The sequence below is a fragment of the Crassostrea angulata genome, chromosome 3 (genome assembly GCF_025612915.1).
Source record: "Crassostrea angulata isolate pt1a10 chromosome 3, ASM2561291v2, whole genome shotgun sequence".
Taxonomy (NCBI): domain Eukaryota; kingdom Metazoa; phylum Mollusca; class Bivalvia; order Ostreida; family Ostreidae; genus Magallana; species Magallana angulata.
The window spans coordinates 44,552,531-44,667,151 of record NC_069113.1 but is presented as its reverse complement, the minus strand read 5'-3'; the positions used below and the strand labels follow the sequence as shown (position 1 = coordinate 44,667,151).

General features: G+C 33.3%; 8 protein-coding genes across 13 annotated transcripts; 2 read left to right on the top strand and 6 right to left on the bottom strand.

Moving 5' to 3' along the window:
• Positions 1-3,471: 3,471 nt before the first annotated feature.
• On the bottom strand, positions 3,472-6,737 carry LOC128178853 (uncharacterized). Its single transcript, XM_052846231.1, has 3 exons — positions 6,211-6,737; positions 5,266-5,442; positions 3,472-4,686 (listed from the first exon to the last, which is right to left on the bottom strand). The coding sequence occupies exons 1-3, from the start codon at positions 6,558-6,560 to the stop codon at positions 3,663-3,665; spliced, it is 1,551 nt and encodes a 516-aa protein (XP_052702191.1). The 5' UTR covers positions 6,561-6,737; the 3' UTR covers positions 3,472-3,662.
• A 2,377-nt stretch (positions 6,738-9,114) lies between these two features.
• Positions 9,115-21,114, top strand: LOC128177117 (beta-hexosaminidase subunit beta-like). 5 transcript variants are annotated; one of them, XM_052843680.1, is made up of 12 exons: positions 9,116-9,513; positions 10,205-10,317; positions 10,695-10,805; positions 11,110-11,211; positions 11,659-11,764; positions 12,773-12,977; positions 13,233-13,319; positions 13,882-13,954; positions 16,934-17,105; positions 18,790-18,880; positions 19,372-19,476; positions 20,105-21,114. In XM_052843680.1, exons 1-12 carry the CDS (start codon positions 9,144-9,146, stop codon positions 20,178-20,180), a joined length of 1,611 nt encoding a protein of 536 aa, XP_052699640.1. In that variant the 5' UTR covers positions 9,116-9,143; the 3' UTR covers positions 20,181-21,114. The 5 variants fall into 5 exon arrangements, with proteins under 5 accessions (XP_052699641.1, XP_052699640.1, XP_052699638.1 ...); XM_052843678.1 differs by lacking the exon at positions 16,934-17,105 and adding an exon at positions 16,014-16,188; XM_052843677.1 differs by lacking the exon at positions 16,934-17,105 and adding an exon at positions 14,198-14,372.
• A 1,057-nt stretch (positions 21,115-22,171) lies between these two features.
• On the top strand, positions 22,172-25,245 carry LOC128178744 (uncharacterized). Its single transcript, XM_052846052.1, has 8 exons — positions 22,172-23,194; positions 23,698-23,772; positions 23,918-23,989; positions 24,101-24,142; positions 24,252-24,335; positions 24,444-24,515; positions 24,620-24,700; positions 24,822-25,245. The coding sequence occupies exons 1-8, from the start codon at positions 23,141-23,143 to the stop codon at positions 24,909-24,911; spliced, it is 570 nt and encodes a 189-aa protein (XP_052702012.1). The 5' UTR covers positions 22,172-23,140; the 3' UTR covers positions 24,912-25,245.
• A 142-nt stretch (positions 25,246-25,387) lies between these two features.
• On the bottom strand, positions 25,388-32,593 carry LOC128178743 (WD repeat-containing protein 41-like). The gene is made up of 14 exons (XM_052846051.1): positions 32,489-32,593; positions 31,725-31,834; positions 31,468-31,516; positions 31,030-31,152; positions 30,553-30,615; positions 29,563-29,671; positions 28,586-28,657; positions 28,192-28,305; positions 27,584-27,738; positions 27,149-27,273; positions 26,801-26,932; positions 26,473-26,563; positions 25,977-26,045; positions 25,388-25,842 (listed from the first exon to the last, which is right to left on the bottom strand). Exons 1-14 carry the CDS (start codon positions 32,546-32,548, stop codon positions 25,768-25,770), a joined length of 1,347 nt encoding a protein of 448 aa, XP_052702011.1. The 5' UTR covers positions 32,549-32,593; the 3' UTR covers positions 25,388-25,767.
• Positions 32,594-52,354: 19,761 nt separating this feature from the next.
• LOC128178867 (protein amalgam-like) lies at positions 52,355-77,703 on the bottom strand. 2 transcript variants are annotated; one of them, XM_052846250.1, is made up of 9 exons: positions 76,728-77,703; positions 64,006-64,124; positions 61,617-61,836; positions 59,444-59,464; positions 58,501-58,815; positions 57,880-57,906; positions 54,057-54,335; positions 52,844-53,102; positions 52,355-52,492 (listed from the first exon to the last, which is right to left on the bottom strand). In XM_052846250.1, the coding sequence occupies exons 1-9, from the start codon at positions 76,819-76,821 to the stop codon at positions 52,456-52,458; spliced, it is 1,371 nt and encodes a 456-aa protein (XP_052702210.1). In that variant the 5' UTR covers positions 76,822-77,703; the 3' UTR covers positions 52,355-52,455. The 2 variants fall into 2 exon arrangements, with proteins under 2 accessions (XP_052702210.1, XP_052702211.1); XM_052846251.1 differs by lacking the exon at positions 76,728-77,703 and adding an exon at positions 75,886-76,119.
• Positions 77,704-80,660: 2,957 nt separating this feature from the next.
• On the bottom strand, positions 80,661-94,272 carry LOC128177527 (uncharacterized). Its single transcript, XM_052844252.1, has 10 exons — positions 93,837-94,272; positions 91,543-93,038; positions 91,131-91,317; positions 90,880-91,028; positions 87,238-90,771; positions 83,675-83,838; positions 83,222-83,320; positions 82,516-82,627; positions 81,709-81,786; positions 80,661-80,849 (listed from the first exon to the last, which is right to left on the bottom strand). Exons 1-10 carry the CDS (start codon positions 94,228-94,230, stop codon positions 80,739-80,741), a joined length of 6,324 nt encoding a protein of 2,107 aa, XP_052700212.1. The 5' UTR covers positions 94,231-94,272; the 3' UTR covers positions 80,661-80,738.
• A 3,026-nt stretch (positions 94,273-97,298) lies between these two features.
• Positions 97,299-102,598, bottom strand: LOC128178957 (uncharacterized). Its single transcript, XM_052846398.1, has 2 exons — positions 101,018-102,598; positions 97,299-100,638 (listed from the first exon to the last, which is right to left on the bottom strand). The coding sequence occupies exons 1-2, from the start codon at positions 101,078-101,080 to the stop codon at positions 97,450-97,452; spliced, it is 3,252 nt and encodes a 1,083-aa protein (XP_052702358.1). The 5' UTR covers positions 101,081-102,598; the 3' UTR covers positions 97,299-97,449.
• Positions 102,389-104,363, bottom strand: LOC128176908 (uncharacterized). The gene is made up of 3 exons (XM_052843431.1): positions 102,968-104,363; positions 102,689-102,875; positions 102,389-102,429 (listed from the first exon to the last, which is right to left on the bottom strand). The coding sequence occupies exons 1-3, from the start codon at positions 104,240-104,242 to the stop codon at positions 102,389-102,391; spliced, it is 1,503 nt and encodes a 500-aa protein (XP_052699391.1). The 5' UTR covers positions 104,243-104,363.
• Between the last annotated feature and the right edge of the window lie 10,258 nt (positions 104,364-114,621).

The following is a 114,621-nucleotide window of genomic DNA, read 5'->3' as shown; positions in this document are numbered from 1 at the left end:
GGTAATAAAGTCTCACGCCTTGCTGGATGCACGTGTGTATTTTGCTAGAAAATTGTAAATGAGGCGTTGTTTAAAAAGATGTCAAGAGGATTTTTTCCAGAAGTTCGTTTTGAATTTTTAATCTGTATGTAAAGTTGTGCAATTTTGGTAAATTTAATACTGTAGTGATACCTTAAGATTATCAGAGATTCCACCTACTCTAGCCCTTTGCTTTTAACCACTAAATTTGTACGTTGTATTACGTATACATGTATGTATATAAAGCCCTGACTTTTTATCTCAGAATTTAAGGATTCAAACTTCTAAAAATAATTATGATCTATCTATGAATGAAGTTTGCATGTATAGTATCAGGTATTCGGTGAATTCTACTTTTTGCGCACACATTACGATTCGCACTACTTTGTTAACTATGCAGTGACAGCTTTGTGTAAATTAAAAATTGTCTATCCGTGAATCTTGAATTTTACAGGTACTGTTCTAATCTAGCACATGGGTTAGAGGTCATATTTTGATGCATTTTTCTTAAATACTCTATTTTATAGTACCGCGGCGCGTGCGCGGCTTTCTTAGAGATGACGCGAGAGATTACGATATTTTGTTTACTGGGTGCAAAATGTTCGGCAACCTATAAGGTCATTATCATTATGGGTGCAAATGACCATTGTTGTGTGGTTCACTGCAGTAACAGGAGATCGACTTTGCCAAAAGGGTACGCTTTTCATCAGATACCGGCAGCACCGATTTCCCGTCGCAATGCGTGGATCAGAGCGACAGGCAGGAAGCTTGGGAAGAAACGAGGAGAATTGACGATTACACAGAATACGAAGGTGTGTGGTTTACATTTCGTGTCGGGAAGAAAAAGTAACGATCCCACTAATGTTGATTATATTCCCACTCAACACTTACCTCTTCAACATAGCACACCTACTTTAAAACGGCGAACAATAAATAGTGAACGTGCTGAAAATTACTCCATGGCACTATCGAAAGCGACTTCTAACAAAAGAAAAACAATACAAAGATCAGGAAACCTTCTATTTCCACTCGACTTAAATGATATCCAACATGAAATTGTAGTATCTGATGATAGTGAAAGTGAAAGTACAGGTAATTCAGACATGCCTCTGTATTCTGGTTCTACACCTGATCATACCTACCATAAATTCTGGGTGACACCAACCAATCTCATTGGAGACAACGCAAGCTCTTGTACCGATAATTCATCGCAAACAGTGTGTGATACCAAAAACACCTCAGTACAAACAGATACTACAAGTGTGTATAGTTCAATTTCTACTGGTGTTCAAGTGGACACTTTTGAGGGACATACCACAAATCTTACCAATATTCAGCTTAAACAGCATCAAAAGCTTATTAGTGAATTAAACTCAAAAGTTAAAGTTCTTGCTAAGGAAACTGCATGTTTGAATCGAAGACTGTTTTGTGTTGAAAACCTTATGACTTGTGACGAAAAAGCTCAGTTTTACACAGGTTTACCAAATATAGCAACTTTTAAAGCCCTATTTTCCTATTTTGAACCAAAAGCATCAGAAATGACATATTGGCAGGGAAATGAAACTACTGTTAGAACTCACAAAAACAAAGGCCCTTCTAGGAAACTGAGTCTTGAAAATGAATTCTTTGCAGTGTTAGTTCGCTTAAAACTGGGGCTTTTGGTTGAAGACATTGCCAACCGCTTTGACATCTCTGTATCACTATTTTCTAAAATATTTAACACATGGATTCGTTTTCTGTGTCTTGAGTTAGAGTTGCTTTTTCCATATCCTTGTAGAGAAAAAGTGCAAAGTTTAATGCCAGATTCTTTTAGCAAATTTCCAAACACTCGAATAATATTGGACTGTACTGAAATTCCTATCCAGAAACCTTCAGCTCTAAAAGCTCAACGAGAAACATGGAGTTCTTATAAACATCGGAACACCTACAAAGCACTGGTTGGAATTACTCCTGATGGCACTGTGTCCTACGTATCATCTTTGTATGGAGGAGCTGCATCAGATAAATTCATTGTTCAAAACTCGGGTGTTCTTAACCTTATTGAAGCTGGTGACAATATCATGGCTGACAGGGGCTTTGACATTGATGTAGAATTAAACAAAAGGGGTGCCAGTTTGAACATTCCACCTTTTCGCAACCAAAATTTTCAGTTGTCAAGCGAACAGGTTGAAACTACCCGCCGTATTGCTGAAGTCAGAATCCACGTCGAGCGTGCAATTCAAAGAATAAAAACTTTTCATATTTTGGACAAAACTATGCCACTTAGTTTGCATATTGTTGCAGACGATATTTTCAAAACTTGTGCACTGTTAACCAACTTTCAAACACCTATAATAAAAATGATTCAATGAAATATGTAGTTCTTGAGGTGATGTTACCGGTAAGTTAAGATCCTGAGTAGTACATCCTTGACTGCAGTTTGGAGAGAGTCTGAATTTAGTACATGTACATGTATCTACTTTATTGAGAGTGTGCTTTCTTTAAAGGCAAAACAAAATTATGTGTTTCTAGTACCGGGTAACCTGACTGGCTCTTCTTTTTTTTCTGATTAATTAATATTGCAAATGAAACTTTTAGGTTTGTTGTTTACCAATATCAAAATTGTTGAAATGCAGAACAATACATTTTTAGAGTTGCTTGACCTAAAAGAAAAAAACTTTGAATTCATACAACTACAAAATTTAGGTTATAAAAAGTAATTTGTCATGGTTATCTGTTTTGAAAAAGCTAATTTAAAATTTAAAAAAAAAATGGCTATAATATTTGGCATGGCATGATACAGGAAACATGTAATTTTGTGTGACCATACAATAAACAATTTTATCTGGAATTCCTTTTTGATTATGCATATTTGGAATAAAGACCTACAAAATACATGTACTACACATAAATTTGTTTGATGTACCCAGTCAATGTCATCAAAATCATCACATGAAATCAATTTTGGGGGATTTTTTCTTAACCTTGAATGAGAATCACTGAGAATGAAAGATAATTTGGGGGGTTGGGGATGCTAATATCCATTTTAAAATTTTCAGGCTTAGCTGGAGTACATCAAACAATTTTTTTTTAAAGACGAGACAACCATTGGACTCTATCCATACTTGACCTCAGTTCATAGTATCAGCGGTTAAAAATGCCACATGTATATCATTAATAAGTAAAAGTCAAGTTTAAACCACAGAAATGCTGGTGCCCGTTTGCGATTGTGATAATTGATAACCTATTTGTGGTACATGTATTGGTACATGTACTTATGAGTGCATGTGCTTAAATTAGAACATTGTTTTCCTTTGAAACATCATCCATAATATTTAAAATGCCAATATAGACATTTTATATGTTTTTTCCAAGTCTGCAGAAAAAAATGTTTTTAAAGATGCATGAACTATTTCATAATTTAACTGGACATGATTAAATTGTCCATTTTCTGAAAATACTTCAGTTTTGGCTACAAAATTTTTTCTGTGAAAGAAAAGGTAATGATGGACAAAGAATAAACAAAAAGAATTTGGTTTAATTTAGTAGCAATACTTGCATGTAAACAATGCTAGGAAAGAAAAACACCAAAAATGAAACGATGCCACTTTTTAATGTACATGTAATCACCTTTAAATAAAGATGTATCATTACATAATTATCCATTAAAATTTAGATATGTCAATGGCCGGCAAACCAAACTTTACTGAAGGGTAAACAATTTCTGGCAACATAAAATTATCATAAAACTGAGTAAGTTTACATAAAACTTTCCCCCAGAAATGCTTATCAAATGTAACTTTTTCAATGTGAATGTCATTTTTAGTGCATAAAACAAAGTAGCATTTTGAAATATTCAAGATTCCCATTTGTCCCTGAATCTGGGTATAATAAGAATGCTTTATATTTAAGCAGAGTTCATTATTTTCATTAACTTTTAAACATGTCAACTTCTTTGCCGCAGATGAAATGTCCATGTCCCATGTTGAAGCAGGATTTTTCAGCTCCAGAACAAATTTTTCACCATTTATTAATGCTATACCATCAACTGAAGCTCCTAGAAATGTATAGTGCGAATCAACAGTCAGGCCTTTCTGTTCCACAATCACTTCACATACACCCTCTGCCTCCAACTTTGATTTAAATTTCTCAATCGCATGTTTTTCCTGCCTAAGTCCAAACAGCATTGCATTTGTTGGTTTTATTTTATTGTACAAAAAATATTTCAAAAGTTTTGATGGTTCAGTTGTACTTCTGCGCACGAACACTTTGTGAAAGTCAGATGCAGTAAGTCTGTATTTTCTAGCATTGTGCCATTCTTGCGAGCTTGACTGACCCCTTGTTCTCATTTCAAGTTCAGCTATTCCATTTGGATCCAAATTTAAAGAGTCCTTAAAGAACATGCATGCACTTTTGATGTCAAAAATACTAGCAGGTAGATCAAAATCTAAAAAATGTTTCGCAGTATACACAATTTCTTGTGTATGTAAAGAAGATGCTGTATCAACGGGAATGTTGGGAACTGGTTTGTTATATTTCATGAATCCACATGTTGGATTTGCACCACCAAGAACTTCTATCAACTGCCGTGCAGATTCCTCATCCTTGACTTGATGTACCTGTTGCCGGGGATCATATTTCAATGAAGCCAAAGTCTCCCTCCCCTTTAGCACTTTCCCTGGCTCCTGTCTATAATATAAAAAACCAAAATTATAAATAATATCACCATGATCACAATGAAATAAATTCTTTGCCTTTATATCTACACAAGTGCACAACCGCAGTCCAAACATTTTAATATTGAAATGTAAATAATGCAGGCTTTGTAAATTTAAACATTAATTTACATTTTGTTTCAAATTTTAAAGTATAGTAAACATCAAAGCTTGCTTACAGTGCAGTTCAAGGGACATTCCAATTTGCTTTGTTATAAGCATGATTCACTACTAGTATCATGAGTATGCTCTAGCAATAATTAGTTATTATCAAGACAAAAATTAATTTGGAATAAAAAAAAAAATGAATTCATTTTAATTAAGTGTGTTTGCTATGGCTGTTTTTTTACAGTACTGTATGTTTGAAAGTAATATTCTACTACATTACTTTCACATTTTTCTATAAGTGAATGTAAGCACCACTCTGAGGCGAGTGCTCAATAAATTCCTGTATTTACCTTTCTATGAATTCTGACAATTTCACAGTACATGTATTTATTCATTAAAGTCTACACTATTCAATAGTATTACCCACAGTGACTAATATACATACTTGACTATCCTGATACTGTGAATGGTTTTAGGCTCTGTCTTTCTTTTTGCTGGTTTGTTCCACTGGCACAATTTATCGGTAGAAGACCTGTCTTCTGGTAGATCTTTCAGTCCCTTAGCAATAAAGTCGTCCAATGCAAACAGTAATGCTGCTATGTGACTGCATGCCTCACCCTTTCTACAAAATATATTTTAAAATATTTCAAATATTGGTGAACTTAGTTTAGAGCAATTTTTATATTTGATGAAGGATTGTACTGACATTAAGATATTAAGAGACCATAGGCGACCTAGAGGGGGGGGGGGGGGGGGATCAGAGGCCAGACCTCCCTGCAAAATTCTTTGAATATTTACATTATAAAATTACCAAAAATATGCCTCAGACCCCCCACCCCCCACCCTCTGGCTAACTCAAATAATCGTGAGACCCATATAAAAAATGTTCTTGGTCCGCACATAGGCGACATCACTCCCTATAGATTCTTGCTCCTATGAAGGGTGGAGCCAGGACTGACTAGAGGGGTCTATCTCATAAGCACCATTTTATTTTCTTATATACACATAACACATACACCATCTTATAGCATTCGGATTGGATGTTTCCTTGGAATAGTTATATGATAATATTTGTCTCTCAGTCTGTATGTCAAAGTGGGTTAAGGTTTCAATATTGAATTATAGAATATGGCATATGTATATAATGACTATTGTTAATGTATTTGCTTTGGTCATACACACGATGTTCAACAAATCCTGGATTTATGTATCATATATGCATGCAATGTGTATATTTAATATATTTATTACCTATACCAGGGACGTATATACTAGTATATAGGTCCCTGCCTATACGAGTATTAATGTCAATTTCAATCTTATAAAACGGTTTTTAAAACATTTCATATCGTATGTTTATGTTGAAAACTCATAATTAAATTATCCTTACCCCGCGACACAATCACATGAGCCACCTCGGACATCGCCTTTTAGACTAAGGCAAACGTAGGGTTTGTAGACTCTCTGCGCCATCGAAGCCATCACTTCAGCTCGAACGAGGAAAGAGTTGTCAATCTGTAGTGACAAAATCTTCTGCACATACCCCTCCTCAAAAAACTTGTACGCTTTAAGTGATTTGTAGGCTCTCATGCCCTCTTTGTCAAACGTCTTGTTTCTGTTTTCTGTCAAATAATATTTTAATTTCCCGATATCAAACTCGGGTATGTTAGACAAATTACGCACCCAATCACCCTTTTGGTGTAGGAACCATTCACGCGTAAATCTGTCGGTCTTCTCCATCACTTATATAACGGAAAGATACTCGATAACGTGTGTGGTGTACTGTTACGCCATCTTTGCACCGGTTACCCTTTGCACCCAGTTTGTTTAAGTCACGTCCAATCGCGCGTGACTTCGGGTAAAACGCATCAGTGATGCTGCAATCGCACTCGATATAATGTTTACCCTAAAGTAGAGTATTGAGATTGTAACTTTTATACAGTGACATAATTATTCGATCATACTTAAATGCTTAAAAAAATTTAATCGGGAAGTTCTCTAGCCTCGCTTACTATAAAAGTAAAGTTAAGTTACATGTGTATTCGGAAAACAACAAAACATTGCAAATTATGCTAGTTGATGCATGTTGTAGTTTCGGTTAACATTAACTTATTTCATAATACTGATAGTTCATATCATATGCCAATCATTTCTTTAAACGTATACTTTGTTTCTGTACTGTTTACCGACAACTTTACAATTACAGCGCCTTTGAACTTATGTGTGCATATGGCACGGAATCCCGATCCCGATTCAGATAAACGTGTGCTAGCCTGGTTCCCTGAGCTACCCATTACGCACAGGAACCAGGCTAGCTCATGCGCAGACTGAATTTTCCCCATAGCATCCGGTTTAACCTCGCTTATATATTTACTGCGTGGACCTCAGGGTCCACGCAAAAAGCCGTATACACACAACAGCATGCTTGGGACAAAATAATTTCCAGTATAGGCCTACTAGGGTTTGAGTTTCCGCGAAAGGAACAATCTTTTTAAGATGAAAACGATGAAAATATTGAGGAAGTATATTCTAGTTTTTAATTATGAAACAGGAATTCTTCACAGATGTTTGCAACTACAACTTTATAATTTATACTGTGTAATATTTTACACAAAAATGTCTGATCAAGAAAGATAACCTACCATCAGAATTATTTTTTGAAAACAACAGGAATTGTTTCAATGATCTCCTCTTTTTAGATTTGAAGGAATGACACGAAATTGTGTGTAAGAGTGTGCTTTGGAACGAATTGAAATAATGGTCAAAAAAGTACTTCCCTAGGTGAAACAATCCAATTAAACCATCTACTGTCATATTGAAGGAAATCAAGTGTATATGAATTCAAACAAACAAACAAATAAAAAATAATAGGGCAAATTCAGAATAAGTTAGCAATATCTTTTTAAAAGAATGGCAGACATGCTGTTCTAGAAGCTTATACATGTATAAGTTTAAAAATCAAAGGTCTGTGATTTCATTCTATTAACACAACAGATATAGGTTTCCAAATTAAGCTGCACACCGTTTTTTGCCTACATGTACATCTTGGACCATTCACTGTTCTTGATTGCAAAATTAGGTATGAATGGGTCCTGACTCCATCCTAAAAGTACTTTTATTTAAAGAATAAGTTTATATTGATTTTTATTATTGATTTATTAAAATGGAGTCTAGACCCATAATGGGTCAAATTCGTGATTTTCGCAAAAACGTTTTACTTATTAATAAGTAATAATTGTCAAAGAGCTAAATTCATTCACACGTACTCTAATGTGTCAACGTAGCTCACTGTGATAGGCGGAGGCGCATAATCCATCCTTCTCCATGAAAAGGGTGTTCGAATCGTATACCAGTAGATAGCGTTTTATTTTTAATTCATTTGCTTTTAAGTAAAACATGTTTTGCTTTTTTATTGGATTATTATGAAAAAAAATATCTAATACCATTTATATAATGACAACAATTACGCAATTTTCAAAATCTGTACACACAATGTCGGATAAAAATAGCGCTAGCACAGATCTATATGAGATCATGCTGTAATGCTTAGAAAGCATCAAATAAAACAAAGGAGATAAGTAGCAAGTGCATGTACATGCATTATTGTCATGCGCGGATCTAGAGGGGGGGGGGGGGGTCGGGGGGGTCCCGACCCCCCCTGGAAAATGAAAATTTATTAAATTTACATAGTAAAATTATCGCGAAAATATGCCTCGGACCCCCCCTGGCAAACACAATTATCCTTCGGACCCCCCCCTGGAAAAATTTTCTGGATCCGCGCATGATTGTATATTATGTATTTGTAAGAGAATGCAGTTCGATATTATACATGTACATGTACTGATGCACAGCTTCAAATATAAAGATTTTTTATATGTTCATATGCCATTTCAAAATCCTGGGTACGGGGGGTTTGTCAGGCCTTGTACGCTCATGATTGTCCTTTTAAACAACAATGATTATAGGCCTATTGATTAAACCATAAAAGCATCAAGGATTTTTTTTTTTGCTTGTCAAGATTTTTTGGATGAGTCTGCCCCCCCCCCCCCCCCACTTTCAAAAACGATGCTACGTGCCTGCTTTAAACAACAATGATTATAGGCCTATTGATTAAACCATAAAAGCATCAAGGATTGAGACGCCTTAAGTATTCAATGATCCATAGCCTTAATATTTCTTCTGATAAAATTTGATTTTTTAAACATGTATATAAAGCCCATACAGAATCCACCCAACCTGTAGCTCGAATGATACAAGGATCGACTGATTATCTCACCAATCGATGTCATGTGACGCGAAACTACTCATGTGACCAATCTCAACATGGCGCGGACATTCGCCCTCTATCATTTTGCTTGCATTGTTGGATTGGTTTTCAGCAATGGGGAGTACCGAGAGAGGGAAACTGTGTCGGTCACAGCATCTAATGGCATGCCATGGCCCATGCCTCAGCAGTATTCTTCTACAAGCGACACGTTTACCATCAATCGGAATGCATTTAAATTCAGAGCCACGGGACAGAGCTGCGATATTTTGTCATCCGCTTTCTTCCGCTATCAGACAATAATTTTTGGATTCAGAGAGGAGGTTCTCAAGTTTCATCCCAAGTTTAAAGCGGGCTCACTAACAGAGTTGGATGTCAATGTCAAAAACAAGTGTGATCGGTACCCTTACCTTGGAATGGATGAGTCATGTAAGTTTATGAACTGACAATACATTTACTATACTCTGTCCCAAGTACTGCTTTCACAACTTTTTGCGTAATATCTTATAATCATAAATATATTTGGGCCCAAACTACATGCATTCACTAGAATGCAAATAATCTGGATCATGAAACGCCCTTTCTACTGCTTAAGGTTTCAATACACAACCCAAAATAGAAAATCAACAGTGATTTTGCAATGCAAACAACATTAATTATCCCAGGTGATAACATTAAAAAAAATGATGCAAGGATTCCTGAGTACTTCCAAATGGAGATAAGATGTAAATATTTCCCACTTTGAATCTCTGTAGGACATTTGTTTTTGTTCATTTGAAATTTTCTTGGGATGAACAGACAATGTATTAATGAAGAAAATTTGGAGTTTTTTCCCTTTTATCGATTTGAATTGTGCTTCATTGATAGTTATGTTTATTTTTATTAAAAATCATTATTAAGTGACAGAAGCAGTAACTTGGGACAGACATAATATACCTATAACTGGGTTCTTGAAAAATTATATTTATTTTGTAAAAGTCCTATTTGCAAACATATTACATTTTATTTACTTGTAAGTTTGGATGCAATAAAGCATTACAAAGATATCACTTGTAAATAATGATATTTTCAAAATTTTATTGAACTGTTACATAGCAACTGATTTAATGGATTTTAACAGATAACCTGACCATTAGTTCATCTGGAGCTACTCTCAACTCTAACAGTGTCTGGGGTGCCTTGCGGGGCATAGAAACATTCAGTCAGCTTGTTTTGCAACAAAGTAAAGATATGGTATGAACTTAAGATATTTAACTTTTAATTTAATTCTTTAACAACACATATTTTCTTTTTTTCCCGACTATTCAGCTTAATTTCTTTTACTGTCAGTTTTTTCCTGTAATGAGGCTGTTCTAGCTACAAAGTGTAACTTTGATTATTTTAAAATCAAATAATGGAAACTGTATGAATTATATTTATGTCAAGTATGGTTGTCAAAATATAGATGTGTGCAGATAGCATGCCGATGATTTCATATCAATAAATTCTCCACTACTTAGATTAAAAACTTTTAAGCAGAGGAATGTGCACATGTATCAAATGAAGGGATAATATACATTGTACAATGATATAAATTGTATACTACTCTGTTGCTTTACTTTATTTTGTAGTTCACAGTGAATGGTACAACAATAGTTGACTACCCTCGTTTCCAGCACAGAGGACTTCTATTGGACACATCCAGACATTTCCTGGATGTTTCCATCATCAAACAAAACCTGGTAAACTATTATAGAAGTAGGGGAAGTAAAACAAAGCAGATCAAGAAAAATTATACAGAATTACAAAATTGAAAAAATGTTAGAAGAACATACTTGCAGTCATGTATTGTTTCAATTTTTTGTAAAAATGGCAAACAATAAAATATAATGCAATAATTTAATAGGCATTAACAGTTAAACAATTTTCATTTGCTTTGTGACTATTGAAAAACTATATTTAGTTGTAGATATTTAGTGAATCTTAATTTATATCTTAATATCTTAAAACTACATGTACATGTATAGATAATCCTTATTTTTTCAGCTTGCCATGTCTCAGAGTAAATTCAATGTCTTCCACTGGCACATTGTTGACGATCAGTCCTTCCCCTACACTAGTAACAACTTCCCTGATATGGCAACTATGGTAAATATTTAATAATGTGAAGTTTTGTATCAGTGATGTAATATTAAAAAAAACGACCTGTGAGAACAGATTGTGAGTCTTTGGTTTGCATGTGAATGAACTGTATTTAGAAGTCACAAGGGGAATTTACATACCAGGTATACTTGTTTACCAAATTTGTTTTTTTACTTCAAAGATGTAATTAAAAACATAAAAAATTGTACCTATATTTACAGAGCATGAATTCACCTGTAATGTTATCATAAGCATCATTTTATTGCCAAACAAAATCAGTGATTTTAAAATTACTGGTATGCCTTTTCTTGCAAATTAATGAATGGTCTAGAATTTCTTTCTGACATATTGCTTAAGATTTCAAAACTGTATTTCCTAAAATACCAGTACTAATTGTGTTTGTGAAGTTCTATTTACATGTAACATGTATGAACTATCTTTTAATATTTTCAGGGAGCATATGATTCTAAACATATATACACTCAGGACCAAATAGCAGAAATCATAGAATTTGCCAGAATTCTTGGAATAAGAGTTATTCCAGAATTTGATTCACCAGGTATAGTTACACATTTTTCTTGGCGATGATAAAATTATAGCTGATGTAGTTTTGCTGCTGCACTATTCATATAAAATTTTAACATGTATTTAATGTCAATAAAAGGTCACTCTTATGTGATTATATATTGGATGTTCTTTCAAGCGGATTCAAAAAATTTAATCTTAATTATGACAGACTGACATCCTCATTTAATTCATATGGAATACTGAATTGATGAATCTAAAATCCTATATATTTATATGCCCCCCTTCGAAGAAGGGAGGGCATATTGCTTTGCTACTGTCTGTCTGTCGGTTGGTCTGTCAGTCAGTCCACCAACAGTGTCCGTTCATTTTCTTCGCAGAGGATACACATATTGAAATGAAATTTGGTAAACAGGTTTATCATAATATTATCTAGGTCATGTTTGATTTGGGGTACAATCGAGCAATTTTCAACAGAGTTATGCCCCTTGGACATAGAAAAGTTCCAATTATTTCTAGTTTACGTTCATTTTCTTTGCAAAAGATGCACGTACGGAAATGAATTTAGTATACAGGTTTATCATAATAATATCTAGGTCAAGTTCGATTTTGGGTTCTATCGAGCAATTTTCGACAGAGTTAAGCCCTTTGGACATAGAAAAATTCCAATTATTTGCAGTTTCGGTTCATTTTCTTCGTAGAGGATGCATGAAATGAAATTTAGTAAACAGGTTTTTCATACTAATATCTAGGTCAAGTTCAATTTTGCTTATGATCAATCAATTTTCGACAGAGTTAAGCCCCTTGGACGTAGAAAAATTTCAATTATCTATAGCTTCTGTTCATTTTCTTCACAGATGTTTCCAAGTGAGGGGGGCATAAGTGTTTTACAAATATCTCTTGTTAATTATATGTAAAACCATTGAAGTGGAAATATTCTAAATGCTTTCAACCCATGCAAAACTACAGACATATTTATATAATGCTTACATGTACATAAATGAATTCACAGTTGTTTATTTCTCTGTATTGATATATATAGGCCACTCTCAGTCTTGGGGCAAGTCCATTAAAGACCTCCTTACAAGGTGTTACTCCAGTGGTAAGCCTAATGGTCAGTACGGACCCATAGACCCGTCTCTGGAGACCTCCTATGGATTTCTCTCCAAATTCTTTACTGAGATCGCCAAAGTGTTTCCCGATCACTACGTTCACCTGGGAGGTGATGAAGTCAACTTTGACTGTTGGTGAGTACTCAGCAGATATTTACCTCTGCTACATTTTTTACATGTATAAACTAAAATTTCCCAGAAAATTTGCATAAATGTGTATGATATTTTTTTATTTGTAAATATTATGCAAAAAAGTAATTAATTATATTTACATTAATGTGTAACTGTTGCCAGTCATTTAAGAAATTATGAATTCTTCCTAATTGTTGTCTTTTGTGCACTAAAGTTTGATCACATAATGAAATAAACTATTGAATATTATTTTAAAAGGAAAAGTAATCCAAACATTACTGCTTTTATGAAACAAAAGGACTTTGGAACTGATTATGCAAAATTGGAGGAATATTACATGCAAAGGTAAAATTACAAAAAATACTTTATTTGTGCTGCTTGTATTGAATGCATGCATTATATATTGTATACAGGGAAATATTTGTCCTCGTTTTATTTGCTCCCTTTCGCCCTCGGGTGAATTTAAGACTGAGGGATTTCCAATGTCTCATATTAGAACCATTTTAACAAGAGCTTGGAATTTGGGTAGTTGTGTCAAACAGCATTGTGAGGTAGGCCTGTCTATTTCATTGCAGGCCATTCAGCTATGGCTCTTTGAAATCAACAGAATTTGTTTGGCTTTTGAGTTAAGACTATGCAATCAGTGTATATTTCAATTAAAACCAGCATCATTTTGAACTTGTTTTGAGACAAGAAATAAAGTTACATCCTTATGAAAGTCCAAGGCCTTGTTAAAATGATTCTATCTCTCTTTAAAAACACAACAGTGTTTTAGCAAATTCTTGATGGGTGAAACTATATGCATGTGAAGAGTTGTGAAAATTTCATGTGGCAAAAAATACCATGTACTAAACAGTACGTTCTCAATCACAAATTACATTTATATACTTTTGAATCTGTTTTGCAGACTGTTAGATATTGTGAGTGGGGTCAAGAAAGGTTACATGATCTGGCAGGAGGTAGTGGACAATGGAGCCAAGGTGAGTTTTAAATCAAATACAATCTATTTTTGACCTAAATGGTGTACAGGAAAACTTTTCTGAAACAGTGTACTGAAATTTTTTTTATTTTATTTAAAGATTTTAAACTCTTCGATCAATTAAGATGCCTTAATGAAAAAAAAAACAATTTTTTAAAATTGTATAACAAAACTGCATGTTTATTTATTTTTCGCTATATTTTATTATGTATTTATATATTCAATACATTGCATAATATAACAGATATCGAAGGAAGCCATTGTAGAGATATATAGAAATCAGGGTTACATGTTTGATGTTTACCTGACTACTCAGAAAGGGTACAGGACAGTACTTCAAGCATGCTGGTATTTAGACCTAATCAAATATGGAGTACAATGGCAGGCTTTTTATGCTTGTGACCCGGGAAACTTCAATGGTATGGATTTATATAGTGGATTGGAATTCACTGGGTGTATTCATCTTAAATACATGTAGTTCTCCTTCCTTACTATTGTATCTAACACTAGTTGCTCATAATTTACATATCTAAACTGTTTTATGATAACATCAACTGAATTAATCATTTTTGACACATTGATTATCAATAGAATTTTTTTTTAATTAAAAAAAATCATTCATTTAGTGCAGTATATAATCAATAAATAATTTACATTTATCTTTCTCTATAAACGTCACTGATAGGACATCAACAGAAAATTTGTGGAAGTTCATTTGTCCTAAATTTTTCAAGGCTAAAATAACAGAATTTCATCTCATTTAGGTATGCATTACATGTACTTTGTTCCCAAGTAGTTCTCACAATTTATCTCCATCGCTCCCATCATAATCTGTACCAGACACCTGTTTATTCTGTGTGCACTGGCACTGTTGTCTTCAGTTTGAATCTCACTGGATAATGAATTGCCTTTGACAACCTTTTAACAGTGCAGAGCTGTGCAGGATTTGCTAATTTATAAGCATTAAGCCTTGTTCAGTTGGAAAAATTTTCAAAAACACATTGACTCTAAATACCAACATGGTTGAGATACGAACCTAATGTGTACTGTAAATTCCTAATTAGAGGAATTATTATGTGTAAAATTGCTATTAAATATCTCTTGCAAATTTTAAATCTCACCTTTTTTCTGACAGTTGTTGACTTTTTGAGATCACAACAAAAGTTTGGGGCTCATGATTTTAAAATTAGCGATATGATTCAAAACTGCAGTATGGGAGAATTAAGTTCTCACGGGGTAAAATAAGGAATCTACAGTACTGAATGTTAAGATTGTAAGATTTCTTGCTGAAAAAGTTTATAAAAGGAATAGACTGAAAATCATCTGGATACAGTTATCCATGGTTAGTTCTTGCTCAAAAAGTTTATAAAAGGAATAAACTGAAAATCATCTAGATACAGTGTTTAGGGGTTATTAAAACAAAGAACTATATATGATAAGAGTTAAATTTGGCCCCCATAATTCGCCATTTTTAAAGTGTTTCGGGTACAATAAAATGTTTACTAATTTTTTAGAAGAGTTGATATAAAATATATTTTTCATCTATTTATTTGATTTATTTGCACACACTGGCAGTAAATGACGTCAGAAGTGACGCCATTTCTATAATTTAATCAAAATCAGCCAAAAATTGACATTTTTCTTATCTATTTACGAATGGGAAATATAGAGCGCATGCTTGAACAAGGAAAATTTTTTTGTCACTTATTAGTCTTGGCTAGGTACATCTCTGATTAAAATATTTTATTTGTTCAAGAATGCGCTCTATGTTTTCGGAAGGAAAAACTGCTTGAAAACAAGCTGTTTTACGCTAAAAATGCAAAAATGGCGGGAAAAGGTTGTCTTTACAATATCATATTTCTAAATTGTGGGCACTTAAATCAAAATGAATATTATGTAAACATATCACATATATATCTGTACTAAGAAAACAAAGAATGATAGTAAAATGATGATGTTCATTTTAGGGGGCCATTTTAGGCCCTTATCATATATAGTCCTTTCTGAACTAACGATATGTTTAGGCATCCATCTAATTATTTAAATGTATATGCAAACAGATTTCGAAGGAGACGATTGTAGAGATTTATAAGAGCGAGGCATACCTGTATCATGTATTTTTGACAACCTTGAAAGGATACAGAACAGTACTTCAAGCATGCTGGTATTTAGACTTAATCAAATATGGAGTCCAGTGGCCGGCTTTTTATTCCTGTGACCCCCATGATTTTTTTGGTAAAAATTCAACATTTTTATTTCACTTTATAAACTTTAAAAAGCATGACTTAATAAATAAGGCTGATTAATTGCTTCTCTGGATTGGGAATATTGATCTTTCATATGCTGGAAATTGGGTACTAGTGCAAATTAATTCATAGACAATGCCACTGCATAACAGATACTAAATGATGAAACTTGCCTTTGTTATACATTGAACTGATTATCTTGACAAAATGACATGTTCAAGACTGCATGAATTGTGTACATGGTGTCATAAAGTTGTCACACTGTGTCTTCTGTCACCAGTATCACTCTTCCATTTTCATTTCAGCCAAATTTTTACAGTAATTTTTACTCATTAGTAGTTTAATATAAGTAAACTGCAGTGGCCAACATTCAGACAATAAATGTATATCATACCATTGAAGTTTCTATACCTACATGTTTTTTATTTGAAAAACAAATTGGATCAAAAATGAAAAAGAAATCCTTTTGTAGTTTGATTTTGAATAACTTCAAATTCAAAATAGCAAAGCAACAATGATGTGACCTCAACACACTAAGAGTATATGTATATGTAAGACTGGGTTGTTCTAAACACAGTAAGATCCTGTATTTTGGTTCTATTGTTTCCATGTTGGATATCAGTTAACAGCTAGGCCTAATGCAAATATCCAATTTTTCTGAGAGATGTTGTTTATCATAATCAAAGACCAGGGTATACAACTGGCATTACACTGATGGATATATCTTTCTAAAGGTGAATCCAGATACGATCGTTGAAGTTTGGAAGAGTGGATTCCACATAGAATTGAGCATAATTACATTCCGTGGCTACAAAACTCTCTTGTCCTCGTGTTGGTATCTTAGTGACATCTCCTATGGAATAGACTGGCCGAAATATTATAATTGTGATCCACACAACTTTATTGGTACTTATTTAGTACATGTACTTTTGCTCTTGTTGTTGGCTTGCTGCTTTTATAATGCATGTTGTTTTGCATCTGTTGAATGGTAGACTGTAGGTGTTATCTGATGAATAACCTGAAATTCTTTACTACATAGACATCAAACTTGAACAATAAGTACCATAGGTCAAAGGTCAAATGACTCGGTATATTGACATATAGACAAATTGATGTCCACTTCATATATTGGGAATCTTATGCTAGACAGACACCAAACTTGGTGCGATCGTATCCATACAAAGTATAATGATGTGGCTTTGGTTCAAGGTCATTTGGTCAAAAGTTTATGGTTAAACTATACTGGACTTAAGAGGATTAATTTTGAAGTCACAAGGTCAAACCACTGACGAACGAAGGTATTGTTCACTGAGAACCCATTTGTGTTTCCTTTGTACTTTGAAAAAAAAAAGCTGATCTTATTAAATATTGTCACATGGAGAACACTTATGATAATTTCCAATACATTTCTTGTTGACTATTTGTAGTTTATGATGCTAATTAGCTTGGTTAAGTGGTGCTTGCTTCTAGCCCTGCATGTTTTTAATGTGTGGAAATTGAATAGGGTGAATAGTTCCATGAGTAAAAAAATAAAAACATATTTGTTTACATGTAGGGATGTTATTGTAACGATATGTACCGGTATATCTTACCATTGAAGTCATTAACCAGGAGAGCATATAAACGAAATATCTACCCCAGTATGCTTGTTATGGATTGTATATATACTGTAGTGGCAGAAATATTCGTTGAGGATTTAATTTTCATTGGCAGTATATATCAACGAAATTAAATCCATGAGGAATTTTTCACCCAAGTATTAATGAATGCAAAGAGATTACGTAAGAAAGTTTATTTGGTTTAAAAACAATGAAATTTTGACCCAACGAAAATATGTGCTTCTATGTACAGTAATTACATGCTACTTTTGGTATTGGTAATTAAGCATTTTCATCTAAATACCAGCAAGCTTGAGTTCATTACAAACATAGTTACATATCAATTCAAATACATTTTCTTTTGTGTTCTTATGAATTCTAAAAGGTTAGGCCAGACACAGTCGTTGAGGTTTGGAAGGGAGGCTATCAAAACGAGATGAGCAAAATTACTTCCCTTGGCTATAAAACTCTCTTGTCTTCCTGTTGGTATCTTAACTACATTTCCTACGGATCAGACTGGCCAAAATATTACAATTGTGAGCCCTATAACTTCAATGGTATGATATATCTAGATGGATGGTATGAATTTATAAATGCTGAATAATTTTATTCATTTACATCCAATGGTAATATTTAAATTTGTACCGTTATTACTGTCAGGTCCTTAAAAAAGCATGTCTATAAAATATTTTTTTTTGTTAAAATTATATGTTGCTTATCATTTGTCTGCCATTAATGTATACCTTTAAATCTATATGGAAATCTTTTTATTAACATTATGTATTTTAACACAGTTTTCATTGCTAAAAGTTTTTTGTTATCATATTTATATTAATTTATCATAAATCTTTGACATTAAAATAGACAAGTATAGTAATAATTTAGAAATATTATTAGATGTTCTTCAAATGATATTTTTTTACCCGGTATATGAATTGGTTTGTTTTTCTGACAATAGTATGAGCTACATTATTTTGACCTTAACCCTTTAGGTACTGCTGAGCAAAAGAAGCTTGTGATTGGAGGAGAGACCTGTATGTGGGGCGAGTATGTGGACAACACTAACGTCCTCTCCAGGACGTGGTGAGTCAGATTTATTGATACTCATAAACACAGAGGTATAGCTCCACAGCAATATCACATGAATATAGAAAGTGAAACTGTAAAATGTACTTTGTATTACTGTATAATTTTATCTTATCATATACCCTAGCTAGAAGATTGTCTTTAATCAGTGTATATCATTTTTAAACTTATAAATTACTTTTTATTTGTATTAATTAGAATTCTAAAATAGATTATTTCATTATTTCCAACACCAGTGATTCGTCTGTTATCATTTCTACCAGATATGTAGTGGTGTAGTGCTTCATACTAAATAGGATCTAATATAAATAAAGTGATTGTTGCTTTAAAAAATCTTTGTACTTAGTAAATTAGTAAATGTTTCAAGACATATGATCATAATTGCAGTGTTAAAAATAGATAAATGTCTCTCTGGTCAGATTATGAACACTCTGTGTAATGGGTAGACAATACTGTGTATGTACAAGTCTCTATGTTGTAATTTTTAGGCCACGGGCCTCTGTGGTAGCTGAGCGTTTGTGGAGTGCCCAGAATGTAAAGGATGCCACCGCTGCAGCACCAAGACTGGAGGAACACCGCTGTAGAATGATCAAGTAAGGAGCCACTCTTGTCTAGTCACAGATGTACTGTGCAGTCATTTTATTTTGTGGGGACCAAATTTTTGTGAAATTTCAATAAGTTAGTATTGTGCTCATATTAAATAACATGTTTCATACATGTACTTTGTTTTAGTGATAAATTCATAGGAGAGGAGGATGATCTGCAAAAATTATCTCACCTCAAATTATTATTACTCTAAAGTACAATTCAAAGTACATGTACATGTATGTCTCAAAATGATCAGAGTACATATACCAGTAAATATAGAAGTACTGTAAATTCCTTATATTACGTGAGTACTTAATTTCGCGATTCTGCTGGTTTGTATCAAATCGCGAGAATATAAAATCGCGAATGTTGAACTTTTCTTCTTATTTCTTCTAGTTTTCAACTCTCAGAAAATATTAATGGCAAGATTTTAAATTCCGCGAAGGATGCTCCTCGCGATTTTACGCGGATATTAATTCCTCGCGTTTAATTAGGAATTTACAGTACATGTACATGCATGCTGTATTTGAATTCAGACTCACTTATTGGGGGTTATGAATCTATTACTTTCATCCCAAATGATTATGGCATTTTTGGTTTACATGTACATGTGTGTGATATTTTTGTTTCCAGGAGGGGTTTCCCTGCTGAGGCAGTGAATGGACCAGGCTATTGTTCCCAGGAGTACTCTATACATGAACCTGTGTAAATACTAGAGAGAGAATGGAACCTAAGAGGACACAGTTTACCTGTCTGTTGACAAGAAAGACGCATTTATACATGAATACTTAATAAAGGGAGTTTGTCAGTTCTGATATATACACATACGTAAATTTAGTTTCTTTTTTTTTTAAGTGTTTACTCTCCTTTTCTCAGTTTCTTGGACAGCTTTGATGAGTTCAAATTATTATTGATGTCCATCTGAACTTAAATTTGTCAAGATACCCTGTGAAGAACACCAAATTATGTGTTTAAATAATATACATATATATAGTCATTATAGAGATTACTTTATGTATTTGTAAATATATACTTCTCAATGTATTGATGTAATATTCTGTGATTTTTTTTACTGTGATTTTCATGTATTCATATTCTCATTTACCGGATATTTAACAAATCCTGCAAAAAAGGGCCTGTTGTCACTCATTTTTGTTCATGTTTACCATAGTCGCTGAAAGAGTGAAAGAACATTTTTTTTTCTTGAAAAGGTGTTTAGCGTGAAATATTTATATCTTTTTAATGCATTTACTTGCTTCTACATGTACACGCAATCAGAATTTCTTACTGCCTATCAGAATTAGTTGCTTTAAGCTTGTAGATATAAATAACTGCACAGTTTGACCTATTATTTTTTTTATTTTTAAAACCTTGCATGCTTTGTATATTAAAATTGCGTAAATTGTGTGAATTTTCTTTAAACATTCCATTCAGTATGATTTTTCTCTATCTGGAATTATATATGCTAGTAGAAGAGAAAATCCAAGATTTTATTCCATTACTAAGACATGGTTTGAAAAAAGCTTTATTTGCATTTTGTCAACTACTCTTAACTATTTGAGAGATGTTTCATTGAAATTGTGTTTAAACATTTTTTGTTTCTGAATAGTGCTAATAAATTGAAAGTTCTTTATACACATGCACATCAAATTTGTTTTTATTGATTGAAAACAAAGACATGAATGATAATGTGTATACATGTATCTGTATATTTAGGTACATGCATATTGTTTGTACCGGTACATTGATTTAAGGTCAAGATCTAGTATTGAATATGTTTTGAGATTGTAGTTTTGGTGCTATAGGCCCTATCCATTATATGATGTCATAATTTTAAGGTCACCTGAATCACTCAGGGTAGGGAAAAGTAAGCTGGATGCCTATATTCAATTGACATCAATTAAAACAAGAGGTCAAAAACATGTTTAATATTACCTTCTTTTTTTTTGATAGAGAGAGAAAACAGAGGGGGAGAGAGAGACTAGGAATGGTACAGATGTATTTTATCAGTCAAAAATAGACAAAACTCCTGGCCAATATATTGTAACTTATTATCTTCAAGAATGAATTTAAGTTCTAAGTTATACGATTATAACATAACTTGGGGCAGTTTACGCTTTATAAACCGCGTATTCCTTATAATTTAATTTTCTACAACTTAAAGTACAAAATATGGCCCTTTACTTAAAGAAATGACATTAAATTGTACAGAATTTAAATTTAACGTCAAGCGGATTAAAACGCTAATTTATTTAAATTTGGGATGGAAAATATTAATAGTCTGAACTATTATTTAATATTGATTTTGATACAATATGAAGTTTAACACATGTAGTTGTGGTAGAGTCAGGTATATGCCATTCCTACTAGCTCTAGCTAGTGGGTTAACCCTTTAGTTCGATCGGTAGAGTGCTGGACTGGCGTGCCATAGGACGCGGGTTCAAACCCCTGCAGAGGCAATAAGTGTCTCTGTTACATAGTGGCTTTAAAAAGTAATATCAAATTTAAAGTTTTAAAAAACCTTAACAACAGGTGTTAAGATTATTACAAACTTTTGGAGTAATCACATTATCATGATATTATTATTATTATTTTTTTTTTAAATGTATATGCCCCCTGAGGGCCCTTGATTGGTGAATAAATAAATAAATATAACGCAAATACAAAAATATTATTTATGTCATCTTTCCAAAACTTTGCATGCAACTAGACATACATTTAATGTCTCATGTAAAAGTAAAAAAAGTAGGGGTCACATCTCAAAAATTTGAGATATAGCATGAAATAAGCTAATTTTAGGCCAAAATTGTAGTTAATTTTTTCTTAACTTCTATGAAATAAAAGCTAAATATGCCAAAATATATCGATAAAAATATCAAAATATTGTTCAAATATGTTTTTCAGAACATCTTGAATATATCGTAATACACAAACTATCTAGAAGTTTGGTCTGCGCTGAAAACTGTGAAGCTAAAGTAACAGTATTCTAAAACTATTGAGTTATAAAAATTGTTCATTTTCTTTTTGAAAACCTTCCGTCACAAAACATACTCCCTTACTAAACCCTGTAAAAATGTAATTTTATTTAAACAATTTTATTCATAAAATTTGGCATTGTAAAATATAAATATACATGTACTACTAGAATTAATATGTGATGCAGAATTTTCAGATTAGAGGTGACCCCAAAATGGCTAAAACCTAAGGAGCGAGACTCTTTAAGCTAAGACTACGTAAACGCCATCGGTACATTCATGTATTTCGCTTGAAACCGCGTCATTTTTAACCTTTTTTGACGCAGGGAATAGATAGCTACGCCCTGCTGGAAGTTCAAGGTCTTGTTAAAATGGTTCTAAATACGTGGAACGTAAAAATATCGGTGAAGATCTACTTTTTCTTCACAACATTATTTCGTCACAACGCTATGTCGTCACATTCGTATGTCGTCGCAGAGTTAATCGAGTGACGTCATAATTGGAATTGCAGCTTCACAACGTAAGAAAGCACAGTTCAAACTGAAGGTACGTTTTTGGTTAGCAAAGCTCAAAAGAGCATCATACTGAATGTATTACAGTACAAATAAGATTTGGGTATGCCTTTTAAAAAAAAAATAGTTCTTATTTATTCTTTTCAAAGAAACACAAGTTTGTTATGGAAAAGGAATAGAGAATGGAGCAAGACGATAAAGATATTTTGCGAAGACTGAATTCGGACAAGTTGATGGTATGCTCATGATTATATTTATGTGCAACAAAATTTGGTTAATCATTAGCTTATTGAATACCTTGATGTTAGAATAGTGTATCATTAATGGCACATTTTACTATCATAATGTGTTTTGTCATATACACGTATTACATGTATACTGCAGTACATGTATTTCTTTACATGAGACTCCAACTTTTTTTCAAAATCATTAGAGCTTCTGTGCTGTTTCATGAGGCCTATATTTTACCTATCAAATCATATCATGCTCGCATCTATGTGATTTACCAGTTTACACACCATGTATTTCTGACGTGATTCGAGTTTATGGATAAAGATGTATTTGTCTACAGAAAAGCTGACAGTGTATGGAAGGATACTTGATGAATCTTTTGAACTTATTCGTCTGAACAGTTTTAATGCTATCCGTGTATTTACCATGGAAACCTAATAAATTATGTGTCAAACCAGTGAGTGAATGAATTTTACTACATAATATTTTATATTCTTTACTGTTACAGTCCCCCACGCCTGAAATGTTTCGAGAGTTACCCCTCTCTTACATTGGCGAACGGGCCGAGAGATACCACAGAATCGTGAGTCTACTGATACATACTAAAGAATTAAAAAATTCTTAGTTTATTTGTTCTTTGCTAAGGGATATCCAAATCACCAGCCTCGGTTTATATGAGTTTCACTGTACTGACGAAGTTCCTTGCTATTTTTTTTTCATCGTTTTAGATGATGGCGAAAACTAGGACTCAACTGCTACTTATGGACCATTTATGTCAACGAAGAGGCATCAATTTACAGGTAATTGTGCCATTCTTTTCTTATTTTTACCCCATTCCGCAAATTATTTGAGATGGCAACATTTTTAAATTAAATTGATTATAATATTTCTATGATTTATATTTTCAACAGAAAACCCTGGAAATACAGCGTTGGGAGAGAACTCCTGAATCGGTAAAACTATTTTGATAAAAAAAAAAAATTCCAGAATCAGTGCATGTAGTTGTTTGACGAACGGTACATTTAATATAATTACTGTAATACTACATATTTGATTTTGCAGGATTTGGGACCCCTTGTCGGCCTAAAACACGAGGCCGAAGACGATCTAGAGAGGATCAAGTTAAGGATCATCAAGGCCCCAAAGGTTCATATTTTTCATTCTTATATGATATTAAAATTAAATTGAAACGGATAATAGTGAGACCGAGTCATGATTACAACATACCATAACATTTGTTTTACCCTCATACAGACAAGAAGCTCGGAACATTATGCCGATGACCGCGTGGCGTCCTTTTACAGACTGGACGCAGACGATACGCAGGTAACACAATCAAACGAGACATAAAAATAAATGAATAAACAATGAAAATGACAAAAACACCTCTATCTAGAATGTAAAATGTTAATCTTTTTTTTTTCATAAAGGACAACCTGCAAGAAGATGGTTGTTGTGAAATGTTCGGAGCGTCACAAAAAGATGGGAACGGAATAATGGAGGACGGCAAGGTATATACTGTCCTAAGTCTTAAGTGTTAAAACAGTATCATTTTCCTGAAATTGAATACGCTGTATGCATGCAATAGATATGTAAGTTTATAAATATTGTTTCCTTTACTTTGCTATACAGAAACCACAAAAAGAAAGAAAATCGTGGAAGAAACGATTGCTGAAATTGTTTAGCTGGTGCAGTGGGTCAGCAGAGAGAAGCAAGAACTAGACCATCACTTCAACATACTTAAATATATATATTTTTTTTAATTGAAAAGTTTCATATATAACTTATGTTTAAGTGCCAAAGTGTTTTCAACAATTAATAAATTTATATATTTGTTTGAAAACATGTCGCTCTTTTATTTCTATGTATGTTCATGCACAGAACCCTACTAAATTGCATGACTGTATAATATGTATGGTATCATGCCAGGCAAACAATTTAATTTCACAGCATCTTATGACACTAGGCTCAGAATGAGTTGTAACCATTTAAACAATAAAATGCTTTCTTTGGTGATTCATGCAATTATGAAGGTAGCAGCCTGGCTTTGCGGAAAAATACATAACCCGCATTTGCGATTTTCCCCATTTAGGAATCTATCTAGTAAGCTTAAATCTCTTGTAAAACTTAATGACTAATAAGATGAGACCCTACAAATAATAAAATAGTTATGACCATGGATAAACAGTAATTCCATGTACCTGAAGCCTCTCCCAGCCCGGTGATATCTTTATTGGAAAATCTTGATACAACATTCAACATCAAATACAACAAATTACAATTTCTCCCTACATCCTGGTTATAAGGAGTATAAAACACCCTCTTTGTTATCACACATTTATTAATTCTTAAGTTTTTACAAACATATAAATATTGCACAACAACAGCACCTATTAAAAATTGTTTTGGGTATTTGCTGTATGATTAACATTTTTGACATTTTAATGACCCATATATATCCATAAAACAAATACCAGTAGTGATTTACTGCTAATTATACAGGAATATAAACCTATATATGTACATGTATGAAAAAATCACAGAATGAATAAACAAATGATAAAATATTTGGAATGCCTTAAACAATAACACTTGGATTTAAAACTTTTTCTTGTATAACTTGGTTTCTTTTCATTTTCTGCAACTCACTGTTCTGCAAAAGTAAAACAATATCGCTACTGCATCACATGAATCTGGGAAAATTTTAACTTTGTAAATTCTTGTATTTTAAATACAAGTGAGATTCTGTAGGTTTTCTATCTCTCGTAAAGAAAAATGCCTTTATACCTTCCATGCTATGACCAGATGGTCTCCTCCACAAGACAACATTCCCTCCAGGCCTTGGTCAACTATTCTCTGCAAAAATAAATGACATAAGAGTATAAAAGAATACTCAAACAAAAACCAGGAGGGAGAATGCAGTGATCGAGGTCTCATATTGTGTAACTGCTCAAGTCAATTCATGTTGATTTAATCATTAGAAAAATATTGACCGTGACAACAGGACATAAATAACAAAAGTCAAACAGCTGTTTATGACCTTGACTTCTCATTGTCAAAATGTGGAAACAAAATTCTTAACAAAGTATTTTTTACTACCATTGATACACATCAACAAACAAAAAGTTATGTGAGACTACAATTTTAAGACACATAATGACACCAGTATATCTTTATACTGGTATACACATATGTTACCCACTAGCTAAGTCACATATGGAATACCAGAAATAGTAACATAGTCTTGCAGATCTACGATTCTTGAAGCTTTGACTCTACTCACCATGACTGAGCCACAGTGCCCAAGACACTCCCCTAGCAGAACTGGCTCCGGAAAATAGTCCGGACTTTTACTATGGTGCAACTGACCAAAACTGAAATAAAAAATTTGAGATATGCAATTTCATTACCAGTTTACACTTAAATATTAAGAATATGCAAGGAACACATAGTCTTTTTTTTGTTTGCATAATATACTGGTATATATAAATGTTATTCATAAACCCTGGACTTGAAATAGAAAATTTTAAATACCCTGATTCACAATAAGACTTATATTGTTTACAAGTAAATGCATTGAGTAAACAGAATTGTATAGAGTACAGACTCACTTGATGTCCAGAAATCTCTCTATTGGACTGAGACCCATAGAAGCCTTCACAGCCAACTGTTCACCTGGGTTGTGGGACTTTTGACCCCACAATCGTATACTGCCATCTTCTGAACATGTTGCCAGCAACAGACTATAAAATCAAATTAGCAAAAATGACAACAATGTGCTTAACATGGTTTTGTGTTAAGAAAATATTTTCTGTGGTGTAACTCAGATATAACTTTCTCTGATTCAGTACTCTTTTGTTTAACACTTAAAAATCACAGGCAGAGGTCAGCTAATGACCTTGACAAAATATGTTATTTGATTGACCTTGAAAATATTATCAATACAATTAAACCATTACCCATCACAGACAAAGGTCAGCTGGGTGACCTTGGAGTAGTGAGCTTTCACCTTCCGACAGAGGAGAGTGTTGGACACAGTGTCAAACAGAGCAAAACCACAACCAATGGCTGCCAGCAGATATTTCTAAAACAGATGTTAAATTTTTGTGAATTGAAATTGCATTTTTGAGAATTTAGATCATTCTAAACTTCCAACACAAATTCTGTTTATAGACATTTGGAATTTATAAGGTGCATACAATTCTCATCTGCACATTACTGCTAGCTTATAAGGAGATTAATTAAAAATGCTTGTTCTGCATCTTCAAAAGAACAATTCATTGGTTCATGAACATAAAAATATTGTTTGAACAGAAATTATCTTACTATACTTTAGATGGTAAAAGATGGATCAAACTTGAATTTTTAAAACTAAGAAAATCAGATTTTTATACCTGGTTTTCACAAGCTATATACTGCACACTGTATGGGTACATGTTTGCTTTGCCCTTGTAGTCGGCCATTGTGTTAAGCTTCTTCAAGGGTGTGAATGTTTCCGATGACCAGAGCAATATTGTGCCATCAAGTGAACCACTGGCAAACAACTTATCTGAATAAAATTATGATAGCATGTCACAACCTCCAAATAGCGATATGGATTGAGATCTTTTAGCATGTTAAATTGGATTATCTTTAAGCACTCATCACCACCATCACAGACAACTCAGCATCACAAGTTTTACTTATCATCAAACATTTGATGTTAGTATGTTATTTAACTGTCGTTCAATATCTTACTGTTTGGATTTTTCATGATATTATTGTGGAATTTATTGCGTGAATGAAAATTAGACTCCAATTTTATTTAAAATTTCAATAAAAATTACAAAATTTTGAGGTAATGCATCCATAAGTCTGTTTGAAGCTTCCTGTAATTGCAAAATCTGAAACAAAATGCCTTTGACAATAAAGTTGAAAAATAATCAGACCATTAGGAGTATGAACTGTTCCTTTAACTTCTGCATTTGTACATGAGTTGAACATAAGAACAAAATAAACCCACCTGAGACAGGTACGAGCGCTCTGATGGCCTCTAGGTGCTCGGGCAGTCTCTTATCCTGACAAATCCTGTAGCTTGTTTCATTCAAATCTAGTAGGTCTTTGATGGAATACACAGCTAATATAAGCAAATTTCAAAATGCTTAATCTCTTTTATTTATACATACATGTACATAACATACATGTACATATGAAATTTTTTAAAATTACAATGTACCAATTCTACAATCATAAACATGCCTAAACTAAAGGGATATTTCTTTAAATATGAATACTGGTAGTTTATTCCAACACAAAGGGGATATTTCTTTAAAATATGTGAACAGTTCATTTCAACTACATGTAGTAGCATTTTTATGAATAAATATTAAAACATTAGGATTAGGCAATTGACTTACTGAGTTCTTTGTCACATGCTGTTACAAATCTCTCATTCTTGAGGTTTGTAGAAATCAACAATGAAATGTCAGCTAAAACAAATATCAAGAACCAACTTTTATTTCAGAACAGAGTATTCATTTCAAAGCATTCATTTTAAGTTACATTACATGCATTCATGATCAAAGAGCATTATATTAGAACTGAATTAAAGCATATACCGTTATATACAGTGGGGCCTCAGATATCCGGACGCCAGATAACCGGATGCTTCAGTTTACGGACGACTTAATTTATTTGGGAACAGATTTTTTTTTACGTTATTTTTTCTCATTTATCCAGAATTCCGCGTTCCGGATCCGGACGGTCTGTTTTACCACAAAACACTGATTTACTACTAATTTTGCTTCATTTAATCGGACGGTAAAATTTTATGATACCCTACTCAGTACAAAAGATTACCACTGTCAATTAAGTTTCACACCTTTTTTACGTGCTAGACCCTCATGAGTAGCTTGTACAAACACACTGACTTCCCAAATCACTTTCAAAAATTGGAAAATTGCGAACAACAGTGTATCTCACACATATCACACTTGGACACAAAGAATTTAGCTAGATTCGGTTATCATTATTGTCTGGTTAATATTTCATGACAAAATAATAAAATAAAGCAGAGTTCTTTATATTCAAAAACGTTCATATCAACAGACAACTCCAGCATGTGTTGCTATATGGTATGAAAGGCAAAAAAACCTAGTATCAACACTGGGAGCCATTGTATACAAATACATCATCATTCATGACAACCGTGAATAGACACATTTCAAGTATCCGGACGCTTCACCTAACCGGATGATTGGACTTGGAAAAGAAAGCTTCCGGATAACTGACGCTCCACTGTACATGTACTTGCATATGTGTAAATGATTTTTGGCAATGTGATCTGTTAAACTGTTAAGAGTTTAGTCAGATATGAAAGTAATTCAGAACTAACCTTCCTGCTTATCCAAAGGGAATGTGTCCAAAAGGGCCCCATCCTCTCCCCATAGATGAAGCTGTTCTCCTGCTGATACAAACATGTTCTCCAAGACAGGAAGCAGGCACTACCAAAAAGATCATTTTGATGTATAATTAAAACTTGAAAAAAAGCAAGAAATATCTTAAAACATATAACAGTATACATATAGTTTGATGCAAGTTAACCAAAGGATTTTCAAAACATTCAGCATACAACATCAGTACTTTGACCTCAAAATTAATAGGAATCATCGTCTCCTTTGGGCATACCTATGCACCAGGAGTGATGTCCATCATGCAAAGAGGCTTCTCATAATATTGAATGGACAACACTTAGTCTATTGACCCTTCAATATTTTGACCTCATGATCTCAAAATTGAAAGAAGTCATCTAATTCTTATAGAACACCTATCTAGCAAGTAAGAGTCTGATGTTTGTCCAACAAATGGAGAACACTTGTTTTACAACTTCAATGTCAGATTCTACTCCTCTTGCACAAATATGCAAAGACTAAAAGGAGAAGAATAGGTTCTGTGCAGTCTTTCAATCATTTAATGGGACAAATAGTGAAGTGAAATAACAGCACATTTATTTCTTAAGTTAAGTCCTTCTCCATGCCATGAAGGCGCATAAGGCCGGTGCTTATCCCCAGTTTTCGCGGTGCTAAGGGGGTGAGAGTCATTGACGTCCCATGGGTGGGACACCAATCCATCGCAGGTTACCCCCCCAGCATAAGCCGTTACCCAATTTCAGCTGGGTGGACTTAGACAATGTAGATAAAGTGCCTTGTCTAAGTGCACAACTTCAAGTGACCACAGTGGGGTTTGAACCAGCAACATTTTGGTTACTGGCCTAACGCCCATGACCACTGAGTCATGTGCTCCACCTGAGCTATGTGCTCCATCACATTTATTTGAAGTGTACCTTATCAATTTTATGATACAGAATATCTTCTATGGTCTTTACCTTCACAGAAGTTCCATGTTCAGTGATATCTTGAACACACTTGCCTTGGTCAATGTTCCAAACCTGCATACCAAATGTTTGCAGTCAATTACTGTAAATGACTCACTACTTTTAATTGAAGATAAAAATAAAATATACAATTATATATGGAGAGAGAGGGAGAAAAAGAGAGAGGAGGAGAGAGATTTAGAAAGAAAGCGCAATTAAGCAAGCAATACATCATCCAATAAAATTAACTCCAGAGGAAACAAAATCCACAAATCATTTTGATTTAATAAACTTCAAATTAATCAAGTAAAAAAATTGAAGTCCGTAATATAATCTTGTTAGCAATTAAGTTTTTTTAAAAATGTTCTATATCATAAACTTGTTATCACCAGCCTTTAAAGGTTTATCACCCATGGTACTTCAAATAACATGATAGAAAATGCATTAAATTTTCATGAAATGAATTCTTTAAAAATGACTTCTTTATACCTTGATATGTTTATCTGATGACCCTGTAATCAGCAAATTGGAATCTTTGTTCTTCCCATCGATGGATAGCATACATGTGATTGGTCTAGAATGGGCCTCAAAAAACGACAGCTTCATACAGAGCTACAAATTAAAATATTCAATTGAACTTCAATATCTCAAACACTCGTCAGATATCTTGAATACAATGGATATGTTCGATTCGAAGTGATTTGTAAGTCCCAACCACTTATTCTTTAAAGAAGTTTACCCTCGATATCTTGAATACTCAAATATCTTGAAGTTTTTTTAAACAGTCCCATTTGGTTCAAGATAACAAAGCTTGACTGTACTCATATTTTTGAAACAACTCACAAGTAATTATCAATGAGAGAAATTAGTTACATTTATAGAAATTCATTATGATAGTGTACATTGTTTCTGCTAAAATTCTTATACCTGTGTGTCCCATACAACCACCACCCCATCATCACCAGCTGATACACATCTAAACAAAGAACAATGTATTAACATCAGGTTATAAATATACAAATACACAACACTCTTCCTTTAACTTGTGTTAAAATGAAATGTTTTTTCTATAATTTGCAAAAAATAGTACAGAATACGTCAAACACCTCACAAATTAAGCTCATAATTTTACAAAGAAGAAAAACTCTCATAAAAACTACATAAATCAAAATTTTATAAATTACCTTCTATCATCAATTACCAACAGATGGCGCACTATATCTGTATGGTGCTGGAGGAAATACAATTCTGTGTAAGGGTTACATGTCTCCTCCCCTTCAATCTCTTCTACAACCTGTTACACAATGGTAAAATAAAATATACTAGTCTAAGACTGTTTTCCGCCAAGTACATGTTCTGGTTATCCCTCTAATGCTGCATGGTACATGTAGTTGGTACATTGAGATGTTTGATTCATTGCAAGGGTGGGAACTGGTAGGCTTACTTGGAAAAAAATTAACTTCATATGTAGTTCATTTATATTGCATTAGTCCGAAATATCTGAGGTTTTCCTGGCTTTTTTTTAACATTTTACTTCCTGACTAGTAAAATATCAAAATCGTTAAAAAAAAAGAGCCAGGAAACTGTCAGATATGTACACAGCATATGATCATGATTCAGAGTCACACAAGTATACATGTACATGTACGTACAATATACATGAATTGTACCAATTACATGTAGGCCTACAAACTTAAGACATAATAATGAAATCATTTTGACCAACGTTGCCCAGTACGATCTAACGTTACCAATTCGTTTTTCATCTCCTTTTCAGGGACATGCACATCCTTCAATCATAGATTCAAAATAAATACGTTATATAGCCTGTCTACAGATCTACATGTACTTTCATTTTCATTTAATAACCCGTGTTTTTCGTTATTTCAAGGAGACTCAAAATGAACCTATCAACAATCTTGACTGTTTACAGAATACACAAAGCTACCTCTTTGTCTTCATCCTTCTGTTGGTCACCTTTTCTCCACAATTTTTGCCACATTGACATTTGACATGTTAGGCGTCAATCCAGCCGTTTTGTTTGGTAAATACTGGCAAATGTCGAACCCGATCATTTTTTAAACGAGGAAGGCTTTTTAAAATTTTTGACTGCTGTTTTTTTATCACATAAAAAAAACCCCAAAGTACATGCCTTAAAATGTTAATCAAAATAAAATCTATCCATAATCTATCAATTTTTTAACAGCAGTATGATTTTTTTTTACTTTTAATGGTTTGGCTAAAATCTTCTAAATTTTAATCCCATACATTTTATATTAATCTATCCTATGTTCCTTGCGTTACCTACAAAATGAACTTGTATTAACTTTTTGTTTATTAAGTTTTGTTATTTATTTGTACTTTAATGTCTCAAGTGGGACAATGAATCAAGAGAATTAAAATGCTTTCAAAATAAACATAGGCAAACAGTATGACACACGATTCTAAACATAAATGCTCTTCACATGAAACTCAAATTAAAGTAAATTGTTTCAGAATTTTCAAAAGTTCCTATATATATTACCTTTTTTTTTTCTAAAAAAAAAAACCCAACATATATTCTTAAAATATTGAGATAGAATAGTCATTGCAGATTGCAGTTATCTTTCTTTCACTGAATTAGATATCTCAGAATTTATGGAAATTGGTTTCGAATTTGGTTTTAAACTTTACATGTAAAATATCAAAAGATCTCAGGAAAACTTACCACGTGTAATTTTTCATTCACAATACCATACTTGTATTCGACAATTTTGCAAATAATTGAAATGAAAAATAAATAAAATAAAATCAAATACTTGTACAATTTACACATGCAGGTAAACATGGTAAAGTATCAGCTTGAATTTTCAAACTTGTCAACCAACGGTTCAACCGTATAGAATAGTAATCGTCCATATGTTATTTGTTTCCGCTGTTTATTTTTTTTTACAATTAAAAAAGGAACCCGTCAAAACAAACAAAATATTTTTTTTGGTTTAAATCAAGAACCTCGAGATCTCTTTTTTTCACGTGTACATGCATATATCTTTTCCTACACTGTAACAAAAAAAAAACCCCTATATTATTTCACGAATAAAAAAAGCAAAGAGTATACAGAAATGATCGAGTTCTCGATTGATTGTTGCTATTTTGGTTTCTGCAATATTTAAGAAATTGTATACTGCTTAATGTAATTCAAAATTCAAGATTTTAATTGATCTCAGAAAGGCAACATTAGTTTTCAGTTCTACATGTACAAAGTTACCAAATCGGCTGAAGTATATATGTACCTGCATGTATTATACAATTTTGTAGGCGTCGAGCTCCTGTCCTGTTTTATGCTTCTTCTATCATTTCGATTTTCTCCTTCTTCTGTTCTTTACATGCACGCAGCATCGCTTTTTGAAAGGGGAGAGGGGGCAAACCTATCCGATATCTCGAATAACACCCCCTTCTAACTAATCCTTCAATTTGGTAGGGGGTAGGGGTTATAGTGGGAAGTACATATACCTAAAACTTCTATTTTACTATTTTAATTTTAATTTGGTTAATATTCTTATAATGTTATATGCCATACCCCCTCCCCCCCCTTCAGGTGGATGTTCCCGTCTCCCTCCCCCTGCTACGTGCTTGCTTTATTCCAAAATCATAAATAGGAATAGACTAAAATAAATCTTGTAATTTTACCTCCTAGCAGTATTGTAGATATGCTTGTACAAGTTACGGATTTTCAACTGACAAACCGTAAAATTGCCCTCCTCCCATTCCAAAATTATCGATTAAAATGTTGAAGACCTATGCTTGTTTTAATAGAACCTCCTTCTGTTAAAAAAATCATAGCAAAAACTATTTTGATTCATTCTTAAGCATCGTAATTGGCAATTTTATAATATTTATAAGTGTTCTTGTACCAAAAAGAAGCGTTCTTAATTATGTGCGCCAAAATAGATGTCCAAAAATACGTTTCCACTTAGTAGAATAGCTTTCCGATCACTTCTTTAAGAATACATAGTGCCAAAATGTTTAACACTTTTATATTTGACACACAATGGGTACTTTGTAACAAATATTTTTGAGCAACATTATATATCTACTCAATATATTTGGGGATGACATAATGACGCGAAATGTAATTTTAGTACGTTCAATTAATGCTGGCGAAACAATGAAATCCATTCTACGAGAACTAGAAGTATATAAAAGATAAACGCACTTTTAGAGAGCACACCAATAAATTACTCTATGAAATAGATCAGGGAAGTTTTATCCAAAGATTACAGTACACGCAGTAATCGGTTTATCGCCACCTAACAGGAGAAAGGGGGGTGGGGATCTCAGACAATTAAGAAAGCAGACAATAACGACATCTAAATCTTATTACCCCTCCCCTTAATTGTTCAACCATCTCACTCAATCTCGGAATCTACGCAAGGTTTTTATTCCCCTTGTCGCCCGTATTCTCAAGACTCGTCCATACTATAAATCCATTGCCAAAATATAAACCAAGGAAGGGGGAGAAAACGTAGTACTTTTTTTATATAATGGCACGCACTATCCCTATCATGTCAGGGTGAAACATGGTCGTTGTTACTGAAATGCCGAACAGTCTCCCTCATGGACCGAGAAATGTTTATCTCTTAGAGTTCCTGGGAAATAATGTAATTGTACAAAGTCACGATCCACCTAAACGGCTTCTGAGGGGACGCTAGTCGGTGCAAAGAGTGTGTATTCTATTTGAGGGTTTTTATATCCCAAGTGTGCATATTGGGGTTCCTGATTTTGTTAATTACTCAGTAATTGGAAATGATTCAATTGACTTTAAGCCTTTTAATGGTTGTGTTACATGTAATAATCATGTATTACACCTATCATATGTGTATATGCTAAACTGTGTGTAAGATTGTTTTAATATATTCAACTATTGGCGCTCATAAGGTATATTGTAAGTTTGCAAATTTTTTGGAAAAAAAATCCATTCAGAACTTTTCTGTATGTTTACATTGAAAAAGATTTTTTTCTCGTGTTGGAAATAAAAGGTGTTTTTTTTTAAAAACCACACAAAACCCTGACAAGAAATGACCTATATAGTTTTCACAACCAGAAACAATCCATCAGCATTTATACAAGCGTATAAATGTAGACAACAAAAGGCGTATAGAAAGATGCTGTGAAGAACAAGGGATGTTATATACAACACTGAACACCATCAAAGGGAGGATATCGCCCGATATTGTTCAGCGCATTTCGGCGAAACAATAAATCAAGAAAGAAAATTACAAGACGCGACAAGAAATCGGAAAGTGGTCAAAATTCGGGATTCCATTTGTCAGACCTGACAGGAGCAAAGATACAAATATAATGTTACACTTTTAGTAAAATTACATCTGCTGCTGATTCGATTTTTTTCCTTTTGTCTACTATCACCCAAAAAAGATGATAAGACCTTTCCGGAAATTGTTATTCCCAGCAGAGATGTTCAAACTTTATCTTTTGGTCTATGACAGTTCTTGCCCACATGTTCGCTGGAACATCATCAATTACAAAGTCATTCGTATAAATGCTAATGTCGTTCGGAATTTTACAACATAGATCATCGCCTTCAAAATGATTGTAAACAGTGTCAGGGGATAAATTTACAATTCTTATGACTTGTGTTGTACGTTATGCATCAAGAAATATCTGTATCTATTTTAAATGTTCAACGAAGTTGATGTACATGCATGATGTGATAATATCGCTATGAAGTCAAGGCCATGATTTCATTTATAATGTTTCTAGAATACCTAAGCATTATTCAAGGATATTCGTTCTTTGTTGATTGGCTTGCATAGGAGACACTAAACATATCGTTCACTTAAATGACTCTTTTAACGTATCTTAACGGGTTCCTTCGCTCTCCAGCAACAATCGAACACGTTTTAGCTAATGACGGAAATCTCGCCCGTTCGTGTAGACTTTTTAATCGAACACGTCTCGAGAAGTACATTACTCGTTAAACACATTTCCGGATTTCCTGACAAGCAGCAATATTTGACAAGATTGGAGGAAATTCGTAATTATTTCGATCAAACATTATTGGCATGAATCGGTTTAAGACAATTCTGCTAATGAGTTGCTCGCTCTTACGTAAGGTACATGCCACAATTCCCCGGTTAATCCAATTTGATGCAACACAACAAACGTCCTTGTTCGGTATTTTAGTGACATTTCAGAGTTACGTCAATATGCAGCTCATTCTATCTATGAAATCTGTAGAGAACATTGTCACCTTATCATTCTATGTAAACACCGATCTTTCTTCTGTTTCTCATTTGACGGAAATATCAATATATCAGATCTAACATTGATTTTTTTTGCATATTTTTTTTTTTTGCCACAAGCATCGCCGAAATGACAAAAAGTACCGAGTTTATCAGTACCAAGTTATTCTATAAAAAAGCAGCTTTATGGGAAAAAAAACAAATCACATTTCAATGAGCACTTTGGCAGATTTGGAGAATGGCCTAATACCAGTTTAATTTTAAGATACACGGAGTACACATAAACTCCAAATTTAGGTACAAATATTACTTTCCCATAGAGAATCCTAATCTATAATTTAGATCAGACGTCCGACATATTATCAGGTTCAATGTCTCCTGTAAATACTGAAAACAAGTAGTTCTACTTCTCTCCTTGCCCATCTCTTTAACCTTGTATACTAATGCTCTAGATTCCTCTCTATCGATTATACAATTTACATCGTTAAAGAAAACGTTTATTAACTTCGAACTTCTTCACTAATTTCTGGGAAATAAGGGACCTAGTTTGACTCCAGCCAGTTTACTTCAGATTTAACAAGAATTGACAAAGTAAGATTTTGTCTGACTTTCTATTACCCTGGGGTTCGAGTTCGGTTTTTTCCTTATGAATATATTGGTCACTTATGATATTAAATTACAAATAACAATAAGAACTCTTGACTGTGTTGTTTTTCTTCTTTGGTTAAGTAGTTATAAAGAAAATTGAAGTCTGCCACAACCACAATTACTATCACTCGCTTTATTTGATCAGTCACCTCTGTAACAGTCATTTTCGGTCATTAGTCGTCTGGCTTTCTTATCAACTCCTGTACAATAAAAAAGGAAAACTGTATATTCAGCAAAAAAAAACACCCCAGTTTACTTCATTTACAAGCAATCAATTTCTAAAAGAAATTGGTAATTACTAATCTTTTTAAATATACGTGAAAACGTACGAAACCGACGTAGCTGCATCGAGTCAACGTCATTCAAAATTTAACCTGAAAAAAATTAAGCTTGCAAATAATTTTCATTCAAGGCCTTGTTGTTTGCGTCACGTGGTCAAACATAGTCTACACTAAATGAAAATGTTGATACATGCACATGTGTATATGTGACAAATTACGTTTTCTGGTAGGGCACACGCGGGATTTGCACAATCATTCTCTACAAAAATCGTCTTTATTTTTTATCGTTCAAAATTAAAAAATAAATAGAAATAATTATTTGCCATTAACATGCTGTACATAAAGGTCAGTATCTGATTAAATCTACCTTAATCACGTGATCAGCCAGTATTTAGTCAAAAAATGATTCCTTATTCCTTGATATAGTCATCAGACATGTACTTCGTAGAAGAATTAAAGCATGAAAAGAGATAAGGGAAAACAGAGAGAGAGAGAGAGAGAGAGAGAGAGAGAGAGAGAGAGAGAGAGAGAGAGAGAGAGAGAGAGATTTAGAAACACAGAACAAAAACACTTTGCCCAGTTCTTTTGTTCTCGAAGGTCTAAATTCATTAGTGCACAATAAAACAGATTAATTTTCAAACTAAGTCTTTACCATGCATGCATGCATGCATAGTGCAAGATAACCACGTGCACCTTCTTATCAAATAGATTGTTAAATTATATAAATTTAGTAACTGTACCCATCATAGTCTGACCATATGCACTCTTATCTTGATCTTCGTCCCACGAAGTCGCCAGAAACAGAATGCAGTTGGTCTTTGGCGAGACCACGAAATTCCCAAATGTCTTTACTTCCCTTAGTATATCTTTTTGGGAGAATCTTCTTCGTTTGATTGAGTGAACCTTTTACAAGAACATGTACTTGTATTGTTTGAGATGAAAATGTAGTAAGTACTTTTAGAAGCTAATACACATAATCTTTCTTTAGGTTTTTTTTTACGTAAAAGTAAGTATGATTTTAATTTGCTTTCGTTATCGAAATGTTCCATAAAAAGGCTTAGTCTGTATATGAAACACAGACTGAAATGACTTGTCAAATTGAATTAACGTACACTTTATGTGGGCATCTTACTTTACTAAATACCCCCGGTATTTGCTTAGATCTTATATTGTCTGATACAATCGGTATATAAATGTTATAAAACTTACTATGAAACAATTGCATGTTACGGTATTGGAGAAGAATTTAGCTATTAAGCGAAAACACACTGACCACGCAAAATAAATTTCATCATATACAAGCCCATGTATTCGACAACAATTCGTCGTAAATAAACAATAGTTCAATTACATAAGTAAGTAATAAAAAATGAAATATATATTCCTCTCCTCTTGAGATTCTGAAATAAATCATATACAAAATTGTTTCTTAAGAAAAGAATTCGGTGATGAACACGATGATTTGATTACGCCAATCGGATCACCCCGCCCTTCGCCATTTCTAGCTTGAGACGAAAAAGGGCAAGGCGATCCGATAGTTGATTAAACTTTTGTGATAATTATAAAAAGCACGTGCTTTGATGTGTTTCCAGAAAGAAAAGAAAACAATTAAGGAAAAAAAAAGCCAAACCAGCAAAATAAGAGTTTGACAAGATTTAAAATGGAAAATTTAACTGCAAAATCGGAGAAGCAAACAGTTTAACTTATCATTATGCCTGCGTCTCTGTCTGTAGAGGTTAAAAACGAAAAATCTTTTTAGAACAACGTTTTCTTTATCAATGTTACACGTTCTAGAATTTCATTTTTCCAACTTCTGCGATATTGTCTCTTAGCTAACAAATTTTGTTGGATTCGCATTCATTTCGTATTCATAAAATCAATTATTGCTAATTGGCTAGACCTATTCCTAATGAAAAAGAGTGTGCATATGATTATGCAACCTAATAAGAAACATTGAAATTATAGAGTTGTCAATCACGTTTGTCTTTGCATGCAGAGTATCAATATCTGAAAAAACAAAATATGGCTGTACGCTCACAGAAGACGGCATTTTCTTCACTTTGGGAATAAACACTCTACGGTTCACAGGGAATGCATGATAACTGGCAGTGATTATTTCTACTCCTTTTCGCCCGTGGGATTAAGTTTTCCGAACAAATTCGTTTCGGACATGCCAGAAACACACAAAATTTTCAACCAGGAAATCAATATGAAAAGCGCAGCATCGGCGGGGAACTTGCATGCCGAGAAGAATCGAGTCCTCTAGTAATTGGAGGAGATTAATGAACAATGATGTGCTTGGTTAAACCGAATAATGGAATATTGTATTGAATTTACGTAATGCGATCTTTTGTACTTTGTGTTATTAGCTGATCAGTCTGTTGAAGAAAAAGAAATAAACTTGATCTATGACAAAATATTTCAAAATGGACGTGTTCACGTAGATATTCCGGAGGCCAAGGATATATCGCCAGTGCAATATATGACATACAGCCCTAGTCCAACTTAATTTTGTGTTGTGGGAATTGTGCTGAGCTTGCTTTTACACGACCAACGTTGATCTGTAGGTTTCTGTTGGCACCATCGCAGAATAAATCAATGTTATTTTTGCAGATATTTTTACACATTAGTTCAATTGCCATTTTTCCTTAAAAGCAAATATTTTACAAAAACATAATTACATGTGTAAACACGTATTTTATCTCCATTTCCGGTTATATACATGTATATGCTGGAACTGTCATTTTACACATAGAATTTATCACGTTATGTGCAACGTTGACCACAAATGCGATTAAAATGAAAACTTAGCGATAAATCCAAAATATTTGATTGTCTTGAATGATGCGTTAATTTGTTTACTAAAAAAAAAAAAAAAAAGGGAGGACAAAAAAAGGCCACGCCTGCTGTCCGATCCTATTTCATTTTGAAATAAAATATTGTTTAAACTAAACTTAATGAAAATTATCACAGCTATATAGTTTTACCATTATGCACAAATAACATTTAGAGCATTATTATAATATTAAACTATGTTAATAGATTCTTTGGGCAGAAAGGCATTTAGAATTTTAAAAAATTGACATGGTGGGTTTGATCCAATATCCATTTGAATGGTAACTAGTCTCTCCTCGTGGGTTCTGGAAAAGAGGAACCGTTGAACAGAACTTCAATGAGGAAAAAAACATGTTTTAGGTGATATGGGACAAATGTGGATAAATGTACATTAACATGAAAATACGTTCACCGGTTTAGAATTTTCAAATTCAACAATATATTTTGTAAAATGTATATAATTTTACAATATTTGATCGAATAATGTGTTTTAATTTTTTTTTAAATAGTAAAAGCCCTGGGTGATTCGAACTCATGACTTACAGACCTAACCGTTTGCGCTATGCTGTTAGGTAACAATATTTGGAAAGAAAACATCCTTAAAATTAAACTTGATTTAATTGTTTATTTCGAAAAGAAAAATAACTCGATTGTTTCCATTTTTTCATCAGAAGCAACAAAAAAATTGCTAATATTAGACTACAAATATTAATAGACTAATATTAATATTAGAATATTAATGCTTCGTAATATTTTAGCTGAATCATACAATATAGCCACCGCATACATGTAGCAAGTGTTCGTGGACATAATACATCTAAATCATCTCCCTGTCACTCCTACGAAAAAACAATCTCAGCCAGACAACACTGTTGTAGACAAACTCATGTGGGATACAGTAGATTATAGGAGAAAACGTAATTACCCAATAGCGTAAATTGTCTGGGAAAATCAAGCTATGATTAACGTAAAACAATGAATGGTATATGAGACCATTGACAATAAGTAACAGACATGCATGCAGAGATATTTATGAAATTCTAGTATATTGTAAGGGTCCCGATATACGCATTAGGAATTAAGAAAAAACGTGCATACAACCCCAGTGGAATAATTGAGTTCTCGGAAACCAACCTGTACGTTGGTTATTTCCATTACAAATATATTTATTTATGTTTAGATGTCTAGAAAAGGGTTTAAATTCGGACCATTGCCTGGTAATTTGGACAGTCTAAAAGCAATGAGACTAAACTGTGCCAACGTTAACTTTACAGCTGCATTTGGGACCGCGGATGTTTTTACGTTCTCAAATAATTGACTTCACATGCCCCCCCACCCCCCCCCCCCCGCCCCGCCCCGCCCCTACCCACTCCTTGCCCTGTGTCCAGTTTTGAAGCACACTTCTGTGACTCAAGCGTTGCAATTCATGGAGTAAATTCTTCTATTTGCCACAAAACAAGTTTGACTTTACACGACATGTAAGAAGTGATGTGTCTTAGAAAAAAAATCAATGTCTTTAAAACCGTATATTGAATTGCAAGCTAAAAAAACAACTTCATAAACTAATGCATTGACACTTATTAATTAGACATTTAGAGTATGCATATATGGACCATTATATAGATGGTCCCACGCAATATTGTCGGAGACATTTTTAGGACGTTGACATTTTTGACATGAATGGAGTTTTTTTTCTTCCCGCCATTGACAGACAACGACAAGGAAATGACGCGGACAGTGTGGGTGGCTTATAGAAATCAACAGAAAAGGCTAGCCTTTCTGAAGAACAACTCTTTGCACTGTATGCATACAGTGTTAAGACTTATAAAAACCGGTAATTTTTGCATTTTACTTAATGATATTAATCTCAGCTAATTTCTTTTAGACCAGTTCAAAAAGAAAATTTTAGCTTCACTAACCATTTTTGTGATACCTAATGGAATTGTGTGTAATGGGTTAATCAACCCATCTAGTATTAAATAATTTGGTTTGGACCAACATTTTATTTAAAATTGTTGGCTGAATGACAAACTTAAAGAAAATAACGATGTGCACTAATATAATTATTTTTATAAATTATGCGATTAATTTAAAAAAAGAGAAAACGTTAATTTCAGAACTGCCTGCATGACATCCCTTTGCTATAATATCCATGCTCTTTTTAAAATTATGATCTTACTATGTAATAAGATTTTGATAATGCTTCGTTTTCTGATATTTGTACACGTACACACAGGGGCATCTAATCCACTTTGCTCTCTATGTTATGATATATAAAAACAATACACATTAATAATAATAATAATAATGTATTATTTCTATATATGTCATAGAGAGAAGAGCGGATAAAATGCCCCTATGCCTACGTTGAATACATGTACATAACAAAATATTACATTCATTATCCAATAATAGAATTCCGTGACAAATTTTATTCGAGTCGGAAATAAATAATTTGGGACATGATATCGTTGCAATGCTATTGAAATTAATTGTGAAATCCTAGTATGAAGGAAAGTTAAAGCAACTCGCTCCTATTTTATACAAAATTTTATGAACGCTTGAAAACGATAGTTTTGCTTAAATTAGTACGTGTATAATAATAGTTTTCCGGTTTAATAAGCCATTTTTTCAATGGGAATGACATACAAATTCTGTTTACAAAAAAAGAACATTACATCATTGCGTATACGTACCGTGTTATCCCCTCCCTCCCCCTTATTAAGATTTGTCCCTGACGTCGAGGCAAGTATGATTGTGGTAAGAGCTTCGACATTAGCTATAAATAAAGGAAATAAGATTTCAAAAAGGATCTAGCAAATTAAAAATAAACATGTATACATTTTACCCACTCATCTTTCTGAAGTTTGTTTTGTTTACAATCGATGCATAATATGCGGGTTTCAAAAAATCCAATCAATTGGGGGACGAAACCTAACGGTTCCCTTTTTGTGTTACCATACTAAAATTATTTGTATTTGCTTTGAATATTTTTATCTTTGAAAGGAGACCGATTCTGATGGTGTGAAAAGGTTAAAGTCGTTAACTTTCTAAGATATTTGGTTTGTATGGACAATTATTGAACCAAGCAGCTTTAAGATAAATGAATTTTTTTATTTTCATAGGTACATATGAGAGAGTTGAATAAAATATCAATTCCCCCTATAAGTCGACTGTAAAATAGGCAAATATATATGAATTTAAACTAAGACATCTTTCAAATATTCTGATATTGATTAGTTTGCTCTTCAGAAAGTTCAATATTTTTTGTTTCAATCTTATTGAGCGTAAGGTTCCCTTGAACATTTTGCTAGATCTTTGAAAGTCCCGAAAGGTACTCCAGCTTCATTATCAGAATTAATCGAAAATTAAGAGACAAACATTTTTACGCTCATCTTTGCTGCAAATGCAAACAGTTCGCAGATTTTCTGACATAAATAGTCCTTGCATGTTCATTATCCATGTTCAAAATTTCTGAATTCCAAAGTTGCTTCTCGTTTTGAATCAAACCAGAATCTGCATGATTCAATGTTTTACCGATCCCCATGTGATGTGCGCTATGTATACATCGTAGAAAGGACATTTACTGCAAACGTACACAAAACGCAAGGAGACACCCATATGGGACGGGAATGTGTGAATGAAGGAATTATCGGAGTGAATACGGCTCATTTTATTTCACCTTGTTGACTTTGAAAATGTCATAGTCTGGAAATCTTTATATGTTCGTCTACAGTCTTTGTTTTGGATTATACAAGGCTCTATATGTGAAATCATTTCATAGTGATGACATCATACAGCCCTCCCCTCTGTCTTTGTCTGCAGATATACATGCATGATCATAGCGTGCGCAGAATTCCTTGATGAAAAATGTACCTATTCAACGAAAAAAAAAGCATGCTTACAAACAAACCTTGATATCTAAAGTTCTAACAACCCTGATCCATTTCGTCTCATATTTATCATAAAAATCTTCAGCGAAAGCACTCAATTAGCCGGTCTGTCACTAATTGAAACTGTCCCAATTCTCTTCCTTGTTTTGAGTAATTTGTCATGGTAAATGTTGCGTTTAATGAGTCGCAATTTTGGAATCTCTAAAGAAAAAGACAGTGCACTAAAAGAAAGTGGAACAAATAAATCAAAATCGTTTTCTCATGCTTATATTGTTCAGCACATACGAAGGTCATGAGATAATAACTCTGCTGGTTCTAAGCATTTTAATTTTGCACCGTCATTTTATTTTTCAAAAACTGAAGTGCGTTGCATCTAAAGTGATCCTTATCCAAAGACGCCACTTATAAAACAATTTATCTCTCCCGGTTTAAATCTTCTTAATGTATAATTACTGAAAAATTATAAGCGTCATAAATCACTCGTTTAACCTTCTCATTAATCAAAATATTTCTAAACAACCCCTTATCTAGAAAGCTCTTGATCTGATCTTCAATATTGTAATGTCATTGAAGTTGAGGAGATAGCAGCAGTTTGGCAAAACCAACGACTGCATCTTTTTCTAAACAAAATTATCTCTAAAGCCGCTTTCCTTTCAAAAATTTATTTGAGAATAAGATTTTAACAAGATATGACTTTTTGCCTCAGTTATATTATCATATGTACCGGAACTTTAATCGATAAGTATTGAAACATCAAAGAAAATCGTACTTGTCTTGAATGTTCAGAACTTTTAAAATTCAAATCTCTATCAAAGACCTGAAGAACCATTTAGAATATTCATTAATCGATTTATTGATTAATCCCATATAACAATTAATTTATCAAAGTCTTTCCGATGAAATCGTTTCTTTTGTAGTTAGATCATTTTTAGAATAAACAATTTTTACAGCGCAGGATTTGTATCTCTACGGGAAAATTTTGTTGACGGGCGCAAAGTTACAGTTCCTTATAACAAACCTACCTACCCTGACATCCTAAAACTTTATGTGGTAGTATTTGATAATATATAAATAGTGCATGTTTGGGAGGGTAACAGTTGAAATTGACACTCGAGGAAACCATTGTCAACCGACGCGAAGCGAAGGTTGACAATGGTTTTCGAGGGGTGTCAATTTCAACTGTTATCCTCCCAAACAGGCACTATTTATTTTATTATACTGAATGTCTTAATTTTAGAGAATTTTTATATTGCTGTTATACAGAAATGACGTGAACTCTACGGCGAACCGTACGCGCATAATTTATGCGCATGTAACAATTCGTTGTGTTACCCGTTGCTAAGTGTTTTGCTAACGCTGAGGGTAATAAATGATTATCAACTGCGTCTAAACCAATCAGATTTCAGAATAAAACATGGAAGTATAATAACAAAATTTTTTTATTTACATGCTCTATTTTCTTTAAAGTGTGTTAAAAGCTACTGCGGTTATAAAAATTATAATACACAGACAAGATTGAAATTTGAAGTTTAATGCGAAAATCTTTTAGGCGTTAACTTTGTACCAATAGAAATTGCAACGCGTCGTAAGCCAAAATCAAACTCTATGCTCATAAGTTGAACAGTAACGGTTGTTCCACCAATTTAACAAAACATGTGCGATGTTTTTATTTAAAATTTATTTAAAAGAAGCAGTATTTCTGAACATCAATTGATATTGATTAGGGTGAATATCAGTATCGAACAGCCATCGAAACACAACACTGGGACGACGCATGTACAGACGAAATTTTCAACAAGCTCCATTCAGTTTGACAGTACAGCTGTCCGTGTGATGATGGAATGAACGTCATACATTTACAACTCAGTCCTTCAGGAGGCTGGGTGATCAACAATTTAACCTCGGATCTACATTAAAATTTTGGATGTGGTTTGTCTTATAGCTGTAAACTGTTATTTAGTAAAGAAAAATTCGATATATTTTATATTTTAGTTGTTGAATTTGAGTATTTTTTTTTTATCTCTTTATACAAAGATCTTCTTTTAAAGGAGATCAATACCATCTCTAAAAATGGCAACAACTATATAGCCTTCTTAAATAGATTGAAGGCGTTGCAGTCAGTTTTTTCGTCCCATTTGCGTATTATCCCAAAAGTATCAATTTTTTATTGTGTTTAGTATATCAGCTGCCAAATTATTGTCAGATGCTTACGAATTCGACCTAACCGTTCCAAATATTATTCAGTTCAAATAAGTCAAATATGTACACAAAAATAACAAGTCATAAAATTGTAGATCTCGACATGAACGCCAAAGAATTATTATACAGTAATTGATTTTGAAGTATATATTACTGCCGATGGTAATATATCAGATATTTTCACACAAGTGAAGACAACACTAAATGCATGTCTGTGGTTTTGTTGAGCATTGTTGGTATGTTGAAATTGTGTATTAGTTTTGACTGCAGCATCTTCACAATTCCAGACTTGTAAAACTGAAAAACAAGGATTTACGCTTTTGAACCTTAAACAGTTGGTTAGCAAGATTTAGCATTTATGTGTTTAATAAAACAACTCTAATTTTCACCTTAGTAAAAGGTGTGTATACTTGGTAGTTTATACCGCGACATACATGTATAAGATGTGGTTTACTATATCACTTAAAGGGTAAACAATGGATTTTGGCTTCATTAACAAATTAGCTTTTAATGTTCCTCATATCCATCTGCTACAATGTCATGTATTTCCTTTGAAATAAACTGAGGTAAAAAAACTCTTCATTTATCTTTTTGATAATGATAGGTATAGAAATATAATACTTCATCGAAATCATACGTATAAACGTGGGCTACGTCGACATTGATGCGATATACTCAATTTAATATTCATCAAATTTCGCGGGAACAAAATTTCGTGAACCGTTACTTTTTCATAGGTTAATGGAGAGGTAATTTTGTGGATCAAGTAGTTCGATTAATGCACTAATGAATTGTTCAATTACCCTTTGCGTTTCAAACTCATGAATGAAAGGAACCAACGAAATCCACGAATCTTTCTTAGTCACCACGATTAAAGGGTTCCACAGTATTTGGATATAAATACATCATTGTACATAAAAGTACCTACACGTACAATTGACTATCAATATTACAATTTGGTTCCGTTCAGTGGCAGTGGCGTACATTTAACTAAAATATCCTGTTTTATATTCTGTATTTTATTATTTAGGTTTTAGCAATAACATCTGTGGTAGGTTCTCGGTTCCAAGCCTTAATTTACGTTGAAAATGTACACGTAGATGAATTGAAATCATAAGAAATTTTACTGTGGAATCCAGCCAGATATTTAATCTCCCCAGTCCAGGTAGATTATTGTCCAGCAAAGTATTTTTGGGATAATAAATGAAAAATAAATATACATGTATGTGTAAAATTTTTAATCGGGCGGAGTGTAGAAGCTATACTTGTCATACATAAAATGAATAAATATGGATGTCTGTGGCATTTGGGTGAAAGCCGTGGCTTAATATCACCTTGTGATCAGCCAAATCAATGAATTGTGGATCCGTAACAATTTGCAAATGTACAAGAGTTATCGAACTTTATTGAGGATCGGGCATCGTTAAGGATCAGTACATATCAGCTTTTCCGAGATGTCTTTGAAGCCTCTTGACATTCCAAGATACAAGTAGTCATAAGACGACACAGACCGCCTCCTGGTGGTCCGAATTCGGCTCTAAAATTAGACAATAATATGATAAATTATCATGATTTCAACACTCGCTTGGATATTAAATAATGCTGTAATAATCTGTTCTTTGACATGTGCAAAATAGTTCTACTCATTGAGATTACTGCTTTCTATGAAATGACTGTTGGCAATGGCCTTCACAAACATACAGACACACACACAGAAGCAAAAAAACATAAAACTTATAATGAGCTCACAGAGAGTGTTGTTCTGTCTTAATTGGTCGAATTTGGGAGTAAACAAAACATGGATTTGATTTGAGACAAATCCTTTCACACAAAAGGGTGGTCATTGTTCTACAAAGTGGATTAACAGAGCCATGATACGACAATGCTCAGCACGATGACACAGATAAAAGGAAACCGCTGCTCATAAAGTCCACCATCAAAGAGCCGGAATCATAGAGATCTGTGGCGAAGAAAGAGACCATGAAAATTGTCTTTGACATATTAATGGCTCAACTGTTGGGGAATAAGAGAGATGCAGCGGCGTGCGTTTATTTTTTTCTTCCACCAAAAGTAGGTATATTAAGTTATAGTATTTTCATACTTCGTTTCATGTCATAGTGCTATCACATTTGTGTTCTTCATCTCCAGATGAAAGATAGTTCATTTCCCAAACCCTTTCAAAGGGGTCGTTTCCCATACAGTTATTATTGGATCATTTTATTCGGTTTACTTTATGTTCTGAACAGAGAGGCAATCAATCTGGGGCTTGTGAAAAAAAAGCTGCGTATCACAATCATTCTAAAGGTAATTACCCGGCAGTTATATTTCTTCATAATCATTTTCGTGGTTTTAACCATTTTGTGAAAGACCAAACAAGCAGCTTTCTTGCTTGTTGGTTTCATGCTCATTACTTACGGTCTGGATTACGCTTGTCGGATTGGTTTGGAAATTGTCGGAGACTTTTGCTACATCCTTCGGTTCTCTTGGGCCACCAGGGTACATAAACGCCGGTCATTCATAAAAGTTTATGTGGCCTTGCTATCAGAATTGAGTAGGCGGCGATCATAACAACAGTTGAACACATTGATTTTCATTAGTTTTGTATGTATCAAAAGGATACACTTGACCTGCTAAACCAAACCCAAATTTCCCTGATACCACTGTAGGGTTATCAAGATCATCAGAGTCAAACTAGTATTGTTGGCTTATGAGATGATGTTGCTGTATCCCTAAACTGAAATTGCCTATAAACTAAAATTAATAAACGAATCATCATGGTTTATTCAGATCATTGGAAGGAAATTGTCTGTTAATTGACATTTACAAGAGTTTTACTCCTAATTCTAATCTAAAACTAAATGTAATAAAAAAGTGTATATTATGTACGTTCTAAGCAAACTAAAATCATTCGATTGCAGGAATAGCGCCTTAAATATATTAACAATTTCAGCAGCAATCGTTTACTAAGAAAGTCCAAAACTCATCACATGGATAAATACATTAGAATGAATATTATATACACCAGTGCCCTCTTTGATATCTTAATTTGAAATTCTATCAGGAATCCTCTGCCTGACAGACAACAACTCCTTCTTAGCCTGTTGTTGAATGACAAGTGTTAGAACTTATCTAATAAAAGAAACAACACGGGGAGTGAGGATTTCCGCAATGACCGACGTTGGATCTGAAGAGGAAAGAAGATTTACACCAATGTGATTGCTGGCATTTTTCTAATTTTCTGTTAACACCAGAAAGAAAGTGATTCAATTAGGGCTCATTAAGAAGGATCGTTTTTTCCACAGAGATATAAACTGGGAGATTGAAAAGGCGGCTGTCAATGGTACGCCGCCGATTGTTACCGGCTACAAACCAGCCCACCTGTCACTCAGCCTCGTTCTAGATGAGCTCTTAACATTCAATAAATACCTAATTATCCTCATGGTGAGGGTAATGACATCATGTGTAATACCGTTTAGCCTCTGCTCTACGTGACCTGAAAATGATTTTGGTAGAAAATTTTCAATATATAAAAGAATACCCTTTGCAAACAAGGAACAATTTAAGCATGCACTGAAGTTTTTGCGAATACAACTGAAATTTGTTATATATGATGTATTATAATCTTTTAAATTATTTGATATAAGTATGAAATACGTATTGGACATAAACATGCATCATGCTATACCCGGTATATTGTGATCAGCTTCGGCCGATCACAGTTGTGTCCATATGAAGGCATCCGGCCAAATATAACTATTTGCAAACGCATTGCGCCTAGCACAACTTTATTTACTATGCAATGACATCTTTATTTACATCAAAATTACTAAAAGAAAACAGTATTCTAATGTTTTTTTCTTGGTATTAAAACATCTACACACTTACATAATGATAAAAATCCTGTATTTTCTTTTCATGCGTAAGAATATAAACCGGAAGTACATTTCGCCTACTAAGAGTAAGGTTTAGTCATGCCTTGCTATTTCGAAAATAAAAAAAAAACGGTGGGATAAATCCTATTTATCATGTTTATTGCATGTACTGTAAAGCTTACGCATTTCATTAATTTTAGATAGCTGTCCACTGAGATATAACATAACTGACCGGGTGAATTCTAGTTCTAACCAGTTTATCGATCGATCGAATTCTTTAACAACTTTTCAAAAAATCATGAACTACCCGAAATGAATATGATAAGGTCAAACTCAAATTCCATTGTCTATTTTTTCTATCCAACGTTACAATAATTTAGTTACTTTTACATACACTTTATGACTAATTCATTAATTTGTTACAGTTATATGTTTGTCGGTGCAACCCCTCTTAAAACACAGTGCACGATTTCAAGAAACTTTGAAGCTACTGAGACACAACGTGTAGATGTGCATATTACCAGGAATACAATTGTTTTTTGATATAATGATTTTTCCGGGAATTCTGGTGCTTTTGAAAAATTAATTTTAAAGGAACCTTTTACTGAATTAAGAAATGATCAGTTTTTCAGCGTAACTCCTTTTGAACCGATGCACAGAATTTTGTGAAACTTGGTAGGCTTTAAGAACACGTGTAAATGTGCATTTTACCGGGAAAATCCAATTTCTTTATTTTTCTTCTTATAAACATAGGTAATAAGGAATCATTATTTGAATATTATGATGTAATAATTTTGGTCGGGGCGTGATCAAATCTCTCAAATGATCAAAGCCATTCGGGCTTTATTGGATTTTGATCACGCCCCGTCCGAAATTATCACCTCATAATACTCAAAGAATGATTCCTTATTCCTTAAATAATGTACAATCCATGTAACTTTATTTCCAAAATTTGTTCCAAAAAAAAAAAAAATAGTCTTATCATTTGTTTAGTGGAATATGATTTGGAACATCTGTCTCGTCAACAGGAAAGGCATCCGAAAATTGACACATTCCCGATTCAATCAATCAATGTCATGACGTCTTGAATACGCGCAATGATCCCTGTTTAAACTTCAATGAGGATTTTTGACACAAAGGACAAGGCACCCAAACTTGCTTCAGAAATGCCATGTTTATCTCAAACTTCAATGTAAGTCTCGTCTACTTGATCCAGCAAAATACCAATACGATCTGTCATGCTGGAAGTCACAGAACCTGCGAATGCTAAAGCAAAGAATAATGCAAAGAAAATGTCCAAGGAAAAATATGAAGATCCCAACACTCGTGTCAATGAATGCGCAAAGAATGTGTCTCGCAGAGAAAACAAGACACCAAGTGGAATCTTTAATAAAACCAAAAAGAAAGCGAGTGTCCCCAGAACAGGACACAAGACAGAGGAGAATACTCATAAGAATGCTCTGGAAAGGAGAAAGGCTTATGAGACAAAGCGCAGACTCCAACGGGAAGGAGGTCTCGCTGCCAAGACTGCAAAGAAAACTGAAACAGCCTCCAAAAACAGACCAACAACACTGGAGACCAAGATGAACCTAGAACACAGAACAAATACATGTATATAACTAGAGGTTTAATGGATTCCATACAAAAAAGCAAGGATTTCTAACATGGCTAGTAACATGTACAAGTGTTCCTTAATTTCATACAAAAACACAAGAAATCAACAGAGTACGCATTTCTTTTATAGTGTACAAGTTACACGTATATATATCAAAGGGCGTGACACAGTATGGCTGAGTATTGAGATTGGTGGCGCCTGCTTTAACCCAGGATTGTTGAGGACTGCTGCATTATTCTCGTCTTCTCTCTCTGACAACTCTCACAGCAAGGGCGCGAGTATCTGGTGTGACCACACAGGCGGGCAGCCACGATCAGGGAACACTTGACTTTACTGGCCGAGTCCACACAAGTAGATGACAGCAGATCTACAAACATTTGGGAAACTTTAAATTATAAGTAAGTAAACAACAGAAGAAAAACTACAACTAGAAATACTATTGTATTCCTCCTCCAAAGTTTCCTAAATAAGATTCCTAATTAAACGTGAGGAATTATCCCCATAAAACCCCAAAAAGCACCTGTTGCAGATTTTAAATTTTACTGTTACTTTCCTGACAGTAATAAACTGTATAAATTAAGATAAAAAATATTTTATACTCTCACAATTTGGTTTAAAACAGAGAAATCACAGAACTAACTATACGCATAAAAGTAAAAATCTACTATTATTTTTTTAAAACTTCCATTGAAGAAGATACATCTATAGATAAGTTTACCGAATGGAGTCACTGTCCTCAACTTTCTCCTCGTCATTCATCACTATACATGAGTAAGTGCCCGTGTCCTCAAGTGCCAAGTTTATCACCCTCAAGCTTCCTCCTTGGATTTTAATTCTCTGGTCGGATGTGAGTGGCAGGCCGTTCTTCTCCCAGGTAATTGAGGGGGTGGGGTAACCAAAGCCCGAACAAGTCAGGTACAGTTTCTCCCCCTCCCTCTTCCTCTCCTCTACTTGTTCTATACTTGCCAGCAATGATTCTACAACACAAAAATATCCATGCGACCATTAAAACTGAACAATTTCTTCATTTTATCCAAGATTTTATAGCAAACTTTATCACCCCTGCAAATGTGTTCGGAATGTTTTCTTTCTCGTTGCTAAGTATGTAATAAATCCAGAGGTGCTCGAATGAAAGTTCACGAGACTTCACCGAGATTTGTTACTTCCTGTGAAATTTCGAGCGGAAGTATAAGTGTTCGGATAATATTCTCAAAATACGTAAGTACTGGTCGATTTTCATATCATATCCTACTTTGATTTATGTTAAAACATCAACATCTTTTAAGATTTATGTATTATTTCACCATCTAGCGGTTTTTTAAATCAAACGATGATATTCAGAACAGAGTTATCGTTCCTGTTCAACCACGTGTAGAGTGCTTGATAATATAAACATTGGGTTCCTCAATAAAATCATAGCCATGTTTGATGCTTGAATAATGGGTGAATGTTTTGCATAAAAACTTATTATGTCGAGCCATTTTCAAGGAAAATTCTGCATAAAATAGTAAAGTCTGTTTCACTATTGAAGTTATTACTAGGTCAGGCGCGGATCGAAAATTAATTCTAGGGGGGGGGGGTCTCTACTATGCATGTTAATTGTCGCAACAGCAGAGAAAAACTATTTTTTGTATTGTCACATTTATTTCTAGAACACCAATTTATCTACCAATTAATGAATAAAAAGTTTAAAATCAATAAACTTCTAAAATTTATATTTGACTACAAGTACCTAGATTTTCTAAAATAGACTATAAACACGAGGCACGATTTATACTGCGAAACTGAAAGGGTCAAATAAAACCACGTGATCTAAAATTTAAATGACAATAACATTCGCAGGGGTGTTTATACAGAAATTCTCAGCTTTATAGTCTTTAAATCAAAAGGTTGTTCAGATCAAAAGGCGACTTTACTATCGGTTTACGTACCTCTGAGTTGCAGCATGACGATTCTTTGGGTCGGATTGGACACTCCATTGTTGGCCATACACAGGTAGCTACCCATGTCCTGCTCCAGGGTCCGCTGGATAATCAGCGTTCCATTGGGGTACACAGAGAACCGGGGATCACGGGACACGTCGTAGCCGTCCCGAGACCAAGCTACCCTGGGGCGAGGGTTGCCGTAAGCCTGGCAGTGTATACGTAGGAAGGCGTTCATTCCCGGCTGGACCACAATCTTGGCAGGAGTTGGGAAGATTGTAATTGGAACTATAGGTAAAAGAAAGGAAAATTAAAGAAAAAAAAAGAAAAATTAGAGAAATTCAGATGTATATTTTTAATTATACAAATAGGTTAACAAAATTATTAAGTGTAGAAATGTAAGTAGATTTTTATCTAATTTGATTGTTTATTCACTATACAATATGTTTCAATTGTTTTTTGGGTGAATTTGTTCATTGCATGTTCATGAAAAGTTAAAGATTGTAGAAACAAATAGTTGTAAATGACAATGCATGCTGTCAGTATTATTGAATACATTATACAAATAAGGTATAAATAGGGTTTGTGTTGACAATGTTATCCAATTCCATCAGAAGGAAGGAAAAAAATTCATTCATTTTTTTTTTATCAGATATCTTGGTTGTGTATAAATTTTGATTCCTGACCATAAAAGGGTTACTTTGGTAAACAAATAATGCGCATTGCTCTGAATCTTTAGATTTACAAAATTTTTAATTTAAGATTGATAATACGGTAGTTAAAATATACATGTATAATACTGCATGCTTCAATATTAATTCTGTGGAATCATCATTCGTGTAGGATCAATTTTCGAGGATTTTGTGGATACCCCTTACGGCCCTTACCCAAACATTAATATTCCCCATGAAACAAGAAATGCGGTGTTTATTTTTTGTACATAAAAGCTAATCCAAAAAGCTACATCCTAACAAACCATTCAAAAATTGACATTCCATGAAAATTGGTCCCCATGAATTTGAATGTTTCCACATTCAGTATGTTCAGTAGAGAAAAGTTATCAAAAATGCACCCCACTTTTTCTACAGTTTCGAGGTTTTCTCCGCTTTGAATAAAGATCGGTCTTTCATTTCTGCAATTGATATTCGCCTTCCCATAAGGATGCTTTGTGCCAAATTTGGTTGAAACTGGCCAAGCGATTTTAGAGAAGAAGTTCAAAATGTGAAAAGTTTACAAACGGACAGACAGACAGACAGACAGACGGACGGACAGACGGACGGACGGACAAAATGTGATCAGAATAGCTCACTTGAGCTTACAGCTCAGGTGAGCTAAAAAGGAATACTTGTCATATATCATTCCTCAATTACCGGGTAAGGTACGCAGTGTAAGCGTGGGTGTCAAATTAGGTATATAACATGTATGTCTAGTAAAATATTATTATACATGTATGTAATAAAATATAGAATACAATTATTGATGCAATCGCGGTTTTTTTAAAAAAAAAACATGATAAATGAAGTATGTATTTCGGACCATTATCATTGAACATTTATAAAGTAATAAAAAGAGTAACCTTCATTTTGGCATTAAAAATAATTGTTGTAAGAAATATTTTAAAGTTGTTGAAAAGAATTCCTGACAAGATCATGCATAATTAACTCGGCCTTTCCCCTCTCATAAACTGACAAAAATTGAAGTAAACCCGTGTGGCGGACCAACTTTTTTTTATACAATTCTCCCCACTCAACCTCCCACGGGAGTAATTTTCCTAGAATCAGACGTTACGACTCTTCTTCCCGATGCTTGACCTGGGCCTTTTAATGGCCTCGATTCCGCGCCGATTATTTGTTTAATATTGAAGAACACTGTTCTCCAGCACGCGCATGATAAACCTAGTCTCGCCTGATAATGGGGAGGCATTTGCTGTGATTGCTATGTCGTGTATTTTAGCGCATCAAGACAAGTACTGCAATCAGTTGTGAATAGTGCGGTAAATGTTTTATATCAATGATAAATATACGCATTTCTCTAACGATACCATCACCATACATCTATTTTTATCGACGTTTAACGTAGCTAACATCTTCATTCATCTGTATTTTACTATTTTTGTTTTGCAGACTTCATCGAAATGTAATCGATAATGCAAAACAAGAGACAATTATGATGCAGATCTATCTATTTTGACAATTATTCAATATCTATGGAATGGCCGTTTTGTCACATAAATAAAAAAATCTCCTTTATAATAAAAATCATTATCGGTGGGCGAGATGCGCAAGTGATCAATAAGAACAAGAACATTTTATGAATTTATGTTCAGTAACATTCTAAAATATATCGCAAAGATTCATTGGTTGTAAACATAGACTTCATAATCGACCATTTCACGACATATCAAGGGCGATGCCATAAGCATTATAGAGACATGAAGATGTGCAGAAACAAAACTTGTTTCACAAAACGCAAAGGATTGATCTAGCGTTCAAATCATGTCTTTGCTTTGCGATTCAAAATTGAAATTATGTTCATGTTCAAATTGTAAGCACACGAATCTATCATGATGAAACTACGATATCTATAAACTTGAAAGACTTCTTGGACAATCGTAAATTGTGCGCATGCGCTCACGATGAAGATGTAGACTCCTACTGAACAAGTTCGTTTCAGTTTTCTCTACTTTCATTTTCTGAGCTGTGGAATGATTATCACACTTAAATTCAACACAATATGGCACAGATTGTCTGCTTCAAATCCAAACTGAGGCGCTGGTGGCCGTAGACGACAGTTTGAGATCTCTCTAATCCCGCTCGGTTGCAGCAAATTATCGCTTCCTAATGGACCAATAGAGAATTCCACGGTATTCTCAACTTTGGGCTAAATCATATCTCTATTTTCATCATGTCACATGCAGAAGACCGAAACACACAATGGCGGCAGTGGTCGCGAGTGTAGTTATTATATGTCCGACCCTATGGCCTGCAAGGCTATTCCCATTGTTGTATGTTTCTGAAAAATACAATGATCAGACTTGACAGGTCTTTCAAACTCAACAGAGCTATTACGAATCAATCAAAAGAAGCAATTACTTCTGCTGAAAATAAGGAATTACTAAAATGTTTACGAGGACAAAAAAGCGTTTCGACATTAGAGAGAGAGAGAGAGAGAGAGAGAGAGAGAGAGTTAATATTTTATTTAATCTTTTTCTCACTCTGACCTTTTAACCTACCTTGAGTCAATTTCGCATCTTGATCTCCTGAGAGTTTGCAGAATAAATGAAATAATAATTAACCTCATTGTACAGTGTGTTACAACCATTCAAAATCACATTAATCAATCTCTGTGTGATCACGGTTCAATTATCATACACAGGCAAGAGTATATTGACCACTACGAAGACTGTTAGCCTAACCAACAACGCACGTTCTTATTCCATAATAACTAATATATAGGTCTCAGGGGTGCCCCCAGAGACTATGGAAATCGACAAATACTCTAGACAAGTTACTGGTTTCACGAAAAAAAAAAATCTGTTTTCCTCTTTCATCTTGAAAAGTTGAACTGCATTCATTAGAATTATTAATTCGACAGTGTAAAAATGAATTATATACATGTTTGAACTCCATGTTTAGATATGAAACGATATTTTCGTATTGTCGGACGACAAGAATTAATTCAATTATTGATCTCATTTTAAATTTGTTGTTGCTGTTTCCCATTATCTATATTTTCAAGGAATAGCCGCAGTGATCCAAACATCAGAACGAGACAAAGTTTTTCCATCAACTAATGTACATGTATATATGCATTTATGCATGAATAAACCTACCTCTTTTATCAATGCTGGATGAACCCTCTGAAAAAAAGAAAGAAACGAGGATGTACTTGAGAAAAAAAAACCATGAATGGATACAACTATCCTTTCTGTTGTACGGTTTGAACTATGTAATATAGGCTTAAGATATATATATATATATATATATATATATATATATATATATATATATATATATTTATTATGATAACCAGCATGCATTAAAGAAAAAACTTGAAAATTTAAAAAGTTCAATAAAAAACTGCAGAAAATAGAAATTGTTCTGTTTTACAGACAAAAGAATTGGGGATAGTTTATCATGCAAATATATAGAAATGTAATATGCTTGACTTAATAAGTACAGTGTTATATTTTTTACCAATGCAAAGCGATTTAGAGAATAAGAAAATGCATTAACGTTCTAAATAAAAATTCACATATACAAGGGTTATTTTCCCTGTTTATTTGCAAGTAAAGTTCTAATCTGTTGTTGATATAAACTGGAAGATTGTCCATTATTTATCATCCCGAGTCGTTGTCGCATTAAATACTCTACTCATATTTTATTCTTTTCAAACCCTATTTAATATGGCAAATTTTCAACTTCTGCTGCCAGATTGGACCTTAGCCACTCACCATCTAGAACGTGGACTGTCTTCTTTGCAATATCCAATGGCGATATTCGACACATATAGGTCCCAGAATCCTCCATAGTGGACCGAGCTATAAATAGAACGCGCCTAATAGTCTTGGTCTCAATGTTATGGTGGTCTGTAATGTTCATAGCCCGACCTCTTAAACGATGGTGTTTCCAAATGTAACTATTGTCAATTATTTTCCCATCTTTATACCATTCTAAATAATTTGACACTTGGTTAAAACCGGAAGCTTGGCATTCTAACACCAAAGGGTCACCCTTATTCACGAATTCTGATCCGTTTATTGAAATTCCTAAAATTAGAAAACACATTTAAGAAACAATTGGTTACATGTTAGGCAACAGAATATGCTCAAAATTGAAATTGTCACGTGCATACAATAATGAATGTAAAAAGAAGACACAAGAGGTATAAACTTTAAATGACTTATTGCAAATACAAGGAAACTCTAAATACACTTTTGCGAGAAAAGTATCATATGTAGATTGCAGTATATAATACTAAAAGCGTTATATATAGTTTTACATTGCAATACACACTAAAAGCATTCCATATGGTATAAAAGGGTAGTTTATTTTACAAGCGATCCACATTGTTTGTACTGGAAGAAACATTTGACTGGTGAAAGAGAACAAAGACAGGGAGAGACAACAGCAATCACATTAAAAGTTAATTAAATCGGTAGGTAATTAGGATGTTGCGTTTTATGAGAAATAAATTAGAACGCACACAGTTTTAGCCCTAATTTCGTAATGTGACATGGCTAAATATTCTAGTAATGAAATTACCATTCTCGTTTGTTTGACGTTAAAGAAAATGTGTTCATCGCATGTCTCGATCCCGATTGAAAATGTTTTTGATATATTTGATGCAAGAAGCAGACGACAGTTGTGGCGGGAAAAGTCAAATTGTGTACTTACCTGGTGGTACTGTCGTGACTTCTACAAATAAAAGATTGATAAAACAGACAGATGAAGGAACGGAACACCACGTGCAATTCTCGCGTGTCTATGTTGTGTGTAAATATTTCATTACACTTCAAATTACATTGCTCTTTGCTACTCGATGAGTAATTGAAAATAACTTATGGCCTTCTGAAACAACTATAGACAGTAAATTGTTACTGGATGTTTATGTGCGAGTCATTATTATGATAAATTTCATTAATAGAATTTCTGGTCATGCAAACAGTTCTCAACGTATCCAACAGAAGAGGAAAAATAATGATGTTGCGAATTTTTGTTTCAAACACTGTACAGAAGCTAGCTAGAAGATATCAATTTCAATATCAGCTAGTTTCTACTCGGCATGATGGCGTTTTTTACTTTCATTTTAACACGCAAAATGATGTATGGTGGAGATAAACTGTAACAATAGCCTTGATGCTTAAGCCTGTTAGTTCGTTGACAACGATAAACACATCTCGAATCAATGAACTTCATCTGTAATCACTCTCGCAGGTAGGCGGCCTGATATGTGAACAAATATAACGAGTCAGTGTATGATATTTTTATAGAAATGGTTTTGAATTCGACGAATTTCGGTTTCGAAAATGCTTCGATAATTTTTTTTTACTTCCCATATCGGTATGAATTGGTCAGATAAAAAGAAGGTAAGATCCAAGGAACGATTACTCAACTTGCCTATTAAATTTATTACATGTACCCGGAAGTGATACATTGAAGAATGATTGAAGCTACAGTCATGTTCTCAAAAAGCAAATTAAAACATACTTGATGTATAACATGCTTTAACGTGTATTAAAAACTTCCAATGTTTCTCCATAAGAAAGATATCAACTGGACACATATAAGAACTTTTCCTTTCAGCGACATTGAGCTTGCAGCGACCTTGGATTCATATCATAACAAACTCTCAGGTCATAAGCAATCTTTGTGTTAAGTAGGAACTTCCAGTGTTCCTCCATAAGAAATATGGACAGGACACGATTGCACAGACATATAGACAGACGGACAGATGGATAATGTGATTAATTCATATATATATATATATATATATATATATATATATATATATATATATATATATATATATATATATATATATATCACCCTCCGGGCCAAACTTTGCTTGCCGGGGAGAGGGGCGTTTAATAAGCCAAAAAGAAAGTAAGAATTAAGTCAAACGTCTTTCAATGGGCTTCCAAAAACATTAGTCAAATACCCTTGTTCAGTTGATATATTAGACATTTGTAAAGTTTCACACAAAAAAGTGATCAAAATGTAACGAACTTATTCATAAAGATCGGGCAAGAGGCAATACTAGTATTTTACATACAGCGTTAAGTTAGGTGATAAATGTGAGGAAACAAGATTTTTCATTTATCGGCATTTTACAGCCATTAGAGTAGCCTAAATCGTTTCACAGCAACATAGGAAATCTTCGTTAAGTGTTTGGAGAAAAAACTCACACCTAATTGAATGATTGGTGACCATGCATTGCTACTGCTTTATTCTAGACAATTGAATGGATGACAGAATAATTTGTCTCAATACGCCCGCTTCCTGGCATAAACGACGTTATTTATGATCGTAATGACGTTTTCAGTTGTTTTAAGCAGTCGATCCAGTTATGAGGTTTTCTAAATTTGAAGCAGTTTTATCAAAGAAAGGTCTCCAGGGACTCAGGGTATGTGCAATTCAATTAGCATTTTTCATACATCGTCATAAACGACTCTGAAACGCCGGCATTTTGTTGACTAAGTCATCTCTTTTTCTTCTTTCATTACTGGTATAGCAGTTGATGTATGATTTTGTTTATTTTTGTGTTTTGTCACAGACTAGCTAAACATTACGTTAATACTTTATTATTATTTTTCTTTCTAGGCCCTTCCACCTTTCTTCACAAAGTACTTTAATTAGACATTGTGTGTGGGTTTTAACTGTCATTACAATAAAAACAACTGCACGTAAAATGAAACCAAATGCGTGTCTTTTACTAACTAACAATATATGATTGCCAATGAGTCCATGACTAATTACTTTTTTCATTAATCCAGATATTTAAAAAAAATATAATTTTAGTTAATTGGAAAACAAGTTTTCCTCCCGACAGGCTTTACTCTGTACCGACCTTTGACATTAAGTTTGATAAGTCTTCTGTGCTTCTCTCGCCCCTCCCCAGAACTGACAGCGCAGAAATAAACGCCCGCGTCCTCTAACTTTACATTCCTGATTCTGAGGTCCCAGTGGGTTGACGTGTGGTCCTTGGTGACGGAGAACCGCGTGTCTGGGCTATACACGTAGGTACCCACTGTGATTGGGTTAGGCTCCGACATCCGCATCCAGTACAGCTGAAACAAACATACATGTAACATCAAATAATTTAATTCTGTTTGTAACGCACTCTCTGATTGGTTAAAAAAAAACTTAGTATACCGTGTAAAGAATTTTGTATAAGTGACAATGCGTGTCAAAATGGTGCCAATCAGCTCGATCGACGTTTCAATTTGTTTTGTTTTATGATTTAATGTTACTGTAAAGGTTATATGGTAATTTTTTTCCACGTCAAATAACAGGAAATGAAATAAGGAATGAATAACTTACCAATTCATACTCATATATTAACTGAGTTAACTATCCACATAATAATTAACTTTAATTGTACGCCGACTTCTACTCAAATATAAAAAGCCATGTAATTTAACAGAGATAGCTTGTACAACACTCTTTAAAAACACGATAATTAAACAAAAGTCAACTGGAATGCAATAATAATGGGGACACATTCGATGCTGATGCATTGACTCCAATCTACCAAGAACCACTTCTCCCATGAGGACTGATAAACCCAGTGTCAGAGCACGCCGTGACAATAAAGCGCTGTATTGTGGCATGCCTATTACACGACTGAAGGTCACATGACACAGTCGGGGTTTTGTGCGGCATCAAGGGTGTTTGGTGTGGTATTTCTCGATATTGTAATACAATAAAAAATACATAGTATATTAGATCTAATAGAACGTACATCTTTATATACAAAGCATAAAAAGAAATTTCCTGCGACAATCGATGTCGATGTCGGTAATTTTATATAAGCAACTGAAATCATAATAGGATTAAAAAGTACTCGTATGTGACTTCTTATAGATTTACAACGATGATTACAAAATTTTATGAATTTTGAGCGGATGAATCATTGAAATTTTCATCAATGCAAACATTGAATAAAATACGTGGACATGAAAGGATTATGTTAAAAAAAAAATACACAAAACAATGTTCGTGTGTTGGCCAATTTGCCGAAAAATCAAAAGGACTAAATGACATTAAAAGAAAAAGAAAAACTAGAAAACACATTTATCATTTCCCCAGTCTGCGAATGATTTATCTATCACAAAGATCTTTTATCTTTTGTTTTGAAGTATTTTTTTCGGAATCAATTAATTGTTAGCGACGAATGTGCAATGCTTTCTGTATCACTTTCATCCGATGATAAACTGTTTATCTAGAAGCGGGGGAGGCAGTGATACGGATAACCACTGTTTTGTAAAATAGAGACATCTGCATAAATAAAAATCAATTCAAAGATTTCCAGAAATGTAAATTTCTTTGAGGTGATGCAAACACAACTAGAAATAAAAAAACTTAACGATTAAATGGACTTTTTTTTGGATTGCTCATGTTGTAAACCATACCATGTTTTTGAAAGAATAAAAACAGGGATTTCCTGAGCTTGCTAAATGATGTGTATGAACTTTATGTCCATGCGCATCTGTTTCAAAGAATTTTTATATGTAGGAACATATGTAGCGAAGGTCGTGTTATCAAATATCCAGGTCATTGAGAATAGTTACAGATTAGAGAGAGAGAGAGAGAGAGAGAGAGAGAGAGAGAGAGAGAGAGAGAGAGAGAGAGAGAGAGAGAACAGTTCTGAATTTGTCTAACGATAGGGTTTCTGTCTATAGCTTTGTTCTTGTAAGGCATTACCATTCATATCAATTGGCAATTAGTATCATTTATATTACTAATAACGTTAATAACGTTTCAATAGACATTTGTTGTGTGTTTCATGAACAACAAGAATGTCAAGAAAATCGTTTATAACAAATGAGATTTTATAAGATATTTTACCGAAAATGATAATTCGCTTCATTTAGTTATTCCAGGAATACATACCAATTGCTGTCGGGGTTAGATACCAATAAGATAAGAAAACAGTCAAAGAGCTCAATTTGTTTCAAAGCATTTGAATCAACAGCGTTCGTCTTTAGACACTGTTATCAAACAAACACCAACTATTAAGTAACCGAAAATGTCAAATACTTGTGGATTTGTACGTTTTGTCCCGTTTTATAAAAGATATCTCTATGATTTAATTATTTATGGAATTAGATAAAAATAAAAGTTTTGTCTACAAAATGATTTGTACCAATTGTGTTTTACTGCATTTATGATTATACAATGTACATTTTCTTTGTCTATCTAATTCAACGTTCCTCTATAGCTGAAAGTCTACTCACATATCTTGCTTGCAAGTTCATAACGTGACATGGCAGTGTTGCGGTTTCCCCGATGTTAAAGGTTACGTTGCTCGGGTCGTTGTCAAATATAGGATCAGGAAATCCGTTGTCACTTAAGGCTATAAAAGATCATATCAAGTTTAGAACCAACAAATATTTTTAGTTTTGAAATATAAAATAGTAATAAAACGGAATAAAAAACAATACCATAAACTTGAATTGTCGACTAGTAATTCAATATTATACAGACAATTTTCTCATCAGTGATCCCAAGACACGTTAAAAAAGGTTAGAATAAATGAATTACATTGGATATGAAAATAAAAATACATTCATGCGCTAAAACTGTTCTTTGCAGATTGATCGAATCTGACTTTAATGTCCCTTCGGTTTGAGATGCATGTCGGAGGTAACTGGATATACAATTAGAGTGCATTTTTTATATATATGTATGCAGGGGCGGACATTTCTATGTCCAAGATATTTCCAGAATTACTCGTCTCTCCGTTGAAATTGTGGCGGTGATTTTGATTGGATCGGACACTGTCTAGAGATCAAACACTCGAATTTCGTGAACGGTCATTACGTCGCAATTAGTTTAATTCAAATCGTCTTTTATATGACTTAAACGTATTTTATGATTGTGTTTTTCGACATTTACTTTCTGCTCATGAATGTCTATACCGATTCTACACTACCGATTCTTCTTACGACCTTTAATGGAAAGGTGTTGGAGAGACAATAAAAACCAGCCTGTCGCAATAACCATCACATACTAGTCGTAACAGTCACGAGAGAGAGAGAGAGAGAGAGAGAGAGAGAGAGAGAGAGAGAGAGAGAGAGAGAGAGAGAGAGAGAGAGAGAGAGAGAGAGAGAGAGAGGTTATATTTGACACTATTTTTGCAATCGAAAGTAATAAAAACATTCATTTTTTGTATTTTGAGTGCTTTCCTGGTTTGGTATTCTGCTTCAATAGTTTGTTGCTGTATTTGTATGTTGGCTTTTTCAGCTTCATTTATAAAAGTCAACCGACAGTCCTCTTTCCAAACGCATGTCATATTTACAATGAGACTTTTTGAACAAAATTGAAAATAAAGTTGTGTATATATTTGTGCTTAAGATTTGGAAAAACATATTTGTCATTTTTTCTTAATCTTATATTTGTACATACAATGTACATAACGTACATGTATATTATACTAGTACATTGTATAACTTAGGCACGTTTGCCTGATTACAAAAACATTTGCACAACCCTTACTAACTTAGACAATTTCCAAATTGAATTATACAAACATAAGACACCTATAAAATTTGTTTTAGCTGAAAAATAGTGGAAAACTGTCTTTCAAATTCAGATTGAACTTCAAGAAACTAATTTTGTATGAACTGAACGAAAAGTCGAGTATACTTGCTGTTAAGCAGAAGCGCCCCGACACTTGATATTATCTAATGTGACACAGTAAGCAGCTGCTTCAGTGAAAGCCAATCAATCATCCGTATTGTCAAGGAAATTGGATTCTTCGGGTAAGTCAAAAACAAATTGCCTAAAAGACTTTGAGTAAGGTTATGGGAAAAATCGCCATTATAACAGGATTTTTTCCGGGTACGTTTTCTACATCTATCTCCTATGATGATTTATGGAACAAAAAATATATGTATGCCTACGATTAGCAGAACACCAGTTTACGTTGGTTTTCGTAGATACATAAAATCACATTTCCATTAAAGTAAGATATGTACATGAGATTTTATTGATATGATTATTCTCCGCAAGTACATGTCAATACAGTTCTGTATATTAACTATATACCTTCGAAATATTAACAACTTAAGAACAACGGTATTCCAGGAGGAATACGGTTTGAATTTTGATTTAAGGAATAAGGAATCATTCTTTGAGTATTATGAGGTGATAATTTTGGTCGGAGCATGGTCAAATCCATTAAAGCCCAAAGGGCTTTATGATCATTTGACCATGCTCTGACCAAAATTATCACCTCATAATACTTTCTTTGAGTATTATGAGGTGATAATTTTGGTCGGAGCATGGTCAAATCCATTAAAGCCCAAAGGGCTTTATGATCATTTGACCATGCTCTGACCAAAATTATCACCTCATAATACTCAAACAATGATCAAAATCATGACCTCATAACATTCAAAGAATATCAAAAGAATATCCAAAATAATTAGTTTTAAGTTAAAAAATATGTTTAACGTGGTTTTTTTGTGTGTTTTTCAAATATTTGATGTATGATAGCCTTAAACATAACAAGAGGATTCAAATCTCCACATTCCCCCTATATTGCGACTGACATTTCTGTCTGTCCAGTTTAAACTCAAATACAGTCCTTGCGTGTTGAGCGAAAACAAAACTAGGAACAAAATAAAACCAGGCTTCGTTCCTGAAAGAAAAAAAAACCCTCTTTATTTCAATTTTATCTAGAGCAATATGGTTTGACATCATGTCTATATGTTCGTCCATTGGGAAAATCGATGTCCAACAGCGCGGCCTAGAGATGGCGCTTGATATTCTTGGCTTTCCGCGATGAGTGACATTAAACCTATTGCCCTACATAAGATGGATATTCGCAACTTCATACAAACACAGAATTCTTATCTTAACACGATTTCTATGTACCAAAATATATACACTAATGAAATTGACCGAGTGACGGAGGAAGATCATTAACAGCAGTAACGGAATGGAAGAAACCTAATTGGTCCATATTTTACATGGAATGTTTTATTTGCTGAAAGAAGGTCGTTTTATCTCTTTAGCCATATTACGAATTGATACATAACCATTATTATTGGTATGTTTTCCTTGTGATTCTTTTGATGCAATCAATATTATAGCTTACATCTTCATTCTGACTTGCATGTACCTCTAACAGAGCTTTTAATTTTACGTACATTTGCACAAATGAAATACAAAAGCACCTGTTGTCATAAACTGTGCTTCTTTTTACTTAAAGATAATACATATAACTAATATTTCTACATAAGTAGGTCGCACATTTATACTTTATCCTGCGTTTTAATATTGAGAATATTGATTATTCTTCAAACTTTATTTAAATGGCACAATCCTTCATCATGAATTAGTTTTAACTTTTGTCTCACTAATGATAAACTTAATAACAAAAATCATGTTTGCCTGTACCAGCGAGACATAATACTCTCCCCCACACGTAATTATTCAGACGAAGGTAACGATCAAATAAATAACAAGTGAAAGCGTATCTATATTTAATGTATAAGCATATTATACTGCAACCGCCTTCACGGTGTTAGTTTAGTTATCTAATCTATTCAATGGTTTTAGATAGTTTCTATGAATATAATATTTCCACTTATGTTTTCATAAACGAACAAATTTACATGTTTTATGAAATTTGAAAAATGCATTTTTTCCTTTAACCTTTAAGTTTTTGGACCTTTTTCAAATTGGTCTACTTGACTTTGATGTTCTAAATGAGAAACGATAACGATGGTAAAAAATAATGTGTTGCTTGAGTACTTAATGGTCGTACAGCAAATGAGATTTAGCGCCATTGACGCGAAACAATCAAAATGAAACGCAATTATGATCAGAAAATGAGCAGATGGAACATCTTGATAACACTTCCCATTTTCGACCTTAATCTTTTTTCTGATCATTGTAGTTTTTTTTCTTTTACACGTCCGGGGCTGGGTTCAATAAATTGTGTGATTATGAGAATACTCCAGTATGTGACCTTGAAGTTTACAAACATTCCAAATGAAGATCAAAAAGATGCCCAAGGTAAAACATCTGTGTGAGGTAATTCTGTACTTCTTAAATCATCGATTGACTTTCTTCCATGACGTTAAACAGGTAATGTAGGGACAGTAATGTATGTCCTTGACCTAATACACTGTAGATTGGATTCCAGAGAATGGTATATTTCTAAACCTCAAGGACATCAACCATTTATAACTTCTCACCTGTTACAGTGTACCGTTAAAATTTCATATACATGTATATTATAAAGAGATACATGTATCAACTTCTTACAGAATGCATTCTTCCTATTTAAAAAGTTTTATAAACATTATAGTATTATGCATCTTATCCAATATTGAAAGAAACGGCAAAATAAATTCGAACGTAAAACATAATTTCATACAAATTGCATCTACATGCAGAAGTACAGCAACTCTAGGTTACAATTGTTTGACAGCAAGTTACATGCGTCCTTAAAATTTACACCAATAGTAAATCGATCAAACTAAAAGCGGAAATAAGTTAAGAAGGGACCACTGGTTACACCTAGATGGAGCACGAATCAATGAGGCACCGCTCAGAAAAATCCGGTAATATACGACGTCAATGACCATTTGGTTAATGGACATTAGAGTGTACCTCCAACGGTTTTACACTTATTCTATGTAATATAATTATATACATCATTTTCAATTGATAACTTTTTCAAGAATATGCTCTTATAAACCATAAGCGACACAAACTTATACTTTCTTGTGTCCGAAGGAAAGACATTAAGTGCTAGTTAATCTAATTTAAAACTTAAATCAGTGCACATACATGACTTCATACAAATTGCGTGTATACCAAGTCTGAGGTACAGCAACAGGCGGTTAATAGCAAGTTCTAGGTGTCCAGAAAGCTGACAAAGATAGTTGTAAAACGATCAGGAGAGAGCAAATTGGGGTTAAGGAGGGACGATAGGTAACACCTTGATGGAGCACGAATCAATGAGGCACCGCTCAGAGAGTGCACTTACACCGACACTTTTCGGTAGTTTACGACAACGATCAATTTGCTTATTGGTCATTAATACAGTGTCCATCCAACGGTTTTTACACTATACCAAGAACGGTGGAAATTGAATTCGGAAATAAGAGCTGACATTAGACATGATATCGTATGTATTCCCCGGATATACGTCCATGACTTCCCATGGGTCGTGTGATACAAGATAGATGAAAATAACTTGGTTGATTGGAATTAATAATTAATGATCATTTCTTTTTTGCTAAAGTCCAAATGAATTGTTCCCCTGTTTCAATTAGTGGAAATGAATATGAAAAAAAAAAAAATCCTTGATCGCATCGATTTTATGATTTTAAACAAATGTGGTCCTCAGAAAATGATTTTCTGATTACAAATTAAGACTTCTTCTAGAATAAGAATGGAATTAATATGAATCATACTTTGAATAAAGTATTTGTATAGAAATCCCAATGTTCGTGTATTGCAACGCTTGTCTGAACTGTCTGATTGTTTTTCTTTTCTGTAAACTTAGAGACAGGACCCAGTATCCTTGTGGATTTTTCAAATAACCAAATGAATTGCACGTTTTTATCTAAATGTATGTCACTGGAAAACCCAAGAAAACTTGGCACTAATACTTACAATATTTTTCATTCCTTTATTATATACTAGTGTGCATTGTACATCTTTGTCCTTATCGTATTAGGTAAATATCTGTCAATTTAGTGTCAAAACCACAAAATCGCCACCTTTTCAAAAAAAATGAATAATTAAATGTGGTTGAGGTCGAAGTTTTTAAATTAAGTCAAACACAACCAAACTATTACCGATTACCGTGAAATCAAATATTTGACCAACTAAATGCTATTTTCAAAAAATCTTATTACAAATATTGCAAAAGTGTGAAAAACAACGCTTAATGTTGGATTTAGGTCTCGTGTGAAAGTTTAGGTAGTACAGTAGTATACACGTACATTTATATGCATACTTTCAGAACACTGCAATGTAGAAATACAAAAAAAAAATACCCGGTATAGACTTCATTTATATGATTAAGGTGTCTTTGTTTCAGAGAATCGGGAGAACTTTAACACTAGCTATTTATCTTTAGTGCTTCCATTGTATAGCGGTAGACATCCTTCACACCTCAGAAAGCCAATGAAAGCCTGTGATCAGGAGATGTCAGAACCGTTCACGGCATCCCACAGAGCTTCACCTATAACTTGATATCATGATGTGGTAACGATATGATTAATCTTATGGTTCTATCACTCATAAATATGTCGGAACCTTTGGATTACGGGGTGATTCCTGGAAGGGGATACTTTGTTTATACTGCGTACAGTACAAGCTGAATTTGCATGGTCTCTCCTTTACGCGTCAATTTTGTTTTGACAAACTATCATGATACAATGATATTTTCTGCAATTCCTATTGGCATAATGTTATTTATGATAAAAAAAAAGTTTTGGATATCATTCTTTAATTGTTAAATTCGTTGTTTATAACTGGGCACGTATCATATAACAATAAATCATGACTCATAATTTAACCCAAACTATGAATTCATCATTCAATTATTTGTTCATAAGGAATGAATTGATTTATTTTCCGATGGATCATTAATCTGATATAAAAAAGAAAAGTAAGTAATTATAAAGGAGAGACAGAAGTTTTGGAATGAAGTAAGGCGGCTTACCATCTTTCCCTTTTCACTATGTTTTATTCGAATTTAATGAAAAATCGATCCTTTCTTTTACCGTATATCTGTGGCCCACTGATTTCATTGCATATATTAGAAAGAAATGACAAAAATATTAATAACAGGCGAGTTCCCATGACTGGCGCGGTTACTTGGGGTAAATTGAATCAAGTAATTATGCTATTGATTTTTGTTCGTTTCAACATAAACCAAACAGCCCCCCCCCCTTTCTGTTTGGTATGTCAACTTTTGTACAGTGAATCTATGTGGTTTGAATTACAATTTTGATCAAATGAATATACATTGCATGTAAGCATTTATCTTTACTATACAAGTAATGAACAACGACTTTGGAATTATTGAAGTCTTTCAAAAAATTATTCGAAGTCAAGGTCTTAGGACAATATACTTATGTCAAACTTCAAAATCATTGAAACATTTGCCATGATTTAACTGAATTGATATCGATGTAATTTTCTATCATTTATTTTTAAGTCATTTTAAGACAGCGAAATTAGAATAGCATCATTTCCACCCCTATATGTTGTATTAAAAATAAAAATCAGAAAATAGTGGATCCTTCATTCGGTCTAAGTATATAAGTATATCATTAAAATTCGTTGCGGGGGGGGGGGGGGGCAATTTTCGAGGAATGTGGTTTTTTGTTTATTTGCGGGGATGTAATTTCGTGGATGCGTCGATTTTCAGTTTCAGTAAGAAAACTTTTCCTAATTTTTATTTCGTTGAGGATGTAAATTCGTGGGAGAGGGCCACCCACGGACACCAAGAAAACTGAGTCACCACGAACTCTAAAGATTCCACAGTATCTTCACAGTCAATACCTGATCATGATTCATAAGCTTTTCTACTCAAAATTGGACTCTCTCTACCACTGGTGATGCGATAGGAAATACATTATCATAGAACAGATTGTGTCCTACCGTACTGATAAGACAAAAATCATTAAAACACACAAAAAAAGCTCAAATTTAGATTTTTAGAAAGATTATGCAACATGAAAAAGAGTGATTAGGAGAAGTGTCACTTGAAATATTATACAACAGCATTTTTTCTCGAAAGAGCGCCACAGTTATGGAATGATAGATGTGAAGATGTTAAAATGCGGGGTCTTTTTCGTAGCAATTACTGTTTCAATTGACAAATAATCGGAGTCAACGAAGAAATTAGTCGGATCTCTTTCAGCAGTGGGAACATATAGATTACGACCTCTGTCTAAAAGAAGCAGGCTATTGCAGACAGCCTCAAAATGTTTTTGGACTTCCTGTGTCCTTAATTGAATAGAGGGCTAAGATTTAGAGCACTGCTTCGGTGTTATGGATAGAGCAGACAAGAATAATTGACATTTATAAGCAAGGTCGTGTATAATCTCCCATATATGGCTCAAGATGAGTCTTTTCGTAGGGGAAAAAGGTACATAAAGCCATCGCTGAAAAATCCTCGAGGACGATGACGCCGAATCGATGGCGGGAAGAATTTTGATGATAACGATCCCGACTTGGATACAAAGTCCATCCTTCGGGGGAAAATGGGGGTAGCATTACTTATTAAGACGGCCAAATTTACATGTATAGACGCACGATTTTTTTTCAGTAATTGAATAAGGATCGATCTTCAGAGACAAAAGACGTTGTTTTATCTCGGTCGAAGTTTATGATTCTGTCGTGAAACAAAAGTGTGTCATACTCGCTTTGTTCTCAGTTTGCAACACACAAAATTGATAATTATACTACATTTGTAAACATTTGCTTCATGGTAACGAAGATTTGTCTTCAGTAATTTTTAATTTTTCAGGGGAGAACTCCAGATCCAGTTTGGTACATTTTTTGGTACACTTTTTTCAATGCAACTCGAGTTTCTTCATTTTTGGAAAATCATAATCATAGATATATATCTTAAAAATATTTCTGACTTTGAAACAGCTATCACTTGTTAAGGATTCAGTTGAAAGTCTAGGCATATAGAATCCATATACTGTTTTACCTCTTGATAACACGTAACATGTATGAATGAGAATGGAGCCGTACAAACAATAAGTTGTTTACTGCACGCATTGGGGCTAAATCATATTTCTTTGTAGAAGAAACTGACAAGTACCTAATAATTTTGCAATATTTATGACTCGAAAAAAAAAGAAAATTAATAAATATTGATAAATATTACATGAGTTTTGTCCTGTCATCTCATATTTCTTTATAAATGATTAAACGAATTTTGAATTATTTGTTGTCATTAATTTATCATCAAAGAAAACAAAATAGATATAAATAATTAATCTTAATTAACTTATATGACGTAAATGAACAAATTTCAAATACAAATAGGAAGAGTTGTACATTTCTTTTACCAGTCACTTTGGTCAGAAACTTATAAATGAACTACAAAACAGATTGCTACCAGCTACTTAATAACTTCTATAACAGAGAACCACTTTTCTCAATTAATATCTTTCTTCTAAAAAGTTGAATGAAGAATTCTAGAAGTTTAATTTTTATTAACTTTGAAACCCATTTGTTTTTTCGAAGTGCATTAGTAACTACTTCGTGATTCGTTATCTGAAAACCAAGACAGAAAAATTGACAGAGGTTCATTTATCTTTCGCAGCAGGTTTGAGTTTGGGAAATTTCAACTCCTTGCCATGTGAATAACATATTGATTTGCAATAAATCTTTTTTTGCGAGTTTATAATATATTGCATTCAACATTAACCAATTTGTTTAAGGTGGCTTATTCTTACTTTAAAGTCATCTGTCTCTCAGCAGTGTACGAGTACTCTTGGACACCCACTTACTCTTCACGATGTTCAAAGAACATTGCGAAACTGAGTTTAATCCATCTTACTCCATATACACATAGCTAAGATAAAAGACAGTATTGATGTACCCCAGAAATGTACATTTTCATCAGACGGACAAAAAATTGCACGATTTGGGATAAAAAAAGACTGAGTATATAATTTTATACATGTATGCATGTTTCTTGCAGAAACGATTTGTAGATGAATTTTTGGGTGGTAATTAAAACATACCAGTCAATTCTTATAACTATCATTTGAGTTAAGTTTTTTTGATTAATGGAGTCATTGTGCCGTATGAAACTTTTTGTCTGATTTGGAAATATCACACTTACCTTCTTCAATATGATTGATTGATTGATTAATTAGGGATTTTAAGTCACAGTGAGATTATTTCACTCACATGGATTTGGTAATAAATAATTGTTGCCCTTACCTTTTATTCTTTCTAACCATAGTCATATTTTGCAAATGTGTTAACACTTATCAAATTAAATAGTGAGTAGTTTTGTAGTCTAGCATTGCATGTTAATGAACGGCGATTTCCTGAATTTCCAAAATTTAACATGTAAATCCAAGAATATGTTATTCCAAAAAAAAATTTCGTACGTACTTGTACTTTAAATGTTTTTTTTTCCTTTTTAATCGACACTACATGTTCATAAACATATATTTTTTCTACAGTATTAATGTGTCTATGACTCGTAAAAGGAGCCATTTATAACAAGGGTTTTCGAAAGAAATGTTAAATATGTCTTATAAAATCTAGTTAACATTATTGTTACATTTTAATTTGACATTCAAAGTTTGATCTGTTGAACAGTTTTACAAATAAGATATAAACCCATTTGATATTTTTATAGCGGTGAATAGGGATAACATCATTTTCTGCTTGTTTTTTTTTTTTTTTTTGCAATAAAATGAATCTAGACGTCATGCCAAACTATTAATCCACACGCATAGTCTTGTAATTATAGATTCCCTGAACTCTTTCTTATATACGTGTATTTTCTAACTTACATTTGTGTTACATGTATCAGCATGATTTCAAAAGTGTTAAAGAAATTGTTATACACTGTGCATCCATCAGCAAAGACCTTGCTTATTCGGACAAATCCATTATATACAGGACACCAACTGCAACTGTGACAGCCACTGTGCCTTTGGAATACACAGACCAATGGGTAAAAATACAGACCTAACAAGCACCTGTCAAAAGACAACCATGGGGCTCCGGAAAATTATACCAGGAAAGGACATTTTAATGGAACCCGACATATCAATAATAGAAGACCTTGTCAAGGAACCTTCATCTAGAACATGCCTGGAAAGTTATAATCTAGGACGATACTTTGTTTGTTTAATTAATTGAACTGTGTCTTATGTGGCTCTTAAAGGAATCGAAGAATGTTAAAATTATAGTATTTTGTTGTAGTCAATATATCACCCATTTCGTATCGTTCTGGTATAATCAGGATTGACTCTTGTTGGATTATTTAGTTCCGAAATTCATCTGTTTTTCTCATAACGCATTTGTGTTTTTTTTAATACACAAATAAATAGCTGAAAATCCGGAAATAAAAGAACAATCATCTCATGGGGCGTTCCATTACAAAACCGGAAGAGTAATCACAATGCTAACGAAGAAACCACATTCGCAAGGATATCCAAAGAAGCTCAAGGTGATTTTTTTATTATCGTATGATATGAATACACAGCCAAGCTTTCAGTAACGGCCATTGATTCGATTTCCCCTGACCTTTGTATAGTATACGTTTATCGTACGTTCTGGAAATCCGGAATAAAGACCGTTCGTTCAATATAGACTTATAGCTCTGTTGCATACCAAATCCATGTTCTTAGTTATATGTAAATATCCTATGATTAATGCTTTTCTAACCAGTTGCCGGCATCTTTTCAATCTAAAAATCTATTTATCCAAAGAATGACAAAATTTCGCATAGGAGTCTAGAAGAATTGTCAAAACGAATGCAAATATCCGTGGCATCTTTCATTTGAAACAACACATTGACACACATAGAGGCAGTAAGTACATGTATAACATCACTATCGTTCGGTCAATGTCGCATGCTGCTTTTTATTCCATTCAATACTATCATAAGTTTGAGATTAACAATGAAATGCATATACATTAATATATGTGGTGGCTTTTAATCACATTACAATTAGGCTACATGTTTTTAAAACTGTTCGTTTTATTGTTTTAGAGAGAGAGAGAGAGAGAGAGAGAGAGAGAGAGAGAGAGAGAGAGAGAGAGAGAGATTCAGAGATTTTGTAGTATAATAGTTTACGTCAAAATACATTTAACTTACTGCTATTGTTTTTTAGAAATACTGTTATTAATATTTTCTAACGGAAACAGTTACCCACCAGTCAGATATACGGGTACCGGTGTAACCGATAAAAATTCCGCTAATTTCTAACGCAATGAGACATGGCAAATAAATAATTCAGAGAGTGAGAATAAATTAAATAGATCGGTATTAATCATCAAAGAGAGAAATATTAAAAATTGATGAGGCCACACAATTGAACATGTTGCAAATCATTCCAAACAATTCAGAAAGATAATGAGGGTAGACTTACTGTTGTGCCGGGTTTAATTATCTCCGGAGCAAACTTGCCCACTTGAACTCATGATGCACGAAAATTGAATATTTCAAAAAAAATGTACTCAGTTCCAGCAATCAATAGAATTAAGAGATATTAAGATCACTTCGTGGATTTTTGAAAGCTATCATAAGAAGTTTCAAGTTATCAAGTAAAATATCAAATTCGACTAAATCTTTTAAGCCACATGACCACGTGGTGCCTTTGAATCTCTAGGACTTTGAAACGTGAAGAAGGCCGTTGTTCTAATCTTGAACATTACAACGCCTCCATCCCTGTCCTTTATTAAATCCATGTCTATTCATCAAAGAGGCCACAGTCTTGTTTTTATACAGTCCTATTTTAACTCAAAGCAAAATTGTATAAATGTGTAAAAAAAATGGGAAACCCTATCTACTCAATGTCCAATTGGCTTTTAGTACACACCGCATTTAATCTGTACTAAAACCCTAAAAATACCTAATCTCGGGACAATTTCGTCAATTTTATATACCACAAGATGGTTTGGTCGATTTCAAAATGACAAACCAGCAATTCCAACCGCATCCCATAATTCATCATCATTCCCATATTATATAATATTAACTCATTTTTTTGCATCCATACAAGTTTACCCCATAAAATTTGGAATCTTTTCTCGTCCTTAAAACAAAGAGATGAATCACTGGCAAAAACCCCTTCTCATTGGATTAGTGTCTTTGAAGTTGACTAGATGAGCGTCACTGGCAACAAGTGGGCTGTCGATGCGAAACCTCTTGTTGAACGCTCATGGATTAAAAAAAACACAACAGCTTTAAAAAAGACTGTAGTCAACTTACCACTAGTTATAGCTGCATAAAAGAAAATCCCCGGTACCACTGTATTAAAGACATGTGTCCATCGGCGGATCCTGTCTCTTTTTCGGCGTGTCATTCTGTTTTCTTACTATGTTAGATCCAGCAACAATAGAACATGGTGGCTTAGAACTTTGCTGCTGTTGTTCTTGTATGCATTCCTCGTATTCAGTCACATGTTTGAATATTTTTACTATTTATCCATTTTTCCATGTTATAAATTGTCTGGTTTGGATAAAGAATTACTCACTTAATCCACTCACTCAAAATAATGCCAGATATATATCGTAATTCAAATTAATTTGACATTAAGTAATTTTGTTTAAAAGAAGAAGTAATCATTTAGAAAAAAAAAATAACATGTCCTGTTTCAACTGGTATTGATAAATAAAAAAAGGAAGTAAGGATTCTTTCTCAATACATTTTGTTGAAAAAAAAATCCAGCGAAAATCGTCTTAAGTGAAGCACGAACCCATACGATAGTTTGATCCCTCTTTTCCAGTGAAAGCACACCTTGCAGTGAGAAGCAGACGACCAGCTGCGAGCAGTTTCCCGCGCTGCTAGACACTGAATGAAATAGTGGAGAAACCGCTGAGTAAAATCCGACTTGACAGGCGGTGCTGTTTGCTCCGGACTCTACAAATGTTCCTCCGGAATACCAGTATTAGACGTCTCCAAAGCGTGTGTGCCAATGAAAGATGCCGGCAGCGCGCGGCGGGCGAGGAAAATTGAATTAATGGTATTTACAGAGAGCCTTTCATTGAGCTCGATGCTTAATAAATTCTGTATACTTTGACAAAATTAAGATAACTGATTCCACAGTCAAATGAAGCTTCACAATAATCGCGGGTTTCGGTGCAATCCCATAAACTACATGTACAGCCGTTATGAGTAAAAAGAGAAAGAGGAGTAAAATGTCTGTCAAAACCTAGTGTTTGGATGTGCTTGTAGATGAATCAAATCTGTCGACTTGCTTTTTCTCTCTCACTCTCATACTCGAAACATTGAAATATAATCTTAGTGGAATATAGCGTGTTTTTTTTAGAGTCTAAATCGGTTAAAATCTTTGGTTAAAAATAGATAGAGTGACGATTGTTGTACAAGAAATCTTAACCTTAATTATCATTAGCATTTAAAACATTAATTACTCGAGAGTATTGCACTTCAATAACGCTGTTAGTCGATCGTGTTAAAATAAGTGTTCAGCGTTAACATTTTTCGTACAAGAATCCTTCTGAATTTCTTTCTCATTCTACATTAGGTCCTATATCTTTTGTCTTCAATTGTCGCCAGCTTTCATGGAGGACTAAATCAGGACAATTAGAAGCAAGTTTGATCTGATCGTAGACAAAATTATTTAAATAAGAAAATAGAAAACTTAATTGATTTTCGGCGTTCGGTGAGATATCAATTTGGCCGCTTTCCCCGTGGGATTCGTGTATTTTCACTCCAACTGCTTACAATGAAAGTCTATCGTAAGAGTCCACACTTCTTGTCCGAATGAGGATTATGGATTTCACCAGTAGAAGAAAACTTTAGGGGTAATTTAGTTTGCAAATGATTTGAGTTCGCTTCTCCTCGGCCCCTGTACTTTGTTAATCATTATAAACAACTACATTTCTTTTTCATCGCGCAGTTCTTTAAACCATGCAGCACGGAAAACATTTTGGTGGATTTTCGTCGACAATTTGATTACATTGACTTTACTTGTATTGCGACCAGTTGCTTTCAAAATGTTTACGATAACGCATTAACAACCACACACACACACACCAAACAGTGATACTGCAGACTGGTTTATATTAAATATTATACGACAAATTTAAAAATAATTTGACAATACTTTAACGTAACAGGTAACAATTCCATTGGTTGGAATATTTTCTCTGCGCGCTGACTATGGTTGGGTTTCACGTTTTATGGTATTTCCGTATTGCTCTCTTCAAAAATTTCGATTTTGGATGCAGGATTTTATTTTGAGAACGAAATCATAAACATTTCTCCCATAGGTTCGAGAAAGTAAGAAAGTTCGGAGTTTTAGTGTACTGCATTTAAATATGGACTTAAAAAATATGGAATCATTTAGTTATATGTAATCAACTTTAGATAGTATATGCAATTCCTTTTTTTGTTCAAAACCAGAGATTATTTCTGAAACCGATTTGAAAAATAGTCTATGGATTCAGTATGTAGCTGTTTATTATTTAAAGTGCTTGTCGTGAGAAAAATAGCTATGTATGAAAAACAGAGAAAACATTGTCCAATTCATGGGTTACCATACATGTATCTCTGTATTTAACGTTTACCTTGACGATACCCTTTGACCTATTCATATTTGATTAAGTGGAAGATCAAGTATTAGATCAAAGGTTGACGCCAGTAAAGGAAGGCACATTATGGAACCCCTTCAACACTGCACACTAATAATTATTTCGATTGAGTCAATTTGATAATAAATTATTGAAGAATGAACTAAAAGGACTATGTGCGGTTTTATGCATTTTTTGCCCCCAAAATCAAAGTTTTAGAAAGAGCTTTAAAAATAAGGTGAAAGATAGTAAAAATCATATTGGAAATAAAGGTGTAAAAGGTTATCACCACAGTGACGTCATAATGTAGAAATGACGTCATCAAGATTGCATTATTTTGATAAATTGATGTTTTGTAGCGAAATATGGGTGTTTTCCGATGGTTTTTTGACCAGGAAACATCGAGCGCAGGCTTGCTCAAGTACCATATTTTAGTATAATGTGTATAACTATCTGAAGAAAAACATATGTTAAAATCGCACTTGAGCAGACCTGCGCTCTATACTTCCGAATGCAAAATATATAGCAAAAATGAGAATATTTTCATTTGTTTGCAAATTTCCGGGATTTGGGCCATTTAGATGACGTCATAGTATTACTTATTAGGTTTGTTACTGACTGTTTAAAGAAATTTGTGGGGTCGGTAAAGTCCATAGAAGGCGAGGCGGAGCCTCGCCTTCTATGGACTTTACCGACCCCACAAATTTCTTTAAACAGTCAGTAACAAACCTAATAAGTGTTTTGTTTTGTCGAAGACCTAAAGTTTGATATGTTAACAAACGTTTGTGTAGAAAATCAGCTCAAATAACGTTACGTCCGCCATGTTGCGCTATAAATTTTGACGCTTGCCTTTTAAAGAAATTTGTAAGGCAGCCACGTGACGCGTTTCATCCAATGACGTCGCGACATTCTAGTCCGAGGCAAAACAAATACACAGTGAATGAGCAATGATGACTATAATCATTATGGAAGTTATAGGCATCCTCTATACATTGATTTGTGAAGATTTTATTTTTATACGATAAGTTATTTAAAAATTGGTTGAAATCGGGGGCAAATATTTTACCATACCGTACATAGTCCTTTTTAGTGTAAATCATGATTGTCATAAATTCAAATATATAGTACATTAAATTATGAAGTTAATGGAATTTCTAATGTATTTCTTTCTTTTTGAGATTTTTATTCATAAAAATTTTTCGTTAAAATGGTATGTACCTCATCTTGAAAATAAACTAGATTAACCTAATTTGTACACTTTTACAATTTTCTTAGACTCTGTTAGTTTTCTTTTTTTTTACTAAAATATAGAGAATCCTTAGTTTCACAATATTGTATGAATGACAAACCATGTCCTTGTGTTGGTCAACATTTATTTAAAAAAAAAACATTCACTCCACATTACAACCTCACTAGAGCCTCACAGATATTGATTAATTTATACTGTCTCACAGAAATGTCTTTACTTATCAAATAATTTATTCAATATTACACAAAATTATTTTTTTTAAAAAAATTATCTACACAAAATAAAAAGAAAGACAACTCGTACCTTGATTTTGAGCATATTTCAATTGATAGGAAATTACAAAAAAAATACTTGTAGACATTGCTTTTTTCCAAAATACTTTTATTATAAAAAAAAAAAAAATTATAATTTGTAAAAAACTAAATACACAAATTGTTTTTAGTTCTTTTTCGGCTTAGGTGTGTCGTATCTGCTTTTGCTCCTGTAGAACAGCAGGAATGGAATGGTGAGAGATGGCAGGGTCATGATAGCGAATACCAGCCAGTCCAGCTGAAATAAAAGTGGGTATTAAAAATTCTGTCTCCATCATTTACTGTAAATTCCGTATTTTACACGAGTACTTAATTCCGTGATTCAGCCAATATCAATCAAATCGCCAGAACATGAAATCGTAAATGCCAAATTTTTATCATAGTTTCATGTAAAATAAAAGTGAGATTTTTGAATTTGTGGTATGCACTTCTTGTGATTTTATGCAGATATTAATTCCTCGCCCTTAAATAGGAATCTTCAGTACACATGTTGTAAGTATTATATTTTACTTAAACCCCTTGTCCATACCCTATTTGTTATTATATATTTAATGCCAAGGAAAAAAGGGGTGACAAATTCCATTTAAAAAAGAACAGTCTTTAATACCTTTGTCAGATAAGATTATGAAGCTTTAAGATTTTTTTGAGATATTTTCAAAATATTTGATTTCTGCTATATTTAGTTTGCTTTGTATGTTATTAAGGAAAAATAATTTTGGTTACCCTCAAAATTAATAAAGATAAATTCCTACAATATTAACAAAACCAGATAAATAAATTTAACAGCTACATTGTATCATCATGTGCAAAGAAATGTTTAATATGTATATCCCATTTATACATATGTAAATACAATATGTAACATAAAGTAAAGGTAAATGACATAAATAGACAAGGAGAAATAACTCTTCCATATTCATAAAATTTCATCCAGTGCAAAATAATAACAATTCAATTTCTTTATGATTATCTAAAATTGTTTTTTTTTTAAATAAACTGCCAAAATTATCTAAAATACAGTTTTTATGGATTGGATACCTTAATTGTAACATTGTATTTATTATCACAGCAAAAGATGCATTACTGCGTGTACTTACAACATGAGGAGAGAATTTTCTGTCAAAGTCTTTGCTGCCAACAATTCCTCCCTCACCTGGGGCACTGGTAAATCCAACCTGAACAAATACATTTCAAATTTTCTTTAATATCATTTCATTTCATACATTTCATTTTTAGAAATAGCAGACAAAATAAATTACTCAAGTAACAAGTATGCATACAATAGCTATTTTTCAATCTAGTTAAAATAAGAATTGTAAAGCTGCTTCTCTCTAGATGGAAAATAATTTACAAAATGTAACAACATCCTGAACAAGGTCCTCTCAGAGCAACCTATCAATCAGCTTATTATTCGCTACAGCTGAAATATTTGATGGTATTTCGGACAGGTGTTTCTTTCACAAATATTAATCTACATGCCTTAAGTTAGAGGCATAGTAAACAGACTCGTGGTTAAATATATGCTATCCAGGAAAGTTTCAATGGTAGTTTTTGTTGTATGAATTATTGAATATGAATTCATAAAACATTGGTGACTAAAATGGACTGATATACAATTTTAGCAGAAAAAATGGTCTAGACAGCACAAGAGTTGCAAGAGAGAAGTTTAAGAATTATCTTGAGACTTACATATAGAAGCTTGAGTTTGATTGGCTAGAAGTTTGCTTATTCATATTTAAATGTCATAACGAGATGACCATGTACATAATGTTGTCATCTTGTTAGGTGTATATTAGAAAAGTGGATTTACGAGTGATTTTAAATTAGACTTAATTTTGAACATTATAGCATACATTTTGACACTTTAACTACATTAGATCAAGATCCAATTATAATGAACATACCACAGCTGAGGCAGCATTTTCGGAGGGTTTGTAGGAAACTTCAGCAGCTGTAAAGTTGAAGTATCCAAACTGCAATGGACGGAGAACCACCACGTGGGACACATTCGTGCCACTGATACTTCATTAAGGTATATAATCCAAGACTTTACATTACTCTGAAATCTGGCAATTCTTTTTCATCTTAATTTTCATTTGAAATCCAAATTTTCTCAATACAGGATGGAAGCTTTAGCAGTTACTCACTTACAAAATGCAAGATAAAGTTCATACTTCAACTTCAAAATATTAATAACCATGGTCGTATCTAAATGAATTTGGAAGTTCTAATAACTGTTATTTATGCAATCTACTCTCAAAATATTAAATCCTCCGATATCTCGATTTTTTTTTTGGTCATGTCAAGTTACTAAAATAGTAAGGTTTGATTGAATACAATTCAGAGCTGGCAACCTAATTTGTGGGGCATTTGATTTAAAATGCAGATGCCCACACGAATATTGTACAGTTTTTATAAAGTTCAGACCAGTGTTATTAACATTGTTATTTTCATATCCACGGTTCATAGAATGATTTTCAAATTGCCTCTCATTTTTATCCAATTTATTACCCTAGTCGCAGACAGATACTTGACCAATGCAGTGAAAGTACAAAATAATATTGATAATCAAATGTGATTTTTCTTTGGAAAAATTGTTTCAAAGGATACGGTGCTATTCTCTCCCATTTAACATTCAAGTTTCCTTTCACAACTTCAAAATCTTGCTCAGGGAAACTTTCCTCTTTCAAATTGACATCAAGAGCAGCACTGCAAGAAAAAAAAATCAAATAAAATCTTACTTACAATGGCCTTGGGTTAATCTGTTTACAGTTTACAGGAAGTTCTTCAGAAACAGGTGTACATCTTATTAAGTTACTGATATATTATTCAGATTTAAAACTCCCCTAGGCTGCATATTACATGTAACAACAATTTATCTCTTAAAAAATGAAAATTCTATCCATTACTATATATTTCATAAAATTACATTGCATGTACATTATGATTAAAAGAATCATTAAAACAATATAGTTTAATTCATTTGATGAACATGTAAGTTCAAATCAGAAAAAGACTGGATTGTTCAATATTGAGGTCAATAACCCATACATATAAACTTACCTGCCACCAATATTGAAAATAGTATATTGAACAGTTAAATCCCTGCCTTCCACTAAATACTGGTTAAGTACATTTTTTGATGCTAGTAGTCTGGCAACATTCTCCTCCTCAGACAAACTGTAACCAGCAAAGCTGATCAGAACTGCTAAAACCAACAGTTTCATCTGAAATGACCAAAATTGGTACATGTACATGTATCTGTTGGACTGTTTAATGTATTGCTATCATCGATTATCTGTAATCATGAACTAGGATAATACTGAAGTAAATGATATGGATAGTATGAATGATAATTCTTATTCAATATATTTTATCATTTATGTTAAGGATATACTTTTTTACAGGTAAAACAATGGAACAGCTGTTTCACACAGCATGGGAATAACAACAACACCAATTTAACTGTTCACTCTAAATAAATGAAACGTCTACCATAAAATATCGCTCCAGCCAAACAAAAAAAAGAAACAAATCAATATTGAGATTAACGGATTGGTTTAACAATCTAATTTATTTTTCGTGGTTTTAGACGCCACGTAAGCCAATTTGTATATTAGGCCTATTTACATATATCTGCATTTTGCGAGTTCTTTACAATTATACGATTTACCGCCGTTTAGTACATCAGAAATAGCACAAACAAGTGTTTATTTTAAAGCTAACTTGTATTGAAAATTAAAATTCACAGAAGTAAATAAATGTACCTACCTTTCTTCGTGCTGCCAACTAGCCGGTGTTCAAAAGGGGGAAGTAATCAACGTGGCGAACAAAAAGAATTTTTGAGAACGCCGATCCCGACCCATCTATCGGATCGTCACCCTCCGTCAAATGCTTCCCACCGAATTTTAACCCCCCCCCCCCCCAAAAAAAAAACCAACAAAAAACAAAAAAACAAACCCCACATATAATTACAAATAAAATCTATATACTAAATATATTTGTATATTGTATGTCACGGTATGACTTGCGCAACATGTGGTTTTTGTCAATAATTAGTAAATTGAATTGAATTGAAAAATCTCTTTTTTCAAAGTTACCAATATTATTAAATACAGTTAAAATTGATCGGATCTACACTTGAAAATGATTGGATCTGTGTAAAGAATTGTTTGCAAGTTATAACAATTAGAATTGTGAACAGTTTTGAGTAAACTTATGAAGAGATTACTTAAAGGACCGTTTAATTAATGTCTTGTATGTATACATAATACATATTATATATTATATGTTACTCAAATTTCTGTAATTTATTCCGATCAGCATCTATCTCTGAGGTCAATATTTATTCCAAATGTCAGTCAAATGATAGATCTATCGGATAAAGTATTCGAGTGTCCTTCAGTTTAATAGACATGTGTTTGAGAATAACACTACTGCTTGCAAGACATTGCTGTTGGTTTCCATTCATGAGATATGCTGACGCGATAATTTACAATCTTGATCGAAATATGTTTTAAACTATTTGTAAATTCAGGCTTTCAATTCTGTTCTTTTTCCGCTTTGTACTAAAAAGAGAAGCAATTTTCGATATTGGTTTAATACCATTTCTTTTCACAATCTTACTATATTCATCTATAATATTAAAATTTTAGCAAATCGCAATGGAAAGGTAAAGATGGAAAAATTTCGGCATTGTCTTTATAGAGTAACAAAACACGCAATTTTTATCCCTCACTTACTAACCGTCCCAGTCAAAGGCACTTCTCTTCGAATTTCAAAATCGTATAGTGCCCAATAGAATGTGACAAACCATGCCTTTTGGTAGAATACATATATACATATGGGTATTTTTTAAATTCATTGAATGAGATCTAGAGAGAGAGAGAGAGAGAGAGAGAGAGAGAGAGAGAGAGAGAGAGAGAGAGAGAGAGAGAGAGAGAGAGAGTAAAAACATATATTCTTAAAATATGCAGGGTAATTATTGATTCAGCTGGCATTGGATTAAATAATTAAACACTTTAACACTTTATTTAATCATTTGTGAATATGTACATATACTAAGAGTGAGATCAATAAGTTCAACTATCAAATATTAAGTCATATTCACTGAAGGAAAAAACCCATTAATATTTACAAGTAAAAATTAATATCAATAAAAACAAAAACGCAAATCAAAACAAATTTAAAAAAAAAACCAAAACACCAAAAAAAATAAAAAATTAATAAATAAATAACTAAAAAAAAATAAATAAAAGAAAATAAAAATACAAAAACCCATCTTTGCTAGTCAAGGGTTTTCGGTCCACTTTGCTCTACCCATAAACGGGAGCAAAGTGGACCGAACTCCCTTGGCTAGCGAAGATGACAAAAACCCAACAACAACACAACAGCAAAACACCACAAAACCCCTCAATCTAATAATTCATAATTTGCATTGTTTATACAGGTACCTTTGAGTTTAGAAAAATTAATCATAATGCGTCTACAGTTTGATGGTGAAAAATCATCGTCTCATAAACTACACGTAATGTGATAGACGAAATTCTCTCTTGAAACAATCTACACCCGAAAGAATAAAAAAAAAAAATCCAAAATAATACAGCCAAATTGATCGTACGAAAAAAAGAAAAAATTCAAAACGTGAATTATCCAAGGAGAAAAAATTCAATTTATAATCTAAGAAATTGAAAGTAAGTTATATTTCGTTGTTAAATAATACTGTATACAGAGTAATATTCGCCCCGTTTTCTTTTTGCCCGTTTCGCCCTCGTTGTCAGCGGGTAATTAACTGTCTCAAACGGTCTCCTTTTTAACACAACTGTGTTTCTGGACGAATTTAAGACGGGGCAAACTTTTTTTTCATGTGAAGAAAGACGAAAATGACCCTGCAATCAGTAATAATCATATAATAATATTTTCACACAAATAAACCTGCTTGTCTTTATTTGCACACAATTGATATACTGATACATGATATTCCACATTATTGAATTAACTACCGGTATAACGTTTAATAAATTAAGTACATTGTATAATTTTATACGCAAGATTCACGACAAAATTCATCTGGTAAAGAATGCATAATCTAGCCTCTAATTCAGAAAACAAACATGCATCTTTACCATATAATGTTAATGGCATTTGAAATTAGTAGCTACATGTATATAGCACTGCAAAATCATTTATTCCTGTAATATTACGCTGTTCTATACAATATCAAATTAGTAATTCTTTGGAAAGAATATAAAAACTTCCAAAACGATTTTCTTTATCATCAGTACAAAATTCTTAAAATATATTAATGGGCTTCATTGCATTGCCAAACAAAATGGTAAAGCAAATAGTTTAACAAGCTCTTTTGATGATCATCAACAATCAACTTAAATAAATGTAAGCGATAACACTTAATTCTATTTACATACATGGGTATTAATTAAGAAACAATTTCAGTCAAATTGGCTACCAAGAAACAATGCAAGATTCCAGGTTCTTCTTGCGTATTTGATCAAATCTTCATCACTAGAATTTAGATCAGGGAACTTTGGCATCATTGTGACTTCTGTGCGACAAACAGTGTCTGAAAACGTGCCCGTGATGCGATTGTATTCAGAATGTTCTTTTACCGTTGCCACATCAATTTTCATATCGTGCCAAACACTGCCTTCGTCAGATGAATCTGTGCATGGATATGAATAAGAATTCACTTGTTTTTCACGCACAAGTGTAACCCTGTCTTTGAAATGAGGAGAAATGCAAAGAATGTCGCCTCGTTTTTCCATCAGATAACAGCTGTCGTCAAGAATTCCTTTTAAGTCACTCATTTGCCTTATACTTTCAATGTCGAGGATTCTTCTGGACTGTAGTTTGCAACGGACATCCAAAGGTATCTTTTTTTCATCGGACTTCAGTCGTATGACGTCTCCGGCTAGCCATTTTAAATCTGCAAGACGGAACTCGATGAAATTCATGTCTTTATCTAGAACACACGAACCCGTGTGCGGTTTACCGAAGTCAGCTTCACCAGTCTGGAGGCTGACGTGGTACTTATTTTCTTTCCCGTCTTCTTGAAATCCAAATTTTTCCAAGAACTCCTTTACCCTTTGAGGGTTACATTCGGATGGTATGAATGAGCTGCTGATTCTTCGCCCCCTCGAACCTACACTGAGATTATTACGTAGACTAGTGTAACTTCTACCTCTCTGATGTCTTCCTCCTCTTCCTCGGGATTTTTTATTTAGTGAGTGATATTCTTTTCTTTCAATAAACTGTTTGCGATGCAATTTTTCTTGCATATCTTTTATGGGCATACTGAGTTTATCGACGTCAACAATATACACATTGCCAAACGTCATCACAAAGCGAAGAATGCCATGAAATGTATCATCATAGTTTTCTCTAACAACGTTAATCTGCTGTAGGAAAACTTGTTGAAATATCTGACAGTCGGGGTCATTGTCGTCCACATGTTCTATTGAAGGCTCAAAATTTCGAACGACGCCTCGCAAGTATGGAAGATGTACAGCTTCTCGGTGCTTATGATGCTCTTGAATCAATCCAGTGTAGGGTTTAAAATCCAGCATATCATCTGTCGATCTAGAACCTTCAAATATAGTCACATAAGCTCCTTCAACGAACGCCTTGTCTCTGGAATAGGTTGTTACGAACTTGGATGATTTGTCTCCAAGGTCTTGTAACGATTTGTTGACCTTCAAGAGCTGCTCAGAATTACCCCAAGCTTCTAATATCACCCCCTTAGTTTCTCTAAAGTTGGCTCTCCGGATTCTAACTATTGCACCCGTTTCCTTAGAAAGTCTTCTTTCAGTGTATGCTTCTGCAAACAGAACAGAATCCCAAGTATCAAGTGGAAGATTTAAAACGAGATGATTCTCAACAAGATCAACATCTCCAAAGAAGTTATCAATCGTATTTCTCTCAGCTATTTCTTGATAACCACAAAGCATTTCATTTAGCAACGCCGTTGTATTACTTTGATTCAATGGCTTTTTGAGAATGTTAAAATTTGACTTCTTCTGAGATGGGTCAGAAATAAATTTGATCATTCCTTCACTTATATTGTCAGCTAGTGTTGCTCTGTACTCTCTGAAAAAATACATTACAATTTTTGCCAAAATCTTTTGATTGCTTCTTGAAATATTGTCAATCTCTACAACTTCACCGAAGTCTAAACCAGTAGCACTTTCTTGCAGTGTTTCAGGTAAAGAACATTTTAAATCTTTCTCGAGATTCTTCATGCTCAGTATACATCCAATAATGATCATCGAAAAAGTAATTTCATCAAAAAATTGTCTTGATCCCGAAGTAATAGATGTTCGCCTTCCCCAGTCCAAAAGAAACATAATTACTGGAGCAATCTCTTTGTTCTCTCGCACAAAAGTTGAGAAAAAAATCGATCGACGTAAACCATTAACGTCCCTCAAAAATCTAACAAAACATGTGGTGTTTTTTATAAAAGTTTTGTATCTAGGACTGGAGCCACCTTCAGGAATGAAATCCTTGTTTCTTTGAAACAAATTTTGAATGAACTTTAAAGTAGCTGCATATTTTTTCTTGTTCGTACTAATATGAATATCTAAACTGTTTTCATTTTCTCTCATTAACCCTGTCATAAATAGTCCAGTTGGAAAGAAAGATGCTCCCTTAACAGGAACAAGAACACGAAAAACAGTATCTCTCAAAAATTTTAGTCGTTGTAGAGTTTCATGCCTTAGATTTTTAGTAGAGAAATATCGACGTACAATTGACGATCCTATTTCAAATAGATTGTCAATGTCGGTTTCATCTTCCTCTGTTAGGTCCTGTGGCGGCAATTGCTCCCTCTTTTCCCTTTTATCCTCTTTCAGCAAGCCTATCACATCAGCTATAACCCAAGGAAAGCTTATTAAAGGTTCAGGGTTATCAAAGTCTCGACGATAAGTCACAGCATACCATGCTGAAGCCTTCCGTAGTATTTCACTACCACAAGAGTCAAAATCAATGTTTGTTTCACCTCCAAAGTCTTGAAAAAAGCGTTCTCTAGTTCGTTTACAAATAACAGACATTTTCGCCTTTACTATCTGTTCTATTTCATATTTTTCATTTTTTAGGCATCCTCGCTGAGGATTTAGTCTTCGAATTATTCCAGAAATAGCTTCAGTTTCATTTTCTATTCCATACAGGAGCAGAAGTTGTCGAACCTTTTCATTGTAAGTATTTCTTGCAACAACGGCATCGTCTTCATACTTTTGCCAGTCAGTCAAAAGCAGATCACTATCTGGAATAATACTTCTAATAATTTTGGTATGGTCTTTCTGACGAGTTTGTGCTTGTTCAAGAGCTCTGCACTGCTTGAACAATTTCCCAAGAACCTTTTTCGACAAATACTGTGGTTTATCTGTCTTCTGCATAAAATCTGGATAGGTATCTACTTTAAGCTCTTTTAACATTTTTGCTGGCTGCCCAGTTTTGGGAAAATCTACTGCATCAGAATGCATTCTCGCTAACAACTTGCAAGCTTCCGTAAAAATGTCTTTCTTATCAGCATGCACTACATGTGCGTTTGCGATAATACCCAAGTTGTCATTTTTTATATACTCTCCTACAAAATCAATTATGTCATCTACATTGACTTTACGATCTAAGTACTTTTTTGTAGCTTTTGGGAAATCCATTGGTTCTTGATTTTCAATGACATTGTAAAAATGGTCGTCCCAACTTACAAAATACATGTCACCATCAAGATCAGATCCTGACATTTCATTGGGATGAGGTCGTTTACCTTTCTGGGGAAATACAATGCAATCAAACATGTGATGTAAGGCAGAAACATCTACAGCTTCATATTTTCGCAAATCCCCAGGATGAAAACATGGGTTTTTCGTAGCCACAACCGGTCCCTTAAGAACAATTGAGTCTTCCTGTTCCGTTCCTGGAATTTGTGAATACTGCACAAAAACCTGACCGTATTCTAATGTTCCTGTATCATCTAATGTACCCATCATAATGCGCCCCTTTTCCCATGATAATTGAATCCGCGCACGTCGCATCAAATCCCGAATTTGGCATTTATATATCGTAATTAACATGGATCTAAAGAATGGCTCTTTAACAAACACAATTCCACTTTTTTGAAGTTGTTTAAACCGAATATGAATTGACAACTGTAAAGAAAGTAATATTCATTATGATAAAACATGAAGGAAAACATTTCAAAAAGAATTTTAAAATAACCAACTGAATTAAGATTACATATAGTTATGAATACACACCGCAGATAGAACTTTAATAGCCTCCTTGTCATAGACCATCGTGTCTGCCAAACTAAACAACATCTTTTCTTGAAGTGATAAGAATACTTTATCGGCGACACCAAGTCCAGATAAAAGTGTGATTGCTTGTCTGTTTAAGTGAAGTCTCCCTAATGAATGGTACAATTCGTATTTACATTACACATTTTAAATTAAAATGATTTCTTTAAATAATACATAATACTTCAGAACCTATTCTGAAATGTTCATACCTGGTTTTGTTACTTGAAGAATCTCGAGATTTTTCGACTCCGAATTGAATTTCTTCATGCTCTTACGAATTACAAGGACGTCTTTCTCCTCACCAAGTTCTGGATCTTGTGAAACAACCCCTTTGCACCCTCCATATCGAATTTGAAATGCAGAGGGCTTCACTTTGTAACCAAGAGCTTTAGTAACCTATTTGAACGATTTACATTTATAATACCTTAACTTATGAAATCAAAACTGAAAATCTAAATCATTGACATTGATATCACGTAACAATTTATCTGCAATTAATGTTTGTCAAATATTAAAACATTTGCAATGACATGTCTACATTTAGTAAATATCAATATCGATTTATTTCTATTAAAGATTAAATAATATCATTATCTCAACAATAAATATTTATACAAATACCTTATTAGCCAGACAAGGGGATAGTTTACCAATACCATCGGAAAAACAGTAGTTATTTCTATCGATGTCATCTTGATGTACTAATTCTCCGTCCTGCATACCAACTTTGACCGTGTCACGTGATGCGGAAAAACAAAGACCAAAGCGTGAAACGTACGACGCAACACAAGTCTCCCGTGAAATGTCACCACAGTTATCACGAATCATCTGTGCGTTTGTATCATCGTTTGGACAAAAAAACCAAAAGCCATGTTCTCGAAGTTGACTGTTAGAACATCCTAAAAACTCATAATGACGCGTAAGGATTCGAAATCCAGCGCACAAAAATTGTTTCATTGCGCCTATAACTGAATCAAGGGAGTTAGGTGCAATTGCACTCACTTTTTCATAATCCTCATCGCGGAAAACTATTCTAATAAAATATTCTTCTGCATATTGTCGAATGATACGATTTTGAACGATTGGTTCTTTTGGATAAAATACATGTTTTGTTGGTGTCAAGACCATTCGACGAATATTTGAGTAGCCAGGAGGCATGTCATCTTCCTCTTTTACGATAATTTCGTTTTTTTCAATCTGTTTAGAAATGAGACTGGCAAAGGGAATAAAAGGACGATCATTTGTCTTTGCTGTGATACGATGTAGCATATCTGGAGTCAGCTTCCCCTTGAATCTTCTTAGAAATGACACATTCTCCCCGTTTAAGTGATCGGTGACTTTGAACCCGTGAGAACAAAAGCAATTCCAGGCATATTCCGTGTCAAAATCTTCAAATGAAAATGTCATTGCCCTCTTTAAATAAGGTATCACAGTAACATCAGCATAGACGACGTTGAACCCCAGCCTTTTAAATCGGGAAATGGCCTCCCATCCTACTTGATTTTTCGATTTATTTTTCAAATCATCGAATATATTACTTGGCCATTTGATATAAAAACTATTGGATCTACCGAACTCTTCTCGGGTTGTACCAGAAATGCTCACATTTCTAACTTCATCTGTTCTATTTTCATTTATTTTCTTCCTATTGAAGATCTTTGGATTGGATTTTACATTGATAATTAAGATAGTGGATTGATTATCTGGATATACAACGATTGTATCATGCATGGAGCTGTAGGAAATTTCCACGGCTTCTTGATTCTCCTTGTCATGGACCACACTCTGAATTGTCAAAACTCCTTTGTCATTTTCAAAAACGGCTTCTATTTCGTTTGCTGTCATGGACCAATGCTCTGAAAATTTTACTGGTGATAACAGGGCACCGCCGTAGAATTTGACATCTTGTATTGTTGAAACAGGTTTTCTTGAGTCATTTCGACGCGTATCTTTATTCCTAATAACAATGTAGCAATAATTTTCGTTTTCCGGTCTTTTTGACAACCAAAGATTATACATAAAAGACTCAAATTGTCTGCTCTTCATTTGTTCCTCGGACACAATTTTCACTCTGTAAATTTTAGAGTACTCTGCATATGAATGTTCGCTGTCATTTTCTTAAAAAATAAGAAGAAATTAAGATTTCATTTATTACATTGCTGCATGAGGTATAAGGAGCACCATATAACAAGCTTTGAAATACATGTAAGTTATTTTACATGCCAACAATTGATATAAAATTACATCTTATGAATTTGCCAGATCGTTCTGATAACTTAAAGTTAATGTTCGCCCAGTGTATTTGATACTTTATTCTTTTGAGGAAATATTACATTGTATTGTTTTCAGCTGTTATATATATTTTATATTTATACAGGCTATCTCTACGGTGCACTAAAATGGATGTTGACTTAGAAACCGATGAAACAATTCGCACAAAAATGAAGTTCCACGTTAAAAGAGAACGTAGAATGTATAGCATGTCAGTTGGCCATTGTAAGTTTAAATCTGATACCGGTATATTAAAAGATTACATGGTAATCTTACTCTTTGTAACACTCCAAATACTGAGTACTTCGATTTCGGTGTAAGGTTACTGAGCGGTGGAATACAATGTTTACCCTAATAGCCTGGGTCATTCCCAGATTACTAAAGATTCCGTTAACAAATTGTTGCGGAAATTGATTTAAAAACGTATACTATTTACTAGATTATTATAAATATGCATCAATACCCTTATAAATACGGTTAAATTCAATATTAATGCCTCAGTGTATTTATTTAGTCTGTAATTATAACATTTTCTGAAAACGTGTTCATACACATTAAATATTAGGCCCGGATATCTGTACCTTGTCTTTACATGTACGTTGAGTAACTTTGATAATTTGTTTGAAATGTTACATTTACATTACCTATTCTCTCTTCATTTACTATCTTAATGCCAGCCGGGATGTTTGTCATCAATACATCACGGGCCGAATCCACATTCTGTAGGTAGAAGAAAGTGATGGTGTATTCTTCCTTTTTCTTTCGCGATTGTTTTTGTTTTGAATCCTTTCCACCTGCTTTTGATTCAGTGGTTCCTCTTCCGTCCATTGTTCCAGCGTCATGATTTTGTTTGTCATTATCCACTGCCGCTGAATCAGCTGTTCGGTTTTCATCGTTTGTTTGATTTTCGTCTCTGCTTACTGAATTTGATGTACTGTTCTCCGACCTTGGTTTCCTTTCCTCATTTTCCGAAGGACACGCATGCTCTTCTCTTTGATACAGGATTTCACTTTTATGTAAATCCGTACCTGTCGCCATTTTTTATTTCAATTAAGTCAAAACATATATTTGACAAACATTGTATGTACACCCGTTGTCAAAGTGCACGATTTTTAAAAAATGTATGCTATACTTAGAAAGTATAACAAAACCGAAAGTAGAACAGACGTAGATTGGGGTTTTCCGGTTTGCTTTGAGAGCAATACATTGTGTTTGAACCGTCCGGTCATGTTTCAGGGTATATCAATAAATCGAAATCGTGTTTAATCAGGTTTATAATCTTAACAAACTAAGTTTCATTGAAATTGTCACTCTGCCTTTATAGTTAGTAAATTGTAGCGGTTGCCCTACAATGTATATTTGTCCGTCATTTAAATATAGGTGTTTTCGTGTATCTGTATTAAATTCATAGAACAATCACTGTGTATTAAATTTTTAAAATCATTTTATATTCATCAGGTATTGTTTAAATAAACAATTAATCAAAGCATTTAAAACATACATAAAAAATCACCGGATCATTTGACTATAGTGGGTGGTGACACATATACCATAGGTTCTTCTTTATATGGATTGCTATAAAAAATTAGATGGTATACACTTCAAGATATTATGAAATTAAGTAATTCTTTTTACGATGAAATTTAATGAATTTTTAAATATCGTTAATAACGATGTATTGAATTTGACTTTATTGAATTTGACTTTTTGTGATATTTAACCCTTTTTTTATTTGTAAAATTTGACTATACAAGAACTTTTCAGTGGATTTTCTTTGGATAAAATAAAAAATAAAGTGAGTATAAACAAATTGGTTCAGGTGTTAAAAGTATTCGTAGATGACATCACGCCCAAGGATTATGAAGCAATCTTAGACTTAATTTAAACTTTGTACACTGTCCTATTGTCTGGTAATCATATGATTAAAAATGAAATGCTTTTAAATTGTCTCTACATTATGTTGATAATAACAAATTTTAAGCATAACTTTATGGCAAATTATAATTTAATAATCAATTGAAATTTTGACTTAAGTCTAAAGATGTTTCAAAATCCCAATGCCACATCTGAACAAATCTTAAATTATAAAGTTTTTCATAAAATTTCATTTTTACCGACAAAGTGCAGTAAACAGAGTGTTCAGAGTAGTTTGTTCAATAATTTTTTTTGAATTCTAACTCTAGGACTGATACATTTATGTTCATTTAAGAGAAAATTACGAATGTATCACACCATTTGTATCCTTTGTTTCGAACCCGCGCGCCTACATGTTCCGATGATCAACAATATTGCGTCCTAATAGTCATACTAAATAATCTTTTGTAATTGCATGTAAAAAATAATATGTACTTGATAATACTTTTTAAGAATAAATTTTCATCCTATAATTTATTTTAATTGTAAAATGATATTAGATGAAATTCTTCCGATTCCCGTTTCCAGCAGTAATAACCGGTTGGATCCAAAAAAAAAAAAAAAATAAGGGTCTTCTTTTCAATTAAAGATTGCAAACATTACCAAATTAAGGATCAAATCGTCAACAACTAACAAACTGGTATTAAAGTCATTTATTTCATTTTGACACATTAACAACATTTTGATCTCAATTTATCTTATTTCTACATGTATACATTATACATAGTTGGATCTTACACAATTATCTGCTATTCACTTTGTTGATGGTGATTCTACTAGATTCAAGCTTAGATTTTAATCAGTTACAGTAAAATGGAAAATAAGAATACTGTTCCGGATAATTTTCCAGTGCAATCTTGGCAGTTTTTCTCATGACAGTTAAATTATTCACTTTTTATACAATCACAGAAATAATAATAATTGCTAAGGAAGTAAAAAGTTTTTCCTATCTGTTAGAATATCTAAGAGTACTTTATAAATATCACACAAACATTATCTAGATCCTATCGGTCTAAAGTATTTTCTGTCGAAATTGTATTTGTAATTTGTAAATTTCCTAAAGGATATTAAATTTGCCGACCATATATTAAAATCCTCGAGTCGAAACTTAATTTCCTATAGCAAATGGATTTCCTTTAGGGATTCGCTTAAATTACGTAGGATAAATGTTTCTCCCTAGGAAAAACAATTAACCTGTCAATGGGTATCATAAACACTAAAATATACATTAAAAACAAAGACGATATATAATTGAATCTGTATATCTACATTTGTATTGCGCACAAAAGGTTGCGTAGGGTTTTTGGACTTATAAACCTTATTTAGGAATAGTTTTAGTAAAAATTTCAATACCTTTGCATTTCTGAGACATTTTACTTGATATGTCATTACTTTAATTGACACTAAATATTTTTAAGAATCCTCATCAATCATGGAAAATGAAATGGAGTAGTTTGTTTACAAGTAAAAATGGCGATTCTTGATCCTTACATAAATTTGATATACTTAATGTCCGAGGTCGGTTAGGTGGTAAGGAAAACCTCTGAGGCATATTAAATGGTGAATCATTAGTTAAATCCCTCAGGAATTTTTTTGGCATGAAAATATTAACAGAATATTTTTTGAATTACTTTATTATGTCGACAAACCCTGTACAACATAAATACGCAGTTTTTGTAAAGATATAACTGTAACTCTACGGTCTGTCAAATTTCCCGTAAAGATACGATTCTGCAGCTATAAAATGAAATTAAAATAGCTATAAATGATGCGTCAAAATTTTTTCATCATCAATAAATCGAGATACTAGTAAACACAACATTGAGATGGAATGAGATATTTTGAAATGCCAATGGGTGAGAGTACATCATACTATATAAATATGTAATAACCGTATTGTTTAAAAGATAATTGTATAAATTTTCATGTACTTTTAAAATTTATTAAAAAGTAAACAATTTAACAGCACTATCTTTTTAGGAATACTTGAAAAGGAATGAAAAATTATTAAATTTATATTACTTTTATTGTTTATTTTTTGCCTTAATATCAAGGTGGCCCATACCTCCTCAATACCATAAATCTAATAAACAATGTATTTCTAATAAACAATGTATTTCACGTCTCTTAAATGTTCTTTAAACGGAAATTGCTCATAAATGTCTTTATATGATAAGAAAACTTAACTATCTATAACATTTCCAAAGTACAAAGCAATATCCCAAAGACAGTCTACATAATTTTTGATCTCGTCATCTGTCGATTTGGTGTCGGGGTTTGGTGGTATGATTGCTAACTCAGTCCTTTCAGAGATACGTTTTGCATACTGACTGCCAAAGGAATCTACCTCATATTCACGAATTGTGACATTTCAACCCGAATTGACCGCCACGTTTCGTTTTCAAAATTTAAGTTTATATTCGAATAGACTGTTATTTCCTTTTCTCGAATGTATTTCACATTGTTATCTTTAATAATATATACATTGCCATCTTTTTCACAGAGAGACCCATTAGATATGCGATCCACGAAGTGCTCATATCCTTCCATTCTTTGTATTGCCTTTTGGTTTAAATTCCTGTACGACTGCATTTTACATCTGACACTGGTTCTGTTTCTGAAACGTTTTTTGCGTTTGCAAATTATTTGACCAATAAACCATTTTATTTCAGGTGCATTCCATTGAAGAAAACTTTGATTTTCATCAAGATCACACATTCCTAATTTTCCAAGACGGACCTTAACTCTTTTCTCTGTTTCTACTTTTAGAAAATGTTCAGAAAGGATTTCTGTAATATTTTCCAAATTACTATTTATTGGTAAAAAGGAAAAGGAATACGGTACTTTAGTTCTTGAGCGTTGATTTTCTAATCGTTCTTGATACGAACTCAAATATTGATTTAAGGCAGAAATTGATAAGGCAGAATGCTGGATATCCATGATATAAAAATATCCTAATGCATGTACAATGCACAAATCACCATGAAAAATGGAATCATATTCACTCTGGACTATTCGCCACTGGGACATAAACATGTCATGGAAGGCATCTCTACCATATGAGCCACTGCAGTTGGGATCCATAAGTTGTGGAATATATTTAGCAACATTGCTGTGTTTTCCTTGACACGGGCCGTGATATATATCTAAATTTAAAATGTCGAAGCTGTCTGAAGCCCCTTCAAATAAAATGGAAAATGTTCCATTTATTGATAAACGACCATTTCTTGCTGATTGTAAGCTCTTTGATTTTTCTGATAAGTCATAAACAATCTTACCAAGACGACTTAGTTGGCTCACTGTTCCCACTGCCTCCATTTGTAAACCCTGCTGCTTTCCGAACGATACGTTATGGAAATAAACATCGGCGCCGGATATTTTCATCATCTTAAAACGGGCATAAATTGAAGCATACTCAATTGTACTCCAAGACTCGGTTGGGAGAAGAAAAGATTCGGATGTTTCATGCTCAAAACCTTGTGCATGACTTAGAGAAACAACATTTAAAGACTCGGCGATTTCTACGTATTTTTGTAAACACATATGTACTATATTCTTTTTATTTCTCAATAACCGTTGTTTTAAGGGTTTGGGTAGGCATAACGACCGTACACAATTTTCGACAAATCCCCTTGCGTTTCTTAAACAACATATCAAAAGTTTTGAAAAAATACCCAAACTTAACCTGTTAAGGTCTACGTGTTGTTTTGCTGATTCTTCTAAAAGCATAAGTGTAAAGATCCATTCATTAATATCTATTGGTCTTCTATCATCAGCAGTCTCTCGTAAGTTCTCAAAAAGAGTTTGCGCAACATATCTTAATTCATGAGACTTGTGAAGGAAATCATTGAGTGTTCCACACAGTTGTTTTATTCTTTCGTCTGTAACAAAAGATACGAATACCTTTTCATTTGAAGATATTTTGATAAGAAAGCATAGTACCCCCTTTTTAATTAAGTCATGTTCGAAATCAAACGAATGATCCTGATGACGTTCCATATATCGAATAAATATCTTGAGATCTTCTCGTTCTACTCCGAGGAATTCATTGCAGCAATTAGTTGAAACCACTTCATGTTCAAACAAATATTTATATTTTTTTGTTTTAGGAATGTTGGTCTGAATCACACGACGAAGTTTCTTTATTGTTCTGACAGTCCGTTTTTGATCTGATTCAGAAGACTTTATCTTCGTTTGAAGACTTTGATCTATTTTGTCAAAGGCATTAGTTTGAAGGAGTTTCAGTTTCATCTGACATATAACATCAGCCACAACCCAAGGGAAACTTAGTAATTGTTTGGATGTTCTAAAACGATCCTCATACGTTACCGTGTACCATGCTAACGCTTTTCTAGAAATTGATATACTCTCTAATACAGATAAGTTTTCTACTCCAAATTCTTTGAAAAACTCTGTTTTAGTTCGTTCAAATAAAACTGATATCTGAGACCGAATAGCCTTTTCAACGTTATAAGCTTCGTCTTTTAAACAACCTCTTTTGCTCCTTGCTGACTCGACTAATCCTGTACACGCTTCAGCCTCATTTTCAATGCCATAAGCATTCATTATTTGTAGGATACTCTCGTTGTAAACATTCCTTTGTAAAATAGCATTTTCAATATCTCTTTGTGACAAAGGAAGAAAAGGAATATCACATTCACCAAAATCATTTTTGAAAGCTTGATTTTGAGCTTTTGGGAGTAAAAATCGACACTGACGATAAAGTTTTCCGATTATTTCTGAAGACGTGTATTGTAGCTTATCTCTTTTCATCATAAAATCTGGATACTTTTCTGGAGACTTGAAATTTTGTAATGACGGTGCATTTCCAGTCTTTGGAAAGTCTACGGCATCAGAATGCATTTTTGCCAATTCAATACATGAACTTGAAAATATTCCGTCTGGTTCATAATCTGCTAGGGCCAAGTGGGTATTTGCAATGATTCCTAAGTTGTCATTTTGTATGTAATTTGCAACAAACTCAACTATGTCTGGTACCGTTATATCTGATTCGAGACTTTTCTTTTTAGCTTTTGGAAAATCCATTGGATTTTGGTTTTCAATCGAGTGAAGTCGCTCATCCCAGCAAACAAAATATTCATCTCCATCAAGATCAGAACCGGACATTTCATTTGGATGTGGCCGAGAACCACGCTGAGGGAAAACAATACAGTCAACCATATGTCTAAGTCCGGGGATATCCACTGCTTCAAGTATACGAAGATCTCCTGGATGAAAACAAGGATTTTTTGTGACTACTACTTTACCCAGAACAGTTTTGACGCTTATCATAGGATGGTGCGGTTCTGCGGAATACTGTATAAACACTTGTCCATATGCCAGTGATTTAGTTTCATCTGAGGTGCCCATCATATACCGACCTTTTCTAAGTGGTATTTGAATTCGTGTTCTGTTTTTCAAATCTTTAAGCTTTCGATGGAAAATACACGTAAGTAGAGATCTGAAGAAGGGCTCGCAAACAAAACTAACCCCCTTTTGGTGCAGATTTTCAAAATCGATTCCGATTGAAAGCTAAAACATGTAAAATGCATGGTATTATATAAAAAGAGATAATAATTATCGACTGTAAATTTGCTAATTAGAAACACTAGATCATCTCATCAAAATACACAAATTTTTGACATCTCTCTTTCGACAGGATCTATAACATCGAAAACAGACTATGCAAAGATTTGACTACATGTATTTGTAAATCAGAATATAAAAGGATTTATTTCATCGTCTAATTCAAGATAAAATAAAAAAACAAGCATCTTCATTAAATATTCTCAGAGTCACAGTTTTCAAAAATAAAATATGGCGTATAGATCAATGTAAGATTGTAATGAAAAAGATCTAGCTCAATCTACTAATCATATTCATTTCTCAGATCGTTTTTATGTGGACTTACCTCTCTGAGATTCACAAAGGCTACATCATTATCAAGAAGCATATCTGACAATTCAAATAACATTTTCTCTTGTAGTTCTTGAAAAAAATCGTTGCGAATTTTAAGACCTGAAAGCAGTGTTATGACCTGTCGGTTTAGGTGAAGTTGCACTGAAATAAAGAAAATCGCTTTAATAACTTTTATACAATATGTACATGCGTTTTGTGTATGTCTCTAAATGCCATTATGCCTGGGTTGTTGGAGAGGAGATAACAATAATTTCATCAATTAGTTAGGCATTATGATAACTTGCATGTTTCCTACATATAACCCCCTCAAAAAAAGAAATAAAAATTCGCTACCGAATTTCCATCTTTTTGCGATCCATTACATATGTCAAATTCCATTTACTTCTTCAAATTCCAATATAAAAAATTTGATTATGAGTCATCATGCATTGCGCATTAAATTACAATATCTAATGCAATAAATCTGTGTTTAGCTGAACATTTAGTGGCACGTTGATTATGGCTATTAAATCCAAATTTAAAAAGTCAATTACTAGTTTATTCTTACAATTCGTTACTTTTTAAAACCATTAACAGTTATGATTTCATGTATTGGACTTAAAGATTTTGCTTACATCGAATATATTCGAATTGTTTGCATCATGCAATGTAACTTGTTTTACATCCTTATCTTGCCGCGTAAAGTGCATGACGTGGGGCAAACAAACAAAATTATAGCATCTCTAGTGTAAACCCAATTCATCTCATGTCTTTCCAGTTTTTATTATCGATATATTGTATTGCACCCCTTAAAATATTTAGTCATTTATGTTTGCCCATGTCTTAATACTAATATGGTTGCAATTTCCAGCGCCGAGCTTGCAAAACTCCGAAATACTCTTTGCAGGTTGCCAGATGCAGCCTTTGTTTGATAGATAGATAAACGCGGATCAAGAAATTGTTTCCCTGGGTGGGGACGGAGGTATGAGACCTCCGATTACTATCTGGATCCGTGCAGGTCTAGTGGTACATGTACTTCTCTCACTTTTCTTTTCGGTTTAACTATACATGTTCATGTTGTGTATTTTTATAAGAAAAAGGTAAGAATAACGCAGATTTATTTCATAAAAACAGACATAAATAAACACTTTCACTTTGTAGTCGAATATTGTAATTTTCACGAAACTTTCCCCTCTCTCATTTTTACATTTAAATATATAAATGTCCATCTAGGTTTTGAACATTCTAGTATGAACGAAATATAGAAAAAAAATTCAAATTAGAATTTTAAATTTCCTTCAACTAAGGATGTTTTTATGTTTGCTTGAAATTTGACCACTAGTTCTTAAAAAGGACAAATTTGAGCAAAACGTTGTGTTTTAATTTAATTTCTGAAGAAAATGTTCGATGAAAATGATAGTGTCCCTGAAATAGAACAAAATATATAGCTGATTTTATTTTCCGAAAGTGATAAAATGTTTAACCAAAGGAGCGATTTTGTAATGAAAGTATATTTTAATGTTACTTTTATGATATACATTTGATACAGCAATAGTACTAAAACACTACTATAAGAGATACAAATAAAGTGGAATCTTTTACATCCCGTAAGCAATTAATTAATTAGAAGAAATATCACTATCAATAAGCCAAAATAAAGTTGGAAGAAATAAAAATTGTCTACCTGGCCGCGACTTTTGCAGTACCTCCAGACTTCTCGAGTTTGAATCAAACTTTTTCATACTTTCCCGTATAACAAGTATTTCTCTATCCTCTCCTAACGATGGATCTATAGCAATTACTCCTTTACATCCACCGAAACGTATTTGAAAAGCTGAAGGAACAGTATTTAAACCCATACTTTTGGCAACCTAAAATAAAACTAACAGAAATTATCCAACAATATATATATGGATTTAAAGTGGTTTTGTTATCTTTAGAAAAATTGTTTAAAATAATCAACCTTTCCTGCAAGACTTTTGGAAATTTTTCCAATGCCATCTGTGAAACAGTATCCGTTTCTTGTTACATCTTTTTCAAAACGAACTTCTTGGTGCTCTTCAATACTTAGTGTATTCCAAGAAGAAGAAAAGCAAAGGCCAAATCGTGACACGTAAGATGCAACACATCGTTCCTTGGATAGATCACCAGAGCTTTGTCTGATGAATTCAGCTGTGATTCCATCATACGAACTGAAAAACCAAAAGCTGTGTTCTCGAAGTTGGCTGTTTGAACATCCGAGAAAATCGTAATGACGGTCATGAATTGTAAAACCATTAACAAAATGCTGTTTCATGTCCTCCAACATTAAATGAGGTCTGCTGGATTTTAAACCACATACTTTGTCAAAGTCTTCGTCTCTATAAACTATTCGTATGAAATAATCAGCATTGTACTGGCGTAAAATTCTATTATAATATACTGGTTCCTTAGACAGTAAAATTAGTCTGGACGGCGTAAGTACAGCTCTTCGAACCATTGTATAGTTCTGGGGAACTTTATTGGTAAATTCAACCCTTTCTGTCAGTTTGATTGCACCTTGCATTTCCTCCTTGAAATGAAAAAATGGTTTTCCGGCAACAGTTTCCGCCATCGTGGTGAACACGTCAGAATATCTACAATTCTCTTGTATGATTTCGTTCACAACACGTGTGCTTAATTGGTCGATTAGCTTATATCCCTGACAACAGAGAGACCTCCAAGCATAAGCAATATCAAAATTGTTAATTTTCAAATCCATTTCCTGGAGTTGATCACTGATTTTCAAATGAGCATGAACAATGGTAAAATCAACGAATCTTAGGTACCACAGCAATCTGGATGCTATAGGACTTTCATTTTTAAACTGTACACAAAAACTCGTTAACAAACCAAATTTGGGATATCTTGTTTCTCTGCAAGGTATCCTTTGTTTTCTGGTGTATGGATTTATAAATAATTTTGGACTAAATTTCACATTAAAACAAAAGAGTGTCTCGTTATCCTGTAACTGCATTAGAACGTGTTGGTGAAGAAAGTCATGCGATAACTTGATCTCGATCGCGATGCCCGAAACTGTAAGGACTAACACGGAGGAGTCTTGTTGAAACTCAGCGACTGCTATATCTTCCCAGTGTTTGACGAATTCAATAGGAGAAGTCATACTTCCACCTAAAACTTTGACACTACCTTCTACCATAATAGTTTTTTGAGCTTGAAAGGAACGTCTTCTCAAAGGCATAATATGCAGCCATGACATATCTTCTCTTGATGGCCTATTCGTAACCCAATAATCTAAAATGTTTGTGGAGGTCGCGTTCCCCAAAGATGTCTCGATGATCCAAGAACAACTCTTTGTGTATTTAGAATATTTTGGGAGATTGCCTGAAAAAGAAATTTTTGTTTCTGTAATATATCTTAGCTCGCTTGATGGTTAACGCTTTCTTTTACATATCACATCCGTGCAAATAATGTGCGTACGATTCCGTGCATTACTATGGCATCGTAAGAAACAAAAGTGTTTTAAAACGTAATTATTACCCAATGAAGGAACATTGTTATGTCCTATGACGGTCTCTTTAGTTAAACTGAGGATATATCTGTACGATATGATTGTGTGGATATTGTTGATACACCTTGCAATTCAACAGTAGTCATTCAATTTTTCTTATAATTTCCTTCCATTGTTAATATGTGTGTGAGGAAACAATTTATGTGCTTACTTTTCGATAAGCATTTTTTTTTTCTGAAATGAGGCAGAGGAGGTCGTACAAGAAATAGTAAGAAATGCTGCATGGACTTATAATTCCTTAAATAGTATAACCTTTATTTAACTTAACTCGTTGGGGGGGGGGGGGGGGATGTGCATGTATAAATAGCTCTGACCTACCACACACAACAACATGCGCAACAGATATATGGGCCGAGTATGAGTATGTGTTTCGATCGCAGGCTAAATGTAATTGTGGCTAACTTTTTAAAACCAAAGGTTTTAACAAATTCAACAACACATATCAAACGATGATGTATTCAATTTTTTTTTTTTTTAAAAATTATCTAACTACGGAAAACAATTTATTTTCCAAGACACACTCAAAGTTTTACAATTTGAGATACCATCGAAATATTTACAGCACGGTAGATGGCTTACCTTTCTTTGTGTCAATAATTTCTTTTATTACTATGGTTTTCGGAAGTCTACTCAGAAATGCTTGCACAGATTCCTTTTTCTCAAGATAAAATATATCCAGCTCATAGAGCTCCATTTCCCTATCATTAGGTACTTTGTCTTTTTTCTCTGCAGCCATCTCAAATGATTTTCTGATGAATGAGGAAAGATAGTATGACAATGACTATTAATAGCGATCGGCAGGGATTTCGAAGTATTTAAAACGAAACTTGGAAGTGCAGATTTCCGATAACCACGAAACCTATAAAGAATTAAAATGATTAGTTGACATTGATAATCATTTTCTGAAAATAACATATGTTTTTAGGTATACACCAAAAAATTTTAAGGTACCCATGCCGTTAGAAACACATTAGCTTTGGTAAGTCATAATAAACATGCTAGATAAAATAAATAACACTATAAGTTAAAATATCTTCAAATAGACAGTGCTGTTAAAGGGTACCTGCAGTGCCGGTCAATTTTTGATATAATGTGTAAAAACATCATGCTGAAAATTTTACAGCGATCGCATAAGTAGTTTTCGAGGTATTTGGGGAAAACCCGATTTCACACCTGAACGAGTTTTGAATCAAGCCGATTTGGCGCGAGATGAACTGTGACGTCACGGGGTCAACGCCGCTGTATGAGAAACAGGAATATCGTAAGAAAACTGTTCGTTTTCTTGCATTCTGTTATCAATATATGAACATTTTTTCTGTTGTTTTATTTCCTTATCAACCCTGGATGACTAATTATACTGTCGTTTGAGTTTAACCCGTATTTTATCGAACAAAAATGGCGAATTCGGACAATTGTTCGCATCATGAATTTCGTCAAATGTGTAACACATTTTACATATAAATGCACACCATATGTAGCAAAATGACAATTAATCAAAGCATTATTGTTATAAGAAACATATTTTGTTAATATTGTGATTTTTTCGAATGATTTCTCAGTGACATTATTAATTGATTAATAATATTGATAATACATAATGATATTTCGTAAAAGGTACCTCGGGGTCTATTCCTCGTATAAGGCATAAAATTACAAATGATGTCGCCCGATTATTCAATAATATTTATATCGGACCAATAACAATCAAAATAGTATGCATTCTTTCACAAACAAACACGGGATTATAAACGGATCAAGGCGAAATCCAAGATGGCTGCATGATTAAGTCTGTCTCGTATTCTTTTAAAAATAGGATAACTAAATTGAATTTTACATTTATTTACATCCTTTGTCAAAATGTTCTAGTTTATTTAGATTTCATAATGATTCGTTGTCAGTATTAGAATTTTAAAAGCGATACGGAGTTATAAAGCGTTTAATTGCTGACTATAGCGCTCGAAAGAAAGTTATAAAGACCAACGTAATTACTTCCGAAATAATTACTTGATCACATAAAAAAGGGTGTGTTCCCGTTTTGCACACATTTAATAATTGGGCATAGAACAATAGGTGTGATTTGTGTTATGATAGCAATTATAGTCTGCTTTCGGTCAAAGATTTACTGAATTGTAAATTTGGTCATTATTTAAGTCATTAGATAAGTAACAATAAAGGGATTTACTTCGAACATTAGTTTTACTATTTAATAGTATCATGCATGATTCTTTAATCACTGATTGACGGACTATACACATGTTTTAGCTGACGAATGCTTGATTTAACACAGTTTAATTTATTTTTCTGTTTTATCTTTTAACAATTGAGTAGCTAATTATAAACAAATCAATTTACCAGTCTAGAGGTGTGAAACCCCCTCTTTGTTCACCAGACTCGTGTACCTTGTGGATACATACCCCAGATACACGTGTGTCTGGAGCAGTGGCTTCGTTAGTTTACCTGTTTACATGTGTCATTATCTCGGATCACTCGTGTGTGAAAGGATATTATGTAATCAAAATATGAATAATGAACATAAATTTGCCCACGTAAGCGTTTTAAGACATCGTATTCATCGGTAAAAAAGCGACAAGAATAACAAATTTTAAAATCCTTTAAAAAGAAATCTGATTGTAATAAAATAATAACGGATACAAATTTCTAGATCGACAATACTTAAAATAACAAGATACGTAAAAACATCAGACCTATATCAATCATTTTGGCTGAAAAATCGAATTTAATTTGTATAGCTTTGTCAGGAAATTTTCCTCCTGTTGACCTCATGACGTCACTTCCGCTGAAGCCTCTTTATCGCCTAAATCTGTTTTCTCTTGATTAGATTTCACAAAGCAGGTAAAAATAGCCACTTTGAAGAGGCGTAACTCCATTATTTTTGTACCGATTTCGATGCGGTTTTTTGCATTGATTTTTGGTAAATAAACTCTATAACATATGTTTCACATCGGCTGGGCTGCAGGTACCCTTTAAATATTGCTTACACAATAAACAGTGTCACTTAACTAGAATAGGTAAAAAAAACCCATATCATAAATAAATTAACAAGCCAGATATACCACTTCCACTAAATGCTAGTATATTTTTCATATTTGGTTATATCCATGAGTATTAAAGACTAATCTTTTTTTAAAATGTTGGTGATATGGACTAAGGCTAATTTAAAATCCCTGTATTTGCATCTAGACAAAGAGATAACCAACAACTGCCCTCTAGAATTACAAACATTGTGTGTTTACTGTCGAACGAGCCAGAAAAAAATATATTACCTATTACTTATATAAACTTTAAGCTATAAATTAATTTTTACTTTTTTTGGCTGTAAAAATATGTTTACTTTGTGTTGTTTATGTCTAATTTTTTGTTTACTTATCATTTTCTTGTATCTGATATAAATAAATTAGATAGTGATTTCAAATTCGTGACGGAATAAATTGTACAGATTAGATTTTCCGTGCTTAAATACACATTTGAACACATTTACTTTGAGAAATTGGATCTTCGTCCACTTTCACAAACAGGAAGAAAAGATCGAAGATATACAAATAAAAGAGTATCTTTCAAACATTAGAGAAATTTTTCATAAGTAATTGTCTAAAGGTATTTACACTTAACTGATGTTACACTGTTTTCTCATATTTTAATTGGGCGAAAAAGTATGTATGATTTGGATGACTAGACGTAAATTCTATCAACCTTACGTTTCTTTAAATGGTCTATTCAGTCTTATCTTAAATCTATAGATCGATGCCAATGTCAATATCATACTACGACGTTTTCAAAAACCTCATTTTGGCTAACGTTATCGTTTATAAACAATGTTTTATTGCTCAAATTATGTTTACACTGTTTGGTTTCCGTAAAGCGAGTCATTGTAAACATATATCTGGTTTCTAGTGTCAGACTGGTTGAAACTTGATGAATTATTTTTTTTAAAGAACTATTCATGTTGCTCGATTAGTTTAATAAGATTTAATTACTTTATGGCAAGTTAAAATGAAGCATGCCATGAGCAGCATAATTAATCTGAAAAATTGCAGTGAAAACCACAAAAATGCCAAAGTAAGAGGAAAAAAACCCAAAAAGATCCAGGATGGACAACAAACAAAATCAAAATGAGTTTCGTGCATCAATAATGAACCTTGAAAATAAAACAATATGAATAATTGCTTTGTTTTAGAGTAAAAAAGCCAGCAGCTAAACTTACTTTTTAAAAAAACCCGATCGCTTATAAGTAATAAAGTAACAGTATTAATGCAAAAATTTTTTTTCATACTATATACATGTTATGATGGTGCAGTATCTGCAGAGGTCGTCTTCATTGCTCAGGTCAGTATAACCTAATACAAGATCTTTAATTGGTCAACAAATTATAGCAGCAGTAATACACTTACACTATTATTAATCATGGCAGCATTACACAAGCATTTAATGTTGAACCAACGCCTTGACCATCGGATTACTTAAAATTACACCATAACAAGGACTATCCAGAAATTTCTGTTCCGGGTAGAGGAATATTTTGTTGTAAAATTATGAGCAAGGAAGCTTTAGTAATCATTTTCAATTTTTGTTATACTTTTTTAAAGAAAGTGCGTATATTGCTCCTTGCCCTGGTAATGTTGGTTACAGAAAATTAAAGTTGTTTAATATAATTTTGATTTTTCAGTAGCTTCCAGTTTAGTCTCTCAAATAGAAACGGACAAAACCTAGAACCATTCGAGAACATAATTCTGTATTAGCTCATGTAACATCTCGAGTACGTTCACAACACTGGAATGAAGGCAAATTTGCCTTCCTATTTCCTCAATGAGATATTATAACATAGACAGTAGATCGCTATGGAATGAAGAATATTCTTTAATTAACTTTTTAACTTTAATTTTGAAAAATCTACCTTTTGCCATCCCCTTCTTTCCTCTGAAAAAATGCGTTGTTGCTTTCCTACATGATTTTAGCTCAAAACGTGATTGTCTTGCCAAACAGAATGATGGATTACAATTTATGAGACCACATTCGATGAATGGTTAATGTTTATATTGAGATAAAAAGCTTCAGTATATCTAAGTAGACAACAAGACGAGACCGGTATCATTCTGAGACATTGAAAAACAATTAACTTTTACACAAGGGTTCATATGGATTCTAATCCATCTCTTCTAAAATCAAAACGGCACGTCTATTTCATTCCATTACTACTGATGACAATAAAATCTCAGTTGGCCGTTTGAGTTAAAAAAATATTTTCACTAGTCATGGAGAAACATTGTTTTACCAGATGTACATTTACTATTTGAATACTTGATTATTTGGGGTAGGTATATATAGAAACATGTTTTAAGACTTGTGTGATCTCTTTTATCTGACATTTACAGTTTCAGATTGAGAATTGGATAATCTTGAACAAAAGGAATGAACTCAAGGAATTTAATGTCTTGGACAATATGACATATTTTCCTCGATGAATGACCTTGAACTTGCACAACTGAACCTGGGTCAAGTTCGTGACACACCCTCAGATCATAAGGAATCTTTATATGAGGTAGAACTTCTAATCCTTCTCGATAAGAAATGTATAGGGCTGACACAAATTATGAACTTTTTTTCCACAGGCCTGTGAAATTAAGAACTTCCAGTATTTCTCCAAAACAAATATAAAGACTGAACACCAATTCTGCACTTTTTTTCCAGTGACGTTGAATGTGCCCAGATGGCCTTTGACCATGTGTCAAAATCATTACACACCATCAGGTGATAAGTAATATTTGTGTTCAGAACTTCTAATGCTTTTCCATAGAAATGATATAGACTGTACACAATTTTTGCACTTTTTCTTACAGTGACCTTGGATTTGTTAAATGACCTTTGTCAAAATCATTACCAATCCTCAGATAAAAAAATCTTGTGTGCAGTAAAAACACCCAATGTTCCTCCATGAGAAATATTTGGACAGGACATGATTACACATACGAACGTACGGACGGACAGAGGGTCAATGTGATTCCTATATACCACCAAAACTTTTTTGAATGAAAATAAATGAATTAATTTATATGTTTTATTCATATTGAAACACTTATGTTTGGCTGCCATCCGCTTTGTGCAATACATGTACCTGTAGCTAATGATAAGTTACATTAACTTCAGTTTCTTTTAAGGTGGTATGAGATACCAGTTGGTATTAAAGAAATTAAGATATTGGAATCGAAATAATTTCACCGGTTTAGAATTTGCAAATATTACAAAAATTTGATCATTATTAACATTTAAAATTATTTTGAACGGTAAAATTTACCAAAACCTCAATGGGATTCGAACTTCTGTCTTACAGATGCGTATGTTCTCTAACTCAGTGCGCTACGCTGTTAGGTAACTAATTATGGAAAGATTAACTTTTTTAATTGTTTTTTTTTCTATAAAAAAAAGTAAGTCACAAAATGAAGGTTTACCATACCACCTTAAATCTATGAAGATACGTGTCCTTAAAAAGACCAGCAGGCATGTTCACGAAACTTTTCTAAGATATGACCTAAGTGTGTTCCTAAGATATGACTTAGGAACAAAGTTAAGAACATCCTAAGATCAACTTGGGACACGTCTTAAGATGTAGCTCGACGGTAACTTAGGAACATCTTAAATTAGGATATCCTAACCTTCGACAACCATTTTTATTTTTCACATTTACCCACACATATCGAATGTGAGAGACTTTTGTGGGGATAAATTATTAAACATTTTGCAAGAGAAAAATGTATGTGTCGGTAGATAACACAATATGCCTAAAACGAGTAAATTTAATGTATACATTTTTAAAAATTTACAAATACTAAATTTAAACAACAGCTGTGCATTCTTCGAGTGTAAATTATGTTTTCCCTAAAATGTAACGTTACATGTAAAAAACACACGTACAAACACAACCAATATTTTCCTTTAATCTGCAAAATATAGAATACACGAACATATTAAATAAGAAATAAGTTGTGATGTATCTTGAAAATACATTAATACAGTTTATTCAACATTACAAAATTTTTAACGATGATTATTTTTAGAATGAAGTGATAAAAATTAGGAATGATCTCGCATGGCTTATATAAACAAATGTAAATTTTCTTTTTAGCAAAGGACATTTGAAAAATTTCCAAAAGTAATCAGAACAAAGAATGTTACTTAATTAGTGTACATAGTAGATATTCAAAAGACGTGACTAATTTTCATTCGCCAAACAAAGACAGTAATATGTTTCATGTAGCAACGGGGAAAAGGGGGGGGGGGGGGGGGGTTAGGGTCTCTTTCCATATAGTTTTGTTAAAACTAACATACATGATACATACATGATAGAATTAATTACTCTGCCCCCCCCCCTTCTTCTTCCGGAATTGGGAATTTGAGATTTGTCGGAAATGCTGAAACTGTAGAAAATATTGCTTTATTCGACCGGCCTTAAGAAAAATCTTCATAACTGCCCCAATATTCCCAAAAGACGTGATTTTACAGCCTTAGGATGGTCTTAGGACAAGGTAAGTGATGTCCTAAATTTTGGGCAAAGTTATGGCGGTTCCTAAAGTTAAATGTAGAAGAGCTTCGAGAAACATACGTAAGACTAAGACATGTCCTAAGACGTACTTAGGACCATAGTCCAAATATAGCTTCTAGAATATGCCTGCAGGACGTTTTCGGAAAATGCATTTTGGCCAACGATATGGTTTCAAATAAATGTTTTATTGTTTAAATCTTTAAAACGCAATTTAAAGCACATCTGTCCTTTAAATTTTAAAGTAGTAGAATTTGTTTCAGTTAGTGCATATACAAATATTTGTATGTAGTCGAGATAGGTCTATTTTTAATTATTCTCTATGTGTGATTGATTGAATAAAACAGCAAAACAAAAACGATTAATTCATGTACGTGATATAAGCAGAAACTGATAAGATGTACACTACAAATGGGAATTATAAAACAATTTTATTTGTACACATTCACAAAAATGTTTAAAGTAATATGTTTATAATTTTGAATGTGCTTGATTTTGAAGTAAGTAATGTCATTTATCCTGCATGCATATCTTAGTTATATATCTAATCTTCTCTGATGAAAATATTAATAATTTTACTGTTCTTTATTGTTTAAGTGCAAATCATTGCACATACGAAGAGCTGATTTGTATATCCCCAATTTGTTAACGTTGTTATGAAAATGATATTCCTAAACATCAAAATAGAAATATTAATTTTGCCTGCCTTGATGTAAATGTAGAACACGTCGGAATGCCATGCAAACAAAAAAGAAAATGTTATTAAACTTTTTGAGTACACCATACACGTTTAGACAATAAATAACATCGTAATATGACTCAAAATTGATTTTTGGGAGTTGATTTTAATCAACTCTCCTATGCAGTTACACAGACAAACCGGAAGTGAAACAGTGTTTGGACCTCAGCACAAATCATTGCTGCTGACAAGACTTAGTTCTTATGAATAATTGATAAATTCGATGTAATGTATGCTAAAGCACTGTTTTCAAGGAAACTTATTTCTAAATACCTTGAAAATAGTCAGATTTTAAATGGTGCGAACAATTTAAATATTTTTTGTAGTCGTATGTATTCCTACGCCAGAGTTCAATTTAGTCTCGTTCAACTCGACGCTCGGCTGTCTCCATAAATCCTTGTCGGAGATTAACGGTGTCAGCCAAGCGTTTGGTTGAACGAGACTAGAGTTGAATATTGCTTGGATCCATACAATTTTCGAGAAATATTTCTATCACTGATACATAGTTTGATTGAATAAATTTTATCTTTTAATATTATTTAACATGATTCATATGGGGGTTTCTCGACATTCTTGGCGAAAAAGTCCAAAAATTCATATTATAAAAATGTGCGTAATTCATTCAAATTAGAAAATACATGTACTTGTCATGCAAAATAACATATCATTGATTTTAAAATAAATAAACATCGACAATTTAAAATCAACTCCCGTCAGTTCTTCAGTACTTTGATTTTTATTATAATAACGTGTGGCATTCCCTAGTACATAAAACTTTAAAACCATTTAAACAAGAGCTTGGACATTGGATAGTTGTGTCAAACATTAATGTGACCTAGACCTGTCTATTTCATTGCTGGTCACTCAGACACGGCTCTTTAAAACACCACAATTTGTCTGGCTTTTGAGCTAAGACTACGCAGTCTGCGTACATTTCACTTGAAACCAGCGTCATTTTTGACTTGATTTAACACAAGAAAAAGATTGTTTCATCCTTCCAATAGTCCATGGTCTTGTTAAAATAGTTCTAAGGTTTGATTTGGTTGACATTTAAAAGTGACAAATAATGTCTAAGAGGCGTACACCTTAGTAAACTATTGAATTATTATTTAATTGTCTTGCTATAAGCCGACGGGGAAAGATTTATTGTGTCACATAATGATGTATACCATACAACTTATACATTATACAAAGTAGTTATCATTTTATTATGATTGTCGATTTTTTACAAGACCTCTGAGCTTTACAATGGGTGTACTACAAATAAGTAACACAAGGGAATAACTGATTTTTAAATTAAAATGTACGATTTTAGGATTGAACGCAAAGTTCATTTTAATGTAGTAAAAATCCAGTGAACGACGAGGTAGAGAGGCTTCCGCTTCCGTAGAGTGTGGGTGAGTGCACGGAGCCTGTCCGGACAAACACCTTGTCTCTCTTCCATGATCACCGTCTTTATAACATAATGATACATTGCAAAAAAATAGTCAATAAATCAAGATAACAGCGGAGGTTACGAAGATATCCGCTGAATAAAGGTTACAGTAAACAATCTATGCAATGCTGACATATTAATATTAGATGATTTCTTTAGTGGTTCATATGTGATGTTTCGAAACATCTGTTTATTTTTATATAAGATATCTGAATTTAAAGATGCAAAGTATTTAAGTTTTTATCAAAATTGAAAACACTTAAACGTTACCAATTTGTCATGCACATTTTCTCCAGTTATGTTTTCTATATAAATATCATTTTGTGTTTTTATGCGTTTTC

What these genes read in the sequence shown, in the direction of transcription:
- LOC128178853 (XM_052846231.1), bottom strand. Translation starts at nt 6,560, where the DNA reads ATGGAGAAGACCGACAGATTTACGCGTGAATGGTTCCTACACCAAAAG. An exon ending in TCATGTGATTGTGTCGCGGG is followed by an intron (nt 5,443 to 6,210) that starts GTAAGGATAATT and finishes TATATTTTGTAG; the next exon opens with AAAGGGTGAGGCATGCAGTC. An exon ending in CACAGTATCAGGATAGTCAA is followed by an intron (nt 4,687 to 5,265) that starts GTATGTATATTA and finishes TTTATATTATAG; the next exon opens with ACAGGAGCCAGGGAAAGTGC.
- LOC128177117 (XM_052843678.1), top strand. Translation starts at nt 9,144, where the DNA reads ATGGCGCGGACATTCGCCCTCTATCATTTTGCTTGCATTGTTGGATTG. An exon ending in CCTTGGAATGGATGAGTCAT is followed by an intron (nt 9,514 to 10,204) that starts GTAAGTTTATGA and finishes GGATTTTAACAG; the next exon opens with ATAACCTGACCATTAGTTCA. An exon ending in AACGTCCTCTCCAGGACGTG is followed by an intron (nt 18,881 to 19,371) that starts GTGAGTCAGATT and finishes TGTAATTTTTAG; the next exon opens with GCCACGGGCCTCTGTGGTAG.
- LOC128178744 (XM_052846052.1), top strand. Translation starts at nt 23,141, where the DNA reads ATGGAGCAAGACGATAAAGATATTTTGCGAAGACTGAATTCGGACAAG. An exon ending in CCGAGAGATACCACAGAATC is followed by an intron (nt 23,773 to 23,917) that starts GTGAGTCTACTG and finishes TCATCGTTTTAG; the next exon opens with ATGATGGCGAAAACTAGGAC. An exon ending in GGGAGAGAACTCCTGAATCG is followed by an intron (nt 24,143 to 24,251) that starts GTAAAACTATTT and finishes TTGATTTTGCAG; the next exon opens with GATTTGGGACCCCTTGTCGG.
- LOC128178743 (XM_052846051.1), bottom strand. Translation starts at nt 32,548, where the DNA reads ATGTCAATGTGGCAAAAATTGTGGAGAAAAGGTGACCAACAGAAGGAT. An exon ending in AACATGGAACTTCTGTGAAG is followed by an intron (nt 29,672 to 30,552) that starts GTAAAGACCATA and finishes TCTTTTTGGTAG; the next exon opens with TGCCTGCTTCCTGTCTTGGA. An exon ending in GGCACTGTGGCTCAGTCATG is followed by an intron (nt 26,046 to 26,472) that starts GTGAGTAGAGTC and finishes TTATTTTTGCAG; the next exon opens with AGAATAGTTGACCAAGGCCT.
- LOC128178867 (XM_052846250.1), bottom strand. Translation starts at nt 76,821, where the DNA reads ATGACACGCCGAAAAAGAGACAGGATCCGCCGATGGACACATGTCTTT. An exon ending in TGAACTTGCAAGCAAGATAT is followed by an intron (nt 61,837 to 64,005) that starts GTGAGTAGACTT and finishes TGTTTGTTTCAG; the next exon opens with CTGTACTGGATGCGGATGTC. An exon ending in AGTCACGACAGTACCACCAG is followed by an intron (nt 58,816 to 59,443) that starts GTAAGTACACAA and finishes TTCTAATTTTAG; the next exon opens with GAATTTCAATAAACGGATCA.
- LOC128177527 (XM_052844252.1), bottom strand. Translation starts at nt 94,230, where the DNA reads ATGGCGACAGGTACGGATTTACATAAAAGTGAAATCCTGTATCAAAGA. An exon ending in CCCCTTGTCTGGCTAATAAG is followed by an intron (nt 91,318 to 91,542) that starts GTATTTGTATAA and finishes TCGTTCAAATAG; the next exon opens with GTTACTAAAGCTCTTGGTTA. An exon ending in CTATTAAAGTTCTATCTGCG is followed by an intron (nt 90,772 to 90,879) that starts GTGTGTATTCAT and finishes CTTTCTTTACAG; the next exon opens with TTGTCAATTCATATTCGGTT.
- LOC128178957 (XM_052846398.1), bottom strand. Translation starts at nt 101,080, where the DNA reads ATGTTATTTGAATTGTCAGATATGCTTCTTGATAATGATGTAGCCTTT. An exon ending in CCTTTGTGAATCTCAGAGAG is followed by an intron (nt 100,639 to 101,017) that starts GTAAGTCCACAT and finishes TACATGTTTTAG; the next exon opens with CTTTCAATCGGAATCGATTT.
- LOC128176908 (XM_052843431.1), bottom strand. Translation starts at nt 104,242, where the DNA reads ATGTCATGGCTGCATATTATGCCTTTGAGAAGACGTTCCTTTCAAGCT. An exon ending in CCAAAAGTCTTGCAGGAAAG is followed by an intron (nt 102,876 to 102,967) that starts GTTGATTATTTT and finishes GTTTTATTTTAG; the next exon opens with GTTGCCAAAAGTATGGGTTT. An exon ending in ACTGCAAAAGTCGCGGCCAG is followed by an intron (nt 102,430 to 102,688) that starts GTAGACAATTTT and finishes GTTCTATTTCAG; the next exon opens with GGACACTATCATTTTCATCG.